Below are 144,179 nucleotides of genomic sequence, written 5' to 3'. Positions count from 1 at the left end.
CACATAGATCCTTGAGCGGCGTTTCATTAGCTACAATTTATTCTGCCAATAGAATTTTAAACCTCCAGCTTTTCCATTTGCTCTCTCTTTTTTTCTCACCAAGTCTGCTCACTCTTGGCACAACCTCACGCAGGAAGTGGCCTGTCTCAAGGCCTTCCCTTCCTGCGTGCATCGTTCGTCCCAGGTACCGCGTTGTCCCTGCGTCTGTGACCAGAAGCTTCCTCCAGCCTTCATTCACAGTCCCCTCCCTTCCCATCCTGACCCCCATTGCCGCCAGTTACTAAAACCCTGCGGCAGCCTGCCACCCGCTTTGCTGGGGAATAAAATCCAACCTCTTGTCATGAAATACAAAGCTCCCTAGGATTGGCCTCAACCCCCTTGTAAAAATTTACATCCAACTAATGCCAACCAGACTGGCAACGACAAAGCTCTATTCTCTCCATTCAGTCTCACGCTGTGCTTTTGTATTTCACTATGCTCCTCACACTTTTTTCTCATTGGGAAAAGGACAGCTTTAGTATAAAAGGTTGCCCTTCTCCGTTACGTTCTGGGAAGTGGACCTACTCACCTGTTTTCGACTCCTTCCTCTGATTTAAACGGGGAATTTGTTCTCTATTTCATACATTCAGCAGCATTCTGATCTTTCTGTTTCTCAATTTAAAACTTGCCTTCACCTGGCTAAAACTGATCTATAACCTGGTCCTTTGATAAACCTCTCATGTCTCACTTTGCTCATTAGAATGACTTGTGCAGATCAGGGCGGGACGTGGACAGGGATCCTGACCGTGAAGCCGTGAGCCCACCGGTGCACCAGTGATGCATATTATTGTCATTACTAACGTTGTTCCCTCTTCTCTTTCTTCTCAATTAAATTTGACAAATTTCTGCACATGCGCAGAGCCCAGTATCTGGCAAAGAAGCAGAGTCGGGGTCACATGCAGGCCTCACAGGCACCAGGCACTCAGGCCTCAGCTGCAGCAGCCAGCTCTCACTGTGCCTGTGCCCTGGAGTCCAGTGATCCCTGCTGCCGCAGCCAGAAGGCTCTAGGCGGCCACTTGTGACAGCGCAGCACCTCCAAGGTTTCCCTCCTGAAGACAAGAAAAGCATGAACAGAATAGAATAATAGGAAAGTATCAAGCATCACTCAGGCTGCAGGAGTTGGGTTATGAAAAGGAAACCAGACAGAAAGATGCTGCTCAAGCTGCGGCTAAATCCAGGGAGGGCAGGAGACAGGCAGTGAGATGAACAGGGCTCTGCGGGGAGAGAGAACTGCAGGAAACCAGGGGAAGGTGACGAAGGAATACAAATCACAATAACAACCGAGCGTGAGGCCACCAGCCTGGGCTGAACGTGGAAGGAGGCACAGAGGTCATCAGTGCCTCAGTCTGGGGAGGGACAGGAGGGAGGGCGGCCTGCTGAGGCCCAGCACGATGTCCAGACCAAGGCAGAGACACAGTCGGGTCCAGGAGGTCACTGCAGCCGTCTCCTTAGTTCTGGGCGACTTTCTGCTGGTGCTCAGGACAGGTGGAGCACACAAAACTATTTGGACAGCTACGTAAGCACGCTTGTAGCCACCATAAAGTTCAGGAATAATTCACGTTTACTGTTTCAGATTGTTTCTGCTGCATTCACCTTCACATCTTTGCTTTTGCTTAAACTAAATTTACCTTTCCAGGCTAAACTATTCTTCTTTACTTAATTTTTTTTGTCCAAATGTAATAAGAAAGCCAAACCCATACTGTATATGACTGTTTCTGAGTTTTCAAAGGAAGACATTATTCTCTAAGGCCCTGAAGATTTATTTTGTAAAACTTTTACATGGAATAAAGACAAACCACAGAAACTTTGAAGCAGGAGATGAAAAGTGAAAACAGTTTGTTGAAACATGGTCACAAGAGGAAGAGGCTGAACGTAGGAACAGAACCAAGAGTTCTGTTCCCAGCTCGCAAACTGCTGCGGCTGAGGACCTGTGAACAGATCCATCAGGGCGAGCATGTTCAGTTAAATAAAGTAAATGACTTCAAAGAAAAGAAAAGTTGCGAACCTATTAAATCATCACAAAGGAAACTCAGAAAGGCCTTTTACAGTCTTTGTTCATTTAAAATACAATTCAAAATTTACACTTTAGAACAACCTCCTAAATGGCTTTGGCCCTTAATATCATTAAATTATTCAAGGTGGTTAAATATTTAAAATATTTTATTGATGGCTTTTTACTTTCTAGAAAGACCATCTTGGGTTACAAAGCACATTGTTATTTAAAAACCATAAAAAAGATCATCTTTTTTTTTTTTTTTAAAGAAAAAGATGTTAGTGTCTAGGTGCTTTAAATCTGTAATTTAGTCCTTAAAAAAATACAGCTGACACCATTTAATTTTAGCTAAGAAAAAATTTCCAGCCTAATTTTTTCTTAAATTTAGTGGTTTTCTAGAACTTACCTTTAAAAATCAGGATACAAACTATATATGTCTACACAATGCATCTCAATTATTCATATATTCATTTAAATATTTATCCAGAGAAATTAGATTGGAACAAGGCACAGTACACACATCTACAGAGTACACCTGGACGGCTCACATACTAACCTTCCCTTCAAATAGTTTAAAGGAAGCACTTTCCCTTGCTGAGGGAAATTCTTAAGGTCCCAGGAGCTTCCTCTCATTTTTTAATTACTCTGACCCACCCAAAAACATTTATTTATGTTTGACTGATAAATAATGCAAATGTTGACAGTAAATAGCACTAGGACTGAGGCAGCGAGGGTTGAAGGGCTCGTACTGTATGTTTCTTGCTCTGTGATTGTTTAAATCTTACTCAGTGTATGATCTTTGTGAACACAAGGGAAAACTTGGCAAAACAGTAAAGCAACACAACCTGCATGCTTCACATATGGTTGCAAACCAAGATTCTTTTCAGTAGGTGATTGTGCAAATGAACTGTGACACATGAGACAGCAGAATGTCATTCTACTAGAAGAGAAATGAGCTTTCAAGCCGTGAAAAGGACATGGAGACAGCTGAGTAGCTATGACTGAGTCAGATAGGTCACGGGGAAACGCTTCATGTGACTCTGACCACTTAACTCTGTCGGAAAAGCAAAGTATGGAGCCAGTGGACAGCTCGGTAGTTCCCAGGGCGGGGATGTGAAGTAGGCTTGAACACCGGGAACACAGGAGGCTTTTAGGGCTGTGTAGTGCTCACGGATGTGTGACCATAACCACAACATTGCCTGTTTGCTCAACCCCATGGACCCCACAAAGTTGGACCTGAATGTGGACCATTTACTCACAGCGAGCAGGAGACCGACTGGTGTAGGTGTGTCGGTCATAGCAAGTGCACCACCCTGGCAGGCCGTGGTCCTGGGGGGTAAGGCCATGTTCTGAGGGAGGGGAGGGGAGAGGGAGTCTCTGAACCTCCCTCCCAACTCTGCTGCAAACTGAAAACTGCTCTAACAAAACAATTTTTGAAAAAAGAAAAAAAAATCTTTAATAGCAGATCGTGTGATATAAAAATCTTGTAATCTTTAAATCTAAGACATCTTTCTCAGATTTTAAGGATTTTCTTAAAAGGCGTTCTAACGTGGGGAGAAACCAAAGCTTTTAAGTTTCTTAGGATCACGTCAATAACGACACACATTCTTCTCAATCTATCCATGATTAAATCCCCACAGAATGGAACACTCGCTACTGAGGTTGGTTCTTTTTGGAAGGCGTAGAAGCTCCAGGGATTTGCTGACAATGATGGTGGCATAGGCAAATGAAATTCAAGATCGTCCCGATAAAAATCACAGTGGGTTCCGGCCACTTCACAGCAAGCAAATGTCTCAGGCATCTACCACTGAAAAGCTCTTTTCTACAAACACAAAACTAAACCCTGACATACAACCATGACTGATAAGGTAAGCTGCAGGCACCATGGTGTTTTTGCAGCTATGGGGAATATTTTTGAATTCCTGAGCTGCTCCTCTGAATTACAATGCTCTATATGCCATCATAAGCGAAGTTTATTAGCATCCTGGACTTTGGTAAACAATTGAAAATTTTCTACTTTATATTTACTTTTTCCTCAACTCCAAAGTGGAAGACTTCGAAGTATTTATGCTATTAATTTTATGAACATACATGATATTTTCTATTATTTAAGTAACTGTGCTTTGGGACTTTTGTTCCCAGCTTTGCCAAATTCTGCTCTTGCAATCACAAGCCAACATTCATCCCAGATGATTCTCCCCTTTCTCAGTCCCTGAGAAGGTGGAAGAGGGGCACATGGGGGGCCTCTTACCGTACTTAGCAAAGCACTCGAACCCCTCTTCAGTCAGCAGAGACCTCCTAACCTTTCCTGGCCCAATCCGGGTTCCCTAAGTGAGTTCACACTGGTTACAAAGCCCTGATTCGAGGTGCAGGCAAATGTTCAAATGTTAGTTGTCCCTTTTTTTTTAAGCCTTTGTAGACTTAATTTTTAAAAATTTCCCATATGAAAGGGATCCATTTCTTCCAAAAGTACATGTATGGGGAGGGTAAGGAGGGTTTAAGGCGTTATTCTTACAGAGGAAATTATAGAAAGTAAAGCCAATAGTGAATTTTGTTAAATATCTGTATTATTCATGAATGCTACTTATAATATTTAACTATGGGAACTTTTCAAATATTCTCATAAGAATATTATTTGAGGACCAAGCAAAGAGGAGACAAACTTTTATAACTATTAGGATGATTTGAAGATATGTCTGGAGGCAGGTAAACTGGAGAGCAATCATTTAATAAGTGCCAGTGGTCACCATTTCTTAAGCAATTAGAATTAAGGGACAGACGGTTGCTCTCCTCTGGCAGTGTCTGTGTGCTTTGTGCTCCTGGTCACTCATCGCTCACTTGGTAGATTCTGGTGAGTGGCCCCGTCTGGAGCCTGTACCAAGTAAGCCAGTACGGTTTCCGAGTGCATGAAGAGTCTGATCCCGTGGGGCAGACTCAGGAGCTGCCTTGGGACTCTGAGACCACCGTAAGGCCAGGATAACTAAGCATTCTGAGCAAATCACTGCTTACTTTTAGGTAATTTATTTTCAAGACTTTGGGGGTAATTCCTGCCCATTGAGAGCTTTTGTGGGCTGGTGGTTAAAGTGAAGCAGTTATGGAGAAATCCTGACTCCAAGGGGGAGCTGGAAACACTCCTGGGAGTCCTGCTCGTGGTTTCCTAGCAACATGGACCCCCTTTTATTTGAACCCATATATCCTGGCAGGAAGCTTCCACCTGCGCTTTGAGAGGCTCTGGACGCCGAGGCAGGAGGATGTGAAGCTGGAGCCCAGCACGGGTGGCCTAACGAAAACCACAAGAGGTGTCTCAAGAGGTGTAAAATCTCCTAAAGGAGATACAGTAAGTGAGGGTGGGAAATACTTTTCATTTTTTAAAAGTCTAAATTACTCTCCCGTAAGGAAGGATAAAGTCCTTTTCAGGAAAATGGATGCACTCTGAAACCTTTATGTTAAGTGACAGAAACTGGACACACGAGCTTAAATACCATATGGCTGCTCTGTATGAGAAATCCCGAGCAGATAACAGGAAATAAGAGAGGGTGGCCATCAAGAGATGGACAGGGCAGGGGGGGCAGGAAAGAGGTTGGACATGGAAGGGAGATTGCTGCACAGGGACCAACGCCACTCGAGGAGTGAAACATTAGTGCTACAAACGTGTACTAGGAAAGAAAGTCCTCTGGTTAAAAACTCCAAAAATACTGAATTTCTATTCAGAAGCCCATTACTGAGCTCTATCTGAGGACTCCTAGTATTTACTTTAATTCTTGGATTGGTGGAAGAACAGAAAGATGAGCGACTTGTTGCTGATTTCACACAAATAATTTTTTTAATATGTTTTTACAATGCTAAAAGACAGGGCCACAGACTTAGCCGTATACCTGTTTTTCCAGTCTGGCTTCATGGACCACCCTCAGAACACGCGAGTCTGCTTTCTGCACTGTGGTTTCTAAGCTGTGTCAGCTTGATTGGTTTTGGGGTGCTGGAAGCACTCTTCTGAGTACCGTACTTTGTCCCTTGTGACTTTCCCTCTGGCACTGGTGCCCTGACCTGCTTCCTGGTCCCCGTGGACGCAGTGCCTTTAGTCTGCCGCATCCGGTCATGAAGTTTCTCTTGGAGTCAGCCAGCCATGGACTGAATTCTTGGTACCATGAGCCAAATCAAACCTCTCATCTCCTTTCAATCATGGTGTCTGGTATTGAGTCCCAGTACCGGGAAATCTGACTAATGCAGACGTAATAGTCTTTGTCTTTGTATTGCATCTCTATAGTGTCAACTATTAGTGAAGAGTTGCCAGATTCAGTAAGAAACAAATCGTGCAGATCAACATCTGCTCTCACAAAGCAGTGACATGGGTGCGAGACTCCGAGTTGAAGCAGACAGGCCGGGTAAGGTCCTGTAGTTTACCTTTCAAGCATTTGTATTTCACACTTTTAGTGTGATTCACAGGCAGCTTTCATCTTAGCCTAGCTGAAATTGTTATCTCACATCCAGAGAGCCCCTTGAGAAAGTGAGGGCTAAGGGAAGCCATTTTAAGAGAAACCACATCTGTCTCTTTAGAAGCATTTCTCTCCTCTTCAAAATATTCATCAATCTATATTTCATATATTGCAATTATTTCATCATGGTGAGTTGGTGAGATGTACATATGACATCTTCATAAATATTATGGCTTTATATTAATAACTCAATTGAAAGTTCATTTATTTGAGATTATTTTTTCAAGGCACAAATAAACATTTAACTTCATCTTGTTTATTTTTGTTTACTTGTTCAAGTTTCCTTGTCTCAATACCCTGCCCATATTTATCTTTGAAAGCTTTCTACACATATGAAAAATATATTCCACCTAAAAATAGTTGTTTCTTGTTATGGTTTGTGTCTAGAGGTCCCCCAAAGCTTCATGCAGTTATGGAGTTTGTTCAGAGGTGGCTGCATCCAGAGTGTGACTGATTCATGGTGCAATGCTAAGATTAAAGGTACCAGGGCTAAAAGTCGGCAATTCCTGGATCACTGGATTGGCAGCACCCTCATCCTGGTGGACTAGATACAACCTAAGGCACAGAAAGCGTCTTGCCTCCTCCCTCTCCCTTGTCTCCTTTGCTGTCTTCCACCACATGAATGGTTGCCCCTCTGCCCTGCCACCCTGCCTTGGAGCCAGCTGATTACAGATGGAAATCTTTACAAATTGTGATCTAAGCAAACCTTTCCCCCTTTAACTTCGGGTGTTGGGTATTTTGTCTCAACAATGAGAAAAAAGTAACCAAGACAGTTCTCGATGGCAAATACATGGCTGGCAGTCTCTCAAAAGAGAAAAGATAGATGTAAGTTGTTTTGCTATATATTTCAATGTGTCTTCCAACTGTATGTAATGATTGAAAATGTAGCATGTATCCATTGTGGACCTTAGTACATTTATGAGTTGGATGTATGTGGACAACAGATAGGGAGCTGCAGTGTACTTAAAGCCTCCTCTCAGTTCCATAGGAAATATACTCAGCAGGGATACAGGCTTTCTACAGCATCTTGCACAATAGACTTTAAATTTCTTAGCTTTAAAAAATGACAATAGAAAATACTGGCTTAAAAAATGTAGGACAAAAGCTAAAACCATCTGTTTACACAAAATAACATATCTGGGAAGAAAAGCAAGAGATATTTGAAATCTTCAGGCAGATCCCAGCCCCCATGTGTCTGGATGTCCAGGTTTATGAGCAAGAGTCGCTGACCTCCTGCGGAGGAAACCGAGCATGCTTAAAGCACAAGACACTCAGCGGACTGCATGCATCGCGTAGGAGTGGATTTGAGAGGAGACTGAATCGGAATCGGGCACACCTGTTGCTTTCTGTGGCATGAGCTCTGATTCAGTGCCTAAAGAAAATCTGAATTCGTGTGGTTCACAAAACCATGTTATTCCCTGAGTGAATTGCTTTTTTGGAGGGTATCAATATAGAAGCAATACTTTAAAAGAATGTTAAGCTTTCAAAGTTGTATCAGGTATTTTACAGGGCCATTTGGAAATAAGGCTTAAGGACTCTCAAACAAGGAAGTCTGCTCTCTGAAATCTGTTTCGGAGAAATGTCCTTAAATGCATATGCAAGCCCAGAAAATCTAACAGCTAGCACATTCGTGTTCATTACATGCTGCAATTTTTCTTCTTTCTGAATCTTAAATCACTTAGTCCTAATAGTGAGTACCAGGAAGACAGTGTTCCCCAACATTTTAAGGAAAAATCTCTCTGGGGCCCACATGTGATAATAACTAACCCCACATTTCAGATAGCAAGGGGCACAAGTGCTTCATGAATCCAGATGCTCCTACAGGTTGGTGGGAAAATCAGAGGCAGCCCAACAGCACAAAGACCCTGGGAGGCCGAGGCCCCACATATCTGTAAGGCAAAGGCAAGAAATGGAAGCCACTGACTGGAGTGCATACTTGAATGCTAAGGAAATCCTTAGGATATAACGTCAAGCATACAGAAGCAAACTCAGATATTTGTGCAGTATGAGTATAATTTTTATATGAGACTGATGAGATTTATCAAATATTAATACAGAATTACTTTTGGATTGTGTCACTTTATCTTTCCCAGTGTATTAGTTTGTCCATTAAAGCACAAAATATTCTTCTAATAGCAAAGGAAAGTATAATTACTTGTTGCACTGGTGACTGATTTCAGAGCCCTTCACCTGTCAACAAAATCGGCTTCCAACGCCAGCAGCCCTGCATCCTGTCAGTGAGGCGGCAGAACCTGCCCCCTAGTGGCCAATGTGTGTTTAAAATTCTTCTTGGAAATTATTATTCATGGTTTTGACCACAGCCAAAAGGACATGGGCGTCCTAATGCTGGAGTGAACTGATCATAGAGTTTAGTTAGCATCTGAGTTGTCTGAAATGATCCACTTGTATTTTTCTTTGGGGGAAATATTAAAATCAGACCGATCTAGTTTTTCATATGTGCAATTACCAAATGCTTTGAAACCGTTCTAATTGATCAGTTTATTTTCCCAGCTTACACTTTCCATCTTCAGCTTGATACCTAAGCCAAGTTGTTAATCATGGTCATTTCTGTGGAATAAATTACATAAAGGAATACTTCATCACAGCTTTGGCTATTCACAGAACACGTGAATAAAGACAGAAATGACCAGCTGGGAGGGAAGCTTAGGAGCCTTCCTTTTTAACGTGTGCTTTAGACAGACCAGGACCTGAGTGTAGATGACACAAGGAAGCGGGAAACGTTGCCGCAGCTTGAGCGGGTGCCGGGGCTTGGCTGCTGCATCCCAAGGCTGTGCGAGCTCACACATCTGGGGACACTCGCCTGTGTCTGCTCCTACCCACTCCACGTCCAGGTCCCGGACCCCCCACAGTCTCTGTCCTTGCTCTGGCCAAGTTGTGGAAAGGCAGATTGTCTTTGCAGTGTGTCAAGCGAATGGGCATGATGTGTTTACAGCAGAAAGTTTTAAGATTTGAAAGGAAGTAGAAATTCAGCCGTGGCATATGTCACTTGGGGGACCCACACAGGGTCTGAAGAGTCGGCTGTGAGCCCACACTCACACACGGCAGCTGGCTTCAGAGCTGAGCAGGAGACCTCTCCTCCGACCTATCCCACAGTCTCTGCGCTGTGGCTCACTGCATGACCTGCCCCACTGTCACCCTGAATGTCACAGGAGCGGCAGGCAGGGCACCGAGACGCCTCCTCTCTGGCCCGGGCTCACTCCTCCTCCTTTCTGTCTCCTAAACTCTCCGTGCTTTATGCAGAGCCCCCGCTTCTCTCCGTGCTCCACACGCCCATCTCCCAGCAGTCTGCAGGGAGACTCTGACTGCGTCCCAGCTACTGTCCCAGGAGGCCAGCAAGAGGACAGAAGATCCCACTACTGGGGAAACTTCACGGCTGCGGTTGTAGGGACTCAAGTCTTTAGGAAAACCACCAGCTATCTCTGCCTGCAGAACAATCAGTCTGGGAAGTTCTTAGCGAGAATGCAGGGAAATTGTTCAGACGTGAGGTGCTGGAGATGTGCCGGGAAGGAGCAGAGGCCATGACGCGCCTGATACACAGACTGACTGTCCAGAGTGGTTCTAGTCAGACAAAAACTGGATGCAGCTCTAAAACAACTAAGCATGAAACAGCCATTTGGATCGGTTTTCAACGTGCTTATTTAAAAGCAGAGACCACACAGCATTCTAGCGTGATCAAGGTGAAGTGTTCTGAGACCAGCAGACACTCTGCTCTTTGCTTGCAGACTTGGGCTCCAGAGCCACCTTCATGTCCTGCTACGTACTTCTAAGGCAGTCGCTGTTGGCAGGAATCCTGCCAGCAAAGCAAGAAGCCTCTTGGTTACTCAGCACCCTCAGCTCCCACCTGACAGTGCTGTCCGGTGGCCCCGTTCTCAGCAACAGGACCAGGACAGACGGCTCTTGGGTGTATTCAGCTGAAGAACCCAAGGGCCATTTCTCCTTGGCCCCTTCTCCCCTCGGCTTCCAGGTCCTCTCCCCTGCTCCTGACACCTGTCCAGGTGGCCCTGCGGGAAGTGGTCCCATGAGCTGGCCACTGTCTCTGGGCTCTGTGTTGCACCACTGAACTATAACTACTCTCTCTTACTCTATGTGGTTATTTTCGAAACACTGTATAAAAATAGACTCTCAGTTATGTTCTCCAGTGACTGCGTGAGACCTCGCCTTCCCATCTGTGGTCCTCAGGTCCTGCGGAGGAGGCTCTGCACCTGTAAAGAGCAGCGCAGACGCCATTCTGTGGCGCCCCCTGCTGGTGCGTCATATCACTGCACTTGGCTTTTTATAAATACTGCAGTCAATAAAATGCCAATCTTTGGGAGCAGAAAGTCAGTGTTTTACTAAATATGCCACGAGAAGTTCAACACCAACCTAGAAACTTGTTTATAAATGAATAAGAACTATGTAAAGTGTTTCTACAGATATTTTAAATGGCTTATTTTTTTAAAAAGTAAATGAAATGTGACTCTTTATCTGAACATCTTCCCACATAAAATACATTTTACATACAATAATGCTAAATGAATCACTATTTTATATAGCTTCTATAGCTTATTATTTTCTATTTTTATCGCTTACTAAAGATCCATATGGCTTTCTAACAGAAATATTTATATAGTTAACGATATATATTGAATAACCGTTAATGGATACAACTTGTCTCATAAATGCCCATTCGTTCCTGAAATATTTCTTTTCTTTTCATTACATTTAATTTATGCTCCAAATGAGAAAAACACTCAAAGAACAGAGAAGGGTCCTAGTATTAAAGGCTTTACACTGCGTTGAGAACACACAGTACCCTGAGAAGCGGGAGAGATACAGAGGAGCAGACTCAGTCAGGCAGGAGATGCAGAGCCGGCGGGTGTGATGGACACCCTGCCAGCTGCACAGAGTTGCTTCTAACAGTGGAGCAAAAAGTGGTAGAAGGCCTTGTGCCATTGTGTGCCTGAAGGGCCCCTGTGTGTCCGACCGAGGATTTGGTTCATTTTTATGTAGAAAATCACAAGCACTCTTTGAAGCCCTCCAGCGACACTGTGGTGGGTGATGGCACCACGAGTGGGATTCTCAAGGCAGGGGGTCCAGGTGCGTAGGAAACTGAAGAGAAAAAAATCAAACTATTAGATGTGGATGGGGACAAGTTTTCAGTCCTCAGGAATATGAAAATGGGCTGGACATTCGGAACGCAAGGTTTGTTTATTCATTTGTTTCTGGCTTTGGTTTCCATTTGTTTGCTTTTTTATGAGACGCTCTGGAAGGTCGCCTCCAGCTATGGAGCTCAGGTCATCCTTATCCTTCCCTGATCCGCTGGGACTCCTCAGCCTGGCATGCTGGGTGTGCCCCACTCTGAGCACCCATCTGCATGAGGCAGGTCACCTCCAGGCCAGCAGAGGCTCCCGGGAAGAAAGGACCAGCTCCCCAGAGTCCAGTACCCCTGAGTTTGAATCCTGCATACAACTTCCTTCCGCACATCCCCACCTCCCTGAGGGCTAGTGTCCTCTCCCCACAGGCTGGGCTCTGCGGTGTCCCACACGCCCTCCCGCTGGGCCAAGCTCTGATGTCCCCGTCACCTCCTGCTCCCACGGTTTGGCCAGGGCCTGGTGCTGTATCCCTGAATGCTCCTGCTCTCCACTCTCCCCTTGCCTGTGTCTGAAGTTATCAACTACACTAGAGTATAACATCTCCCAAAACATAAATATGTGATTTTTATAATAGTTAACCAAGTCTTTCTAATGGCAATTTATTTGCTACTTAAAAATCAAACCCCATTGTGAAAGAAGCTCCTCAGTGTAGGAAAGTGAGCCTGAGGCTTCGTTTGCACTCCACAGTCTGCCAAAACAGCCTCCAGAACTGTCTTCCATGCCTAAGTCACGGTTTAGACCTGCACTCCCAGCTCTGACTCTGCCCTCTGCACCTGCTCGGGCCTCCAGCCCTGAGTACCCTGTTTCTCCCATCGACTTCCCAGTGTTCCACAGCAGGACCTCTCTGGGCTTCTCCACCCCCCCCCACCAGGGGCACCTCTGTCCTCACCCTCTCAGTGACTGTCACAGCGTCTCCCCAATGCCGGCAGTATCAGAGCCCCATCGGCGCAGCTCAGCCCCTCCTTTCTGAACCTCACCTCATTGGAGGGTGTTGCGCCCCTTTGCTCTCTCTTCTTGGGCCCATCTCAGCCTCTGGTTTCTCACCACGTCCCCAGCCCAGGGCCGTGTCCTGCTTCTCACCTGAGTGGGACCCGTTTGATACACAGGTATCCACACAGAAATGGAGAAAATGATGCGACCTCTCACAGTCACTGAGCAAAGTTAATCACAGCTCACATAAAGCCCTGGTCTCGTGCTCCATTACAGCAGGGCAGGTGGTATTTCCTCTCCTCCTTAGGTCGGATTCAGAGAATTATTCAGCCAAATCTTCCTGAACCGATGCAAGTTTGGAAAATGCACTGAGCAGAATTGAGTGCCTTGTACAGTTCCACAAGACATCAGACTGAAAAACAGTTTTATCTTTGAAGAAGTTTTTTTTTTTTTATTACAATGATCAGCTTTGAGAGCACTTTTACAGAAATGTGAAAAAGAAAATAGGTCTGACTAAGGTCATAAGTATTCTTAAAAAACAAACAACACGTTTCTCTCATGCCTGTCAGAGATGTTTCTGTTTGTTCCTGCATGAACCCACTTCTGGTTCAACTGTTTCTTCTGTCAAATCACAGTTGCCCAACTAAAGCAGGAGGACTCAGGACTCCAGCCCCCTTTCAGCATTAGCCTCAAGGCTCTGAAGAGGCATCCCTGCGTGACCCAACCCAAGAGGGATTTCCACGGTGGACCAGGAGGCTGGGACCAGGAAGCTGGCGGAGCTGTTGAAATAACATTGCTCCTGCAGTGCTCTGGGGCTCCGTCTGCCCTGCCCTACACTGCTCAGAACCCAGCACGGGTCCTTCAGAAGACAGTCTTTCCAGGCACCCAGCTTCCTGAGGGACCTTCCAGAAAACACTGTGTGGAGAGGAGGGAAATGGACTCTTCAGTCCAATTAAAATGCACTAGAATTTGTAAGACTATCACCCCATTCTAATGCGATCTGCAGGCTTAGCGTGCTTGAAGAGTTCAGCTGAGCCTCTGCTCTGAGCGGACACTTTCTCAGAAGAGGGTGCACAGCTTGGTCCTCGCCCGCTGCTGCTTTTCCCTCATTTCTCTGCCCTGTGCACTGGAGCCATGTGGGCCTTGCTGGTTCTTGGCTTTGTGGCACTGCCTTACCTGGAAGAGCATCTGACTCCACTTGGGCTCCTCCACGCTGTTCTGCACAGGAAACTCAGACAGTGAGCTGTGTCTGTCCCAGGCTGACTGTGGCCAGTTCGCTGTCCTCCAGGGTCATCGTGCTGTGCACCAAGGTGGCCCTGGCAGTTGGGCCACATACTGTCTCTTGCTTTGGTTTTCTAAGGCAGTTATATTACATTATTCTTGGTTCTCCTGTGGACAGCAGCAAGTTGTGAACTGAAATCTTTTATCCGCTGTCATTAGCCCACCGTAGGTACGACTTGCACACCCAGAGCAGCATGTAACCGGAAGAGGCCCTGACCATGCAGAAAAGACATGAGTAAGAAAGAAGAAGGGAAGGCAGAGCTGGTCTCATGGGCCGTTTGGTCTGTTTTAGTACAAGGGCTGGACATCAAGTAAATAAAGCATCAATTACACAGGTTACAAAAGTAAACTCAGAAATCCCCGTACAGATGCTCTTCAGTGATGCCTTAAATCCTGATAAATGCATGGCACGTGGAAAACTGACATGAACTGCAAGTGTGTGTCACACACCCCCGCTGCTTCCTCAGCTCAGTGCACAGCCGTGTCACTGTTCATTCCCCTGGGGACCCTGTGCCTGGGAGTTTGGCTCCCACTGCTGTCCTGACCAGAGAAAGGTACGGTGCTGCCATCTGTGGTCTGGGCAAGGATCAAGATCAAAATTTAAAGTGTGGATTCCCCGGAGTGCATGTTGCTTATAACCCCGACACAATGTTGAAGGGTCCCTAAACTGAGAGCTGGCTGTAATGAACTAAACCAGCAGAAGGTGCATTCTTGTCATCTTGCCCTGGTAGAGAAATCAGCAGTGAACGAAACGTGAGCACATCAGAGTGGGCAGCTGTAAAGTATCAGCTGAGCTGAGCTGACTGTAAGCTGCTCAGTTACTGGAAGGTGCACTCCTGGGGGCTGAGACCAAGAAACAGTGAGAACAAATGCAGTGTATAAAATATGAAGCCAGCACCCAAACAAAAATCACATCAGTAATCAGCGATCAACTAAAATCATGAATTAAAGAAAAAACTTAACCTCTCACTAGACATAAAATGTCATATCAGTAAGGCCGTGGGGAGCCCCTAAGTTGGGGTGCTGGTCCCTGGGGTCTCTCGCGTCCCTGGAGCAGCCACGCTGAGTGATGTGGGTGCATCTCTACTGCTCAGACACTGACTGGGTGCAACGTGAGAGCAGGGGTCCGTGCACATGTGTGCAGCCGTGGATTTCAGACTGCAGACCCAGGGCCTGTGAAATTCTGAATTTATCTCATTGCAGGAAGAAAGCAATACGTGAATAGGTATCATTTTAGAGAAGGAAATAAAAATAAAACTAAAAACCAATGCACTGAAAGACTACTCAGGACTAGGCAGTGGACCCAACCTCCAAAACCACTGGATACTACATAAGGATTTGACGTTCCCCCGCGAAACCTGGAGACATTGTTATCCCCCAGTGGCATGCTTTATATTTACTTGAATGTATCCATGCAAATAAATAGACACTTTTTATTTATCTGTTGCCTTTAATTGATTTATCACAAATACTCAGAATACACAGATATGTGATTTTTGGTGAGGAGGCAAAAAATGTATGATTTTTATAGCATTATAGCCTTTTGTCAGTTCTTGGTCCTTCTTCATGAAGAAAAACAGAAGCAAGCAGAAGTGAAAATTGCAAACAATTGCAAGACAGCTTTAGAAATTGAGCAAAAAGAATAATGCTGTAAAAATGTTCTGGAAAAATACATGCACTGTTGTATTTCGATCCAGCAGCATACATCACCAGGTAAAGTAGAATATGTAACTGTGATTCTTCCTGAGGAACAGAGGAGAGAAAATTACATTACAGATGTTGTGGCTATATAAGTAATTCTGTAATTCTGTAACCGCTCAGACAGAGTGGGCTAGGGACACAGTTAGATCCTGGTGATGGTGCATTATGATTCTTGGGATGGCATACACTATGACTCTTTGATTTCTATAACAGATACCCACACCAAATATAAAACCCACAAGAGTTCAAGACAAAGGACAGAGTCAAATGACACCTTTCACACATCCTAGCAATGCTAGGTGGAGTCAGATTTTCGCCTCGTGCAGCCCACACTGCTTCTTTATAAGGTTAAGCGGAGGTCCCAATTCTCAATTATTTGAGTCTCCTCTGTAGGAGAATTGTTACACAGCAAATTTCACCTTAGAGTTTGAGCAGCCCTCAGCTGCTGAATCTCTGTGGTTCTGACAATGGATCATTGACCATTATCTTTACAGGAAGTGCTAACCTTTCTGTGCCTTCTCCTGCAGGGTAATGAAATCTGTTTTCAGGGTCACCCCTCCAGAATGTGTGCTATCCCGTCCCCTCAGAGCTGGCATGAATGTTCTCCTTCAGCACGATCTCTGTGGTCCTTAAATAGCACACCCACAGATGACCACAATATCTCATCGGAGGACATCAGAGCACACTGTCTGCTGTTACCTCAGTAGACTTATCTATTCCCTCACTGGTCAGCTTCCTGTTGTTGCAAGAAAATGTCTGGGACAATCTCCAAGGAGGAAAGATCTATGTCAGCTCGTGGTTCCAACCCATGGTTACTGCCCTGTGGCTCTGGACCTGTGAGGCAAAACCTCACGGAGGGGTTGTGGTGGGCAGGGCTTCTTGGCTCAGGGCAGGGAGGAAGGAAAGAGACGGGGCGGAAGGCCAGCCCAAATTGCCCTTAAGTGCATGCCCAATAACCCAACCTCCTCCCCTTCAGCCCCACCCCCTGAGGGATCCAATCACTGGGGGCCAAGTCTTTAACATAGGAACAATTAGGAATTCCTTGGGTCTACACTAGCACTTCCCATGTGATTCTCTTGTCTGTCCACACCACAGTACCATCTTTGAAAAGTGAGTAGTTTCAAGCAGACATCAAAATATACACAAGTGAATGTTTATACAGCACTTATAGGTCCTCCGTACTATCGGACTTTGAGATCAGACAGAGGATTTGTTTGCCAAGTTTTGCTTCTGGCATATCTGACTCATCAGTGTTCCAGATGAGCAGCTGCCCTGCTCATAGGTTTTTCTCACCCGGTGGAGAAGCCTCCATGGTTGGGGTGGTTTGTGGTCCTCCATCTGCAGCTGAGGTGAATCTCTACACCCCAGGATTTGTTTTCTGATCAAATTACTTCATGAGCGAAGGTAGGGAGCTTTGAAACTGTTAAAACCTTGCTGTGATGAAAGCATCCGTGTGTCTGAGGGTTCCAGCTCCATGAAGATTACAGGAGGAGTTGAGGCGGCCCTGCGGGAGGGTCTTCACATTCCCCGGGCACTGCTTGCCTTCCTCACCACTGCCCAGGAAGCACAGGTATCTCCCCAGAGCTTCACCAGCTCATCAGACTTCCAACACCTCCTGAGATTCTGCACAGCCAGGAAGGAGGCTGGGTGACACTGGGCAGGGACCCCACCCGTTCCTGGCTGATGGACTCTGCATGACTCTGGGCCTGTGACTTCCTCACTGTGTGGACCCATTGCCAGTCACCGCGTGGCCTGCTCCAGCATGGCAGGGACCTCAACACTAATGTATCCCTCATCAGGTTTCTAGGTTATGCACCATCTGAAAACACCGTGCCCTTTGTCACAGAGCCCAGAACAGAGCGCCCACGGCAGTGCTGGACCTCTGAATCTCCTGTGGATGCCTGGTACCACCAATCTCAGGAGCCAGCTTAGGGTTCCTCTAAAGATCACAGGCCGGGCTTCTCCCTCCCTTCCCCGCCCGCACGTTTGCTAAGATCCTCGTTACACATGGGCAAAGTCTGGGGCTCTGCCCAGATCACACCTGGGTTTGACACCTGCTCCTTCCCCTCAAGACCTCCTCGGTGAAGGTCCACCCTCGGTGTGGCAGCAGGGGCAGAAGGGACTTGGGGCTCAAGTCTAATTCCACCTCAGCCACTTGAGTTCCCAAATAATGAGCTTCCGGCTGAACAAGCGGTGACTGGGTTCCCAAGCGGCCCCCTGCAGGTCCAGGTGGCAGGTATCAGGGCTCCCAGAAAGGTGGTGAAATGCCTTCGTCCTGCGTAGACCTGGCCCTTCCCACTGACAGCAGGATGTGAACAGGGACAGCGAAGAAAAAGTGAGGCCGTAGTCATTAAAATGGGACAATGCGAGTTTCAAAAGAGAGCAGAGCTCCCACGGACAGAAGATTCAGGGGCGACAGGAATGATGAGAGGCCCCCGTACCCCTAGATCTGGCCTATGGCCTTGCAGAAGATCCCATGCTATGACACCTCTCAAAGGCAGCAGCACCTGACAGCCTGAATGCCAGCTGTTTTATCAACTCATCCTGGTGTTAGGAAAATAAGCCGAAAGGCCTCCAGAGGACCTGGCTGGTCCTTTGACTGCTCCATCACCCCCGGTGTCCCCGAGAGCAGCTCCCAGGCCCGGACCCACCTCGCGTCTGCTGATGCAAACCCTGTCAGTGTGGAAGCATCCGATTCCCGGCAGCCTCCCAAGACCAAGATCTTGGGGTCCACCTTGGACCAGAGGGACTCAGAACACTGGCCACGTACCTGCCCAAGCCACTGCGGGTGATCCAGGCCAGGTTCACAGCAGATCCGGAGCCAGGACGGCCAGAGGAAGTGTCTGCTGTGAGGAGACGGCAGGGAGTCCCCATGGGGCAGAGCTTTTTGGGTCATGCCCTGCCCTGTGTGATTCTAGCAATGACAGCAAAGGTCAGCAGTGGCCAGCTGGGCCCTCGAGTGGCTGGCTAAGGGTGGAGATGCCTCGCAGGCCGTGTTCCATGCTCTCACCCTGCAGCTTCCCGGTGTGAACCTTAACGTCCTCTGGCTTAACTGGACACACACAGCCCAGTCTCAGGAGCAAAAATAGCTTTGTCTTCTTGCATGTGAATCTACTGTTTTTCAAACATCCGATTTGAAAATCATACTTGCACATTTCCTTCTTTGTTCTGTGATGCTACTGCTTCCCTGGGAAGTAAAGCAAATCTTGCCAGAAGTGAAAGACAGCTCATCATGGGTTTGGATTCACTGGTGGAGACCAGCAAGGCAAACGGTTCAGGAGAACTATAAAGGGCAGGAGACCTCCCGCTCCCGGCCGAAGATCCACAGACCCTCACAGGGCCTCTCCTCCCGACACCTGTGCAGACTTGCTGAGCCGCTGCTACCCGTGTCCAGAGACGCCCGTGCAATGACAAAGGCACAAAGCAGAAGGAAACTGGAGCCCGGGGAGAGGAGTCACCGCGGGGCCAAGCCCGGAAGCAGCTACTAGGACGCTGAGCCAGACACGGTGCATACGCTGTGTGCAGCATAAGGAGTCAAATTCAGATAAGAAAAAGCCTCGGGAAAGCTGGCTTATAACGCGATACAATATAAAACTGTTTTCCTGCTTCACCCCTTTGAGAAAGTAACCCTTTAACTTTTCAAAATCGAAATACGGGAGATACATCACAAAGTAAAATGAGCACAGTAAAAACTGTGTCTACCACATATCAGAAATCACAAGCCGTAAAATAGGACTTTTGTGAACTTCAGGTCACCAAAACAAAATTTTCTTTTAAAATAAAGTTTGCAGATCTACAAAGAACTGTGAAAATATAATGCCAAAATATAATTAATTTGATGTGTGTGTACATTACATAAAATGAGGTATCGAAAATCAGCAAGAATGAAATGCAAAACCCAACAGAACAAAAGCGGATAAACTACAGAGGCATATTTTATGAAAGAGCAAATAAAAACTAATGGGAATGGCCTCTGGTCCAGCTGCCGTACAGTCCTGGGTCCCATCTGACGCCTCCTGAAATTGGTTTTTACAGCATACGCCCTTTGCACCTTCCCGGTTTTCTGAGCTCTGAGGGAATCTCCACCAGTCTCTGGTTACCCTGCCTGTGGCACCAGCAGGGCTTCTTTAGCAGGGTCTCCAACACTCCCCAGAGTTCTGCAGCCAGCCAGCTCCGAAGGCTCATAAACCTCAGGCCAGCGACACTCACACCATGACCCACTTTGCCAGCACCAAAACCTTACTGGCTTTCCATTTGCTGGTACTCAGTATCTGATCCACAGCAAATTAAAGGAAAAAGGGTGATTTGGGCTCACAGTTTGTGAGGCTACAAGGCAGAGCAGTCAGAGAGGAGAGAGAGAGGACAGAGGAGGAGAAGGAGGAGGGGGGGGGGAGGAGGAGGAGAGAGGTAATGAAGGAGAAGCCGGATACCAGAATGCACCTTCCCAGTCACACCCCTAGAGACGCCCTCACCCATCTGGGGCGTCTGACGCCCAGTTACTGAACTTCTCAACACATGGACCCATTGATTATGCACAGCACCCTCATGACCCAGTCATTCTCCAAACACAGGAGCCTTCCAGGCAAACTTTCAGGTCCACAGCATGACTATTATGCTACTCAGAACGGTCCACAATTTAAAATTTCTGAATTATGTGTCTCTAGAGTTTTCCCACGTCGTATTTTTAGACTGCTGTAGGTCATATCCAACTGAAACCGCATAAAGCAAAACCACACACACGAGAGTTCTAATACATACTTGAGGTATTCAGTTTCATTAATATTGACATAAATGAAACTAAAAATAGTCTGCAATGACTTATTACCTACCGTAAAAAAAAAAAATCAAATATTTTGGGTAAGCAAATCCTTAGGAAGATGTGACCTCAAAGTTCAAATTTAGGGAAGATTGTAGATTATAATCTTGAGGTACCAAGCAAAACTAAAGTCCTGTATACTCTAGGATCTGGCAGCTTCACTCCTGAAAAATGTTTTACACTGGCAAATTTTGAGCCAGGCGAACTAGCAGATGTATGCACAAATTTGTTTGTTACAGATGGCATAGCTATCTATCACCATTGGGATACATGATATTTAGTGCCTATGTGGCAAAGGATGCCATGATAGCAGACATATCGGGTGGCCAGCGATAAACCAATACGCCAGTTCTTAAGGGGATACTCTTGTTCTTAAAACTGGCGGCAGAACAAATGTTAAAATGATTTCATTTATGGACTTAGAAAATGCACACAAAAGAGCAATTCCATATTTTAGCATAAATAAAAACAAAAGAATTAAGGTGTCCTCTGATTTCAGGAACAAGGAGAGAGACAAGGAAGGTGCAGCCTGCGTCACCCGGGTGGGGAGGCGTGGGCTGCAGGGGTGACAGGGCTGTGCGTCTGCACAGAGGAGCCCCAGCCCAGATGGGGGTGCTCATGGGGGAGTCTCTAGTCCACAGTGCACGATGCCCCTGCTTCTCCCAGACTCAGGCCAGAGAGTGCAAAGCTCCAGCCCCTGGTGTTCCTGTGCGTGGGGTGTGCAGTTCTAGAAACCCCACCTGCGCACTACCCGGTGCCCCCAGTGAAGTATCAGCTCCGTAAGGACGGGTGACACGGTTCCCCATCAACTCCAGTTGTGTGTGACTTAGAGTCAAGTCTCTGGTTCGAAACATTTAATTGAACTTTTTAACCAACTATTCAGTCACTCTTTGTCTTTGATCAGAGAATTACGCATTTAAATTTAAGGGAGTTATTTACAGGAAAGGTCTAACCATCAACATTTTACAGCGTGTTTTCTAGTTTTATCTTAGCTCCTTTCTGTCTCTTCCCCTCTCATAACCTCTTACTGAATCCTGATAGCTAAGAATTAATTTAATAGCAAATTTTGAGTCCTGCTTATTATTTTTGGGTTGTCTCGGATGTATTTTTGTTTCACGGCTACCATGAAAAAAATTCTAAAATGTCTTTTGATTACAACAAGCTATTTTAAAATGATAACAATTTCACATAATTGTAAGAGTAAGACTAGAAACGAAAACAACAGAAAATAAAGAGAAAATTCTCAGACCATTTGCAGTGGCTTCTCATATTTAAAAATCTTTATATCAAATCGTGTATTTTCCATGTTTCCTATGTCTTAGCATACTAAGGTAGACACCGTTATCTTTAACTTTTTTGTGTAGTCCTTATATGAGAGATAAGAAACGTTTTCATGCTGGGCATAGTTTTAAATATTAGAGCATCCTACATTTGTTTATATGCTTATGAGGTTTGTAATCTGTTGTTTCATTTCTGCTTCATTAATGTCAGTTCTCACGGTCTGAAGAACTGTTGCTTGTACTGTGGAGCAGCGATGCTGGCTGGGTCACTCCTGACCCTCCCTCGTCGCTGAAGCACGGCCTTGGTGGCCATGGCAGCCTCAGCTGACCGCTTGCTGTCCTTCAGGACTGTGAGACTCGCAGGCCCCTCCCCGGCCCCTGAGGTTTCTGCAGAGTCACCAGCTGCGGCCCGCGTGGTGCTGCATCCTCTCTCGGCCCGGGGCGTCTTCTTTGTCTTTCACCCGTGAGAGCTGGGTTAGAAGCTGGAGAAGACTTGCTCGAGTTGCATTGGTGAGTTTTGATCTTTTTGCATCCGAATATCTCCTTCCTTTTTAGTAAGTGAAGTTTTCATTATTAAATTTCCTCTCTTTGAGTCATTTTTGAACCACGAGACCTAATAGTTGCTCTTTTAACGCTGCCCCACAGTTCCAGTCCGCTTTCCCCGCACTGCTCCATTCGTTCATCTCTCTTCTTCCAACGGGGTGTCTTCATGTCTGCCTTACAGCCGATTTCTTCTTCTGTTTGATTTATCCTGCAATTATGGCTTCCGTTGTATTTTGATTTTTCTCGGTATATTTTTCAACTCAAAAATTCCTGCTGGGTTTTTAACTGTTTCAAGCTCATCAGAAAGCTCGTCTGTTAGAGTATTAAAAGGTTTCTGCGCTGTCTTTAAGTTCACTGAGTTGCCTTAAAACAGTTTTAAATTCTCCAAGAGCTTTGCCATTACCGATTATTCCTGCCTGGTCAGTTCGCAGCACCTTATTTGAGTACCAGGCTCCCTGTCTGCTCTGGGTGTTTGGTGGCCTGCAGGCCCACCTGGGCACTGAAGCACGGGCTTTTCCTCCCTCTTCCTCCTCTGACTTTGCCTTCCCACAAACGCCAAGTCACTTCCACGATTGCACCACTAGATGGGGCCCACGGCCAGATCCAGCAGCTCTGCGGGTACTTGCACTGTCTCAGGGCAGCAGAAAAACCCAAGTCCAGGTTAGAAACCAGAGACACTGCTCGTGTTGTGTTCAGAAAGAAATGAGGGCATCCTTAGGGGAGTCACCTGTCCCCACGAGCCTCTGTCTGGGGACAGGTCTGCCCAAGCACCTCATTCTCAGTGACTGTCCAGTGTCATGGGCCACCAGGCTCCAACCACACAGCTGTCCCCACCGATGCCACCAGGCTACCTCACATTCTGAGCCACAGCCCAACAAGACCAGCGAGACAGCAGGGTGGGACTCTGCGGCTATGGGTGCCTGCTGCTGAGGTTCACCATGACCCAAGTCCACTCCCAGGGCAGTGAATGGTGGCCACTAGGCTCTGCTCAGTGCCTGCTGTCCCCTCCCTTTACCTAACCCCCTCTCCATCTGCCGCATGGCTCAGCTGCAGCTCTGTGAGAGTCTAAATCTCAGCGCCCAGAACGTCGTCCTGTATAACCTCAGAACACGAGGAGAAGTCTTAGTGTGCATTGTGCGAGCGGAAGACAGGACAGAAGGCCCAAGGACAGAAGAAAGGTAGATCCTCGTTTTCTTGTTTGATGTTCCCGTGGCTCCACTCATGGCTGAGAATTGGAGTGTGGAGACCTGGAGAAAATTCAGTTCTTCTCAAAATGAGGGGCAAATGACAAGGAGAATAGCAGGAGGGGAGACATGAGAACACCTCTGACCTCGAGACACTGGTGACTGCAGAAGACAGTTTACTAAACACTGCGTAAGCAGCAGCTGCGTGGCTACGTGGGTTTAGGGTGGCCAAGGGCTGGACAGTAAATCTCACTGGGACACATAGGCTTGGCGGGGTAAATCTGATCCGTTTGAGACTTGAGCATCACCTAGAAGTCAGTGGACCACGCCTTCGGGTTGATCTAGGGGTATGAGGTGGGACCTGAGGGACTGTCTGGCCCCAGCCCTGCCTCTTCATGCCCCCTGGCTGGCGTTGTCCCCTGCTCTGCTCCTGGCTGCTCTACCAAGCCACCCACCGGGTGGTTACTGCCTTGATCCAGCCCAACCGCCTCTCCTGCACAGTCTCCCCCAAACCGAGGGCCCAGCAAAGCGTCCCTCCTGGGGGAGCATGGGCAGGGGGTGTCCTGGCCAGGGAAGGCGGACAAGTACACCTGGTGCAGCTGAGAAGCGTGGTGTGGGCGGCGTGCTGACTCCTGTGAAGATCTCCGGAGAACAGGAGGTCAAGGACGGAGAGAAGAAAAGCAATGAGGGCCACAGGTGAGGGGCGTCAGCCTGACGAGCTCCAGGGCTCTCCAGGGTGGACGGCTTCCTGCACCAAACCAAGGAAGTCTTTCAGCAAAGCCGCTGAGAGCCAGAGCTAATGGTTCTGATTTTCAACCTGAAGAATTACGATAAACTCCCTGGACCTATCAAGGCTGTATTTTATTTTTTTTTATCAAATAAAGATGGCAATGTTACCTACTTCAAAGCATTTTTAAAAAGATTGAATAAAATAAAGGCTATAACACACTTAGCATGGGTACCATTTTTGAGTTGTAAGTTATAACTCTCGAACTCTGTGTGTTAACAAACATGTGTCAGAGAGTTTCTGTGAAATTTTGAGACAGGCTGTAATTTACTTATAGTTTTTTTTTCTTTTTCAATTTCAACAGTGAAGGCATGAAAATCATTTCTACCTAAAATCTAAACCACCATAGTAGACACTATTAGGTGGGGGTCCCTGGAGGAGAGTGAGATGCTGACCCAAGAAGAGGCCTTTTATTTTGGAGAAAATGCCGGGCAGTATTGAGGAGGGGAGACCTTTGTGGTGGGCACTGGAGACTGAAGGCAGTGTCTCCACACTAAGCTACATCTCTGACCCTTCTTAAATTTTTTTAAGTATTTGAAACAGAATCTTAGTTGCTACATGGGCCTGGTTGGGTTCAAACCTAGGGTCCTCCTGCCTCAGTCTCCCTGACTGCATTTCTGGTGTGCACCACCATGCCCAGCAGGAAGGCATCTTATCAAGCCAGTTACAACACAGCCAAATGGAGCTTTACTTTCTGGGGACCTAGCGGTGTGATAAAATCTCAGAGGGCCCAGCCAGAGTAGAGCTGGAGTAGTTACTCCGGTTTCCGGGGTCGTGGGGTGAGGAAAGCTCTAGAGGGTCACCGCTCACTGCTTCTGTGTGACAGGAAGGTCAGGCTGTAGGAGCAGAATCCTCCTGGAGCAAAGCAGGTGCCCCATGTGGCTAAGGGAGTGACCCGCTCTGAGGTCCCAGTGACACTTCTGTCACACCTGCCAGGGACAGACAAGCCAAACTTCAAGACCAGCACCTGCAGTGGAGTTTTGCTTTACAGTTGTGACATTGGGCTGAACTCTGTTGAGAGAAGACATGGTCACCAGCAGGCCAGGAGCAGAGGGCCAGAGTGAACACTCACACCACTGAGAGGGCGGATCAGATGCTGAGAGCAGAGGGGGCTCCAGCGGGGCTCTCGGTAAAGCCAAACTAAGTGGACCAAGGAAAAGCCTGAAGTCAGGGTTGGGGTGAGAGCAGGGCTCGGAGGAGACCAACCCAAGAGTGTGGAGGGAAGTCCGCTCCTGTGTGCGGCCGAGGGCAGAGGGCATGAGCCGCGTTTGCTGCAGGGGTGATTAATGCATGCACAGGCGGACCTTTAGTCCAGCTACCAATGGAAAAGCGGCTGAGAATCAAGAAGGGAAATAGACAGGTGCTTTTCAAACTGAGTCTGTTTTTAAAGAGGTTGTGAGGTAGAATTTAAAGTTACTCTGTCAAAGAAACAGCTGGGCCTGCTGCGGGAGGCGCTACCCTGCAGCATTTGGGCACCTATGTTTTGGGGAGCAGGTACCCGTGAGCCCATGGAATCAGAGTCAGTGCATAACACATTTCAAGGGTACTGAACAGCAAAATTGAAGGTTTCTTATGATTTTATAGCTCAATAATTTTTTATATTGTGTGCTGAGAAACATTTGTTAAAAGATTCTCAATGCCCTACATAAGCTTAGGACATGTAAGGAGTGAGCTTACTCGAGTTCAAAACCCAGTGGTAGTTGAAGAATGTGGAGTGCAGCAGAAGCTGGCTCTACCCTGCCCGGGTCTCACACTCAGAGGTTACAAGAGAGCAAGACAAAAGAGGGACAAAGGCATGGCATTATTTTGTGTTAGTCACTCGAGTTAGATACAAGAAGTCTAGGAAATCTGTCCACAACACTAAAGACCTAGACAATCCAGCCGAGGGCCTGGATCCCATGGCAATATCCTGCATGAGTTCCGCTGAAAACCTAGAGTCCATGACAATGACCCCCACAAGTCCAGTTGGAGCCCCAGAGACCACAATGACTCATGCATGTCTATCCTATGGATCTGTGCTGGGAAGGCCCAAAGGTCAGCAGTGGAAGCTTGAAAATCTGTGCCAGCAGGATGAAGGAGCTGTGCCAACAGGCTGAGGGCTCTGTACTGGAGCCAAGAAGAGATGCTCAAAATAAGGACAGATCTCCCCAAAAAGCCATCCTCAACATCAGTGATGTCCCGAGCTCCTCTGACAGTGAGAACAGCCTAGTACACAGCAGGAAGCCAGCGTGAGGAGCTTCTCCTGGAGATAGAACAGCGTACATCTTCCCCCCTGGATCTTGTACGTGATGCTCAAAGTAAGGACCAGAGCTCCCCCAAAGTGAACCACAGCCATTCTCAGCAACAAGGTCCTGAGCTCCTCTGATGATAACAGCCAAGTTCTTATCAGGGAGCCAGCATGACAAGCTCCTCCAGGAGAACCAATGGCTCCAAACAACACCACTCAGGAGACCCCACAGTGCCGCTCTTTCCTTGGCAGGTCTCTCTTTTATGCTGGCAGCAGTCCTCAGGGGGACCATCCATGCTCAGCACCACGCAGATTCAGTTTAGTGGGTATTAAGCGGACCACCAGCCACCCACCCACCGCACCAGGATTCCTTTACACAGATGCTTTAGAGACTGAAGCTTCCTGCCATGTCCTCAGACGGGTTTGGTGTACCGAGGCAAAAGGCAAGTACTCGTGTGGTGAGGTGTGAGCCCCCGTCATCTCGTGGCTCTCCTAACTGGGTTTATTGGTGCACATTATCAACAGCATTGCAATGAAATCCTGCTTTCTGGCCCCAGAAACAGTGCATTTTTGGTTTTGTGTCTTGGTTTAGTTTTTACTTGGTTAGTAAATAGTAGCTCACTATTAGTTTAGATGTTTCATTTGAGAGAGAGCAAACTCTTTCAAAAACTAAGTCTTCTGAGCCGGGCCTGGTGGCCACACCTGTAATCCCAGCATTTGTAAGGCTGAGGCAGGAGGATCACTGTGAGTTCAGGACCAACCTGGGCTACCAAGTGAGCTAAAGGGCAGCCTGAACTGCATAAGGAGACCCTGTCTCTAAAGACAAAAAAAAATAAATTGACTCTTCTATTTTTGGGGGAAATGTTTATTTTCATATAATTTCAAACCGAGAAAAGTTACCAGGCGAGTACAGGCAAATTCCGCCTACACTCTATCCACATTTTTCGGTTGTTTTTATTTTGTTCCAGTTGCTTTATCCCGTCTCACCATTGCCTCTCTCCCCCGGTCCCACTTCCCTCAGGGGCTGGTGAGCCAGAGGTCCCGTCCAGTGCTGGGCCCCTCCGGCAGCCCCATCCAGGCCGCCGTGTTGTCTAGGATGCGTCCTCCCGGAACCTCCCGGAAATCTCACTGCCTTAGCTGTGCACGTTTCTCTACCCTTCCCCCTTCCTGCAGCCCTGGCAGCCACCATTCTGCTGTGTTCCTAGTTGATTTTAAAGTCCGTACCCAAGCCACAGGATGTCATCAGGGACCGCAGTCCCTCCCTGTGTAGGCTGACTCACCCTCCCTTGCCTGTTTGTCCTGGTTTCTTCTGCCTGTGTTTGTCGATGGACATCAAAGCGGTCTCTGTATCTCCTCTATGCAACTGATGGTGCAGAGCAGCAGTGAGGACACACCTCTGAGATTTGATTTCCTTTCCTTTGGATGTGGCCCAGGAGACCTGATAGTATCACAGGAGTACACTTATGCCCAAACTCAGGAAAATGTGCATATTGCATATACAGGTTTGCATATGTTACTCCTCCCTCAGGAAGTAGGTTTAAAAAGGTAGGCACACACTAACCTAGCATCTATGGGAGCACACGAAAGCACAGGGTTTATCAGCAGTAAGAACGCATCCTCACAGTGTGCGTCCGGCCTCTCTGAAGTTGCACAAGGTCGCTCTGTAACTGGGTCGTAGGCCACCTTCAGTGTCTCCTGGATTTGGCAGGTTCTGCCACAGCCAGGAGAGTGAAAACCACAGAAAGAAAAGATGCTGGTCCCTTATCACACTTTATGCTGTCCAATGAAATGACCCATTATGTGTTTAAGCAATATTTAACAAAAAATCCTCCAATGAAATGATCACCAAGGTAAATGATGGCACATAAAAGCGGTTGGTTATATTTGTGTATCTTGACACCTCTTTTTCCCATTCATTGAATCAACCTAAAATTCACACTGGAAAAGGTCTGAAAACACTTACTGTATGATTCAGATATTTTACACATGGATGGATGTGTGGTAAAATTGTGACTTTGAGGATTTCTAACCTTTGAATCTCACGGAAACAGATTCACCTTGAGCTTCTTGAAAGCTGCCTATTATATCTATATTTTCAAATTTTCTACCAAGATGATAATGAGTTTCATCCCCAGAACTCATAACTGCTGAGTTCTGTTGTTGAAAGCAGATAATTAGGGCACATCCCAGGAGAAGGACAGAGTGAAGAGAAAACATATTTATATGGATGTGGATGAAAAGACAGTGTTTGAGTTTTGAAAATTGGAGCTGGGCTTGTGAATAACAATAACCCCCCTGTAAATTTCAATCGATAATTAGGGTTTGCATAGCCTCCGGCTCTTAACCACTGTTCCCCCTGGAGGAAATATTTTTCACCCCCTAGTTCTTTATTTTGGATTTTATCAAAAATCACCTCAACAGTCACCAACACAAAGAAAATCCCCACTGAAGTAGCTGTGTTGAGTTAAAATGTTTTAGCTTATAAATCACTGGTTAATGCTAAAAGTTGCTTTAATCTAATAAAATTTGAACTACAAAGGAAGCCATTTCATGGATTTTAATCTGATAATGCCTTTCCATTGTATACGATTGAGACAATAAAGGCATAGAAAAATCTAATTTTTAGTAACTTTATGTTTGACTTGTAACTACCAAAATATTAAAAGTCTTTCAGGCTCACTCTTCAGCGGTGAAATAATATGGTACTTAGTGTTACTGGCTGCTATTTTGATTCCCTAAGATCTTAGCATCTTCTAAAAGTGTCCTTGGGGATACTGAACAGAACCAGAGAACTGGAAAGACCTCAGCAAAGGCAGAAAGCTCTCTCCACCTGTGAAAGTGCGGGGCCAGCAAGTGGACGGGTCTGGTTCTGGGAGTGGACATGGAATTCCCCGGTCAGCAGGCAAGGGCCAAGGGGCTGGATGCAGGATGTGGGAGGCGTGGAGAGGCTTCCAGGCCGAGGACTGTGGCAAGCAGTAAACATTTCCTTTTTAAGATTTGAAACGTATATAGTATGCCAGTTGGATTGGTTCTTAGATTTTCCCCTAATATCGCTTTTTAAAATAGCTCATCTGGTATATCAGCCTCTCTAAGTCTGTATCGTAGGGACGTGAATCTGACTTGATAATCTTATAGTTAAGGAGTCTTATGGGGAAATTTGAAATTAATGCTAAAATGTATTATATTGTGAATTAATGCCAACAAAATTTAATTTTCGTACTATGTTTTATGCATTAAAAAGTGCTTTGTAACAGGTCCATGGAAAACCAAGGACCTTCAATTCAGGGTAATTCCCTGCCCCGGTTCCTAGCTGAAGCTGCGTTTGCTGCCGCTAGGTGGCAGCGGTTGGCTATTGCTGTATTGGAAGCTCAGGGTTCAAACATTTATTTCCTCACTCGCGTTTTATCCACGAAAGTCTCCTTGAGCCTGGCAAGTGTGAGATCCTGAGTTTCATTCCCGGTCCAAAAAAATAAGCCCTGGACTCCATACATGTACAGTCTTATTATATTTGACTTAAAATGTATCAACAAAATAATGCATATATATTTTAAAATAGTATTTTTAAACTTCAAGTCACAGAGAGAAAAGTTAAAGGGCAAATCCACTGAGAACAGTAAAGCCTCATCTTTCTCCCCTCACAATTTTGTGGTATTATTTTAAATATTCCTAGAATTGTCCGTATTTTTTTAAACATGCTTGATTGCATTTCAATTATTTTAAAACTGAAACAGAGAGAAGGCTTCAGATTATTTCTGCATCTGATAGTTTTTGAAGAGGTTCGTTTCATCCAAGACAGGTCATTTCATTTCCTCCTCTCCAGCTGGATGCCTTGTATTTCTTTTTCTTGGCTAATTTCTCTGGCTCAGAATCCGGCTATTAATTTGGGTCAGTGGCAAGAGGGGGTAATGCTGTCCTGTGCCCACCCACAGGGTGAGCATGGTGTTCTCCGTTTGCTTAGGTGACCATAAGTGGCCTTCGGTGTGTTCTGGCAAAGTCCCTCTGTGATTAGCTCCAGACTTCCTGTGAAGCTGTGCTGAGTTTTGAGTGCTGTCAGCTTTGCCCACATCTCCCGAGGTGACCCTGCGTCTTCCTCCCTCGCTCTGCCATTGTGGAGCCTGGCACTGCCTCATCTTCACGGTCCTGGGTCACTCCCAGGTGCCACGGTGCGAGGCTCTTTCTGCGGCCATTGGCTCGGCTGCACTGCTATTTGGTGAAGGTTCTCAAATCAGTGACCACCAAGGGTGGGCCTGTGGTTTGCTTTTTCCGTAGCATCGTGGCTCCAGGATCAGTGTAAACTTGGTCTCATACAATGAGTTTAGAACTGCTCGTTCCCCTCCATGGTTTGGAAAAGCTTGACAAGGACTGTCACCTAATTCTGTAAATGATGGTAGAATTTACCATGAAACCACTTGGTCCTGGTTTTCTTCGGAACCACATTGCTGATTACTGATTCATCTCTATTCATTATCGATCTGCATAGATTTTCTACTGCCACGTATTCATGACTCAGTCTACGTAGTCTGAATTGCATAGGGATTTTCTCCTTCTGGATTGTCCACTCTGTGTTGTGGAGTTGTCCACTGCAGCATCTTATGGTCACTTTTATCTCTACAGGACCAGTTATGACTCTTTTCTCACTGTGATTTTATTTGGCATCTCTCTCTGTATTTTTCATTGTCTGGATAGAGGTGTGTCAAATTTATTCTTCAAAAGGGCAATTATTTTTTACATTGCTTCCAAATGACAGCGGTTGAAAATGACATGATTTTATATATAAAAATTCTAAAAACAGGGCAGTAAGAAAAGTTCCCAGTGACTCTGGAAGACACAAAATCAACCTACAAGAGCTGTGTGCATTACTATACACTTAACAGCTGCTTCAAAATGGAAATAAAAAATCCCATTAACAGTAGCATAAAAAATAAAATACTTAGGAATAAATTTAATTAATTGTAGAAGTCTTGTAAGTTGAAAACTACGCAGCAGTGATGAAAGATACAGATAAGTGGATAGGCATCCCATGTTCACGGACTGGAGGCTGTAACACTTCCACGTGTGTATGTTAATAAATAACATCTATAAGCTCACAAATTCACAATGACTTTGTTTTATAAAAGTGGGGGGGATCCTTAAAATCACATGGACCCACAAATAGCACAGGTAATGAAAATAATTTTTTTGTTTATTTATTTTTTGGTACTGGGGATTGCACTCACGACTTCATGTTTGCCGAGCAGGCACTTACACTGCTGAGCTAAACCCCAGCCTGAAAATAATTTTAAAGAAGCAAAATGAAGCTGGAGCGTTACAGTTTTTTCTTTCAAAATATATTACAAAGCTACAGATGTTCACAAAGTACAACATCAGCACAAAGATAGAAAAATAGGCCAAGGAATCTGAACAGACCACCCAGAAAAAATCCAGGCACATACAATTAACAGTCCTTTGATAAGGACATCACATATAAACAGAAGAAACAAGAATCTCTTTGTTAAAGGTCATCAGGCAACTGGACATCCACATATAAATGAAACAGACACACCGTAGCATACATGAACATTTTCACAAAATGGACAGAGGCCTCAAATGCAAAACATAAAACTCCTGCAGAAAAATATACGGGGAAAGCTCCTTGACACTGACCTTATTAATGATTTCTTGGATACAGTACCAAAGGTACAAACTGTGAGAGCTACCTTGAATTTAAGAGCTTTTACACAGCAAAGGAAACAAGCAACAGAGGGAAAAGTCAGCCTATAAAATGGGAGGGAAATCAAGGTGTTAATCTCCAAAACAGATAAAGAGCTCCTACAACTAAATGGAAAAAAAAAAACCCTAATTGCCAGATTTTAATATTGAATGAATATTTCTCATAATGAGACGTTTCACTATTTTGATAAAGTGGATTGAAAACATTGTCACTTGTGGAGGAATCTGCAAGGGGCCTTGATGATTATTGACTTTGCATGAAGTAATATTGTCTTTTAAAGTCGTGTTCTGTACAACTATAAAAACACATTATAAGAGGCTTGTGCTTCACTGATATCTACTGGCACACACCTATGAATCAGCTGAGGTCAGTTTCACTATCCTGAGAGAGAAAGGAGAGAAAGGAAAGGGAGTCAGCAACCTGACTGCCTAGGAGCTTCTTCCCTCTCAGCTTCCCCGGGAACCAGCTCAGGCCGAGCCCGGACCTGCACAGGGTGTGGAGCTCCAGGGAAAATGCAGTGCTCACTCGTAACTCCTCTGTTCTACCAAATTCAACAACTTTATTGCAAAAACATGAAACTTGGAGTCAAGGCACCTAGAATAGTAGATTTTGTAAACTTGTAACTCGGTCTCCTCTGAAGATTTTGGCCTATACAAGTGGTGACTCCACCCCGTACTGACTAGGCTCTGTTAGCTTGGAGATCATGCCTTGAAATTTATTTTGCAGGTCGCCTCTACTTTCTACTGACTCTACCTTATCCCCTCATTTCCAGACCTACAAGTCGGGCCAAGACATGACTGATTCTCCCATGGCGGATTCTGCCACAGGGAAAAAAGGACTGTGGGCCAAAGAAGCTGCAGACCCAAACTGGGGGGACCAGCAGAAGTGACAGGAACATGCATACGACTAAATTCTGGGACTGTGGAGCCTGAAAGATCTAGAGTTCAGTCCAATAGTGGCGATTAACAGCATACACAAAACACCAGAAATCATGTTAATATATCTCAGAACTTGGAAAGATGAAAGAGCCTATACAGAAATGTCATTGTAGAGTAAATGTACTACATAAAAGCAGAAAATCGACCTCCTCCCATGAGCTGCAAAGGGTCCCCACGCCCCTGCACTTAGCACAAGGATAAGGAATTCGCTGATGGGTGACATCACCATTGAGAATCTCATGGGTAGCTGCTTCCGAGTATGCCAGGATGGGTAGGATTTGCTGTTGAAAGATGGTGCACCAGTGGCACATGGGGATAAGATAGGAGCCACGCACTTACAGGGTCAAAACCAAGAAACATCACAATGAACCGTGTGATCAGGGAGGCAGAGGAAAAGGGCTGACCCGGGAGTTACGATAACTGTTTTTGGGACACACTGTTCCATGTAGAAGACTGGTGGATGGCCAGTTAGGGTATTTCATAATTTATACAACTCAGAGAGTTAAAAGATTCATGAACTTGGGATTTAGGGCAGTCACTCCAATAAAAAGCCATGATCTCATACCCAGTGTCTAGAGGAGAGATAATCTGCAGACCCAGAACTGAGCAGCTGAGTCCTTACAAAAAAGAAAAGGCACTTCAGCCCCGATTCCCCTAGCGACCTTTCCCCCAGGGGCCTCTTTCTTCTTTAAGTGGCCGTGGAAGAAGGGAATACCAGTCATTTGAAAACTACTGGACCCAGGCTTCCAACTGAAATCGCCCCTTGCGGTTTGAGGCATTACTGTGGCATCAGATTTAGGTTTGTGGAGGCCAAGTAAACAAAAGAGGTCCTCCTCCAAGTCCGGCTTCCATTTGATCCATTCAGCCCATACTGAATATCTAGCAGCCTGTGTGTTGAGATGTTCAGTCACCCACAATCAGAATGCACATGGGTGTTGGCAAAAAATGCAAAATTATTTTCTCAGTCCCCGATGAAGAGCCAATGTAAGTCTTCAAAACTCGCTCCTCTGTGGAAGACTGTAAACCAGGCAATCTAGGAGTAGATGGCGCATGAGAGGGATTATTGCTGTGCTTAGAGCTGTACCCTTAAATGGGCTGAGTTCCCATCCAAGCCCCATTTATATCATAAAATTTTTCCTCTACAAAAATTAGTGACTCCAAGCTGATGGGGAGAAGAATACTTCAACTCAATCTAAAAGTAGCCTTAATTTCCACTGCTTAGGTAGATAAAGTATTTCTACTAGAGCAGATCAGCATTGCCATCGCCCTCTTTATGCTATACATACCGCCATTACACTAGTTATGCTATAAGTACACCGTGTACTATTTATACTACACCTGTGCTGTATGTGTAGTGTAGGTACATTCACGTGGGGAGTATGTTCTTTTTAACCATATGTGAGGTGGGCTTTCATTCAAGAACTAGACAATAATATATGCTCATGACCCCGATAGGCCGGGGTTAACTGTTTCACCTTCTGTCACAGTACAGCCCACAGAGACTACAACTGCATGAACATAACGTCACATGGCTTCATTACATGAACACTGTTGTACTGGTTACACGAAAGAGCTGCAAGCGACAGGAAATGTGGAGGCTTGTTACTAAAGGTGCACCAAAGAGGAGGGCGATGAGCCCTAGAGGGGTTAAGGGCTGCTCCCTTTAGCATCCCCTCATTTCCAGTTTGGGATGTGCTGGCCTTTCCTCAGGGCAGATGAAATGTGCTCCACTTTCTACTTCACGTCCATCAAAGCAAAAGAGGACACCTGGAAATGGTGCACGGATCTATTAGCAAAGGGACCTGAACAGGTAAAAGATGAGAGGGGTTCAGAGCAAGATAGCATTCCCCGGAAAGTTCAGGGGGTCCAGTAACAGCCCAAGCACTGGGCCAGCTGACCCAGCAGGACCCTGTGGACTGAGGAAGCAGTGGTGAGAAGATGCCATGAGGTCCACAGGAAACCCCAAAATAGGACAGTAGTGTAAACCCACGGTGGAGAATCTGTGCCATCTGCTCTGCCACTGGAAACTAGGCAAGCGCGTGTAAAAAGTCCCTGTGATGCTAGAAAAGAGAACGGAAGACAGAGTGACTCTGCGACCTCATGAGCTGCCTTCTCTCAGCTCAGCCAAGTCAGAGTCTTTCCCTCAGCAGAGACGGAGCAGGGCCACAGGCCGCTGGGCTCTCGGGCCCAGAACTCCAGGTTCGCTCCAATGCCACTGGCTCTGTGGGGCACCCCAGCACCCAGGCAGGGGGGAAGAGGTAGGGTGTGGGCCCCGGAGGATGCACATTTTTGCAGCAGCTAGTCTGAAAGCCACCACAGCGAGCTGGTGATTCCCTTCCTCACTCTCGGCCTGCAGCCTGGAGGCTGTGGACACTGCGGATCCACCACTGCCCTTCATGGCTCTCTCACTGCAGCCAGCACGGTCACAGAGCACCTCAACAGCAGGTGGCCAGCGAGAATCCGCCTGAGACGCATGTTTCCAGGAAACTGGATCCAAGATGCCATCTGACTTGGGATGTCAACTCCAAAAACACCTAAGCAAGTGCATACTAGCCTTTCTTTTTCAGCACTGCTACTGATAAAATAGCACTCCTTGTGCAGAAACTAAAGCTTCAGAGCTCTAAAGCTTTTGAAGCAAGGTAGGCTATCAGAATTAAGTGGGCGCATGGACAGTCTCAAAATATAAGCTTGTCGTGCAAGGTCTGGAACATTTTAGCACTTATTCATACATTTGGTCTTGAATTTTGCTCTCAGTTTCTAAGTAGATTTACAAGAACTCGGTCTTTTTTATGGTACATGTTTTTATTTTCTGAATTATGTTATATGAATGACTGCTATTTTAAATGTCTTAATGTAATATGAGTTATTAAAATACAATACCGGTCTGAACACAATTAGAATCCTCAGTTTCTATTTTATTGGTGATAGCATAACAGTGTGAATTTTTAACCAAAAACAAATATATCTCCATAGCACATACATCTTAGTATTTTTAGCAGTAAAAGTCAAACCTATCAAACATCCGAGAGTTTACACAAAAATATCCAGCTATGTTGGAAAAATTGATGTTGTTCTAATGTTAGAAGCTGTATTTTTAAGAGACCTTTTTCAAGAAAAGTCAGTGACATGAAGAGAATGTGGCCTTTACGCTGGTTAAAGCCAAATGTCTTCCTCCAAATCAATTTCTTTTCTTAATTGTCCAAGTCTTGATGTCCTGTCTCACTGCTGAAGGGATGTCATGTTACTGTCACTAGTGAAAAAGAAAAACAGGCTTTGTTAAAATGCTCATAGAACCTTCTCTGTTAAAATCTGAAAATATAAAATTGACCATTCACAGTCATAGAAATGGAAATATGTTATGGTGTAAATATTTTGTGAAATAATTCTTATAATCATTGGTTCAATAAACATATATATGTTTCAAAAATGCAACTGATCCTATTATAAAGTACAATTCCTAGATTCACTGATCATTAATAATATCTCAGATTATTTACCTACATGGATACAGAAAGAAGTTGGCGTTTGGATAAGTGCTTCCCTTAAGAACATTACGATAATGACCCTGAGTCTTCCCTGTCTTTCCATTCTAATAGTGAACCTCACCAGCTTTCCTAGTTAACTTCCAAAGTCGCCCTGTTTTCTGGAACCTTAGTATAGCTTTTTAGGAGCTCTTTTTCCAGCTGGGGATGACTGTCTCCAAGGCCTGAAGAAATTCTTGTGGAAGGAGCAGAGAAGGGCGGATTTCCAGATGGCGCAGAGCCTGCCCCTCTCTAGTCCGCTCTCCCACACCAGGCAGCACCGTGAACTGTCCAAAGCCTCTGAATCCTGCCCTTCCCTGCCACGGTGTTGGCCGCACATGAGCTTGCAGAGTGAGTCTGCAGGATCTGGAGCCGAGGGCTGGGCTTTGGGCCCTGTCTCCACCGTACTAGTTAGGAGCTTTGGCCAAATGGCGTGACTTCTTCTGCCTCACATGCAAAAGGGAACCTGTAAACATGGAACCCGGCTCCTGGGCCAGGCGAAAGCAGCACGTGGGTTTCTGTGTGCGTGCTTGGTACATAGATTGCCCTGGAGCGTGACTGGCTCTGTGAGCCCCTGAAAGGAGGCAATCCTCCTTCTCGTCTGTAATGCTGCATGCAGCTGCGGCCAGCAAGACACGGGAGGCGTGGCCCACGGAGGGTGTTTTCTTTCTATTCGATTTTTGGTGCTGAGGGCTGAATTCAGGGCTTTTACATTTTTCAGTTCGATGGGGTCTCACTAAGGTGCTCAGGCTGGCTTTGTGTCCTTCAGCCTCCGCCTTGCAAAGCTCTGTGATTACGGGTTTGAGCCACAATGCTACTAAAAATGGAATGTTCTCTTAATTGCACTTTGATTGTTGCTTGTGTATAGAGACAAAATCACTTTTTACACGTTTATCTATTTTGGGACCTCACTGACCTCCTTTAGTAGCCCTGGTAGTATTTGGGTGGATTCCTCGGATTTTTAACAGACAGGAGCATCTACACATACAGATAGTTTTCTTTCTATTTTCCAATGTTGTAAGACATCTGTTACTAAATTTGAGATCTTATACAACACCCAAAAACAGTGCGGGGGGGGGGTCCCCAAGGGCTCAGAGGAGAAGGGCCCAGCTAATATTGACGCTAATGAAGAACTTAATTAAGAAGCTGAATGAAAGGGTATGGGGTCAAAAAACCAACAACCACAAAACCAAGGAAAAACAAACCAAGCTGAAGGCTGAGCTGAGAGTGAACACACCAAATTTAACACTTAATGTGGAAGACGCACCCCCAGAACGGGTGGCTCTGATGTTCACTGAGCAAGCCCTACCTAGATGGGGGTGGCCGAGTCCGCATAGGAAATGGATTGTGGCCTTTCACATCGGGAACCACTTACATTCATTTCCTTAGAAATGAGGGGAAACAGTATGTTTTAACAGGAAACTTGGAATAGCTGATATACTTTTATTTGTTTTGCATACAACTTTTTCAACATAAAAGTCACAATGATTCACAAAGACCTAAATCATAGAGACAGAAAGCAGTAAAAAAATATGGAGACAAGTGAGTTGTTCCCTAAGTAAAGAAAAAAGCACCCGACAGTGTCCTTCGTCCAGTAAGGACACTCACCCTTCCGTACAGTGGGTGCTTGTGAGTTTGACTCTCAGAATTAAAAAAAAAGAAAAGTGGTGGGGGAGACCCATGAATGTATAAATTGCAAAACATTTTAGATAATTCTTACAATTAGGAAAACTTGAAAAACTGTCATTCCAAGGTGCTCCTGAAGTTTGTACTGGACTTTTGACAGAGACAAGAAATTACCATCTTGATGCATTTTCCCTGGCGCACGTGGTATTAATCTAGATAGCAGATGAAACCAACATGAAATGTTACCTACTGGTGTTATATTCATAGTATGCCATAATACGAGGCGGCTTTACGCTTTGTGTGGTTTTGTTTTGGTTTCATTTGCAGAGCTTTCCAAACGAGGCAGTATAAGGGTCCCCTCTACCTACACAGGAACTTCATGAGGCTTCACTTCTGCCAAAGCCACCCCGGAGGAGCAAATCGCTGCCCCAAGACTGCACAACAGTTAAATGACTAAGACTCCAATTTATGTCTCATTTCCAAACCCCAGTGCTTCCCTCCATACATTTAATATCTGCATGGAGTGTCACGTATTCCTTACCCCACCTATTATTCCAGTGTAGCTTATCTCTCTCTCTCTCTGTCTCTCTCTCTTTCTCTCTCTCTCTCTCTCTCTCTCTCTCTCTCTCTCTCTCACACACACACACACAGACACACACACACACACACACACACACAAACACACACACACACACGGACAAGAGATACTCCTATTTCTTTCTTTCTTCCTGCTGGAACACCTCTGGAAAGACCAGCTTATAAGCCATTACTAATTTCATTAAGTCATTAATGCCATGCGCCCTGATATTTACTTCTGAAAGGTTACCAGCAATCTCTTGAGCAGCAAATTTTGTCTTAAGCAAACATGATTTGAGGGCCTGGTGGTTTCCCGGCACTGGGGATAAACATTTAATTAATATCTCATGTGACCTTCTAAGAACTTCATGATAAAAAGACAAAGCAAATGGCTCTCATTATTATCTATGCTGATAAGCATTCTGGGCGGCACAGAGGCCGGAGCCCATCACAGGAAGTTTACCCAGGGACAGAGCTGGCCGAGCTGTCTTGCTTTGCAAATAGCTGATGAACGGTAAAGGGCATCAGAAAGGACATAAAATGAAAAAGTAGTAAAATCAAAATATATGCAACAGTGCCTTTCATAGAAGAATGAACACGTTATGACAGATCAAGTACGTCTTCACCAAAGCTGTGCTGTTTGCTCAGAATGAATGGGATCTATTTGGTATTGAGTGCATTAAGGATAGCGAGGAACATGTCCATTTTGACTAGTTAGCAGTGGGGATCTTGGCAATGTGGCTTAGCTCCGACCTTTATGTCCCAGCAGGACATCCTGGGCCTTCTTACATCTCTCTTCCATGGTGTCACCAGAACTGAAAGTCAGCAGGCTTTTGCTCTTGGGTGTGGGACTGAAAACCTGCCCTGCAGTGTGAACCGTTAACAGTTCAGTAGAGGTAGGAAATAGTCTGCAGGATTCACTGAGCACTGTGGAAGGCTGCTAGGGTGGTAACAGAGATACATGGGAGTTAACACAACGTATTTAAAACCGCTCAGAGGATGGGGTTTGTAAGCTTTCACAACGTAGGTTTCAAGAAAATGGGTCTCAAGATTTCATGAACCAGTGTGATCAAGAATAATTAAATAATGATTTTTAAATAATGGAACAACTTACACTGGCCTTAAACTGCTAAGCAGAAGCATTTATAATTTTTTAATAAAGCATTTTTCTCACAATTAAAACTTGGACAATATGTTAATTAATCAAAGCACAGTGCTTCTCAGTATTGTGAAAGTTTCCATTTTGAAAACCACTTTATAGACATCGCTACTGATACAGTATTCCACTACTCACCAGGATCAGTTCCACAACCATCATAAACTATTGAAGGCGGGAAGAAATAAATCTGAAATTCTTAGGTTAGCCCAAATTTGTATCCATAGCCGCAGACATTATCAGTGACTTTATAAGCCTTAAGATGGTTACCATTTCCCGGTTCACAGGCCCGCTGGACTGGTTATTCGTACTTTGGGAAATCTGACAATTGTGTAAAATAGTTTTCTTGTTTACTCCTACTGCTCATGCATTACTGGTAAGTGGTTGTTTGAAACATACTGAATGCTTCCTGGTAGGTTCAGAGCAATCTGCTTGTTTATATTAAAGCTTTACTTGGGCTACAACCAAGACACTGCTCTCTGTCACACAAAAACTCCAGGTAGCTGGCAGGATATTTCCTCACAATAGGCAGGGAGGAGTCCGACCTGCCCATTCCAGGCCTAAAGCCTGAGCGCTCTGAGAAAGACAGACGGAGAGCACGTTCATCCTGCAGGAGGTGAAGGGCGTCCATTAGGGACCTGTAGTCTGCTGGGACTGCACTGAGCTTCTGTCTGAAAACAGGGCCATGAATCTCCAGTGAGGCCCAAACACACAGCTGTGTTCTTCTCAGGAGGAACACACCGCTGCCAAAGGCCATCAGGATGGGTGCTAGGCTGGCTTTTTTTCCCTAAGGGAATTTGAAGGAGACGGTGAGACAGGGCGAGGCAGTGCTTGTGAACACAGCCATGGCCCCCAGCCTAGTAACATCTAGATAGCTTTGACCAAGCTGAGCCATCTCTAGAAAGCACGATAGATACTTGTGACTTAATTTTTCACTATAATGATTGATAATATCTGTGAGCGCCCATGACTGTGGGTATCTGGAAAAGGGACGGAAAGCGTAGGAACAAAGGAGTAAGCAGGACCTGTCCTGTCCACGGGACACTGATGGGCCACGTCAGTGGAGCTTCCGTGATCTGTGAAAGACATCGCGAAACTGCTGGGAACATCTCAGGAGCCAGAAAGTCAAGTCATCCATGGATTCAAGGAGGAAAACAAAATAGGTAGAGCTCCTTACAACACAGTCACTGCCAAAGGGCAGCAGTTTGTGAAGAGGCAGGAGATGCACCCGGAGAAGGGAGACAGGAGGAGAAGGGGGTCACACGCTTCCTCCCCGGGCTTTGAGCTGGAGGATGTGTGCGTGGAACGCTGATTCCACGGAGTGTTCTTCCTAAGCAGGAAAACAACCTCATTACACTGCACAAGGGAGAGAAAGTGTGGTGGGGAGCACGCCGTGTACGTGTGTAGACGTGTGGAAAACGCAGCGATGAAATAGACGTTCTCAGATGGGGTTAGCTTGGCTACATGGCACAGTGGCAGTGTGAGTCTCCAAAGCATGAGAAACACAAGAAGCGCAGCCCAAGTGAAAGCAGAGTTCATGGAAAACCTTGAGGTCTGCACACCATGCTTGACGCCAAAACCATAGAGCCTTTGCCCCCTTGTTCACCATCTATAAAAACATCCACCTTCCTGTGGGCTCACTGCAGGGCTAATTCTTCCCCAAAGCTTCCTCCGATTGGTTCAGCTCACAGCACGTAGCTGTTCTGTGAATTCCTAGTGTGGTCTGTTGTACATGTTGTGCACTCTGGGAAGGATTCGTAAACCACCCTACATTATTCCCTTCAATATTTTATTTACGCTGTTTCCCAGTTGGAATCTGAGTTCTCAAAGAGTGAAGAACAGGCTTCTTACTGTAAATTCTCCTGAGTAATTTGCAGAGTGAACTCTACTGAATAATTGTTCATTAATAGCTGTTGAATTCATCTTAGTATTCAAAATATGTCCTCTTACCATCTACTAGAAAAGTTCCTATCAGTTCAAAGACAGAGTTATACGTAGTTTTTCATATAATTGCACAATAACATAATCTTCTACATAAAAATACAAAAATTTCTACCAAAAGACTCCTAGAGTTAATAACTAAATTTAGCTATGTAAGAAGAAACAAAGTCAACATTCAGAAATCAACAACATTATATTCACTAATAATTTAGTCACCCAGAAAGAAGTTAGGGAAATGGGCCATTCCCAATAGCATCAGGAAAAGTTACATACTTAGGAATTACCCTAACCCAGGAAATGAAAGACCTGTACAGTACTCTGAAATGTCTTGTAATGTTAAGTGAAGTAAATCAAACAAAAAAAGCTTAAATATCTATGATTTCTCATATAAGAAATTCAAAAAGTAAATAAAGAGAAAAATTAAGTAGATAACAGGAAATAGCAAGATAGATCTTTTGCAAATGGAAAAGGGACCAAGAGATGGATGCAGGGCAACAGGAGGGCACAGAAAAGGGATTAAACAAAGGATTAAGATACATTGTGTCCACATACCAACTCCATAGAAAAGTGTGGCCATTACATACTATAAACATGCAACAATAAAAATACAAAATATGAATATTAAAAATCATTAGTAGTAGTAAAAGTGTTTATTCTACAATTCAGCAAATAGTCCACTTTGGAGTTAGCATTTTAATTATGACTTCAAAAAATGTATGTTAAATGAATATCTCAGTGAAAGTGCCCTTACTTGCTAGCGCGGACAGGAAGTAGGTAGTTGTTGAATTTCTGAATGGTATGAAGGTAAATGGGCCTTACAGGCCTCTGTAGAAATGACCACACTCCGTAGAAATGACCACACTAAAGAGAATTTGCGTGTGATTTAATTCTACTACAGTTTTTTCAGAATTCAAAGAGAGGAAAGAAAGAGTAAAAAGAATTTGCAACCAAACTGTTTCATCAATACCTCCCATCAATTTAGATTTCTACAGCGATAGAGGAGTTAACTATTATTATTACCGATATCACCACCACTAATGACTTAAAACAATGCTCGCACATTGTCCTCCAGTTTCCACCTGCACTTTCAGATGATGCACAAATCCTCTCATTTCTATTTCTGAGTCACCATTCAGACTAAATTATATGCAAATGCCTTTCATTGTCTGAACCTGACCAAAAGAAGGAAAGAAAGAAAGAAAAGAAAAGATAGAAAACAGACCATATTAGTAATTATAATGTGGTTTCTCTAACGGCACTTACTTGATGATTTCCAGGCAGCAGACTCAGTTTTGTGCTTGTTTTGGGGTCTTTACTCAGTGAGTTTCCATGCCTACAAAAAGCATTAAATAAATATTCAAGCTCTTTATTTTGATGGTTAAGACAGAAGATATATTTAGCATTGATATGCATAATTAATGAATGATGCAATAGTTTGCCTTTATAAATCAATAATGCTATATTTAAATAATCCTTAATGTGTCTCTTAATAGATTCCTGTGTAAGTCACAGTAATTTATATTCTCAGTTCAGATTAATAGATGTTTATTATTAATAATTTGTGATGCTAACTTATCTTCTAGATAGAAATAAGTTATTTTGATGCTCCTTTTGGTCAAAACTTCATCAATTTTGTTTTAGAGTCTCATTTCTCATCATTAAATGGCAACTCAACGATGATCCTACTGTCTATCCAGGACAGCATCCCAGAGCTCACTGTTAAACCTGGTTTTGTTTTCTGCTGTGTCCTCCTCTCTAGAATTTTCAGTGGTCCATTAACACTCATGTATTAAGATAAAACTTTTAAAATCTTGATAAATAATTTTAAAATCAATTTTTATCCCTAAATTTGGAATGTGTTGAAGCACTTAGGAATCAACTAAAAAAGCTTCTCTCTGCAAAACATCAAACCGACTTTTACCTTGGTACCAGCCCAGGCTCCTTGGCAGTGGGACTCGATTGACCCGATTCGTGACAGTGAGGGAATAATCTGGAGCAAGCAGGCACACTATATGTGAAGGAATAGAAATAATGGAGAGGACATTTACAAAGAAACTAAGTGCGTTTTTTATCAAAAATGATCAAAATTAGTTTCATACTTTGACTTTAATCAAAAAGCACTCAGCTTACAAGTTAGCACTACCATGCAAAACATAAAAGCAAAACAGAACCTAAGCATAATGCCCATTAATATTTTGTTTGAATATTAAAATGCATATCATATCCTTTAATAAATTCATAGCATCTCTATAAAAGAAAATCTGTGCCCAATTTGGGAAAAGGAGGAAAAAAGTAGAAAACAAGGTCTTGGATATTAAAAATGTATCAGATTTCTCTGCCATCTTTACATTCAAGAAAAAATAATATACACCATGAGGCTGCCACTACCATGCGGCTGCCGCTGGGTAACTGGACAGAAGCGTCTAGCTTGACCGCCATTGGAGCCAGTACCCTGTTCCCATCATGCACCTGTCAGCATGGCCGACCTACAGGGCACCGTCCATCCTACCCTAGTTTCAGATTAGAACCTCATGGTAGAGAAGAGCTGGAAATGGAGACAACAAGACTTTTACACCCATCTATTATACTTTCCCAATTCACTGCCTCTTTTGCTTTTTCAAAAAGATATTAAATTATTAATTCAGGAAAATGATATCATCATCATGAATCCAAATACTGTTTGAAGCTAATGTTGCCCACAGAGGCAGCTGTGTATTCACTGGGTTGCCTCTTTTCAGTGGCCTTGTAAGTTTGTGCTGCCGTGCGGACACATACACGGTCACCTCTGGATTTCACTACATTACCTGGCGGAATCTACACTTCATCTTCCAAGAGCAACCTTATGGTAGAGAATAAACATGCAGAGCTTCTATCAAGCTGTTTCCATCTTTACACTTCTCAGAAGGAAAATTAATCGGCCTTACATGCAGCTAAAATATCAAATACATTTTGTATCTTTACTCTTCTTCCATCCCTGGCTACCTGTCACATTATCTGAGCCACAAGGGCCCGGCAGGTAATTCTAGATGAATCTAATCCTCCTTTGATAGTAAATGTAAAGTAAATATAATCAGATATCTTGAGCTTGTTTATGCACAGACCAGCTATTTTCCATTTCAATGTTTTCTGTAGGAAATCAGAAATCTCATTTCTTTTCCTTCCTTATTTTTCCCCCCAAATGGTTTTCTGCTTGAATCATTTGACTGAGCATTTGGTGAACTAACAATGCTTTTGAACCAGGTCTTGCTTAACAGCCCAAATCCTGCTCTGAAACACTCATAGGACAGCTTTGTTGTGATTGCCAGTGAGGATAACATCTCTACGGCACTAAAAGTAATCGGTGGATTTCCACAAGCTTTTCTCTCCCCTTTCATCCTGCTCTTTTAAAGACATCTTCGATGGACTTTATGAGCTATGAACAAAATAGAATGAGAACAACAGCTAAAATCTTACTCTTTGAAGAGGCACCACGCAAGAGTGTACAGGCACATCAGGAAAAGCGCTGCGGTCAGGGTCAGCACTACAGGAAACCAGTTATCCGGGGCCCAGTAATATGAGGTCTTCCTTAACACCAAAGTCGTGATCTGAAAAACACAGTACTTAGTGCTATACACCAAGCTCATTACCAAGATCATTGTGTCTCGTTTCCATGTATTGAGATATGGTTATTACCTGGTATTTATTTTAAAATTAAAAAGTCTGCGTTAGCAAATTACAAGGCAAAATGAAGAAACTGTTCTGCCAATAAAAACACATGTTTTTCTTTACAAACAAATGTCTTTGTTCTAGGACTGACTCTGGCCAGAATCCCCAGCTGCTCGCTTGAGGAACACTTGTCTTCTGCCTGGCTTTTCGTTCACTTTTGCTAGAAACCCAGTTTGGGGGTAGCAGCCACCATATTTACCCTCTGCGATCAGATTTCTATAGAAAGAGCTACATATTTCACTGTATCTGTCTCCTTCCGTCCTGACATTTTCCCCTCCTGGGAAATAAACTTTTAGGGAGCAGTGACTCTATCTTGCTGATTGGGGGGGCTTCTGTGGTTTTTGGCCTGGACAAGACATTAATGAGTCCTGGCTGAGTAACAGACAGAGCGAGGCGGCCAGTGTGTACAAGGCAAAGTATTATTTCAGACAGGAGGCCAATCACCACGAGCCTTGCTTGCTTCCTACTGTAAAAACATGTTTTTCTTTTTCTCCAAGTTACAAACTTCCTTTACAGCCTGAAGCACAGCCACGTACAAAGGTAGAACTAGGAAGTTTACAGTAGATTTTAAAGGTCTCTTCAAGACTCAGGAAGAGGGCGTCCCAGCAGATGGCAGCAGAAGACAGGAGAAATTTGGTGAAGCACAGACTCCAGGGCAACATTTCTTCCTTTAACACAGTTCCTGTGGGGAGTTCCGCAGAAATGGGAGAGCGGGAGATGGGGGAACAGGACTTTGAGAAACAGGGTGGGGCGGGATCAGCGAGGTCGGGGGAAACAGCACAGCGCTCCTTACACAGCTCAGTGCTGGGAAGGAAGCCTGCTTACCGTGCTGCATTTTGCTGGTCTTTGAGATTAAATTCTGTCAGACCAAACATTCCGTGCTACAGGACAATGGTCCAGGCATGCCCCAGCAAAGAAAGATTAAGAAGCAGGACTGGGCTGAGTTTGGTAAAACGCTGTGGTCTTCTTTTCCTAAATAAGTAATACTACACTTTATTTCCAACGACTGAATAAAACTTGCCGCTTGATCACTTACTCTGTTCTCAGCTCGTTAAGAAATAATAACCCTACAAGCACCTTAGAGAACAAGACTGCCAATGCAAGCCCCAGCCTACACCAGTTAGCTCTTCCTCTGTTTCTTCCTCCCTTCCTCCCTGTCTTGCAAAAATATTTATTCAACACCTTTGTCTTCCAAGAATCACCACACAAGAGACATGTACACTCCTGAAACCAGAAAGGGCAGAGCCATGGCTCACCCCTCAGCCACCCTGTGCTAGGCCTGGTGTTCAGCCTCGGGGTTTAGTAACCCACGTTCCCTAATCCCCACCGAGGAGAGAGGCATTCACCCGCTCATCCACAAGGCAGCCACTGAGCCCCGGAGAGCTGTGTCTCCGGCCCGATGTCCCCAAGCCCCAGCCGCAGGACTGGTGTTGGCAGGCAGAGCGGTGCCTGTGCAAAGGCCAGGCTCTCTTCAGCAGACCTTGTGCCCGCCTCTCCTCCCGGGGGGGATGGGAGGAGCACTTCAACAGAAAGTCCCATCTGGATGAAGGGCCATGGTGCCATTTTGTTGATCGCCAGAGCCTCCTGGTACTAGTAATTATCAATTTTTCTTCATGAAAATTCAGCTGTACAGAACCAATTAAAGACACTTAAAGATGGCCTAGACCTTAGATAAAAAAAATCATCCACACTTCTTGTATCGCGCTTGCCTGACAAACAAGGGTGCATTTCCAAATTCTCTTATTCCCCATCTCTTTGTTATATGCACATATAAACTATATCTAATGCTCTCTTATTTTATTTTATTTTATTTTATTTTATTTTATTTTATTTTATTTTATGTAAAAAGGAAGCTGCCACTTTCTAAAAAGCTTTTCAGAGTCTGGGCCGATGACATTGTTTCGGCAACGATGCAGAAAGAGCAGTCTTTCTACACGGATTAAATATGGTATTAATGGCTTCTATTTACACAACGCGTCTATTACAAGAGCTTTGGTATATCTCGTGTCATCTGATCCTCCTAACATCTTCTGTACAATGCACAGGATTCTAATCCTTCTAGTAATCCGTGCTCGCAGGGTAAATACTTAAATGCCTGTTACGGGCAGGCCTGGCTCTCTCCATAGCTCTCGGCTGCTGATTCGAAACAGCTTTAGCTGAGCTGGAGGGCTGGCGTGCCATCCTCTCGGTGCTCGGCTGTCCCCTTATACAAGTCCCTTTGTGCTTTAGCCCTTCTTCCCCTCGGGGGCCCTCAGGAGACAGCACCCATGCGGCCCAGAGACCCCTCCTCTGCGCCCTCCGAGGCAACGGATGGCCGGACTGGCTGCCCCGGTGGTCTCTCTCTACCTGGCCCTCTCTCTACCCTGTGGGTCCACGCTCACACCCCAGACTCAGCAGGCCAATGTCCCTGAGTCCTTGAAGTTCAATCCGGTAGCCCTGATGGCAGCTCTTGATCAGTCTCCTGAAAACTGACTTTTCTTTATCCTCTTTGATGAGCCTGCATTTCCATAAGCAGCATGCACATTCCTGTGAGCGGAGCACATCCGACTCCCTCTGTCTCGCCTTCCCCTCCTCCATCATCCCTCCCCCTCCTCCGTCATCCCTTCCCCTCCTTCGCCATCCCTCCCCCTCCTCCGTCATCCCTTCCCCTCCTCCGCCATCCCTCCCCCTCCCCCATCATCCCTCCCCCTCCTCCGTCATCCCTTCCCCTCCTCCATCATCCCTTCTCCTCCTGCACCATCCCTTCCCCTCCTCCGCCATCCCTCCCCCTCCTCCATCATCCCTCCCCCTCCTCCGCCATCCCTCCCCCTCCTCCATCATCCCTCCCCCTCCTCCGCCATCCCTCCCCCTCCTCCGTCATCCCTCCCCCTCCTCCGCCATCCCTCTCCCTCCTCCGTCATCCCTTCCCCTCCTCTGCCATCCCTCCCCCCCCGCGCCATCCCTCCCCTCCTCTGCCATCCTTTCCCTTCCTCTGTCCCCTCCCTCCATACCTTGCTCCCCTTCCCGTTGGAGACCCACCCTCTCTCCACTTCCTGTCATCTGCCTCCCTGTCTGGTCTTTATTTTCGCTTTGGGTTTTTCAAATCCGAGAAGCCCTACCGCATTTCCGCCCGTGTCCGTCTGTGTACCTCACTTAGCACTCTGGTCTCAAGCTGCGGCCAAATGTTCAGGTTTCTCTTCCTTTGTGGCGAAGTGTAGTACTGCACTATGTGTGAGCACCAGGATTGCATTTACCTGCTGATGGACACACAGGCCCTCCCAACATTTAGCTGTTACTGTTGTGCTGCCGTAACCATGGGCACGCATGGGTCACTGCGATGTGACACTCTTGACTCTTTCAGGAAGACCCCGAAGAGGAAGACGGTATTAACCTTTGTGCTCTGCCTCTTTCCAGCTGCGCTGACCGGCTTTAGATGCCCTTGCTGGCTCTCTTCACAAACACTGTGTTCGCCCATCCACGTTCCCCAGTTTCCACCACTTGTAAATGCCTTGCTTCTCTCCGTGTCCATTAAAGCCTACAGAAAATTCAAGTACCTCCTTTTGGAGTTTTCTCTCGCTCTTCGAGGCAGAACACACTGCACTGCCTGGCCTGTGTAGACACGTCTTCCTCTGTAGTACTGTCAAAATAGCTTGCGTTCGGCTTTATTAGAAAGGAACCCCCTACATGCTGTGGCTTATAAATCTGTGCCTGATGTGACCTTCTTATTCTTCACTCTGGCCCACTCGTGCTTTCCAACACTCTGGCCGTGCTGGCCGGAGGATTCTGTAAACCTGACTATTTCTCTGCTTCTTTCACGGTTTTCCTGGATCTACCAGTTACCGCCTCTGTGATCTTGCAAATAGGACTTCTCCTGCTACTTGGGTTCTCTCCTGTGTCACGTGAACAACAATATTTAAAAATTTGAATCTGATTAAGCCAAAGGATGGATTTATTTAATGTAAAAATGTAATGCAATCACTATATTTACAGGAATGAATTTCATGAGTAGGGAGGGAGGATTGTTCAAATATTACGTTGAATTGTTTTCTCCTATGGAGAACTATTATAATTTCTTATAATCATCATACCTACAATCTTTACAAGTCATTGTAGGCATTCATTTTAAAATATCAGCTGAAATTCTTTCCTACTAATTATAAGGTTGCCTAAGCAGCAACACAGAGTCCAAGGGACAGGGAAATAAATGACCAAGAGCTGACAGACACTGGGCTGTGTGTGGACATTTATCTCACCTTAGGTAAATCACCAGTGAAACAAAAAACTTTCCCATCCATCATTTGGGCATGCACTAAGCTTCTTACAGCTGTGTGCAGTTAATTTGGTTTGATTCATAACCTTAATTACTTAACTTGTTATATTTTACATAAAAACACTGCAGTAATCTTCCCTGTCATGACATCTTTCGTCACTGGGCATTAGAGTCACAACAGATGTCCCTGCTATAACCCAGGAGAGAACAATTATATTACTGCAACTGGTGCTCAATTTCAGTTCACTCTCATCGAAGAAAAACATTTTTAATGATCGTCACTAAGAAATGCTTGTTCAAGTTAATACTCCATGTCTCAGATATTTCAAGTTAAATACAGGTTAGACTTCTACAGAAGAATGCTACATAATTTTTAGTAGGGAAACACTAAGTTCATTAGATATGCCAGCTTCGCACATCTGCTAGGAAAATCATTATAAAGTAGTTAACATTAGAAAATAACTTTTGGAAAATATTGGTATATTGGAGAATTTTGGGGGGCCTTGGTGAGAACTATAAAGGAGACCTAGAACCATTTCACCAAATGTCCCTGACGAATGTTTTCAATCTCTTTCAGTGTTCTCAATCAATTAGTAAACATTTATAAAATAATAAACATAAAGTTATTAAGTGTCCATCACTCCCAGTCCTGGGTACTGCACCGAGAGATTTATGAAATAACTTAAAAACCTCCATTGGCAAATGGGAAAGGGAGACTCATTTGTGGGAAACCACTTCACCGGGGTCTTCAGGGTCTGAGTGGGCGGGCTGGGCCTCGGGGGACCTCTGCTTATCCCGAGGGACCTACCAGGGCCAGCCACGCTACCCTGGGCCTGCGGCTCTGCCTAGGTCCTGGGATTGCTTGCAATGCATGAATTCTCTGCAGAGTCTGTGTAACGTGAGGTTGTTACGGTTTCTTTCATCTCCAACTTCCCTTTGAAACTCTTATCTCCCACTAATTAGCAGATTGGATTCTATTATGAAGAGGATAGACATCTTAGAAATTAATCTTGAAAGTGTCTCAGAGCATTATTTTCTAAGTTAACTGCTTTTTCCTTTGCTATCACACTGTTCCTAGAGCTCTTACACCTGCTCACATTCCCGGTGCTAATGCACTTGGCACAGGCATGTCCTCAAATGGAAATAAAGGCACAGAAATTTTGAATAATTGCTGAGCTGCCATGATTCCAGAATGAAGGCAATGCTGCTCTTACATGATAAATAGAGCAAACTAATATAAAATGAAGCAACCTTTTAGTCCTTTGACCTGTGAGTTTTCTCACTTCCATTATCCACATCAGTGACCTTGAAGACCACAAGATTGACTTTATGTTTTATACAATGTTAAGGCTAGAGAAATAAATTATATACCAACAACACATTCCCGAAAAATTCTAAAGTTAGATAGTGTTAAATTTGATATCAATGTACTAAAAATGTGCAAATATGTTAAAAATTATATGATGAAAATTGAAGATCCAAATCATGAAGTAAATATCGCTTTATACTTTTCCTGCCTAGAATTTTTGGCATCACTAAATTTTGATTCAATATTCTTCTTATATGTGGAAATCACATATAGCTGAGATTTATAAATATTTTAAGCTGGGGATTATCCCAAAACTTTAGAGCTTTTATGTAGGAATTTCAGTATATGTGATCAAGAACAACCTTACTTTCTACCTGGGAGAGTAGAGTGATTGATTTATAATACTCTGATTTCTAAAGCAGGTAAGCCAGCGAACCAGAGACTAGTGTAAATAACTTGCTCTATTTTATTAGGTAAGAGCCTCTTTTCCTTAAATGTAAAATCTGACTGTTCTGTTGAGTTGCTCAGGAAGACTTACTTGCTTACTTTTCAGGAAACACCATAGTCAAGTAGGATCAGAAAAGGAAATTATATACCAATTCCCAGGATCTAATTTTCTCATGAAATGATAAGCAGATATGTGTCTTGTGGTTTTTCTTAATGTTGCCCATAACTTTTCCAGGAGCACCCCCCACAAGTCTTCTTAGTCACTCTAAACCTATTTCCTACTGGGAGTGGGCAGACCCAAAGACCAAAAAAGGAGCGAAAGTAAAATGTGATCCTCATATTTACAGAATAAAAATTGGAAGGCAGTTTAGTGCAAGACTTTACTCCAGAGCCACGTGAAAGAAAGAAGGGGGGCTCAGTCAGTTCCCATGTCTGCACCTGAGAAGGATTCCTACATAGTTTACAGATGGAGGCGGAGCGGTAGAATTATAGGGATCACAGGAGATTTCCACGCCATCTCGTGGCCCCAGAGACGTTTACCTGTGCTCCTCACAGAGGTGATACATACATCGCAGTTCACCACAGATCTGTCCTGCGCCTCCCACAGAGCAGGTGAAAATGGCCCTGCAGGCCTTTCTTCCATTCTTCCCTGCACTCCCGATTTCTTTCTTTTTTTTTTTTTATTTAAAGAAAAGGAAACAAAAAAAAATACATGGAGATAAAAAAAAAGGGTACAAATAATACAAAATTACAGACAAACAAACGATAAGAAATTGCCGGTTGATAAGTTACACATTGTCATCTTAGAAATAGCTGTTCAGGTTATAGAATTAAAGTATTTAGAATGACATTCAAAAAGTGACACTACAAACCATTCTGCTCTATGATCGAACATAAGCTCAGTAATATGATTATCAGTCCTACACATTTGTTTTACATCTCAAAGAGGGTAAGATTAAACATATCAAAACAGAACAGAACATTTAAAAAAAAACAATTTAAAGAAATACAGATTTCAAAGCAAGTCCACTGGAGATCTTCATTATCTAACTGTCTCTAGTTTCTTACAAATAGTTGTCCCTATCTTCACCCACTTTATATACTTATTGCATATTATAGAACTAATCAAATCATTACAGGATGATGAAGTCCTTTTAGGTCCTCAAATTCCAAATTAGGGAAGACAATAGTAACTACCATCGCATCTCTCATTCTCTTTGTGATAGGACACTCCCCGATTTCTGACCAACCACAAAGGCACTGAATTCATCACCATCAGCAAACTGAAGTGATCTTTGCTGCTTTTGTAGAAGTAACTTGAGATAACAGCAACAAATTTGTTATAATTCTGCTACTACATTTTAGAAGTGATAACTGGCTATATTTTCTTTTATTCCTTCTGAAAAATAACATAGATCAATGCTGAATCTGCGAGATTTATTATTCTTAAAAGGGTTACAGTTATTACTGGTGGTCACGTTTAAAAAATATAAAAATAGTGAAATAGCAGAATAGCATTCCCATTGGAAAGAGATCTGCGTTTTTACTTAATTCCATGAAATCAGTGTCTAATTAGGACAATGCTACCCAGCTAGTGAGGTCGGTAGCAACCAGAAAAAGACCTTATTTGAATTTACAGCTTTCATTAGGCAATCAATTAGTGACTATGATTACCAAAACTTCTATGGAAAAATACAACAAAGGAAATTCAGTGCAAGAGTTAGACACGCTGGAAATACCACCATGAGCTCCACGCCTGCTCCTGGGCTGACCAGGCAGAGCAGGCCTTAAAGTACAGCTCGTAGGCAGCACAGTGTTTCCTAAATCTCTGCTGTCATCTTAAGAACATTCAAGGCTCAGATGAACAGAGCCTGGCAGGGAGGTCTTCCCACCATATACACGAATGTGATGTGCTGTTCTTTGAAACAAGGAGTAGGATGTGAAGTGATGGCACCTCCTCTGCTCTTGGCTTAGTATTTGCTTCCTGCACATAAAAATTTGTCAGTACTCCACTTTTAATGTCTTCTGCCTCGCTGAGCTACTAAAACTAAGAAACAAGATGGACATCTCTAACTGTGCAAGTAGGCCAGTTCTTAAAAGACCCCCAGAAACCCTGCTATGTGGAATTTCTCAATTCCTATAATATAAATATGTTCCTCAATTCCTAGGATATAAATATGTTCATTGAACATATTTTCATCTTTCAAAGACTTGGCAACCAGAGAGAAAAATTTCTGAATATTTGGCAATAGGCTTTCATCAGCCGGAGTGAGCCAGGTTCAGCGTAGTATTATTTCAAATTATCAGCTGAGATAAAAGTTTCCAGGAATAGCTGTTTCCAAATTGCCTCATGAAACATCCAGAAGTAAAAGATGAGTCTCTGATGTCCAAACCAGCCCTTGCAATTGGATGAGCACAGGAGAGGGGCAAACACGTCAGGTGACAAAGATATCAGTGCGCCATGTCTTGGAGCAAACTCAGTGTCCAAGGACTGCAGTTTACTATTCATGCTGAGGAAAATGAACTGAAAAACCACAATGTTCCCTCTCTCTGCACCTGGTCTCTTTCCTAGTTCTTCACTGATAGAGTGAAACTCTTTGCTCTCCTCATATGCACCACGAAAGGAGATGTGCTACCAGGATACACCGAGAAAAGACTGGTCGAGGTTATTTGTAGACTCTTGTTTCTGTTCCTTATGCTGACATCAGAGTGCAAGTCATCATCATAAACTGCGGTGCTTTAAAGTTCCTATCATTTCCATACTGTCAGAATGCCATTAGCTCTGGACTTTTTATTGTGAGTTAAATTTGCTGCGCACAGATACTTTTAGGAATTTTGATTCATATTCCTCGGGGATTATATTTACAGGAAATAGTGTCTAGCCGGTTACCTCATTGTCTCCTTAGACAATCTGGATTCGAATTGGAAGAATTGATTCATTTCATGAAAAGTGGCTTAGTTTAATTCTTCCCTGCTTGCCCCGTGATGGAACTCTGGAAAAGCAGGTATGGGTTCAAACTCTAAGGTTAATCGGGAGGTGATTTACAGTAGTACTGCTTTATTTGAATTAGCTTAAATTTGGGCGCAATTGTTATTAGCTTACTTGCATAAGTTGTCCTGTACTTCACATAAAAGATTCTTCCTACCTGTTTCCCTAAGCTCTCGTGCCATTTTGCTTACCCTCATGTCTATGAGAGCAGGGCATGTGTCAATGTGTTTTAGGAATAATTTGTCTGGTTTTCTCTGTAGCTATGTGTTAGTAGCTTATCTTGCTTGGTTTACTTTCTATGAATGGAAATATCGCTCATGGAAGCACTTTTTACAGATTCCAATAGTGGTAAGCCCATGTTTTTGACAAGAGTTGCATAATCTGAGGTTCATGAATAGCTTATACAGGCCTCTAAAATAAGACAGAAGAATTAAATATAGACATTTCTGTGTGTGTGCGTGTGTGTGTGTGTGCGCGCACATGCGTGTGTGTGTGTGCACTGATCTGGAGAGAAGAGCTACGGTTTTCATCAGTCCCCAAGTTCTGGAATCCCCACTTCTACCTATCAAGAGCTATTACATAGCTTTCTTATAACACAGGATATCGGTCCTTACACTTCTCACACACCGTACTTGGCATCAGAAAACCAACAGAGGTCTTCACACGACAACTTCAGTAGAATGTAATTTATGGTATAACATCCATTGTGTTTTCAAAGAGTCACATGAAATTTTTTGGTTGAAAATCTGCACTTGATAGTGAATTTAATCCTGAAGACGTCTGTTATATTTGTAATGCGACTGAAATCATTTTAATTGCTTTGGACTTTTTATCATCAGGCCATTATTCCTCTCAAACTTGCAGGCACATATTGTTAGCAATCTGGCTTTGAGAGTGTTCTATTTTTATAATAGGCTTTTATAGTTATATTTTAGAAAAGATAAAATTCTGGCAGTATACTTTAACTACTCAGAAATGTTTTTAAGTTTTCATATCTAAATCAACATTCTAAATAAGATTTGCCTTGAAATAATAAAAATAAAAGATATAGTCTATAATAATAATGACTAACTCCTTAGAGAAATTTACTTTCCCATGATATAGTATAAATCCACATATTTTAATATATCAACTTTAAAAAAGCCAATTCTGTAGCTCATATATATTTCAGATATAGAAATTCATTTCTATTTGAAGTCCTCATTAGAGAACCTAATTCTCTTATCTGGATTTTTAAAACAAGCTCCAAGCTGTTCTTGTGGATATTTCTTCCTCCACGTACCAATTCATGTTCTCTTCACCCTTATTCAAAAATCATAAGTATTTAGAAACATCGGTTGACTTGACCTTATGATTTTTCTCTTTAGCTCCTTCCTGACTAGACAATAAAGTGCATACCCCCTTAGAATGGTGTAAGATATATTTAAACATATTCCTTACTTGTCTGCCAAGTTCCCCACCTTTCTGAGATATGTCCTGATTATTTAATCGAGTTCGATATTCCACTATTCACAGCTGAAAAGCTTTTCCATAACTCACTCAACTTTGTATGCCAATAGTTATCCCAAGGTTTGACCATGCAGTTGGTGAACAGATGGCCAGAGACACGGATGATCTTCACAGCATAGTTTTAAAACATAGCCAGTCAGTGATATTTTAAAAAAACTTTTAGAAATGTTACCTTTTAAAAAATTGAAATATGTAGGGCTGTTTGTGTGTCTGGTTACTCTCAAGAAAATGGAAGTTACAAGGGGTGATCAAAATATACGGTGAATATTTAAATACAAATATTACAATAAAAGACACATTGCCATGAATCTGCCTCACAAAACTTCTCCTGACCTCAAGCTTCAAAAACACTCCTCCCATCATTCTTGACACTTTCTGGAGCAGTTCTCAGGTTCGACTTTGTGTCCTCTTGATAACGCGATCAAATATGTGGTGAATACTGCCGTGATGTGCCATGTAAGGGAAAGGCAGGCTTGTAAACACACGAGTGTGTGTCCTTGTCCACCTGAGTCAGCAGATCTCGGTTATATGACTCCTGCCTTTTCCCCAAAATCAAAGTGATCAGGAAAGATAAGTGTTTTTAACAGAGTCAGGACACCAGGCAGCCTTTGCCAGAGCAACTAAAGCCATAGATGTGAACTTCCAGCCACGTCTCAGAGAATGCAAAAATGATGGAATAAATGTGTTCATGAAGAACTCAGTCGAGGGTCTAAGCATGGGAAGTATTTGAGGAGAATTAATGGCCATATGTTTTTCACCGAATAAACATTGTAAAGTTTAAACACTGACTGTAGTTTTTATCTCACCTGTAGTAACGCATGCCTTGTACATTGTATCTCTATTTAGATATCAGTTTCCTTCTTGTCCAATGGGCAAATGAAACCATGGAATCTCTAATGTTGCTTTGGTTTTGTAAAAAGAGGCACACATGCTGTCCTGCAGAGTGTATTGTAGGGTGCATGTATATGGTATATATACAATATATTTGTGTATTGTGTATTGTATAAGTACACAAACTAATACTATGCTCAAATGACTCACGGAGCACAGCATTTTTTCCTTGGGAATGAATCCATAAGTCGCAGGTTAGTAATCATTTCCAGACAGCGTTAATTGGCCTGACGCTTTTACCAAGCTTAATGGGCTCTGCAGAGAAAGTGCCCGATTCCAATACCACTTAGCTCAGCCACAAATTTAACTCTCCCTCACATCTTGCTGCAGAATTTATTTTGTCTGTTCTGTTTTATTACAATGCCTTCTTCCTTGCTCTATTTTTCTTAATCAGGAATTTGGATGGTGGAAATCTGTGTGTTATTTTTTTCCATAGCAGGCCAGTCTGAAACAATCTCTCCCAAAGGAGGAAAATCCAGTAGAGAAAAGTGAATAAAATAAGGAGGTGAAGTTCTTGATCAGAAATGAAAAATAATATAATTCAATTCTCTGAAATACTATTAAGGCAGCCTACACCAAACCAGCAATATAAATGTATCTTAGGCAACGCTTACCTGGCTTATGAAGTCATTTGAAAACATGTGTGGAATTTAAAAGATCCACACCCTTGGGTGAGGAGGGACTAAGGATTAATTTACTGATGACCAGAAGCATATTCATGTTTACAATCATGAGTTGCAGTGTCTAACTATATAAATTTATGTCCAGAAGCTCTATGGCAGAGCAATTTTAACGAGTAATCAGAACATAATATGAAGTGTATTCAAGGATCAGTTTACCTTGTTAAACTCTGATAGTCAAACAAAGAATATAAGCCTTCTCGGATTAATTCTGAAAGGTGTTTAACGACTTTTTGTGGTATTAAACACATCAGCCTCTATATAAAAAATAAAATAACTGAGCAGACAGTCGTCACCTGGTCACAAGGATTTGCCCAGTTTGTTTAAATTTTACTTTTGCTTACTCTTTCTACTTCAGATTTTTCTGAAGAAAAGTAGCCAGACATCCTAACATTCCATCTTTAAATAATATGTTCTTCATTATAACATACTAAGATTTCTCAAAATCTTCCTCGTGGCTGGCTCTTTATTCTTTGTTTTTGTGGTCAGTCATTTCATTTAAGAAAGTTTCTCCAACCCCCAATAAAAAAGAGGTCTCTTATATTCTTTCTAAAGTTTAATTATTGTATTTGTTCTGCTTGTTCAGTCTATAATCCACCTGGGCCTGACTGACACGGAGAATTGCTCCTCTTTTGCCCCTAAGAACATCAAATGTCCAGTACAAATTATTGAATCTTTATTTCGTTGTGGCTCTGCAGGGACACTTCTGACAGACCTCATAGCTGCCCGTGAACATTTACCCCATTTGAAAACACAGTAAGCTGTTCAGCAAGTCTGAAGAGGTATGAATGACCGAAGTCTGCAGGGTTGTCTCTAGTCACCAAAATTAAGTCAATCAGATAATTAAGAAACGGCCTATCCTTATGAAGCTAAGAAAATAGGGAATATTTTGAAATCAATAAATGAATAAATGAAAATACTGCATGAAAAACTGTAAGACCCAGAGAAAACGAGATCATTGGATATATTCTTCTTCAGTAGAAATTTTAGGTTGGCATTTACTGTCTTACAACAACATTTCCATGTTTCTGGCTCATCATTTGCATTATAAAGTCTGCTGCTGTGTATACTGGCAACTTTTTGCACAGACTTTAATATTTCTAGTTATACCGGATGATAAGCAGCTTCTCTCTGCGTGTTTAAATTTAGACTACTTTCCATTTTTCCCTTCCCTTGCGGGACCCCCGCAGTCCGCAGCCTGTCTCTTGTTGATTTCGACAAGAGGACAGCACTTCTATCCTTTTTCTCTCAAATTAAAACAAGCTAACCCTTCTCTCTTTCCTCTTTGTGTTTTCCCCTGCCTTGCTGTTCTGCAGACCTTTCACCCCTCCAGGCCTCATTCTGAATAGAATCTTCTGACCTATCTTCAGGTCTTAAATATGATCAGCCATGAAGTCTATGCATCAAGTTGTGACTTGGGTTATTGGGTCTTTAAACTGCATGTGCTTGACGTGCTTTCCAGTATCACAGGCTACCTTTGTGGCCTGACACAATTGCAAACTCGGTTTAATTTCCGGAACTTAATAAGCATAAGCGTATTACAGTTCATGTTTGATACTGCGCTAGCTATAGTTGCTGCTGCTTTGTATCTGCTCTTTATGATTCTTTTGGTTCTTCATTACAACGTACCATTTTATTATGTACCTGGTTGTACCTAACAATAGGTTACATCTGCTGGGCTCAGCAATTGTTAGAAATCAGTAGTGAAGGTCTGGACTATTACCGATTTATGGAGAAAGAATTTTATTTTGTGTCCGCCAGGCACAACCCAGTCGTGTGCTATCTCAATCTATTTTCTTTGCATCAATAATATTCGTGTTCACATCCTAAGGATTTTATACAGTTAACACACAATTTCTTGACTGTGCAGTCAGGCAGTGGGAGGAGTTTTCTGGACTATTTTAACTCAAGTGTTTGCCTTCAGGGTAGCGTAGTTACTCAGGGAAAGTCATGCTGCTGTTAGTGAGGAGATGAAAAGGGCACCCAAAGACTCCTTCAACCCCACAGCACACACACCGACTCTGCACCATCACAGCCTTCTCTCTGCATAGTGAGAAAGTCTACCAAGCACTGCGAGCTGGGCTTCTCTGCCGTAGGAAGGCTTAACTTGTCTGCCTGGCATCTAAACGTCCCGGGTGTACATTCGGGACACCCCTTCTGCAACATTCTGCATGCCTAGCACGAGCTTTCTTTCTCTCTCCCACTGAGCTACATCCCAAGCCCTCTTTTTTCCTGGAACGAACCAACTCCTGGTTCCACTGCCTTCTCAGCATCCCCTAAGGCGGTTTCAACCTTCCCAGAATAACTCTAAAGGGTTTCTCCTCTCTACAAAAACAAAAGCAAATCTCTGTTCTTTCAAAACTCATTTCTTTCCTCCTCGGCTTTTGGAGAAGTTATGGTCTCTCAAGAAAAATGACTCTATTTTTCCAAAGTTAAGTAACAATTGTGCTATCATTTGATACTGGTTGGCATTTATTGCAATTATTCTGAGTGTGTCAAGGAATGAATGTTTGGGTTCCTTTAACTTCTCACGTGCAAATCTGAACCCCCAGTGCGATATTATTCAGAGCCTGAGACTTGGAGAGAAGACTGTGCCATGAGCTCAGAGCCCTCGTACATGGGATTGGCATCCTCATGAAAGAGACCCAAGAGTGCTCTCTAGCCCGCTCTCTGTCATGTGAAGACGGGTTGGGACGGCAGTTAGATGCAAACCTGGAAACATTCCTCACCAGGCACGGAATCACTTAGTGCATTAATGCTGTACCCACAGCTCCCAGACTGGGCACAGTACATGGAGATTTGTCAGTCAAGCAGACGATGGTATTTTTCCTGCAGCAGCTTGAACTGACCAAGACAAAGTCTACATTTTGTCTTCCAGTGAGACGCTATGCTTTTGAGGAAGGCATGGTGCAATGCACTTTTATAATCCTAATATGGCATTATGCCCATAATAAATTCTTTGTATTATTTTAAATAAAGTTTACAATAAGAATCAACAGAAGTAGGGAGAATTTGGTTGACAAAATGGCCTCTAAAACTAACATTGATATATTTACCTTCACTCAGAATTAATGACTAATAACCACAGTAATTTATTCTTATTTTGATGATGAAAATTCATTTGTGTTAAAGTAAGTCTTTCACAGATACATTTCACGTGAAAACACAGGGATAACTTCTGTGAGCGTTTCCAAATGCTTTACATGTTTATGGCTAATTCACACTACTTAGAATTATAGTAAGTCACTAAGTACTTACTGATGTTGAAGCTATTTTTGTGGAAGAAGTTGGCTGTGTCACGGTCCAGGGAAGCACGTGAATGATGACCGTAGATGTGGCTGTGAGCTGACCAGCTTTACTCCCACCTAATTCATCAGTGACTTCAATAAGTAACTGGAAAGTCACTGCGTCTTGAATTCCTTGAAATACATCGTACTGGAAATTCTGCCCGGTGGCCAGAGAAGGGGGATCAACACCCCGTCTCTGAAGTGTGAACTGATTATTTGTATTTCCTGAGAATGATGAGGTAATAAAACAGAAATAAAACTGCATTATATATTGCTTTATTAACTTAAGTTTTTTTATGAAAAAGTATATTTCATGATATGTTGCCAACTCTTACAAAAATTTCATGTGTGTCTTTTAAAGTAGCCTAGAAATGATGTATTTGAAATCATATGTCTTACCTCCTACAATTAAATAGCTGAGATGCTCAGGAGGAGAATCTCCATCTGAACAGTTGAGTTGAACAAAAGCGCCTCTAACAATGGAATAAATCCAAGTTTCCAAATGTGGAGGATGACATAGAGGAGGTTCATCATTCACGTTCTGCAACATTAAGGTATTACCTTTTTAAATTGAGTCTCAAACATCTTGCCATACTAGATCATTTACTTTTTAAGGTTTTATGATGCATTACTTTCCTCTCTACCGTGTTGCTCTAGGATACTTTATGCTTAAGTATACAAGTCATCTTAATTATTTTACATTTGAAGAATATTTGTTAATGGGGTTCATCACAAAGTTTTTCTTGTTTAGAGTTACCCTAAATTCTGTATTTTTTCCAATTTTGTGAATTAAGAATTACCTTTTATTGAACAGATGCATATTTCTTATGTAATACTGCTATAATGGTTGATTTATTGTGTCAGTTTGAGAAGTCCAGAAGCTTAACTAGGTGACTCAGCAATTCTACATCCTAGGGTGTAAGGGACCTGCCCTAAGGCAGTTTACTTCACCGTACCACAAAAGGACGCAGCCTAGGGCAGGTAACCTGCAAGCAATATAAGGGAGAAAAAGAGGCTTCCTCCTCCCTTTTGGTCTGGTTACTTCTGTATTTCCCCAGCTATGAACAGGTTCCCCTGGGCCATCCTTCCTCCTTGAAGCCAGCTGATTATGGACTGACACTTCTACAAGTTGTGAGCTAAACAAACCTTTCTTCCTTTTACTTTGGATGTTGGATATTTTGTCCCAGCAACAAGAGAAAAGTAACTAAGACAACTGCTTAACTATGTCTACATGCAACTAGGAGATTATTGAATTTAAAGTTAGGTTAAAAACTCATTGTCATCTACTTCAACAATTTCCTTTTATTACAGAAAAAATACCAGTAAGTAAATAAGTCTAGAGGAAACATATTTCACTAGTGGACAGTTTGGCTTGTGAGGAGAGGAACACTTGCTTTTATTAATCTCACATTTGTTTGCCTGTGAATTCAGCCTATTTCTGATCTGGAAAAATTCAGGGTTTACTAGAGTATGTAACTTATATTTCAAACAAGTAGATAGTTTTAGTAATTAGACAAAATGACAAATGGTCTCTATCAGCATTTGAATTCTAAGGTTGACCCTGTTGCAGGGTGCAAACTAATGCATTTCTTGCCATCATCTCTCGTCTCATCTGTAACAGACCCCGCCAATCTATTAAAGGAGCCGTTTCAATGTGTCTTTCACTGCCGAAGCGCAAGGATAAATTGTGTGAGAGTTTCCAAGAACTTTCTCTGTTTCTCACTAATTCAGGCCGCTTTGGAGTGGTAGCTTCTAAAGAGCACAGGCACAGACCTGGAGTTGATTCCACAGTATGTGGCCTTGAGGAAGACCCCACCAGGTTCTCAGAATGGAACGTTAAGTGACACCAAAGAGTCCAGTTCAACCCAGGCTTTCTTCCTGCCCTGGAAGTACTTCCTGCACATCCCAGAGCGCCTCCCCTTTGAGGCCTCTTTCTTTGCAGATGGAGCACAGCAAACCCCACATCCTTCACTCCCCAAGGCACAGGTAGCTAGGTTTGCTTTTTGGCTCCCTGGAGGCCATGCAAAGCCACTTGCTGGTACTGATACTCCATTTCAGTAAGCAACAGTCCCTTTAAATTAAAGCCCTGGAAAGGAATTCTCATTTGTCTTCTCTCAAAATACAGCTAAAAGGTGGAAAGTGGAAAGAAAGTGTCTGTCTTGTTTTCAGTTTCTTTAGGAATAATAAATAAAGATAACCTGCACTATCATTTGTTGAATGGCTAATATGTGCTGGAATCTAATTTGCATACACTGATGGGTACACCACACAATAACCCTACCAAAAAAGCTATTATTTTTTAATAGAAAGAGATGCATTAAGGAAAAATTTCAACCTTACACATTTATTGGGTGATAGAAGCAGAACTCAAAAACCTGTTGAATTGAGTTCAAAATTTTTACCCAGCTGCTCTTGTCTCCATATGAACTGCTTTCTACCTGGTCCCAATCCGCTTACACCATTTCCATACGAACCTGCTTCTGTTGTGTTTGCCCTCAATGCCTGGGAAGAAACCCTCAATGTTGTTACTACAAGAAAGCTCTACTTTGTCCTTAAATAGTGCCACATTTTATATGCATTCTTAAGCTCCTTTAGTTTAAGCAACTGTGGTTTGTATATTTTATAATTTCTACATATTTCTCCTTAAATGTTTAATTAAATTCTGAACACTTTTCCTCATAAATTGAATACTATTTTTTTAAATTGGCGAAACTTATTTTAGATATTTTATACTGAAATGTTGGTGGTAAAATATTTTAAAAATCAGTGCAGGAATCCAGTTTTCTCTATGGGAAGAAAAATCATTTCCCAGGACGCAATCTAAATTTTTCCTTTTTTTTTCAATAGTTATTTTTCCTATTTCAGTACATAGGGAAATTAAAAGGATGTTATTGGAGAACATGTCTTTATAAAGCCAAATAAAGAGAGAGAATTGGAGGCACAGAGCAAAACGCACACACACACACACACACACACACACGCACACATATGCCATTCCCTCTGGCTTAGATTCTGTGATTGCAGAGCAAATAAACTGGTTTAAATGATCAAAAGTGGATGTTGCAGGGCTCCCCATTTCTACAATTTCGTCAAATGCATCTCTAAGCAGAAAATTCATTTTGTCTGTTGGAATTACGTATTTATCCACCTATTCTTCTCTCCCAAAATTATTCGTTTGTGAGGTAAAACAGCTGTCCTAGAAAACTGCTACTAATCGCTTGAACATACAGGAGCCCCTCATAAACACTGCATGAGAATATGTATTAATTTTCCAGCATCTTATTCCAAAAAGGCATGAAGTGGCACTTATGACACATAATGATTTTATTCTGAATATCTTAGCACACTATTTTCACTGCAAGAGTCATATGAATTAATGACAAAACAAAACTGTTTAAACAAAAGTACTTTATGATAAATAAGACAAAATTAAATGTTATGGAGCCTGAATTGAGATGAACTTATGCATTTCGTAATGAAGTTGTTGCCTTTAAAATAAATCTATCCTTATAATGAGGAATTAATACTCCTAAAGAAAGTATACACATTATCAAAAAGAAGAGAAGATACAGTGAACAAATATTCCTTGGAGAGAAATTTTCTAAAGATTTTCAAGAAACATTTCTTATTTAGTGATGGCTTCCAAAACTATCTTGTGATTTAGCTTTCCAGAGCTGTAATTTTAATAGTCTTTTTGATATCACCATTATATTTCTGAACTCTGGGAACACGCTGGAAGGAGGAATCCTTCTCCAATATTGTTCTGACCAGCCCTTAAGCTAGTTCCTAAATTAAGCACAAGGAGACCTTGCCAACCCTGAGTCATCCGTCTTTCCTTTCTGAAGTGCTGTTTCTATGGCTTGGGATTTAATATAGTATTCCAATATTTCTCACCATAATTAATTTTGGCAGAAGATCATCTTTTCCTTGACTAACTCACTCAATCTCCAATTACAGTATAACATAGTATGTTTATGTCCCTAAATGTTCTCAATTAAAACATCAGAAGTCTAACCATTCATTTATGGAAATACATCAATACAAAGTCTACAAGCGAGAAAAACTAAGACTTTAATTGTATGCACACTTAAAAATTAGAATTATTACACATCTGTAATGCTTGTACTCTGGAGTTTTATTACATGCATTTCTTAACTAAATTTTAATAACTCAAAACAAACTTAACCAAAGCATCTAAGAGGTTCTTTCAAGCCTGTTCCTAATTAAAGATAAATTAATTGAGTTAGGATTATCTTTAAATAATCGAAAAAAGAATTTTCATTTTCTGTCTTGCTTTGCACTAAGGGAAGTGAATGTACTCATTATGTATCACAAACATCAGAGATAGAGACTGAGGCAGAGACATAAAAGAAAAATTGGAATTCAAATATGCAAGGAAATCCTAATGCTGGCCCATGAGTGGGGATGCTGGCCCTAACCTAAAGGGGCAGGAAGTTAACCACTCACCAGGCCAATTATTTAAACACAAGATGGCTAAAAAAATCTTTATTTTCTGTTAATTTTTAGATGATAACGTAGAAGGAAATATAAAAATGACAAACATCGGATTGATTCCATACAAAAACCGACTACTGCTGTGACACCTGCCCTAGCAACACTCTTGATGATCAGCAGGTAAACAGAGGCACGGCCAGTGAAGCCTGGTTTAACCTTGAAGTGGTTCAGGGAGCCGAACTTCACACCCAGAGGCTGCTGGCAGAGACTGCGGTCTCTTTCATGGCTACCGAGGTTTTTCTCAAATTAGAAGCAATAAGTAAATTCTTTTAAGAGAAAATGTCCTCCATTTCACTCCTGGATTCCTCCCGCCTGTGTGCCGATCCAACCAACAAGGGCTTAGCTCTGTATTTCCAGTATTTTAATCAGAAGTAGTTTAACAATAAAACATACTTTCAGAAATAAGAAACTGGAGTATAAGAACGAATCCAAACCCACGGGAAAGCAGCAGATTGTAACTTCCAGAAGTAAAAATTAATAAGTAGAGCTAAAAACACAAGGTTATATCATCAACAACCATGCAGTACAACAATGCAGTAATTACAGAACTGGAACACAGGTATGAACACATTGGGTAGACTGCAGTAGAGAGGAGGCAGAAAATGATGAAAGAGTGACTGAGAGAAATGGAGCATATAATAGGGAAACTGCATCACAGCATATCTAATTTGTATCCGAAATACAGAGCATCTGAGAACAGAGAGCGGGGGACATTTGACACCATGACCGCGCATGTTCCCTAAGCAATGGCTGCACAATGCAGGGAGGGGTTTACACTGCCGGCTGGGGAGGGGAGGGCCTGGAAGGGATCAAGATGTGAAGTGTGTATGTTCCAGCTCTCCTCAATGGATGCATTAACTTAGTGTCACTGATATATATTAATAGAAAAAGAAAAAAAATCTAATCCAGGCATGGCAGTGCATGCCTGCAGTCTTAGCATTCTGGGAGGCCAGGACAGGAGGGTCACAAGTTCGAGCCCAACCTGGACAGTTTAGGACTTATCAAGACCCTGTAACAAAGCAAAGTACCCAAAAAACAAACACATTTGAAAAAGGGTAAGGATATTTTTTAGCATGAAGTCCTGGCTGCAGTTCCCACATTGCAATGGAAAAAAAAAAGACAAGAGAAAAAGAGTCTATACCAGAAAACATGAACATGAAATGAACATTTAAGAACAAGTGTTAACTGAAATGATATTGGAAGAGCCCTGGACCACAACTGCCGCTAATTGGTTTCTATCGAATTATCCTTTGAGAATATTTCAAACACATTGCCATGATAAACAGATGAGGGCTTAGAGTTAACATTTATGTACCTAAAATGTTTGTAAATATTTACGTTGAAGCAGGGTTCTTTAAGTTTCATAGTATCCCACATTACAGTGTGCATCTTTGAAACTGGCAAGTTAGGACTATTCATATGTATGGAGATTGTGGATACCCTCACGCAGCCTTCTGAAATCTTCCTTGTGCAGAGCTTTTAAAGTAAAATCATCATAGTAAGTTAGCCATTCATATGAATTAAGTTCATGTCTAACGAGTGGATGCAGACTGGGTCCAGGAAAGGTTTTCAGGATAATCACTGAGGCACAGAAAGAAGCTTATGTATAACTTTGAAGCAAGTGGAGACCTAAAGCGGAGAAGCATTCAGTCACTCAAAAAGGAGAAAAATAAAAAAGAAAAAGAAACATAAACTTTTAATGTACCTATAAGATTATATGATGCATCTGAACATATCAACAATCACCATGAACGTAAGCATATCCAAATTAGCACTCTCAAAATTCAGACCCTAATGTGAAGTTAAAAAAAAAAAAAAATAGACCACAGAATCATATAAGAATTGTTTATGGATCAAAAGTATAAGGGCACAAAAATTGAAATGAAGGAAAAGCAGTTGGAGAAAGACAAAAGTCGGGACCGTGTTATATACAGACACAGTGTTTCTCTATTAAAATGTGACGGCAGTAAGGTCACTGAGCCAAATGCTCGAAGGTCGCCGTCTCTGGCCACGAGGACCTGCCAGTCTCCACCGCGGTGCATGTCACCCATAAAACCTGAAATCCCAGCAGGGCCAACAGCAGACGTGAAGAAGCCAAAGAGAAATTAAATCACTTGAACTTTATGGGCTGGAATGTGAAACTTATGTAGCCACTCTGGAAATGAAGTTTGACAGTCAGTCTTATTTTGATTTTCGTCTTGGTTTTCTAGTTTCTTGAGGAGGAACCCTGTCTTACTGATTTGATCACTTTCATCATTTAGAGCATTTATGGATAGAAATGGACTTTCCTGCACTGGTTTAGCTGCACTCCCTGCCCCCATCCCAGATATGCAATATATGATTGTGTGTTGAGGTGTATTTATGATCGCTGCTTTAGAATCCCCTTGGATAACTCTTACATCTGGTTCACTTCAGTGCTAGAGGCCTCTGGTTGCTTTTTCTTACTGCACCTGTGATTTCCTGGCTCTTGATATTACTTGGAATCCTATCATATTCTGAACATTTTAAGCTACAGTAGCCATGCCTACACCTGACCCACACAGATCCTGACTCACTTTTGTAAGCAGTATTTCCCATGACCAGTTTGATTTTTGAATTGTGTGATGTCATTTTGGTCTAGTTGGTTATCTATTACCAGTGACCTCCTACTGGTCACTTCTGGAGCTGCTGAGACAGGGACAAGGAGTCCCCTAAGCAAAACCACTGGCTCTATCACAATAGGAACCTCATGATCACAAGGACAAAGGGTTTCTCTAGCTTGGTTCTTTCAACAGAAAGCATCCCTCTTGTTTCTGGCGGAAAGAGACAAATTCATGGGCAAGGTCCAGCTCTTGGCTCTCGAGGAGGAATCCCCAGCAGGGAGGAAAGTCTGACCTGTGAGAAGAAGGGGTCCCCCTGCCTGGCTTCCTGTGGAGTCAGCATCCTTCACTGGGTCAGCTCTATGGGAGACACAGAAAGTCTCAGCGGAGCCCATCGAATGGCAGCTGAGTGTCAATATGGGCCCTGACCCAGCTCCCATGGGGTTGTCAGGGGATTCTCTTCCACGCTGAGGAGGGAGGCAGCTCCCTGGACTGCTTCTGTCACCCCCAGTTTTCTCTCATCTCTTGGGTTGGAAAAGGAGAAAAGCCAGAATGTCATTCCTCAAGGCCTGAGAGATGTTCGTCCCATTCTTACAACCTTTCATAACCCCGTGTTGCCGCTAGTTGTGCAAGATGGAGCATGGAGAAAAGACCCTCTTAAGTGCCTGCTGAGAAAATACACCTGTTTCTTTATTCCAGAAGATTACAAGGCCCAGGAGCGAAGTCTGCAGTGTCCTTCTGTCTTACTCTAAAAGTCTGAGCAGGGTGGGCTGGGGTTAGCCCTGCAGAAGGAAGGGCCCCAGCAGGAAGCTCTGGTGTCCAAGGGCAGAGGAAGGCGCTTTTCTAAGCTCAAGAAGAACATCCAGGAAGACATCCTGCCCACACCGCTGATTTCTACTGAGCTGAGCACCTGCTGTGCGCCACACTGGCAAGAGCGAATCTATACAGTCCACTGACTCAGAGGTGCAGCTCTCCCAGAGCTTCTCAGGGAGGCTCTAGAAACCAGGCGCCCCACTCCTTGGGAACCCCTTAGCCTAGTCACACCACACACAAAATTAAGCCACGGCTTTCACTGTGATACCCGACAGTGCCAAATTGAAGCTTTCCAAACTGAATTTACAGGAAAGGACAGGAAATTGGTAGAGGCGCCAAGGTAGAGAGTGCTGAAAGTCAATCCAGTAAATTCTGCGGCAAGTTCAGTTGATGTGCTAGGTTCGCTTGGGGCGTACACAGTCAAAACCCTGGCCTGGGGTCTGCAGCAGGCCAGCAGAGCCCTGGACCCAGCCCCAGGGACTCAGAAGAGCTTCTGCGATCATCAGGAGTGACATCTCCCACTCCACCCGCACCGAGAGAATCTCCTCTGCCCAGTGTTCTGGAAAGTGAAGCCAAAAGTGCCTTGGGATTAATAAAACCCATGACTTTTTGCTGGGTCTGCCACAGTGCAAATCTGCCCTGCCTTCACACAGTGGGCATCCCCATGACACACCCAATAGAAAACCTGACCCTGAGCACAGGACATGTGCAGTGCACAAGGCGGGCGTCACAGGAAAGCTGCTCTAGAGAAATGACTGCATAAAGCAAGCGTCAGCCTTCCCATTAAAAGCGTTCTGAAAGTGTGAGTGTACATCACGGTGAAACATAAGCGTCCCTGCTAAAGATGGCAGACCTCGCTGAGAGGGACAATATAAACAAACATTTTGGAATGGCTAAAGTGAAATTTTAGATATCAGAACACACAGGTAGCATATAAGGCACATGAAAAATGCAAGGCTTAAACAAAAAATGCCATTATTCTTACTTCACAATTTAGAAATAGTGGTAAAAAGGTCTAAAGTATCATTTTCAGATAAAGACAGACTTCACGCTGCATGTTGATTGTTATCTGAACTCTACAATGCCTTAATAATTCTGTACAAGTACAGGAGGTAAGTTCTCAAATACAGAAAAGATGAAAGAGGCCTCTCTGGCCCCACTATACCACAGAGGTGCTCCACAATTTAAGGGAGATAACTTGCTGCCGTTCATCTGCTTTATTTGAAGGAAAACAAACTCTATTCCAAACTAGCACACAATGTGGAAAACCCAGGGAAGTAATGATCTCTCCGTCTCCCCTTTCCTCTCCTGCACTCTGTAACACTCAAGACAAGATAGCCAGTTGTAAGAGGTTTGCTATGAAAAAAGAAAAGATATTTCAACTTCTCATCGAATGAGCCCCTTTAATCCAGGACTATTTTCTGGAAATTAGGATAAAAGACTGGAAAATGGCCTTTTTACTGGCACAGTGGGATTCAAAAATCATTTTTTATTATGTTTTTCTTCTTAGTTTATGGGAGCAGTTTTCCATACGGTATTTGCAGCACGTACAGCAGAGTTTGGGTTTTGGCTTTCTCCCTTGTAAAACGCATGTTCTTGGAGACTGACTGAAACTTGTGGGTCTGCAAGGGCGCCTGGGGCCATTTTTATGCCATCTCTGGGGTCTATCTGCACTGCCTCCCATCCCAGGAGGACTGTAATCCCCTTCACTGGGGAGGGCTGTGCGGCTGTGGGTGGGCATGCACATAATCCCCCTTTGTCTTTTTTCCCCACCACGCAGTCTGTCCCTGAGCCAAAATTACAAAGAAGTGACAATGCTTTTTCCCGCCCCTGCTTTCATCCTGGCTGGGCAGATCCAGCACAGTATCACAAAGACAAACAACCATGATGACAATGGAAACCCATATTCTGATTCAAACAGGCAACAAAGATAAAAGCAACCCATCTAGGCTTTATTTCCATATCGTCTTCCTTTGGCCAAGGAAGCAAGAGCCAGCTGTGGAGGAAGAGTGCACATGGGCATCCATGCACCAAAGTGTCCTCCCGAGTCACAGACTCAGCTGAGAAGTCCAGGAGCCACAGCAGGAGGATGCCCATGGGTCACATGCACTCACAGAAGATGGTCCAACGGGGGCCTAAGGCAAAGGGCTCTGCAGTCAGGAGCAGAGCAGCTGCTGAGTCATCATGTGGCATTTCCTTTGCTGCGCTGGTAGTTCCCCTCATGTCAAACTGGATTGCCAGCAGGAGGCCATGGAACTCCTTCAGCATCAGGCTGGCTCTCGGGGCCTCCTTCACCACAGTGCAGGGTCCTGGCCACTTTCATGAAGTCAGCAAGGGCATTCGAGACAGAGCCCCTTAGTGTTTACATCTTAAAATGCAGCTGTACAGCCTTCGGCCACTTTCCATAAAAATACTCCCTACAGCTACTGCACTTTCCTTCTCTAGAGCATAATTTCTCAGGCAAGCCTCGGGACAGCTCTGTAAGTCAGACGGCTGGAAAACAGAGCCCCTATTTGGTGAACAAGGAAACAGACAGAGTAGGAAAGCACCGGGCTGGACAGCAGGTCCAGCAGGGGACCAGGGGCGTGGCTGCAGGCAGGCCTCTGCCTCCTACACGTCCCCAAGTCAGGAAGTTAGTTTCAGATTTGGTCTGCAAAGCATGCTCCTGGGCACGGGCCTTGCAGGTCCCTACAGATGAACAGGAATCCAAATTCCTGCCTTTCCCCTACAGAGAAGTAAGAGACATGTTTGTACCAAGACTGCAACAGCTCTTGGATGGTGGTCCTTCAGTCAGGGCGACTCTTGTTATTATTCCCGAGAAATGCTGCTATTTCCCTATTCTGTAGACTCTGACCTGTGTGTCTTTCCGTTCTGGGTGTCTGTCATCCTCTCCAAGCCCTTTGTCTGTGCCTGCCTGCCAGGGATCCTGCCCTTCCACCCACCTCTCTCTTCAGGACTCTTCCTTGTGCCTACAGAAAGGATCATTGTTCTCTAAGGCTCATCTTTTTTCCCCTCCATCCTTATTCTGATGGTTTGCAAGGAGCCAAGACTCACTGAACTTTGCAGCTGGAAGTGACCTTCAGGAGCATTGCCCCTGTTTCATTGGGGGACAGAGTGCAGCCAGGGACTCCAGCTGTGGGCTTGGTGGGAGGAGACAGAAGGCCTGCTGGGTCAGAAGGCAGGAGCGGGTTCTCCCTCACACCCCAGCTGCGGAGCTTCCAAGTCTGCACCCCAGCTTTCTGTGCTCCCCTGCCTTTCCGAGTCTCAGCCCCCGGCTCCTTGCCGCGGTGACTGTTGGGTTCACTCTTCAGTGTGTAAAATCTCAACCATGCATCACATCTTACTTTGCAAAATAGTGCTCAATAATTGCTCCTATTTTAATTATTCTTTGAAAATGTATTAATTTTCTCTTGTTTCCCAGAAATACACCAAGAGCATTCCTGTCTGAGGCTGGCTTCCCACAGTGCCTCCAGCTGTGGTAACTGACTCCTCTCATTTGCCTTCAGTCACATCACCCGGGAAAACTGCACCCCAAGCTGGTTTTCAGCTCAGCATGCACTTTTTTGAGGCCCCTGTGGGGTCAGTGAGATGCCACCCACTGAGCACAAAAGTAGAAAGGAGGAACGGGCCCTGCCAGGCTCCCAGAGGGTGGCAATAGTCCTTCATGGGCCTGAATTTAACAACTCACTCCACAGCGCCCCCAAAGAAACAATTCAACTCCTCATTTGTCGAAGCACGTGGTATAAAGGTTTCAAGGTACTGGTGCTACCGAGCTGTTACTGAGTGAAAAGCTGAACACTAATAAAGGCACCTTTAGTCCAGCAGGGACTTTAGCATGCCGAGCGAACGGGACATCGCGGAAATCCACATAAACACATAAAAATGCAGGTGTGCCCTGTCCGCCTCTGACTTCTTTCACGATGAACCAAGCCCAATTTTCCATTATTGGTACCGAAATCCTTGCAATACTCACATTTGTTAATTTTCCTTCTTTAAGGGAAAAAGCACTAAAAATTGTGACTCTAGGTCTTATTCGGAGGCCAAGCATCCTTTAGAGGACGCACTCTGTTTGCTCTAAGAATTAAACTCTATTTTCCGGAGCAGACTCCAGGTTCTGAGGGAGGGAGTGGGAGTTCGCTTAGAAACTCAGCCTTGTTCCCCTTTACGCAAGTCACCTTGCTGTCCACGTGTGACGCAGGGAACAGCAGTTACAGCCAACCTGTCGGTGTCGTCACCGAAGCCCACGGTGTGCGTCAGGCTGCAGTTGTGGTGCGGGTGTCCCGGCACGGCGGGAACTTGTGATGACAGTGACCCACACCGTGTCACGCAGACTGCTCTGTGTCCAGCCTGTTCGTCTATCTTTCCCTCAACTCCTGACAGCCACTGAGCTTTTACTGTCTCCACAGTTTCTCTTTTTGCAGAAGGTCACACGGTTAGAACCTTGCAGGGTGGAACCTTCTCCGATTTGCTTTTTGCACCTCGCAGGGTACTTTTCCTCCACATCGTTGCACGCCTTCTTTGTTGGTTTCCTCTGAATGCTGTAATATTCCATCATATGGACCACAGTTACATACCCATTCTCTTCCTGAAGGACATTTTGCTTGTGTCCAGGTTTTGGCAATGACTCATAAGCTGCAGTAAGCACCAGTGTGCTGGTTTTGGTGTGGACATCAGTTTTTAATATTTTTGGGTGAATACCAAAGACGAAGATTGCTGGTACTGTCGTAAAAGCATGGCCAGTTTTGCAAAAAACTGCAGAGCTCCTCAAGTGTGACTAAACTGTTTTGCATTCTCACCAGCAAGGAAAGTGAGTTCCTGTTTCCCCACATCCTTGTAGACATTTGGTACACGGGTGTTTGGGGTGGTAGCCATTCCACTGGGTTTTAATGACACTTCATTGTCATTTTAATTTGCAGTTCCCTAAAGGCATACAATAAACGTAATTTCATGCTTTCTTCCATCTATGTCTTTTATCAGTAAAGGTTTTGTTCAAGTCTTTTCTTGATGTATTTTTCAAGTTTTTTTCCTCGTTTTTGAGGTTTTAAAGCTTTTCTATATGTTGGTTAATTGCCTTATCAGCTACGTCTTTCAATACTATTTTCTACCCCATGTGGATCATCTTTAAATTCTTTGCATATTGTTCTTCACAGAACAAAACAAAAATAATTTAATGAATCCCAGCTTGATTCTTTCTTTCATATACCTTGCTCTTCATATTATATCAAAATTTTATTATATCAAAAATTTTTTAGGTTTTCTAGGAAACTTACAGCTTTGCTTTTTACATTTAGGTCTATCATCCATGTGAGTTAATTTTTGTGAAAAATAAGTTTTTGTCTACATGAATTTCTTTCCATGTGGATTCCCTATTGTTCTAGCACCATGTATTGAAAAAGACTATGTTTGAGACTCCAGGAGAACATGGCGGACAGACAACAGCAACTACCGGAGGCTCTCTGAAAGGCTCGGCTCAGAGGCCAGGAATGATGCGGACTAAGGAGACATGAACCGGTAGAGATATGCTCTGCTGACTCAGGAACGAACTGGGCTGAGAGAAACCAACTTAGAATGCAGTCCTGGCGCTAAAATAGGAACAGAAAAGACTCGGTGTGGAGGCTCGACCCCGCGCCATTGGAAACCGCGATTTGGGTTTCCCGCCGCCCGGCGGCTGGCTGCCTCCACAGCGGCTTGGCAAGGAGAGACGCGACCGCCGAGCTCTGGGAACGGGAGTCTGCGAACGGAGTCAGAAACAGGACGGACAAGGAGGAAAACTGACTGGTGGCTAGGTGAGAGAGAAACTACCCCCTACCACAGTTTGACTCCAGCGGAGGTTTTTCTGGGCTCAGGCAGTCCTGTAAGAGCAGGGCGCGGTGGCAACTCCAGCCACACATTCCCCTCTCGGACGGGATTGGTGAAAAGCGCCTGGCCTGCGTGACGCTGCTGGCGGACTCCCTAGGCTGGCCTAACCCAGATCCCAGAGTCTGACGGTGGCCCGGAGGAGTGACTGACTCCCGCGTAGGCTGCCTCCTCCTCGACTCCCTGGTGTGCAGCGGTGGGCGGGAACACCTAGCCAGCACAATTTGATCAGGCTGTGGCTGACAGGCAGGGAAGCCGGGCCTCCTATGTAAGCTTGCATTTTATAAGGAATGGAAAATACGGGGAAGGGAAGCAACAAAAAAGGCTCCTCGGCCCCCCAATCCTGAGAAACAGGCAATAGTGGACACCGTACCAATAGACATTAAGCGCCATATAGAGAGCCTCATAGACCAATTCAGGAATGAAGTTATCAACGACCTGAAGCTAGAAGTATGCAGAATAGTTAGAGAAGTGCTAAGCACCACCCAGGAAAAAACAGATGGTGGAATGGAAGAACAGAAAAAGGGGAGAATTGCTTGATGGAGAAAACAGAGAAAGCATTGAGTATGTGAAGCAGGTTCAAAGGGACTATCAAGAAATTAAGAAGTCTATCCAAGACTGGCATAACAGCTTGAAAGAAACTAAGGACAGACTATCTGAACTGGAGGGCAGACTTGTAATATGGGAGAATGAAATGAAAAACTTCTTAAAAATAACAAAGAAACAAACAGCAATAATACAAAGACAAGAAGATGATAAGAGGAGCCATAACTTAAGGATTAAGAACATAAAAGAAGAAGTAGGGACACAAACAAGTGAACTACAAAAGCTACTCACAGAAATAATCCAGGAGAATTTTCCTAATTTAGCAAAAGGTAAAGATACTCAGATGTATGAGGCATACAGGACCCCAGCTACCTACAACCCTAACAGAGAAACACCCAGGCATAGAATAATAAAAATTCCAGAAATTCAATACAAGAACAGAATATTTAAAGCTGTAAGAGACAAGAAACAGACTACTTACAAGGGAACACCCATCAGAATTACAGCAGATTTCTCTTCACAAACCATCAAATCACGAAGAGCATGGCGGGAAATAATTCAAGCTTTGAAAGATAATAATCTCCAGCCAAGATTGAGATATCCTGCACAACTGTCCCTGGAAATTGATGGAAAAACGAGGTGCTTCCAGGATAAAGAGGAACTGGGGGAATTTGCAACCACCAATTCAACCCTACAGAAAGTATTGCAGGATATTCTAAAAAAAGAAAAATACAAAGAACCCAGAAATAGTGGCGGGGAGGCCACAACAAATGGAGCAGAGAACAAAATGAAGAAGACAAACTGACAGCTACTGACAGAAAAAGAGCTCAACAGAAATGAGACAGAGAAGATTGGATGATAGGAACAGCTATTTTGTAGAAAATGACATCTTAATAGGTAATACTGATTTAGTATCATCTTGTTTTGAAGTCTCATCTAGCTTTTGTTCTTCTGTCTCCAATGGTCTAAACAGGTTGTATCTTATGGAATTTTATTATGTACAATAGTATAAGCAAAAACCTTTTAAAGACAAGGAGATTATACAGAAACCATTGTTCATTTTCTGTTAGTCGATTCTAAATACTCTATAATGCTGTCATTCTCTTAAGTGGTTTTACATTGTTTTGATATACTTAATGCTACAGTATACGAAGTTGTACTCAAGGACTTCAAGGAAAGAGTCAATATGGTAACTACTTTTGGGTCGGAAATATCTGGTGGTGAAACACTATTCTACTTAAATGGTTATGTTTTGATCTGCCCCGTTTCGCTGTTATGCCCTCTTTTTTCTCAATCTCCACTCCATTATTTACTTTTTTATTTTTATCCGTTTAATTAAAGAGAAAAAATAGCAGAATATAGTATAGTAACCCACTTTGACTTTCTATTATCTCGATTTGAAGCCCTGTATTACTCTCACCATCTTGTTTTTGACTGAGGTTCCTCTATTCTGTTTTGCTGGATAGTATCAGGTTCGAAAGTTTAGGCATCAGCTGAGAAGATAATGAGATTCATTATAATGCCCATTCTCGTTGACTTTTATCTACTTTTGAAGACCTACAATGTCTCCAATGTTTTGGTTTTGTCGGTTTTGTTCTTTACTGTTTTGTTCAATTGTATTACAACTAATGATATAGGCAATTCTATTAGAAATAGCAGGAGGCATTATGGTAACCATTGTTGATCACCTTGTATTATGTTTTTATATTATCTATTATGTCCACCCTTTTGACTTGACCGATTCTGTTCTGTTATGTCACATTTGGTTTTACTCTCTTCCAAAAAAGCAATAAGAACCGTGGGAGCAATGAAACCCAAAATGTGTAATAGTCATTGTACAAAAGAGAGGAAAAGAAAGTGCTCTAAACTATATAACTGCATGTATATTTAAGTGTATAAGATAGAAAATGATATCACAGAGTTTATTGGATCATTGAACAGAACTGTTTGCAGTATCATTGTTGGAATGTCCACTCTACAAGCTTTAATTTTGTGACTTGAACAATTATTTCTAAGATGGCAATATGTAATCCATTAACTAGTGATTTCCTACTGCGCATTTTTTTCTTCTGTAAATCTGTATAACTTGTACCCCTTCACTGTTTTTTTTCTTTTCTTTTCTCCTTAAATAAAAAAAAGAAAAAAGAAAAAAGAAAAAGACTATGTTTATTCCATTGAGTTCTTTTGGTCCTTTGTCAAAAATAAGTTCATTACATTATTAATTCATTATGTTTCTCAGATTCTTGTTCTTATCTATTGATTTATCTTTGCATCAACACAGCATTACCTTGATTACTTACGCTAGTGTCTTGAAGTCTAATGAACTCAGTTATCTCATGTTGTTCACTTTCAGTAGTGCTTTTGATTTTTGTTTCTGCAAATGAATTTTAAAATTGCCTTGTCAAGATCCATAAAATTTTGCAGGGGTATGTTTAGGTTGCATTGAAGCTATAGATCAGCTTAGGAAGAATTCACAATTAACAGTCTTGGGATTGTACTGTGACCTTGGAGCAACTCTCTACTTACTTGGCTATTTTTTAATTCATTTCATCATAGTTTCATTATTTTTCTCATATAGACTTTGCAATTTTTGGCTGATTTATATCTAAGAATTTTTATTTAAGTGCTACTTATGTGAATAGTGTTGCTTTTTAAAATTTTAAATTCCATTTTTTCATTACTAATATCTTGGAAAATAATTGGCTTGTTTTTCTTTTGGTACTAGAAATCAAACCCATGAGCACATGTTTGGCAGGCAGGTGCTGTGCCACCAAGCTATATCCCCAGGCCTAACAACTGACTTAGAATATTAAACTAGTATCCTGAAACCCTGCTACAACAATTTACTAGTTCCAAAAAATGTGAGTTATTCTACATTTTCTAAATAGAAACAGGCTAATTAAAAGTAAAAACAGTTTTGTTTCTCCTTTCCAACTACTCAGTCTTTTGTTGGCATTTTTCTGAATATATTAATTAAAATTTCTGCTACGAGTTTGAAAAAAATTGAGTGAAGACAGCCTCAGGAAAAATCTTGTTCCTGATCTCATGAAATCCAAGTCCTCTCTATTAAATATGAAATTAGTTGTACTTTGTTTTTGTTTTCCAATGGATGCTCTCTATCAAGTCAAGGAAGTTCTCTGTTTTGTGTAGAGAATTTATCATGAGTTGTGGTTGGATTTTGTCAGATGTTTTTCTGCATCTATTGATATGATTGTGGTATTTTTCCTCTTTAGTTTCTTGATATGGTAGACTGAATTATATTTTTAATACTGAACTAACTTTGATTTTCTGTAATTCCCAACTCATGGTACACAATTCTATCTTCCTGTCTCTGTCTGTCTCTGTCTCTGTCTCTGTCTCTGTCTCTCTCTCTCTCTCTCTCTCTCTCTCTCTCTCTCTGTCTCTCTCTCTCTCTCTCTCTCTCTCTCGCTCTGTCTCTGTATATATATATATATATATATATATATATACATATACATAATATTTTTCTCTTTACATATAATGAATATCATTTGCTAATATTTTATTGAAGATAGCTGTATGCATACTCATGAGAAATATTGGTCTCTAAATTTCTTTTCTTATGATGTGTTCATCTGGATTTAATATTATAGAATGTTACCCTTCTGAAAAAGTTAATATTTACCTTTCCACAAGTAAAACATGTAAATCTTAGAAAGTACTTTCAATGCCTTTGTCTATAGTTGAACTAGCTTGGGGCCAATGCACCCCACTGCATACAAGAGAGGGGCTTGTATAACCCTGCTTCAAGCGTCCTGATGAGTTGGTGGCATCACTGACGATCATCTTGCTCCAGAGAGGTTTGGAGAAGGATCAGACAATTTCTTTTTAAGGTGAAGACTCATGGTTGTGGTCCATACTTTCCACCCTTGGAAGAAGTTTGTTCTTCTAAAATAAAAAAGCTTTGTTGTATATTCTATAGGTGGGCAAATTCCCAATGCTTCATGGCATTAGTCTGAGAAGAAAAATGCAAAACTATTGTTTGTTCTTCATCTTTTTTCTCTTCCTTTTTCTTTTTCTTAACGTCCTCAAATTGTCACTGCGTCCCATACTTTAAAAGCTGTTAATATTACTTCTGGATAGAAGGACAGCCTGATTTTAGCAACCATTTCAAGACTCAACCTACTTCCTGCACTAGAATCCTTGTCTAAACCATCATTTTGCCCCCAGCCTAGGTCTTCTTCAATACCTAGATTAAATACAACCATTTGGACTTTCTTCATCCTTTTCTTTGATGTCAGTGTTCACCTATTTGCAAATCTATAAAATTCACCCCATTAAATTACATGTGTCTGTTATGACAGTCATGTGCATGTGTGCGTGTGAGTATGACCCCTTCTAACTGAGGGGGTCCTGCGAGCAGGGGCCCTGCATCTGGGGAAGCTGCATCATTAAACCCTAGCCTTTTATTTCTCTGCTTAACTCCTTGAAATCAATAGGACATAAAATAGATAAGTGATATTTCAAAGATAATTAACATTTTTGCCTTTAAAGAAGACCAACAAGATATAATTTTAAAATATATATATATATATATATATGTATATATATATATATACATATATATATTCAAATATATATTAGAAACTCAATTAGAGATTTTGGTCAAAATAAAATAAGTCAGCAAGTTTTCAACAATACTTTTTTTTTTACTTAAAATGACTATGACAGCAAACTTTTTAAAGCTCATCTCTAAATTTATCTAGAATATCAAAGTAGATAAAAGGAATAAAACATTTTACTTGTAAAAACATTTGCCTAAAAGCCCAGAGATTTCATAATACTCGTGTAATTGAAGTCCTGTTACTGTGCTTAAGTTTATTGTTTTCATCTTTGTGCACAGTTGTCTACTTACTACACCACTGCCCAGGGCATGTTTTAAGGAACAGTACATTCCCAAGCTGTAGCATCAAAAAATAACATGAACAATGAATGTACGGATTCTAAAAGATCCTCCCTCTTCTTCAGAATCACAGTGCCTACACATTAAGTCTGGAGACTAAGTAGAGTATTCAAACGTTCATGTTACATGTTGCATTCTTTCTTATAGATACCTATACCCATCTATCAGCTACCTGCCTGTTATCTCTGCCTGTATTTTACTGCATATTGATAAAAGTTACTAAATTCTGTCTAAATTTCCAAAACGATTTTCATTAAAATGTATGTTTAATCTATGAAGTAGATATATTTTCAGGATACTGTAGATATGAAAGAGAATTTCACCCCCTTTACAAAACCTTCAAAGTTGAGTAAATCTCAATGTTAATAATAACAAAAGCAATAATAAAACCAAAAGTTTAATCTTTACTAAGTCCTTGATACTCTGTGGAATTCACATTTATTTTATGTAATCACCCCTGACTCTTTGAAGTGAGAACTACTGAGAGTATCTAGTCCACAACATGGGTGGAGGAGATGCCAATCAGGAGAGTTTAATACCAGAATTTATGGCTTCTAAATTTTACTTTAAAATAACAAAATAACGTCAACCACGTTTGCATATTTGAAGGTTGTAGGCTGAAATGTATCCCCCCAAATGATGTGTTCAAGTTCTCTTCTATGATGCTTATAAATTTGCTTTTTGGAAATACTTTGCATATTTAATCAAATTAATACGATGGCCTCTTGGAGTCCCGTGGGCCTTTCATGTACCATGCTATCCATCTAAGCACAGGAGAAGGGAGCGGAAAGACCCAGGGAGCATGCCACGTGGTGAGGGGTGAACGCTGCAGTGCTGTGTCTACAAGCTACGCCATGCCAAGGGTTTCTGGCAGCAGCAGAGATGAGGAGAGTGGCATGCAACAGATCGTCCCTGAGAGTGCACAGAGAACATGGCTCTGCTGGCACGGAGATTGTAGACCACCCCCAGACTGTGAGAGAATGCGTATCTGCTTTGTGAACCATCTTGTTTCTGTGACTTTGTCAGGCAGCGCGGTGTGATCAGGTTGGGCCACTGTGACAAAATACATGAGTGACATCAGTTTACAAACAGGAAAGACTGATTACGGCGCCCAGTTTTAGAGGATTCAGTCCATGGTCACCTGAGCCAAGTGCTTTTAGTCCTAGGGTGGGGTGGTGAATCATGGGGGAAGCTGTGGTGGGGAAAGCAGCTCTGGGCTGTGCATCCAGAGAAGGGGATGAGGGGGAGACAGGGGGGAGGGTAAAAAGTAGGGGAAGGGCACGGGAGTGGTACTGAGAGACTGCTTTCAAAGCAAAGTCCTCCTCCAAACTCATGAAGCTGTGCATCCATAAGTGGATTAATCCATTGATCCATGCCAAGGGTTAGAGTGCTCATGACACATTCAGATTTCACTGACCTCAGCTCTGGATTTCAGAGCAACTCTGTAAAAATGACCCACAAGATACAGGATTTAGGATTAGGATTATCTTTCATATTTACCCAACTGTGTACAGGTTATTAGGACATTATTGATATAGAAAATAAACGACACTCCCCAATCTGTGGTGTCATTTAAATAAGTCAAAGTATTTCAGATGTATGTCTTTTTTCCGGTGCTGCGGCCCTCACCTCGAGCCTCGCACATGCTGGGCAAGTGCTTCACCATGCACTGCACTCCCGGCCCCACGTGTCTGACGATGTCTGACGCAATAATATGACTGCACGAATTCACTCCTGACATGTGCGTGCTGTCAACTTAAAGTGCATCATATAGACTTAGATTTTGTCAACTTTGCTCAAATTTAACTTTAGTAAAACATTCCATATTTCTGGTTAAAAACATATCACGGGCATCAGATCCCCAGGCTCACTTTTCTGCCACTGCTTGTAGAATAATTCAGGAATGTTTTTTAAATTGTCAAGAAAGAAAATGCCACTTTATGTCTTGACTTTCACTGAAGTAGCCATCAAATTCTGTATTTTTCTCTACATACAAAGATATGTGTGTAAATAAATATATATATGTGCATGTCTATAACTATGGTCATTTCATTTTTGGAGAACCATAAGTATACACTGATTTAAACATTGCTGAAGTAATTCTAAATTTTTTAATGTAAAATGAATTCTAAAGTTTTTAATGTAAAATGAAGAGAGATATAGTTTTTTCCTCTGACTCTCTCAAACTCTAAAATTTTCATATTCTATAATCATATTTAGGCTTTAATTCATTTTCTCTTCAACGTTCCTGTATACAACTCTACTTCCCGTGTATATCTTCAGTAAATAATTGTGCACATATTATGATCATTAAATAGAGCTAAAATATAAGAAAATATTTAAAAAGTCCTATTTTCAAAGGCTTTAAAACTTTATAGAATAAAGCATTTTAACCTATCTTAATTCAGAAAGACCTAAGTAATAAAACATATAAAAAGAGACTCTGAAAATTAACAATTAATACACAATTCAAATGTCTTCCAGAATATAGAGAGTTTTTCTTCTTCCTTTGTTTCCTTCAGTTTGATTCTATATTTTCTTTCTTTTTTTTTTTTTTAGCCTGATCTCATACATCTTATAAACAAAATCTGTACTAGGTTAGTTCTTTATGCTATATGTTAAAATTCCTCAAACCATGCCACATTTAGTGCATGAAAGAAATTGATTTACAGTTTTGGTTTCATATTAACATAAACAATTCAAGAAACATTATGCTTTAAAAATTGCCAAGTTTAGTAACTTTTATTCTGTAGCTTTTACTTCATAATCTCAAAAAAGAGAACGTTTTGGAAACGTTTATCAGTCACACTTAAGAGGCTCCAACCCTTCCTTTTGATGGCTAAATGTTGAAAATCCAGTCTCAGTGAAGTATGCAGATGTGACAGAAGGCTAATGTCTGTCACTGTTTCTGCACTTGCAGGGATGGTCCTAGGCTTTTCCACTTTCAGAACCCTGGAAGTGTGCTTACTCTCAGGATTTGGACAAATATTCATTTCTTGAGCCTCATCTCTACATCAGAAATAGATACCACTATTATAATCTTAGAAAAAGAAAGGGTGTAAAACAGCTCACTGATTTGCCCAACCTCACAATAAAATAGTGAAGACAGGAGTTTGATCCAGGCCATTGGCTACAGAACCTGTTCTCTAGACGTCATTCAATGGCTGCAGAAGAAATCTGCACAGCCTTGTGCACTACATATGTGTGTGCATACTTAATGCTTCTTTTGGCCAGCAGGTAACAGGTCAGAGACAAACTGATCCAGCATTCACTTCAGTAGCCATTTAGAGCCAGTTAACTCTTGGGAAGGACTTCACATTTTGTAAGGTCATTTCCACACCCCCTAACACCTTTGCACAAGAAAGGGAAGTTGCTAAGACTCTGCTTTCCAAGTCAAGGGTTCGGTTCTCTTATAAAGTTAGTGTGGGAGTCACCATGTTTTCCAGACTGACTGCTTAGGCAGGAATGGATTAGAAGAGTGTGACCACTCTTCAAATCACACTCAAGCAGGGACAGACATTGGTTTCCAAGTCATTGATGCTGTTCCTTTTTCAGATCTAAAGGGAGAGACATCTTTACACATTCCAGAAATGAACTAAGCATCTGGCCAGAGGAGCGCCTCTCTACTCCAGTGTGGAAATAAAGGGCATGTGTTTGGTAACAATTTCTTCAAAAGAATCACGGCAGAGACAGCGATGATTTAGAAACTATCCTCTGAGGAAATTTATCATGCTCTTTGCAGGAGACAAAACAGCCTTCAATTCTGTATGCAAATTCTTGTCAGCAAGTCCGTGTTGGTATAATAGAAGGTACACGGTCATGCTATGACGCTGTTCTTTGTTTTTGAGTTTAGTTTTGTTTTGGTTTGGTTTTGCATGGGTATATTTTGTTTTGCTTCAGAACCAAGCAGGCAGATTACTGGTGTTAATACTGATTTGCTTACCTAAAAATGTCATTTCTGACTAGACAAAAGCACTTTTCCTTCTAGGTGTTTGCTCTGTTTCACAGGATGGGATACCTCCTACATACACTGTTTTGGAAAGACGAGTGTTATTTAGGATAGCCTTATGTATTTAGTCATTTATCATGGTGATGAAAGCTGATAGCTTTTACACCAGACCTAACCTTGTGTTCTATTGATCTATGTACTATTTAGTGGTACTCTAACTTTTAATATGATGACTTTCCAGTATCTTTGTGTTTACTAACACAAGTTGGCATTTGTCTTAGTCTGCTTGGGATGCTATAACAAGCTACCATAGGTTGCATGGTTTAAATGTCAGAAACTTGGTTTTTTTTGGAGCTCTAGAGCCAGGCATCCAAGGTCAGGTCTAGGGGTGCTGGGTTCCTGGGGAGGTCTTTTTCTGCCCTGAGGTGCCCCCCCCTTCTCCAGAGCCTCCCTTATCCACAGGTGGAGCAGAGAGTCAGCTCTCTGTCTTCTCTTCCTTAAGGACTCTGACAACTCAATCCAGATCTTTACTTCATCATCCAGTGCTAATCACTCTTAACACAAATGCAAATAACCTCCAATACGTCAGTGATACTGATCTGTGGCATGTGGACTTGAGCAGGGTATCATCATTCAATCTATGACATTATTAATCTTGCACTGTGTGAAAGACATTGATTTCTGTTGCTTGACCATTCTTACACATGAAATTTATGTTTGCTAATGTATCTCTTACTTGAGTAGCGTGACCGCACTGTGTTTGTCTACAAGTGTTGATGTGATGACTTTTTGGAACAAGTTAGAGTACAAAAAGACAACTGTATTTTTCTGATCAATTTAGAGCTCAAATTATTTTTCCTAATATAACATTTTTGAAGCTTCTATTCAAATTTAGGCTGTAAAATTTAAGCCCACTCAACAGATAGTGGAAATACCATTTTACCTAAATGAAGAAATCAAGTATTCATTCTTAAAGAAAGAAACATGAGTATCTCTATGGATGATGAACAAAGAGATACCTTGTTCCCCTACCTACTGTAACACAGTTCACACTATGAAGTGCAAGCGAAGGACATTCCTGGCACCCGAGCTGTGACTCTGAGTGTACTCCAGGAGTGTTACGGGAAGCTGCATAAAGAGAGGAGTTCACTAACTAGCTTGGGACATCCTGGAGTCACGGCTGAAACCAGTGGAACTGCTGCAGCAAATCTTCCTCCACAGAGACTGCTGGCCTGGATCATTGCATTTTCCAGACCTAATGCAGCTAAGGTGGGGGCTGGAACACTGATTCATGGACACGCTGACCATCCCAGCTCACCAAGAACACGTACAAGAGTATTCACTGCAGGGGCGCTCAGCCATTGTCTGAGGCTTTCTGTCTTCTTTGAAATTATTGCCCTTCCTATAGGATGCAGGATTGAAATTCTTACTGCTCTCAAGCAGCAAAAATGGATGCAAACAAAGTCACAAGATACAGACAGTGGGGCACTTTTTCTAAAAGAGAAAGGCCATTTCGGTGCAGCTCTGCCATGAACATAATACACGAATAGCACTGATGCGACAGTTGAACAATCCTAGTCAAACAGATTCTTGCATGGAATATTCTAAAAATACTTGGAAGCCCTTGCTTCTGTGCCTCACATTTGCAGTACTGGGGCTGATATTTAAGGATCTGTGCTAGTGAAAAAATAAAAGTATTTCTTCAGTGAAAATTAGAGAAAGAAACAAAGGGTGGGGGGCACCAGATGAAAATGGAGTAACTTCCAGGAATTCTAGAGTGTATGCTGGTTTATGGAAATACGCGTATCCCAGAATGACCCTACAAACAACTTAAATACAGCCAGAGATAAGAGGCAAGGCTCCCCGAGGTTCGGGTTTGTATGGCAGTCATATTCACTCAAAAGGGGCGCAGCTTGGTGTGTGTGTAAGGCAGGGCTACCCTTACCTTTCTACAAGCCTGTCACCCTCCAAAGTCAAATCCGGCTAACGATGTTAAGCTCCAGCCACGCACAATTCTGCTTTGGCTCTATTTCTCAAGCATGTGCCCCCGAGGGCTAACAGGGTCACAAGAAGCAATTGGCTCTTACCAGAACGTTGATGGTCACCTGAGCAGTTGCACTTCTCTGTCTGAGAGGGTCAGGGACAGCATCGTTGTCCAGGTCTGTGATTCTTACAACTATCCTGTACTGCAACTCAGATTCCCTGTCTAAGGAATCCAGAAGCTTTATCATTCCTAATGCAAATAAAAAAAAATGGGGGGGGACCTGTCATTCAGATTTGCTACAGATGTTTAATTCACGCTGAATTGTAAGTGATATAAATGAAATAATCTTAACATAATGAATGGAAATCAACATGCAGATGAATTTTGGTTATATATTCATACCTCTAGATTATGCTGCAGCAGCAAAAGAATAACAGATGTGAATTCACACAGGGTTTTAGCCACCTGTTCCACATTCTTAGGTATAAGGAAAAATATACATGTGCACAGGCTTTCTGACATTGCATAAATCAAAGATCAAAGCTTGGGCCTTTCCATGTAGTAGCTAAAGATTTATAGCTGCGACTAACAAGCCAAGGTGAATACTGCATAGTTCAAGGGAAACATTGCTTTTTTAAAAATAAAAAATATTCTAGTGCTGACAATTTTCAAATAAAATGGATTCCAAACGAGTATATGTGAGCTGTTCATATTTATTATTCATTGTTATCAGCATTTTTGCAATACCTGTGTATGGTTCCATGTAAAATTTCGGTGGCGTCCCCAGGCGGCCTCCAACAATGGTATATTTCAGATTGTTAAACGGCCAGTCTGCATCTGTAAATGTAAGTTTTCCCACTAGTGTATCAACTGGACTGTTTTCAAGTACACTGAAGGTAAATGCTGATGTGGTTCCAATTGGATTCATCTCATTTATGCGAAGCACTCTTACAATGACAGTAATGATTGCTACAGAGAAAAAAGCCGTAAACACACAACTAGAGCAATTGTATGTTCTCTTCAATCCTTCTTTCCATTTTAATTAACACCTCATGTTGCATACTACATTCTAAGTATATGCATTACACAATCATAGGCATGTTGTCCAATGGAAATATAATGGACCTCAAAATCAAGCCACAGGTATGATTTTAGCTGTCTTAGCAAGCACATTACAAAGATGAAATTAATTGTAGTAATTTATTCATTGCACTTATATCACTGTTTTATTATTAATGCATTATACTTATAAAATTATAGAGATTTTATGACAGTTTTTAGGATTAACATACTTCATTAATTGATATTTTTGAAAATGCGTAAAAGTATTTACCACTTATAACACACATCAAGACTGCTACTTGGAATTAAAGATGTTAGTTTGCCTGAGTCAACAAGATGTTGGACTACAACTAACTATTTCAGCCTGACACTATAATTAATAATGAAGGAAATAATTTACTATGATTATCTGAATATTAGTATTTTATCCCAATGTAAAATAAATATATGCCTTGAGGAATGCTTAAGATACACACAGATTAAAGTCCACATTGACTTTAACTGAAATTTACCATTTGAGCATCATTATCTCAACCAGGCTGGAGTTTCTTGCTAGCTTTCAGTTTGTAAGCAGTAATGCACATGCAATGAATAATTAATTGTAGTAACTTATAAAATGCAAATTTCTAGTAACCAATTTTTAAAGCTCTTTAGTATTTTATATAAGAAAAATTATTTTAATATTTTAGATAAATGTCTTCTCACTTGAAAGAACAGGACTTCCTTTGTCAGAGACTTTCACAAACACCGTATGTTTGAAGTGCCTTCCTGCAAAAGTAGCATTATCAGAATCTAGAGGTTTAGGTCCAACCTGTGAATGAAAAATGGTGTACTGTTAATTTTGTTTTGTTTGGCTGAAAATTTATTTCATCTTTCATGTAAATCTAAAACAGATAAACAGCAAATATTTGAAAGTCATAGGCATGTTGTCCAATAGAAATATAATGGACCTCAAAATCAAGCCACAGGTATGATTTTAGCTGTCTTAGCTAGCACATTACAAAGATGAAATTAATTGTAGTAAAGTAATTTATTCAACAAAACGTGTCCTAAATGCTGTCATTCCAATGTGTGATCGACATGTTAGGGAGCTCTTCAGTTGTTTCCCGTCGTAGTTCTGTGAACTCCAGTATGTCTCACTACAGCGAATCTCAGCTCACAAGTTGCATTCAAGCGTTGAAGTACACATGGACCTAGAGTCTGCCATTCGGCAAATTTCTATGTTACGTAAAGTATAAATTTATTGTCAACCAAGAAAATCTCACTACACATTCTAACATTTCAAACCACATTCTGTCGTGAATGTATACTAATCACCGAACTAGGGTTTTATTTCTATGTGTGCTCACTCACGCTGATTTGCCTGTCACAGACTGTGTGAGTCCACATACTTTCTTTCTAAATGCAGATGTTCCTTGTCTTATTCTTGTTGGATTTATGGTTTTTGAACTGAGGATGATAACAAAGCAAGGTGCATTCAGCAGAAAGATCCAAGGAATTTTCAACGTTGATCTTCTTCTCGGCTAGCAGTATGCAGCCCGGCGCTCTCAGGATTTTGGATCATGGAAGTGAGTCAGGCAGTCTTCCAGGCTGCTCCGTGATACCTGGGAGACACCACTGATTCCCGCAGTGAACTGTGTCACTGAGCGGTGCTGCTCCCTATGCCAGGCGTATTAAATGTATTTCTGATTTAAAATATTTTCAACTTACAGCAGGGTTCATCTGAGGATACCCCAGATTAAAGAGCAATTGTAGTCACCTTATTCTATATTTAAGATTTATGAAGAGAGATTGTCCTGAATTTATTTTTCTCCAAAAGGAATTATGTCTGAGTTGGCAATAATGGACTCATCTTGCAGAAGCAAGTTCCTATTTGCAAGTTTCAAAACCATGCAGAAACAGAGCTTGAGGTTCACTCTGTGGGAGAGGCCAAGCCAGCTCCAGTTTTGCTGTTTCCTTTCACTCCCTTGGGGAGAACATGCAGGGCAGGCATGATATTTTCAGGATCTTTAATAATGTTTGATACAAGGGGCCATCTAGGAGTCTTCTCTCCACAGCTCACGAATAATCACACAGTCCTCTGGGTGGTCGTAACCGTACACTGAACGTGACACCAGCTAAGGAAGGGAAGCAACGTGACTGCGTGCAGTTTCCAGATTTTCTCAGGTCCTTTCTGTACCTCAGCTGCATTCACATTAACTGCCTTTCCCAACAAACAATCAACATTTCCCAGAAAGAAGCTGTGTACAGCAATTTATACAGGAAAGCATAGCTGAACGACATATTTTCTTAAGATTCTATAATGTTCCATAAATTGCAAAATCTTGGAACTATAAATGAAATTGCAAGTGGAAGAAAAATTATTTCTTCATATATAAAGTAGACTACTAGGTAGTCTCTAAGGTACTTTTCAGTTCTAAGGTCTTGTGGTCTACTTTCTAAGCAGATAAAAAGAAAACAGATAAAGAATATTAATGGAGTGAAGCCTGATATCAATAAATTCACAATTCACACTGGTATTACTGCTCCAAAATTGCTATATGCTATTTTCTACCTATTTACACTGTGATAATATTAAAACTAGAATAAAAAAGAAGCATAACCACACTAAACACAGAAGCAAAGGCAGACACGAACGTATGTCAGAGACAGTATTGCAGGATGCTGTAGAAACATTATTGTGAAGGTTAGCAGTAATTGAAAAGATTGACAGACTTCTTACACCCTCTAACCCAAAACATCAATCATTTTACATTTCAAAGCACATAAAAGTTAAAAGACACTTGGTAAAATACTTGCAGGTAAAGTATAAATTACTTTTCAGAATATGTGGATTCGTCACCCAAATACACAAGCAGAACAAACATGGAAAATACATATGTATCCTGTTTGCACAAAGGATGCTCACATGTTTCATGTTTATTCACAGAGCTGGTGCAGATGAGCAGCTCATTACCGAGCAGGAAAAGGCGTGTTAAGATGTGTGGAAATACCAGGCAGCAAGGGAAGGGTGCCGAGTGGGAACTCTGCTGACGCACTGCTGATGCACACGTAAGCTGGTACAACCAGTTTGGAAAATGACTTGATGCTACTGCATGCAGCTGGACCTTTGCACTGTATCCATGGCAGTTCTGGGGCTGGGTGTATACCTGAAAAAGGTATCAAGGGAAGTATCCAGAAGTTCATGATAGCCATTCATAGAGGCTGTGCTTTGAGTCTGAAACATTCCCAAGGCTCAGGCTTCAAGTGATTGGCTCCGGAAGGTTCTGGCCTCACCAGTGATCAGTGTGTGCATGGGTTCATCATTCGATGGTCTGGTGGAAGATGGTGAAGACTGAGGAAGGGCACCTCGTTCCCGGTTCCCGGGGTGGGGTCTTGGATCCATGTACTGAAGACAGTATTTTGTCACTGGCCCATTCTCTGCCTCCTGCCTGCCATGAAGTGGGCGCTTTCCTCCTCCACGCTCTTCTGCTCTGACCACACAGGCCTAAAAGTAGGTAAGCAGGAGCTGGAACTTCGAACTTACTTCTCACTTAAAGTTGATTTTTCTCAGGGATTCTGGTCACAGCAACAGCAATCTAACACAATGCAGTAAGCAAACAGCAGGAGAAAGTTCACATCTCTATCCATGTGAGAATGACAGGCAGCCTTCAATGTGGCATTAAGGGACAGCGTGGCACATTCCAGCAGTGACAGACACAGGTCCACATTCCCCGCGGACAGGCGATTTAGAAATAGCACATAAATACCCAGACGAGGAGACTACATGCATTCCACCACTTTCTAATGCACCAGAGCTAACCAGCTTTCACAGTAGAGCCTAAGACTATGCACACAGATGATAAAACTACAAAAACCCCGGGGAAAGGATGGAACAAAGCCGGAGATATTGTTGGTGCTAAGGACACATCAAAGGATGGGAAAGGCTGACAACACAGCTGTGAGTAATTTTCTAGTTCTGAAGTGGAGTGATGGGTTCAGAGGTTCATTTTATTATTATGCTGCATAACTTGCAAATATGTTAATCATGTTATCTTGAAAATATCAACTGTTACATCTTTAAATAACAATTAAGAATAGTCTGACTAAAATATGCTGGGGTAGTTTTTGGGATCCATGCTCATTAAAGAAAAATAACTCAATAAAATATATGATTAGCAATATTAACTTAAAGGAATAGCTTTACTTTATTATTTTATTTAGAAGCTAAGTATGTTGCATAGAGAATCCTTTGTATTAAATAGACATGGTTGCTTGACATTAAAATTACAACCTTATCTTTGGCAACCTCGAGAAAATCATTGCTCAGTGAATTCAGATAAATTTAAAATGAATGTCTGCTAGTCTGCTAGAGTTTTAATTACTGGATCTGGTCTAATTTTGACAGACACAAAATCAAATTCATTGAGTCGAATTCATTGGATTCATATCATTCTGTGATGGAGTTTTTTACCCTAACTTGGAAATCAGGGAACATTAACTTCAAGAAAACCCACTGATATCTGCTAGACTTCTTTTCTCCAATTTCTATATAATTGGAGTTAGAGCGATGGGATTTTTTACAAAGTGTGATTAAATAGGCAGCACCTTCATCTTGCTCTAACAGTCATGGAAAAAAGCCAATTGGTAGGAAAGAAAAAAGGGGACAGGATTTTATGTTTAGCCAACTAAACACTTATGAGAGGAACAGAAATAAAAAATATATCTGGCTTTGCAACAGTGCTTGAATTTTAAATGCAATAAGTTAGGTATGGAATTTTTAATGTAAAAGTAAAATTGATCTGTTCTCCGATGATCATACATCAGCATACAGTTAAAAGGAAAACAGAGTTTAAGCAGTTGCTCAAAGCCTGGATTTAAGACCACCAGCAACATTTTATGCAAGAATTATAATCAATTGTTTCAATATTCTGACCATAGCAGGGTTACACTGCAGTTACATAAAGCTACGGAAAGCACTAAACTGTCAATGCCTTGCAAAGCAATTTCACAGTTTGACTTTGTTTATTTATTATTCACTCATTGGATCATTGATCAGCATATCACTTAATCTAGCAGGCTCTACATAGGTGGCAGGTGCTAGTTGAGTAACACATTGTTTTTTCTTTCACTGTTGGATTGGGGAAAGAAAACACTATGAGAATCCAAAGAGACACAGCCAACCCAGGCAGGAGGAAGAAGAAAAATCAGGGCGGGCTCCTTAAAGGGGCGCCCGCACAAAGGTGTGAGGTGCTGACTGCAGACACAGCAGGACCACCCGGACTGGTAGGCAGAACCGGGAGACAGTGGCCCAGGGTGGCAAGGTGACACTGGTCTCAGTCACACAGGGTGAGTACTGAAGAACCCACTTTCATCCCATTGCCGTTCCATACTTATATGCAACGTGTTTATGAAAGGTAATTGTAACAAACCCCAATGAACAGGTACTGTTTTGTCATAGAACCATTTACTCTATGAAATAGAACCTTTTCCGTTTAGTTTTCAAGATCAAAACTGCATTCCAGCATTTATCCCAAAGCAGGATATGTTGTTGACAATTCACGGTTCAGTGGAAAATCTGGGGACAAATTCTGCCATCAGCTATTTGAACTACTGTAGTTCATTAAGAAGTTTATAATAATAAAAATAAAATGTTTTTTCTACCTAGGGTTAAACATAGGGTCACAATCAGAGAGCAACTTTAAAATACTTACTTTTAGTTCATTGTTTGTGAGAGTAAAGGTTTCATTTGAAAGAGGATCCACAATCAAACGATAAGTTATGTTATTATTGGGGAAAGCTCCATCCTTATCAGTGCAGGCCAGAGAGACTACCAGAGTTTCAACTGGGATGTTTTCAGCAAGCTCAATTCTGTAACGGGTAAAATATGAAAAAGAGAGTTGTAAAACATGTAAATCTAGACTATGCAGTTGATCACATTAAATATTAAAGGTGTTTTATAACAGGCTGACATTACAAAACAACCGCTTTGCCAATAAGGAAATCACAGCATTGGTCAAAATTCATAGAAAAGATGGAGCCAGCATCCTTGCTAAGACCAGGGGTAGTGAGCTGCTGATACACTGCACTAATGCAAAGCAAATTTACTAAGACAGATATGTGGTTGAGCAAAACGATAATTTATAACTAAAATTCACAACCTTAAATTTGTCAAACCTAGGGCTCCCTGGGGCCTCCGCTCCTTAGCAGAACCATGCTTATTCTTTTAGGTGGACGCAATACCATGGTACCCATAAAATGAGGTCAGTGAGAACTTCAGGCGTTACACTTGCTCGAAAGTGAGCAGGCTGGCTGATTCCACCAGCATCCCGTCTGCATACCCCTGCATACCCCCAGCTTCTCTGACCCTCCTCACTTGGCTTATGTCACAAGAACTGGCAAGTGAAATGGAAGTGGAACGCGGAGGGCGGGCACGAGGTAAGATGATTGAAATTTGGAGTATCGCCCACGTGCCTTCCCCTCTTTTCTCTCCATGTGGCTGTGAGCAAAAGCCAACAGCAATCGAATAAATTAGTCTCCCTGAGACACAGGGGGAGGACACCACACCGCAGAGTCTGAAAGCTGGGCTGTGGCCTCTGGAGGTCCCAGGGATACCCCGGGGACAGAGCCCGTGAAGCAGGTCTTAACGTCAACAGGCACCTGGTGGTGATTATGTGGACCACAGCAAACCCCAATCCTTGTGTTTTTCCTCTGCTTTAAAAGACTGTTTCTAACATAATCATTGAAAATAATTTAGGACTCAAAAAAATAATGAAATAAGAGATGAATTGCAACTTGTTCAGATGACAATTCTGTTCTAAGCACTAACTTTTCTAGTATTTCTTCAATGAAAATTAGTGTCCTGCTCTACAGAATACAAGGAAAAGGCAAGATACTCTAGGTGTGACCGAGGAACTAGTCTGCTATTCCAAACTTGATTTTTTAAGAAAAAAAAAATTCTAACAAGAATATTACCAACTAAAACTTAATTGTTTTATATTTAATTATTTTTTTTACTTGGTATATAAAACACATACGTATCTAAAAGGTACCTATCTCTGTGGTACAATGTGACATTTCAATACTGCCTACCTTGTGTGGTACTTAAATTAGATTAAATAAATTCATCCCTTTAGATGTTTATCATTGAAAAATGGTGAAAACCCTCAAAATCTTCTTAGCATTCTGAAGTGAACACAATATTGCTTTATCCGCAGTCAGCTTACTGCACAGGGTACATCACACCTTCTGGCTGCTAACTGTAATTCAGCACCCACCAGTCAACCTCTGCCCGCCCTGTCTCCCCACCACTCTCACAGGCCCTGGTTGTTACCCTTTGATTCCGCACTTCTGCAAGACTAGAAAATGTCATCCTTGAAGTGTGATCCAGCAAAGACCCTATTCCTGCATGTGGACATGTGGATTCTCTTCTTGCTTTATTTCTATATAAATGCTCGTACAAGGCACTCACGGGTATTCCACCCAGATACTTTCACACAGTATTACACACCATCACTGTGCTGTCGGAGTAAAGATTCAGGCTCAGCAGCACCCTACTGCTCACAGGAGCCGCTGTCTACCTGCCCCCCCACCTATGGCTGCTGGCAGCCCCCACAGGTGGTATTTTGATGTGAAGCACACTGACTTAGGCTTTCACTCTGGTTTTCTATATTCAGGTTGAGCACTCCTAATCCAAGAATCCAAAGGGAGAAATGCTCCAAAGTCTGTCATCATGCTAGCATTCAGACAGTTTCAGGTTTTGGAGCATTCCAGACTTGATTTTCAAACTTTTTTTTTTTGGAACACAAATAAAACAAGTGTCCTTGTGCCAGGAAGGAGAAGGGAAGAAAAATTATGTGGTATTTGCAACTAGGAGAAGAAAAGGTTGAAAAACTTTTGCTTCAGTCCAGAGAGGGCATGACGATTACCCATTCATTTCTCTCCTGTCCCTCTCCGTGCAAACCCTGAGGAGCAAGCAGTCCCAATCACCACTCACGTGTAAATGTCCTGGGAGCACTGAGGTGAGTTGTCGTTTACATCCTGCAGAACTACTGTGAATGTTCCAGTTGTCGAATGTACCCGCTGGTTGTCATAAGCTCTAACACGTAATACCCAGGACTTTGGGGTGCCTACATCTTCATAATCCAGAGGATAGGCAATGCTAACCTCACCTGAATCTGAAAAGCAGGCAGATTTAAAAAAAATACAGTCAGTATTTCTAAGAATAAGTTATGAGCTAAAACAATGGCATGGATAAAACAGCTTCAGGGATAAAATAGAGGCCAGCTGCCAACCTGGCAAGGGTCATGTGCTCATCACACTGCAAATCTGTGGGAACTGGGCTTGGAGGATGATGGGGAACAGACTGGAACCTCATAGACTGTAAGGATCAAACACATTTTACGGGAGGACCCCGGGGGTGCAGTGTGGAGCATGCAGTGACGGTCAGGCTGAGCATGGAAAAATGGGTACAGCGAATAAGAGGAGAAATAGGGAGATCTGCGAGGTGGATGTATGGGGTGAAAACTGGTAATAGGTTAACCGAGCATTGCTTTTTTGATGGGTTTTGTGCCTACATTTGCAGTGCGGAACAGTACGTGTTCACTCTGTCAGGAGCAATAGTACCCAGTGCTCTAGGTGTACACAGTGCTGTGCACGGTCCCTTCCAAGGTGGTTTCTCCCCAGGCACTGTGTTATCCAGTGTAGGAGCCCTATTTCCTTATTGTTTCTGTCTTCCTCATATCTGTCTGCTGTCTTTATCTACGCAATCATTTCGCTGCAATTGTATTTTTAACTCATTCTGTGTCTAAATGTTCTAAATACGGTGTCTCACTAACACGTGAGAAAGGTGCTGGACATAGGTGTAGTCATATAATTTCATTACGGCGCTCTTAGAAGTGACTCAGTCTTTTCGTGTAGGATCTCAAGTAACTGTTTTGGAAGTTATCATCTAATACTTAGTTAGAATGTCTCCGACTTAGCTAGTCAGGATTGTCTTTTCCAGGAACATTATTTGCTTTTTAAACTAACTTCCCATCTTTTACCACAGAATTGCGCCCTGAATGGTGCTTTTGCATGTTTGTTCCCAGGGCTTCGGGTTGCTTTCCTGGGAATTTTTAGAATATGACAGAAAGTGTCAGCTCTCCTCTATCTTCTATCACTGTCATTTTTTTCCTGTTGTGTCTATCTGTGTGCAATTAAGTCTTTCAATAACCACAAATTTGTGGAAAACATATTCTTTTCTTGAGAGCAGTTTCCTGACCTAGAGCCTCATCATTCCTGATATTTTAATGTGCATTTCCCAAAGGCAAAGATATTCTCCAGCACAGCCAACACACACACATCACAATCAGAACGGCCACGTGAGGAGGGCAGAGTGTCTCCTTCACATTTCACTGGTAGTCATAGTGCGCTTATAGCAGACACTTTAGCTTAGAATCACACATTGTCACGTCTCTTTAGACGTCTTCAGTCTGCAAAAGTTCTTCAGTTTTCCCTTGAGTTTTATGACCTTGGCCTTTTGAAAGATTAAAGGCTAGCAATTTTGGAGAATTCCTCTCCAACTGGACTTGCCGGATGTTTGCTCATGATTAGATGCAGGCTGTGAGCTTTTGACTAAATGTCACAGGCATCATGCTGCATTCTTGTTGTCTAACATTAGCTCATCTAGTGCTGATGACTATGAGGGGTTTCCCAGCACACTCTGTTTCCAAGTTACTATTTTACCTTGTGCGATACTTCGGAGGTGGGTCCTGGCTTTTAAAACTTTTTATCTATCACTTGAAAATTATACAAATTTTTAAAAATTTTAACAAATGCAAGATAAATTTAAAAGGATTAAAGAGAAATAGAATAAATAGAAAATTATGTAGTTAGGTACACTAGCCTAGCATTGACTCAAAAGAGCAAACTAGACTACTTGACACTTTAAGTTTTCTTTCAAAGTGAAAAAGGATAACTCCGATTACATAATTCTATGAAAGGCAGTTCTCTAAGGTAGGTCTTAATACATAGTTTACTAAAAAAACTGAAGGAAACATCAAATACCTACTCATATTACTGAGTATTGAAACTAGGTTAACATTCTGTTCCTCATCCAACTCTCAATTTATATACACATGTGTCTCTGTGGCCTCAGGGTGGTCCATTTTACATGGTGGGTTATAGTCTACAGCTATGAGAGTTTACATATTTTTACTGACATATACTCACTTTCTTGACAGTGTACTGCAGTATGATAATTATATGCATGTATGCAATGTGTAATACCAAATTGGATAATAAGTATGTTCATCTCCTTCAGTGTTACTCGTTGTTATGTACTGGGACCACTTGGGCTAGTCTAGCTGATGTGAAACGTACCACACTGCTGTAACCAGGGCTTATTCTCCCATGTTGTAGGAAGCCAGAACCAAGTCCTCCTGTCCAGCCTTTGCTAGCCCCACCCTTCCCAGGCATCCTCCCTGCCTTTCCATTCCCTAGTGACCACTGCACCACCATGGTCTCCGGTGACATCAACTTCTCAGGGTATGCAAATAATTATTTTGATATGCAAATGTCCTAGCACTGGTTAGAGGAGTTTGTTGTGAGAGTCTCATTATGGCATTCTGACTGGCCCTGATTCACAGTACAGCTCAGGCTGGCTCAGGTTCCCAAATACTAGAATGATGAGCCTGAGTCACCACTCTTCAAAGCAGATGGACATGGCTTTCCTCGCTTCATGCATATGTGATTAGAGACATGAGCCTCTGACTTCTGGTCATGCAAAAGGAGCATGGCATCATACATTGCAGGCATCATAATCAAGAAGACTGATATCAAGGGCAGATTTGCCACCCAAATTAGTTGCATGAATTTAGATCGATGGAAACCCCTCCAGTGACAGCTTCTGTTAGATGAGAATTGGGAGAGTAAGATCACATGGACATGATTATATACACAACATTCTTATGACAATGTATGACCCAGATTAACTGTTGAATCTACATTAACTAGTATTCTATTTTTCGTTGGAAAATGCTCAGAGAAAAAAGGCACAATGCAGTCCTGGGAAACCAGTTCTCTGTCCAGATCATCTAGTGTCTCCTGGAGAAGCCCGGCATCAGAGGAAAAAGCAGTGCTTACATTTACTTCAGAAAAATGATGTGAAAATACTGACAAATATGTTACAGATGACTTCATCCTAATAGAATAATAGATTATTAGAATAATGGGCTAATGGAATGATAGGATATTTTTGAACTGGTGAAAACCATGTCACATGGTGTTTTGTGAAAGGATTCGCCACAAACATTACCATACCTTCATTTATAGAAAATTCTTTGTGGGTCCCTATAAACTCATAGCGCACTGAGTCCCCAGAGTCTCTGTCTGTTGCTGTCAGCGTCACCAGCTTTGTCCCCACTGGCATATTTTCAGAGATGTGTACAGGAGCGTCTGGCAGGCAGCTGCAAGACACAAGGGATATTTTATTGCTCGATGCAAACAAATGTCTGTTTTCATCACACAGCAAATATTTTAAATTTCAAAGGACATGTACAGTAGCAGCTTAAAGCCAGTGGCTTCAAACCATTTGCAAATTGTTATATCTATTACAGAATGGTTATCTATTATAAAATGAACTTCATATTTTAACCATATTCTTCCTGTGGTCCGTCTACTGATTGGTAAACTATACTTCATGTCAGATTAAAAAAATCATCACCGCAGCAGAAATCACTTTTGCATTTCATACTCATTAAACATGGAAACATTTCAGTGTGGGCAAGCACTGATGGTATCCAAATTCTCTCCAGTGACTGCATCAATTCACAGTATGAACATAGCAGTGTGCATTTTCTGTAATATTTTACTTACAATCAATAGCAGGAAAATAGGAAAAAATTCTGTTTCATCAAGACAGTTCATTATCTTCTGTAGTTTTCATAGCAAAACTTAGAGTTGACTTTCAATGCAGGTAAAATAAACAACAATATAGAGTTTGAAAGACCTTAGCTATCTAAATTGCTTTGAATTTGCTAAAGAAATCTTAGAATGGAAATACTAGCAAAATATTGACATCCTAAACAGTTTCATGGTGAAATCCCAGCTCCTAAATATTTGGGTGACTTGGGGCTCACGTGAAGTCGGGGTGTTCGTCGTTGACGTTCTGGACCAGCAAGGTGACAGTGCCTGTGCAGGACTCCACGGGGCGCTTCCCTCTGCTGCTCACAGCAACCACTAACCTGAAAAGCTACCGTAGGCAAGAGGAGACGAGACTTACAGGGTGCTCACAAGGTACAGTTTCTCTATACATAAAATCCGTTTTAAAAATTAAAATTGAGGTGAACTTTAAAATTGGGGGCCATAAAAATATGTAACAATTTCCAAAACGCCTGAAGATCATTTGTTGAAGGATTTCTGCTTATTAATACTGTTGTCCAGCTGTGAGGAGCCCAGGTCCAGGTTTAACAGGTCTCTGCATGCTACATTTAAGGCAATATGTCAGACTAAAATTGACATGTAAAAATCAACAAATAAGTTGCTTCATTATTCAGGGCAAATCTGTGAAGCTCAACAACTGTCCTACTCCTAGAAGATTTTGAAAGATTTAGAGATATTTTAGAAATTACATTTTTAAAAATGTAAAATTTCATTTAAAGATGTTGTATTCCACCAAGTATTTGAGAAATGTAGCCTAATAAGTTCATAACCCAGTACAATGTACTCAACAAGTGTTTTAAAATTTTAAAATAAAATGTAACTCTGTAGTTAATGACGTTACACATATATGAAAAAAACCTTCAAGGCACATTGAACCCAGTGAACTTATTTATTTAGCTTCTAACTCAAGGATATTTTAAATTAAGAAGACACTGAAGATCACAAGGAGGGTTTTATAAATTGGACATTCACTACAACATTAACATTTATGCAAATTATTAAGCAAAAATCATGTATGGATTTTTTATTTAGAAACAAAATAATCAAATGAGAAGGTGTATACAGTAAGAAAAGTACATATAATTTGTACTTCACAAAAGCTAAATCTTAAAAATAAGAGTAAAAATGACATGGGTACTTTGAAATACAAATGCCAGTGAAGAAAACACTTTTTTATCCAATGCATCTATTCTTTACATTTTGAGTCTTTACTGGTAGCTAGAGTTCATGCTTTTATTCAAAAAATATTTCTTGAATACTGATTATTTGATGCAATGAGAAATCTTGTAGAAATAAATACTGAATTAAGAATAATACCATTTTTAAGAAACATCATTCTCAAAGTCCACATCACAAAAACAATGACTGCTCCAGGGGCATAACTGATTATCGCACAGTATTTATGGAAAAGCAAGGCACGCCACAGACTACCATAAGAAGGACTAGAGAGAAAAGCGTCCTGTCACCTTTCAAAGATGGTGCATGAATGCTTACACAGAGAAAATAAAAGATCATCTGAAATTATTAGAAGCCAGAAAGATTTTGCGATGTTACTATTTTCAAGGTTAAGGCACCCAAATACATACTTTCAGATATAACCATGAAAATGCTTAAAAATGAATGCTTAGCAATAAAATTCAAAATGTCTAGTAACAGGGTATATATGATAAGAAAGACAGAAGAACGTACAAAATGTTTTTAAAGTTTTGAGAGTTGTATATGAATGAAAGAATCTTTCAAGTTTATTGTTGATAAGCACGTCATTCTCTCCAATGTAACATATAAACTAGTGCAATTGAGATGACAGTGCCAGGGGGGCTGTTTAATAAAGTTAATCCCGAACACTGGGTGAAACAATGAAGAAACCAAGGAATGAAGGCATCTAATGGCCGCGATGGAGCCAGGCCAGCTGTGAGATGGGAGCCTCCAAGGCCAGAGTGAAAAGTGAGGTCAGGGAACCTCTCCAGAAAAATGGCTGTAGTGCTTTGGTTTTTCCTTTAACTCTTACATGATAAGAAAATTTCTGGACAAATCATTTGTAACTTAAAAAGCTATGGTCTAAAGGTGTGTGTTTTTAAAAATGTCTTGCAATTTACTACCGGAAACATTGAAAAATACTTAAAATATCCACAACACATTTCAAAGTTAATGGTCCCATTTTCCAGGACAATATGTTAGGAAACAGTAAATTGTGTTGTTTCTCCATCTGCTGAAAGACCTCTTCTTTTCAATTATTTGCAAGTTTGATATTTGATTGACATTTGAGAGAAAAAATGGTTAAATGAGGTCTTCACAGTCAAGTAAAGGCAGAGGTAGATGCATTTCTCCCTATGACTCAAGACTAAAAGAAACACAATTTTATTCAACTACATACAACATTGCCATAGTTCTAGAATTTGGAATATAGAGAATTCATTCTCCATCTTTGTACACACACACAGAAGCACACACAAAAATTAAAATTATGTTCTATAAAGTCTAAATAAAAAGTAAAGTGAAACAAATAGTATTGCATTCATACTTTTAAAATAAATTTTGATTCTAGGCAAACACTAAAATGCTATTAGTGCAAGTGTAGTAACTTCAATTTAGGTAAACTTTAACAATCATTTTAATATTGTAGAATATTTAAGTGCTCTGTTTCATATTGTCTCACCTTAGGATTTGTTTCATAGTCCAAAGGAGGCTCAGTGGTTTTGGAAATGATGCCATTCCACGAATCCAAAGCAAAATAGGCAGTGGCATTGCTTGAAGAATTTAGTATTAAAAACTTAGAAAAAAACCCACACAAACATGGTTAATACATCATTGGAAAAGCATGAATTCTGAACTGACAGTTCTGTTGCAATTATTTGGCAAGGGCCACAACAAAACTATTTTTTGCGAAGACAGTGCCCATAAATAAAAGCTGAACTTCCTCTTAGTTCCAGACTTCCAAACAGTGTGAACACTCTTCCACATAGTTAACGTATGTTTCCCATTGGTTTTTGTGCTTAAGTACTACAGCATTTTTGGTAAATAGCTGTCACTGGTTTCATAATTAGTTAGGTTGTGGTATTGCATTTACAGCTTTCTCCAATGTAAAACGACCCTTCCCTGTTTTATCTAAAGGAGACGCACTGAATTATTTGGAAAAAAGCCATTTGATCTCATCTCTGCATTGATTTTATGTCTGTCAAAAATAAGGTATTATTCTGACCAGAGTTACTGTTTTTATGGGCATCAACATAGGAATATTCATGGTTTTCACCCCGGTTGATTAACAGACCAATGTTCAAGATGAGTATTAAAGATTTCAAAAAGAATTTCACAAAAAAACTAAACTTTAAAATAAAAATTACACCCAGATTCTGGCCCAGAGAGAAATGATAGAACCTGGGAGACGTGCGATCCAGTGGCTTTTCTAAAAACATATGACAGCATTTGATGGGCTCATTAACTTACTGTCAGTCAGCAGGAAGTGAACAACCAAAGTTGGCCTGTATTTGACTAAATCCATTAAACATTTCTTATGGAAAAAGCTTCTTTAGTTTTTTCCTTTTTTAGGATGATTTTGGATTTATTACAATTATCATTTTCCAAGTCTTTGCTGTGTTTTTCTTCCCTAATGACTTTTACAGTACGATTTGAATTTGGTAACAGTTTTCATTCATAGAAATACACATGCAAACATATGACTGACTTAAACAGAGTCAGCCATACATACATGTGCGTGTCCTAGCCTAACCCCACACATGTGTTCCTATGCCTCCCGTGCACATTATTCCAAGGTCTACACACACACACACACACACACACACACACACACACACACACACTCATGCACACAGAGCTTCCGAGCCCAGCTCCCCTAGACTGGCTTCTAAACTCTGCCTAAAACTCCCGTGAAGTAACGCGCTCAGCTCACCTCCCTTCACTTAATCAAGTGACCATAAAAATCACCCTGTCTCAGTTCTCCAGAAAGCAGTTCTCGCAAGGTTTAGCTTCAGTGACATTCCCAAGTCATATTAATAAGCTAATATTTTTACAACAAACATGAAAAGATAGAAAATAGTTTAAGTCTGTTCTGTGGATAATTTGGCTCAGTCACTAAATTTAAGGCAGAATATTCCAATATATTAATATAATTTATAATACATAATGGAGAAACCATTTTTCTTAAAAAATTAATTCCACTATGGCTCATATTATACCATAAAAAATTTTGAGAAAATAATGTGAGGAATAAATTATATTAAATTTCTTTTTTACCCCCTCATAAGCTGTAACCATTTTGTCATCTATTACTTATTAATTCATTATTTCTTCTAAAGTATTGCTGAAACCAGAAATGACAATCTAAAATGTCCTTTATTCAAATTATGTGTCTCATGCAGAAAATATGCCCTCTTAGCATGAATAAACAGAAATTAACAAGGGAAAGGACGTCTTATGTGTGTGTAAATGTCATCAGATAAATGCTAATAAGTCTGCAAGCTCTAGTTCTTCAAGTGATCTCAGACCATTTCAGTCTGCTGCTTTCACTTCAAGGCACATAATTTTCATCCTATGTTACTGTATTCAGAGGTTCAACCTCCTTCTCTGACTTCAGTATTCATTGCAAGATGGAAACACTACTTAAAATCTGATGAAATAATTGTTTGCTCATTGAAAATTAAGCACTTCTTAAACCAGATTTGGGGAAAAATGATATTTAAAAAACTTACTTGAAACTTTTGTCCCGGACTTGGGTCTCTGGGAAGAATCATATATATAAAGGCCGATGCAGGGACATCTTCAGGAACCAACACGGACACCCCTGGACAGGACACCCGTCATGAGTGACAACTTACACTCAAGCATTCTCCTGCCACGGTTCGCTCCCTCTGGGGGCAGGAGTCAGCACGCTGCAAGAATTTCTGCTCTGATCATTTTTGTTTCTTTTGCTTTGCTTTTGTTAAAACAGTGCCTCCCTATATTGTCCAGGTTTTCTTGGACACCTAGACTCAAGGGGCCTTCCTACTTCAGCACCCCAAGACTGAGACTAGAGCTATCGGCACTGTGCCTGGCTTTCGTAGTTTTCTTACTGATATTTGTTCCAGGAAAAAGATGAAAACGAAAGGTATATGCTCGGTTTCACATTCATATTTAAGAGTGTTAACAAAACCAGGGTTGAGCTGTGTCAGTTTTTAGGTCTTGGACAATGCATGCGAGCAGATAGAACATGTCAGTGTCTGACACGACACCAGGGTCACTAAACTTTCTCAACTTTCATTCCTTTATGTTATGATAGTGAAGATTTTACTGGTTTCCACAAAAATGTGGAGAAAGTAGCACACAACCGAGAAGTCAGGAGCAAACCGCTGGATCCTTCTCGGCTTCTGCTCTCATCTGTACAGTGTGGACAGTGCGTGTCCGCTGCCTGACGAGGCTCTGAGAATTCAGTGACACCTCGCCCACGAATGTCACTTCCTCACCCCACACGCTGCTCTGTCCTTAGGGTTAGTGTGCATGGTATGGGTGTGCCTCACTGTGCCCCCGCCACAGAAGCAGACTCCTGAAAGGACCGGCAGGTGCTGCCCCTGCCACGTGACTCCACAAGGGACCCTGCACCACATTCGGGGTCCTTGTTACTGTGCGCTTAGCCGTGTGTGTCAGGTCCAGGCAGGATGTTGGGGAGCAATGTTTGTGTGGACGGGACAAGGTCCTGTTGTTCCTTTGTTTCAAACTGGACACAAAGAAGCAGATTCTCCTGATTTAGTCATTTGCTCTGGGTAATTAGACCACTAGATAACTAAACACAGTAGTACAGTGAGCATGTATGTCAAACCAGCATCTTGACCATCGTGAGAATACCCCTTTGTAATTTCCAAGAGACCACAGCGTTTGTTTATTAGGTAATTAGCTTTTCCCCTGCTTCCCCGCTGAGCCTGCGGTCCAGCCCATGTGATGGAAGGGACCAGTGTGAGAGCCGCGAGCTGGTGCAGCTGAGGCTGTGCTACGAGTCAGGTCACAGTGACCTCCCGGGATCCCTGTGTGTCTGCTTGGGGCTTATTATAATCTGGGGAGACTGAGATAAATCACAGAGAGCAGCAGACTGTTTCACCAGATTGATCCAATGATAGGAGCTTCACAAATACCAAACCCGAGGCTGACTCATGGCTCGCCTAGGCTCCTCTGTCTCGGTCTCTCAAGTTCAACCTCTAAGACCTGAATTCATCGTGCATTTCTGTTGCAGATAAATTTATTATTACACTTTTCAAAAAGTACATTGTTACACCTTTCAGAAAGTACAGAAGTGTGTGTGTGTGTGTGTGTGTGTGTGTGTGTGTGTGTGTGTTGCTGAGGAGGTGTTTCTAGTGGTGAAAAAGGGGTGACACTCCTGAGAAGCCACAGGAGGACACAGCAGTGGAGGTGGGAGGATGGGGAGGGTTCCACGCGGTCTGTCTTATTCCCCTTCCCCTTACTTCTCCTTTTCTCCTGCTTAGTTTAGTGAGTAATTTCTCTTAAAAGTAGGGAGAGGAAGAAAAGTCAAACAGAAAAGGTAGGAGTCACGGGGATTTAATATGCTAGAGGACTGAGCAAGTCAGGGTATCAATTCAGAACGGACCACTAACGAGCAAAGCGGGCATAATTGTCGCTTTCCAATTTCCCCAGCCAAGACTAAATCAAGCCGGTGACAGCAAGTTCTCCAGTCCACTCAAGCCCTGAAAAGACAGCATTTCTGGGGGGACACCCAGGAGAGCACAGACAGGTGAGGTTAGGAGCCGTGCGTTGGTTTCTAATAGGCAGGCACAGAGGAGAACGCACGGGTCATTATTTTGCGCATAGCTGTCTGCTGACCCCAATTAACATCTGATTTTTTTAATGAAAGGAGTAAAGGCATAAACACCATTTTACAATACTGTAATTATGACAGAATTTTCAGGGATACATCTATTTTAGTCATACTGAAAACACTTCCATACATGGTATTAATTCTATTGTAATAAATATGACAGCAAACCAACATAAATAAGTACTTTTTGGGAACAAAGAAATCAAATGGAATAATTACTTACTATTACAAGTAGTGATTTTTATTCAAGAAGGTGAAATTTTATAACTAAAATTTCTAATTTAAGAAACATTAAAAATTAACAGTAGAGTATGTTTATTAAAAAGTTAGTAAAGAATAATTTAATCTTACAAAAAGAAATAATGACCTTCTGTAAAATAGCATGTGTGATTATAATTATCAATAGCACATTTTTGTACACAAAAAATAAGGGACCTATTTAATGTTTATGTTCTATGTCATCTGTAGCTTATGGCTTTTGAACACATAATCTTCAATGGCTAGGAATGAAATGTACATATCACCTTAGAGTTAATTTTTCACTACTACACTTTTTGATTATTTCCAATACTATGTTGTTACAAATTCTACAACATCTTAACTATATACCCAATATTTTCATAAACTCTAAGAAACAGAAACACTGGAACAAAGCTTATAATCAGCTTTCAGCGTAAATGTTCACTACGGTGGTTTCTGTATGTTTCAAAATTTCTGTCTTAAAAAGTGCTAATTCCTTTATATCTCAGAGAATGGTACTTTTTAATGCATTATTTCTATAATCTGACAATTTAGGAGGTGAAAGTTAATAATTAGAGTTTTATGTTACATGTTATGTTACAGATAAACGTAGAATAATTTTGCCCTCAGTCCACTCCCTATCCATCACAGAAAGAAATAACTAGAATTGAATTTGAACTACATTAACCTCGATTCTTCCCTCTCAGGCACGTGAGATGCTTCTCATTTAATTTTTTAAAATTTTCTCCTTTATAAGTCTAAAGAAAGTATAATTCTACAATGCCAGGTTTTGTTCCAATATTTTAAAAATATTATTTCCACATCACCGTTCCTTGTTTTAAATAAAATGGACTTGAAACATACCTGTTAAAAAACTTAGATCACAGAAAATAGGGTCATTCGCACTCTCCACTCTGACCGTGAACGTGTAAGTGCTGGTATTATTCCCGCTGTCTCTGGCCTCTATTTCCAAAGAGTAGGCTCTGGAGTTGTTTGGGTAGTCAAGATTCAAAGGCCGAAGAAGAGTGATTATTCCTGTAGCTAATGAAAGAAATACAGTGACAGTTAATGATCTCAAACAAGTAAGTCTATGTGAGTTGACTTACCTGGAGGATGTTTTAATTCACTTATTTTTCCCTGCAGAAGGAAGTGGTATTTGGCTATTACACATTAGTTGGTAATATTTCTTTAAAACTTTCTATACATCTTAAGCTTAAAAATAATCATATATGTAAAATTATTTGATCATACTTCCCTTCAAGTCTCTAAATTGGTACTCTTCTTTTGTTTATGGAGCAAAGGAAGCTGCCTGACTTGAAAAACATCAAACACAAACCACTGCACTTTATTTTTATTAAAACAATAAAGCTATTGGCATTTTTTGCCTGAAAAACTAGCCAAACTATGTTAGAATTATAATCATTCATTGCTTCTGCTGTGAAGTTAATCTCATCTCACAAAAAAAGATGAAAAAACGAGCTTGAGGGTCAAACTGAGGGGGGTTTTCAAAGGCAGAAGAGAGTAGCCGTCCCTGGCACAAAACGTGCTGCCTCAGTTTCCCCTGCTTTGCTCTCCTGGGCTTTGACCCCATGCTGGATGTCTGTGTGACTCTGACACCTGGATCTCGCCTACCTCTGTTTCTCTCGCCTTCCTTCTCCCCCTGAAATGTGCATCTTGAATATAAATGCATAAAGTGCCAATTGCCCTAGGGACTTAAATAAATTATTTCACATATGGGATGCTCAGTGTTATCACTTTATAATGTGTTAATGTTACTACATTAAATCACACTCCCAGAACCTATTTCTTGTATGTTTCTGGTTTTGTTGGCCTCCAGGGAGACCTGTGACCACCATGGAGTGCAGGGAGAGCCAGCAGCCTTTTACTTGTGCCCAAGTTCAGCCTGGTCCATGGTCCACTGTTGGCACAAGCCTGCTTCTCTGACTTCTAGAACAGGCACGTGCATTCTGGCCTGTGGCCAAAGGTGCCCAGCTTCTGCAGGGCAAGAGGCCACCAAGGTGAGGGGCGGGAGCCTTCTGAGGAACAGGAGTCCAGCATGCGCTTCTGTGTTCCAGCCCATCCTTCACCTCCCTCTGCACATCCATGTCTTCCCAATTCCTGCCCCAGGGACCTCAAGCTCCAGCCTCAGACGCAGCAACCTTTCAGAGATGCCACAACCCATCCCCATACTATACTTGGGTGCTTCTGTGTGCATGGACCTGGGACTGATAACACTGGGAACCAAGTCAGCCTGTAATAGAGAAGCATTTCAGAACCGTAGTCCAGTCCACACAGACAGAGCCATGACCTCAATCAATAGTGATACAGGAAAAGTCCCCAGCTGTGGCGATAGCTAGGGCTGTGTGTCTGTAGTTTACGAGGATTTCACACACGCCTTTGTACCAATTATCTTTGCAAGATGGTGGCCAGTTATAGAAGCCAGGTTTTTACATCACTCTTTATTTCCAAAGAATGCCATTTTAACAAGAGAAAAATAGCCCGTATAAATGCCACATGTTTTTTTGGTTTTCCTGCTCCATGTTTAATTTTGCAAGGATAGTTTTGCCAACTCTAGTTCTGAAGGGAGTGAGGAGATTAGATAGTGGCTGTTTAGCCAAAGCAGACTAGAAGAATTTGTCCAAAACTTACCAGGGTCCAAGCCAAACACCTCCTGCTGAGTTGTAAAGGAGTAAGTAATGCTGTCTTCATCTGGGTCTGTTGCCCTCACTCTTGTGACAGTTTCTCCAATGGGAGTCTGTTCAGTCACATTAATGGAATCCAAAGGAAATGGTCTAAGGGGGGAAATGGCGATGGGAAAATTGGTGATGATAGAAATCTGCAGATCCTTACACATACAATTTTCAAGGGATGATGACCTGGCCAGTTCCAAATCCAGTCAAATGTAAGGAATTTATTGGTAGCATAGGGGTTATTTTTTTTAACACAAACATCACTTTTCAACTATCCAGTATTGGCTACAATGCCAGAGATCAAAGATATTGTGACAAAAGAGAGGAAAAGTGAAAACAGAATAGGACTGTGAGCTTCTATTATTCCACATATCCAGTGTGTGGAGTAGCTGGCCATTGAACATAAGGAGTGTAATATATTCATTTTCATCCTGTTATCTGAGGTGATGAAATGCTGCCTAAAGCAATAGCTCATTAGAACAAGTTGTCGAGATTCCTATAATTTTACAGTTCATCCTTTAAGTCATATGAAAGCCTCTGGTCATATCTAGAACATTTCAGAGGCTTAAGTCTCTTAATCATGCTTCCGTTGAGATGCTGTTTATGGAGGACCTATCACGTGTCAGGCACCTCATGCAAGTTGGACAAACCTTAGCTCCTGAAATGCAGGAGCTCACTGCCAAGAGGAGTGACAGTCACCCAGCCACATAATGCCATGTGATGGACGCCGAAACCTTCCTACAGGTTTCAGGAGAAAGGAGCACCAGTTCTGGGGATTGGAGAGAGCTTCCAGAAAATCTTCAAAGGAACATGAGGGTGAAGGGAAAGGGAGGAGCATGATGCCATTTCGGGGTGACCTCCGTCACCACAGCCCAGTGTGGATCTTCAATCATCACACTTACGTTCTCAGCTTTTTATTTCATTACTTGTTTCTTACTGTGCTGTATCTCAAGAGATGAAAAGTATCTGGAGGCAACATTTAGGTAATTTGGTACTGCTTATAATATCTACTATTAAATGCTATTACATTAATCAAAGTAGCAAATACATTCTTATGAACCGAATGAAAGCAACAGAATATTAATCCTAAAGACTGCGGGCTCCTCTGCCTCAAACTCAGGTGGGCAAACGGGCAGCTCTTCCAACGAAAAAGGGACAATCTAAGCTCCAGGTTCGCTTCTGTTTTCAGATGATAAAGACAGTGGATTTGTGGGTTTCACGGAGTTACTCTTAGGCACTGTAGAGGTGCAACTTGCTAATATAAGAAAAACAGTTTAAAAACTACCATTTTCATTTTTACGGATCTAAGAGGAAGTATTTGATCACCATTAGATTGTAATAATATATCTGGGCATTATATTTTCAAGAATAGGACAATATCTAAATTTGCACTTATGAGCTGAAAACTTTTTTGAATGCTTCAACTATATTTCAGGAACATGAAAATTAGAATACTTAAGCATTTTAAATTAGGTTTTAAGGTCAAGTTTTTATTTAAATTCATTGTAACTATCAGGGTGGAAAATAAATCAAAATTTTTAGCCGTGTTACATGCTGATCATTTCTAATTTGCTTTGCTAGGCTGAGTAGCTCAATGGCACAAGCATCTGCCTGGCAAGTGTGAGGTTGTGAGATCGATCCATGGCACCAAAAAAGTAAAATAAATAAATAAAAAATCTTGTTCAGTGCAAAGGCAGAGGTTCAATTCCCAGTGCCGCAAAAATAAATTTTCTTTGCAGTACTTTCTAATGTATATCTCACTTTTGATCAGCACATGTACTAATCACAGATATAACTTCATACAGTTTTAACAGAACATCATAAACATGTTTTGTATAGCTACATATGCATTATTTACAATTTACATGAAAGTTTTCTTCACCCATTCTCCTGTGATTGCACTTTGAAATCAACATGCTTACTCAAATTGAGGCCTTTCGTCGTTTACGTTTCTAATCTTGATAATTATTGTTCCTTGACAAAACAGACCTGTGGTGTCCGTCGCTCTCAAAGTAAGCTGGAAAGCCTGGAAAACACATTTTAAAAATTTTACAGTAGACTCTTTGGTAATGCACATACTTCTACATTGTGTTTCCTGTTAAGGTGGGTTTTGTTTTTTCCAGTGGGACACAACACTTTATTCCTCTTCTAGGTAATTAAAGGAAACGTAAGGGCTTTCTTAGCTGGATTAGTGGTAAACTTCAAAATGGCTTCATTGAATAGGCCATTACATTTCATTCAGAGGTCTGTGTAAGTGGGCTGTTTGCCTAAATGTAGACGAAATTCAACAAAAAATGTGAACGAATTCTACAATCACTTGTTTACCCCACTTCCAATGCACTGAAAACTGTCAGAGCCAGCTGTTGGGTGTTGAGCGCTGAGAAGGGGGCCATGAGCCGCTCCTGGGGTCAGGATGTGATGCAGTTTTTGAAAAGCTGAGAATGTCTTTGACCTCCAATATATTGTGTCAACCTGTCACCCTTCTCACCCTTGTATATTCACTCCTATTAGCAAGTGTAGCCTTGGAGAAAAACATAAGGAAAATCTGCCTGTTGCCAAGGTAGGAAGCAATCCACCTCTGTGGAGCAAGCATCCTGTGTCCCCAGCAAAGCCCAGGACCCCACGCTGAGGCAGGGCGCACAGGTGGCCCTGGGTTTCCGTCTCTGGGCTGTGTGACCTTGCGTTACATCTTACACGTGGGTCATGAGTATGTGATGGTGAGATGAAGAAGGCTGTGAGGTACTTGCCATCACTGACTGAGTGTGTGAGGAGCGGCTGGACCAGAGGGCTCCTCTACCCAGCCCGGGTCTTCTCCACCCGATCTCATCCTCTCGGACAGACGCTTAGCAATGGAACTGTGTAAAAGCCGTGCACCGTTGCCTCTGCATGGTCTTCCCCACCCAAAACACAATTTGAATTTGAACGGAATCCATTGACTGCTACCATTTATTCTTTAATACTAGACAGTGGAGACCATGTTCAACCGCGAATTTTTCTTTCTCCTAAACATATCTAATCAGTGGTAAATTATCTGTTTTTATTCTAATGTCTTTCATTTCCTTGTTTCCCATACTTTCTCTGTCATCTACCTGAGTTATTCCACGTGGAGGAATTTCTGAAAATAGAAACGTTTTTTCCAGTAACAGACAGGATGACGCTGATGATCGTGAGCACCTTACTCCTCACACCTCATCGTTGTGTGAACACACAGCTCAGCAGCCATCCAGCTGGTTTCCTTCTGGGTATTTGTTCCTACTTACAGAAACTTCATTTTCACTCCACATTAAAAAAAAAAAAATAGTCCCCAAATGCTTCCCTTAAATGTATTTCTCGTAGAACTGTCAGAAATCATCTTCTGTCCTATAGCATTGATTTCAAATTCTTCTATAAGATTCATACTTTGACTATTTAAGTGCCTTAACATTTTGGATATGTCAGGATATGAAAGATCAAATAATTCCAATATAAAAATATGACTGTTTTTAATTTCTTCTATTTTTTTTTGATGTTTAGAAAGATTTAAATAGTAATGATCTCCCAGTCTGATTTTTCTTGATGAGCAAGACATACAAAATCTATTTTTTTCCCTTGAATTTCTTTAGGTAGACCTAAAAAGTTAAGACATAACCCCTCTGCTCTGGTACCCATAAGTTTTGTACTTAGGAGTTTGGTTAACTATACAAATTCTTTCACATGAATCACACAAAATGTTACTCTTCCTATAAATAATATGGCACTTAATTTTTCATGAATAATTCAAAATTATGAAAGCTCCCTCTTATTTGCGTAGAAAAGTAAATAAGTTAATTACGTGGTATCCTCTGTCAAAGTCCAAAGTGTCTTCTTTCAAGCTAACAACACCATTTACAGCGTCTACTCCAAAAGCGTTCCCTCCTTTCTCAGGTCCAGATAACTGAGTCTCAAGCGTGTACTGGAAAAATAAATATTCATTACTTACACCAACAGAGATGCGAAGCATGAAGATATAATAATAAAACAAATCTGTAGAAAGCCTCCCATCTTTGCACTAATTAACTTCAGTATTTTCTTTGTGGTCTGGCTGTTACTAGGACCACTAACATATTCTTACAGTTGGATTGTTCAGCCTAGTAACCAAAACATTTGCTGCCTTTTAGAACTTTAAAAAACTGTGCATTTTCTAAGACAATTCACAAAATGTTTAATTCTGACTCTGAAAATGCAACTCTGAAAAAATTTGCGAAATAAACTCATTATCACAGTTTGAATATTACAAATCAGAGTAGAATTACTGCAAATTAGAGTGTGAATCCTATTTAAATATTAGCACCATCAAGCACACAGTTCACGATTTTACGTTCATTTCACTTGTAGGTTTGCCACCACCTCTGAGAAAGTGTGGAAGTAGGTAAATCTCACAAGTAACTGAAGAAAGCAGTCTAATGAGAGATAAAATTCATTAAAGAATAGCTTACTGACTCTGATGGATTTGTTTTTAAACCAAAATTCATTCTCTCCTCTAACAATATTTCTTAGAACACAAAAGTTTAAAATAACCACCTGCTAATCAGCTTGCACTCTTGCAAATGACAGGCCTGGTGACCCCTGCTCTGGGCTGGCCCATGGGTTTCCCTTAATCTACTGAAAAGGCGTCATGTATGGGGAAGACCTCATGTTTCCTCACAATTTCATATCAGCTGGTCTGCAAAAAAATATGTTAGGAGCACTCCGCAGATAGTTTATGGATACTTGACTGACAGCAGCACATATGTCACTGAAAGTCAGGCAAAAATAAAATATATATGTAATTGTGGACCAAATTGTGGAAATCAAGAGATTCAGCAGCTTCCCGAGGACTGCCCCCTAGCTAGTAGGATGTCACAGCTTCTCCCGAGTCACCAGGCAGCCCCAAGGCCACCGGGAGCCCCACAGCCTCACGCGTGGTCACTAAAGTGAACGGTTGGGCTGTCAGTCTGCATGGAAGAGGAGCGTGCTGGCCTAGGTGCACCGTGGGACTCTCCAGACAGCGCTTCTTGGGCTCATCTTGCCAAATTTCCTTTTTGAAAAATTACAACTATGATGCACACGTGCACAGTCACGGGCACGTGCGTCACGGGAGCAGCCGAAGAGGAAATCGCGCTGGTGCACGCCCAGCAGGCGAGGCCCGCGCTCCGCAGGTCCTGGTCTGCAGCCTCCGCCTAAGCACGCGCTTGCACCTTCCCGGGCACCTTGAGGACCCTTGTTAGGCTCCGAGAGGCTCCTTAGGGAAGCGCACGCAGTGCTCACAGGCCTGCAGGAGCGGCCTGGCGTGGACACCACGCGGTCACCCACCGTCAGCCTGTCCCCGTGCACCGAGTCCTGGTCCGTGGCCGTCACTCGGTAAATGGGCTGAAAGAGTGGGTAGTCCTCGGCGATTTCCACAGCAGCTGTGAAGCAGAAATCAGCATGTTTCAAAGGCTGCAGTGCTCTTCGCGTTCCCTGCCTTCTTAGACAGACAGGGCCGCCAGGGCGCTCACGCGGAGCAGAGCAGAGGGGAGGGCGGGCTGCCCGCTCCTCACGTCTGTGATTCCTGACTTGATTTTCACCCTGCTGTCAGAGAGCGCCTTTCGCTTGCTTCCCACAGCATTCTCTGCAGCTAAGGTGGCAGGTGTGTGCACAGTTTGTTCTGCGGGGCAGTGGGTGAGGCTTGGCATCACAAAAGAACACTGATTCCTAGGCCCGGTGGGGTATCAGAGAAGGAGACTAATCAGCCCCAGCCTCAGACCCCTCCAACCTGGGCCTGCCGGGACAGAGGCACCCGGGAAAGCGTCGGGTTTTGTTTTATGGAGTTCTAGTGTATGTTTGTGACTGTGTGTGGGTGCATGTGTGTGTATGTGTGTGTGTCTGTGCACGTGTGTGTGTGTGTGTGTGTGTGAATTTCATTACCACTCCCTGAAATATGAACTTGAAATAACATTTAGCTTAAATTTGAAAACAAGATATTTTAAATATTCTATTTTTTATATCAGTTGACAGGTAATATATAAATATATATCATAAAATTAAATATTAAGTTGCCAACTAAGTTTAATTTCTGTAATGTAGCCACAGCTAAAGAGAATGAACAGGAAATTTGGGGTGGAAGATAAAGATGTCTGTGGAGAGTTATGTCTCCCAGTGTTTTCTTCAAAAACAATGAAAGATAAAACAGAAATAACATTAGGCCAAAGCCATGCGCTCCATGTATCTTGAAGTTAAAGCATGACCAAACTTCATTAACTTTAAGAAAATTTTAAAAAGAAAGAAAGAAACTCAACAAATCCACTTTCCATACACCACTGAGGATTTGCACCAAGCCAGGGAGGACTCAGAAAAACTATAGCTCAGAAAAAAACAAATAATAAGACTGACAACAAATAAATCTGTAATTATTACCAGAAAAATCAAGTCTCAAGTGTGAAAAGCCAGAAAGTTCTATTGTTGCCTTGCAAGGTTGTACTACCCAGAGAATCATAAAGGAATAAAGACACTTCGTCAAACTATGTTTGCCTAAAATCAATAACCAAGAATAGAATTCATCTTATGATAAATATTGTAAGTAGGGTCATGACTGAAGAAAAGCACCCTAGAAATTACAGGCGTGCAGAACTCATGCTGCAGTTAATCAGAACTTAATTTTTAAAGCTTAATTTTTGAACTTCCCAAATGGTTGAACAGATGTCAGGTTTTTGACTCTTGTGAAGTCTAAGCCTGAGCTGTTAAATCTGCGAAGACAATCACTGGGCAGTCACTGTGCCGCACTCAGGCTCCTGCTCTTACTCCTGACTCTCTGCAGCAGGTACCCACCCGGCGGTCTCTTGCTGCAGACCTCTAACCCTTCCCCTGTACTGGTGTCCACCGGAGACAGCGCTGTCCTACCACTCGGTGTAAACGGGGGCATTAAAGCCAGCGAGAGCTGACCTTCTTCTCCCCCAGAATCAGAATCTGCACCCTGGATCCATTTGCACCTTGTTTTCTGCTTCTAACTTCCAAGGAGAGAGCTTCATCCCTAAGTAAAATAACCTGTCTCTCCTCTTCTCCTTTCTCAGGACTCGGCCCTAATTTTACCTGCCATTGTCAGTCTCTCCCTGTCTTCCACTCCTTCCCATGGTCAGCTGAACATGCTGACCACTCTTCTTTCACTAAAGCACTCTTGACCTCAGATATCTGAACAAGGATTCTCTCTTTGTCCTGCCCTTTGGGGTCACATCTCCTGGTCACTCTTTATTCCTCTCTATAAACAGAAACTCATTCCAAAAAGCTATTGGTGAACTCCTGCTGCCAGACCAGAGCTACTCAGTGTCCATCTTATTTGACCCTCTGGAAAGTTTACACGATTGACTTTTCTTTCTTTTCTTGGAAGAGAAAGAGCATTGCACATCTGTAGGAATTACTCGAAAACTTCTGAGAACCTCTGGAAAATTTCCTGGGAAAAATTGAAATTGGCAAGTTTCCTGAACTGCCATTAAGTTCTCGGATCAGGCAAAATCTTTATTATAGCTTTCCAAATCCTACCAAAGAGTGTCTTAAAAACCTGCAGTCTGCTGCTGGTTCTTCTCATTCTATCATTTTTTTCAGTTGCATTCTCTACCCCTCATATTTTAGCAGGAAGAGAAGACAGGAAGTGAGGGAGTTCTGGCTCTCCAGAGCCCCCCCAAATCCAAATGAGAGCCCCGGAGAGAGAACCTGGGTGCAGCATCATCCCTTAACCTATACATTTTAAAAGGAGGATTCCAATTACTACTCAAATCCAAAACCAGTATCAAAGCTTGAGGTGACTTTATAAGTGTGTTTCCTTAGGAAAATAAGCGTACAAGTTTATCAAAAAAAAAAAAAAAAAAAATCAGTAGCAGCAAAACTTAGTGAAAGACAGCTCTTGAATCCAGAGGTATAAATGTTACACATCCAAATATAACTAAAGTTCCTTCTATAATTATTATTGTTATTAATTTATCTATGTATTTTTTGGTACCATGAATCGAATTCAGGGTCTTGTGCTGGCTAGGCAGGCACTGGGCCACTGAGCCATATCCATGGCCCTTTCTATGATTATCCAACGTGACATTTGAATACATTACAATGGTTGCATACACAAATAATCCTACTTTGCTTTCTGTAACCGACTTAAAACTAGTTAATATGAATCACTTAATGGATTGAATATTTGGTTTTGCTTCATGAGGTCCAAACTTCAAAATGATAAGTTTTTAATTTTATTCTATTTGTAAAAGAAATTTAAAATTTGCATTCATGATTTTTCAAATGAAGACATAGCATATCTATTTTGCTACTACTGAATTTTTAACTGCAATAATAAAGAATATTTCTTTCAATCACACCTAAATAGAGGTCTTACACTCAATAATACTCTTTCAGATGTAGGACTAAGCATTTAAGCTGAAAGGGAAAAAAATCACGTCTTCAAGACATTTTTAATTTGTGAGCTACAGAAGTAAATCAAAATTATGTATATAGATTTATAACTATTTAGAAGACAGAGGAGTAGGCAGGACTGATGAATCATTTATGCATCCTGAACTTCAATACCATCTCTTTGTCACCTTTCTGTCTTCAAGCTCCCTGCTGAATCCTCCCCATTTGTTTATAAAGTCACTCATGCTCCTTTTAAAAGAACTAACCCAGACAAACCTAGAAATCAGTGACAGTTCTGCGGTGCCTTCCCCCCAGTTCATGCTCCAACTTCTAAAGAAAAGTTTGGCCTCTGCACAATCCCATGAGCTATCCGCTTCACCCGGCTTCCTCCCTGAGCACCTGTGAAATCCTGCTCCGACTCAGCAGTCACCACCCTGCCTATGTCCCTAAGGAAACGCAGTGGGCACCATCGGGGTCCCCCTCTGGCTGAGGACATCAAGCCTGCTGACCCCTGAACTCTTGAAAGACCCTCTCCCCGTGCTTGGGGCATGGCTCCCCCAGCCCTCCAGCTCCTCAGCTGCCTTCTCCTTGGCAGGCTGAGTTGCTTCCCATCCTTACATGGGAGTCTTCCAGGTTTGGCCCCGTTCCCTCCTTTCTTCTAATTCTCTGATGTGACTGAGTCATTACATCCAAATCCATGGTTTCAATTACCAAACATTTATAGCTCTAAGCGAGACCGCTGAGCACAGCTGCTCACTTAAATCCCTCCTGTGATAGAACAAAGGTTTATCGAGCTGGACATGATTGAAAGTGAACTCAGGAGTCTCAAAGTTCAGTCTGTTTCTAGGTTTTTCCTCTTGTACTTGAGACCCACAGCATGTATGCCAACCAGAACCTGAAATTCCTCCTCTCTTCCTTTATACTGGATTCATGGTCAGTTCATCTCCTACCTGATGTCTCACGATGACCCCGGAGAAAGTATTCAGCTTCCTCCCTGGATTACTGACATAACCTTAGCATCGCACGTTCTCTTTTTACTCCATAGGTATTTTAACTTCCCCCACGAATCAAACCTAGATTGTCATTTTTTTGTATGCTCTGTGAACTAAGAACAGTTTTTATACTTTTAAGCAAAAGTGATTTTAAAAAAAAACTAAATATGACTAATATTTTATAACAGGATATTTGTATGACATTCAAATTTTACTGTTCACAAATAAAATTTTAACAGAACACACATACACGCACTTCTTTTAGATTGTCTCTGTCAACATTCCTGCTACCATGGCGGAGCTGAGAGAGGGACATAAAGATTGTATGCAGTATTCTAACGCAATACGGTGAACTCCAGAAATCGAGTCACACGAGGACTCTCGGTATCATATAATTCTGCACTACCATGCTTGACCATCATGGAGAAACAAGAAAAGTGAACATTGAATGATACATTTTTAACAGGAGTGTGGATTATTTTGCTTTCAGTTATCTGACAAAGAACTGTGTTTATTATACAATGGCTTTGTAGCTCTGAGAGGAAAATATTCTTCAGAGAAATGAGGTAAATACTCATCACGATCTCCTCACCTAAGTGGGAAACCATGCTCAGTAAAAGCAGAAAAGTTTAAACAAAATATTATATGATGATTGGTCTTACTCACAAAAGCAAATAACAATGTGATGTAACCAACATAAGATTCTGAGTGGTTCGCTTGACAGCCAAGCAAGGAAAGAATTCCCTAACACTGGGTCAGATAACACCCTACTGAATAAAAGTTCATTCTATCACCTCAAGACCCCAAAAAGAAAATTAATGTTTCTTGATAGTAGACCTGGATAGTAGTAGTTTTTACCATTACACTATTAAATTTTGTCAACTAAGAATTTATAGGTATCTGTTTCCTTCCTTATAAGTTTTGTAAGATTGAATTTGAGCTAACTTCTTCATAAATAATATTCTTAGTTCTGTATTTTTGGCTGAAAAACTTCAAACACTTATTATCCGCAATGCGTGCGACACCGTCTGCTTTAACCCCTGTAGTTTTTATACCCAGCCAATGAGACTATTGCGATACCTGCATGCTTACCACACTTCCAGGGATTTGTACCATCTGAGGGGCAAAGGCAGGCTTTGAAAACCTACTTCACTGTTCTTAAATAACCCTTCTGGCACAGTGCTCATGGTTCTCCGCATGTCTGTCCCCTGAGGGACAGCACTCATTCACCCTGGTCTCTGCACCCTGCTCTCCCTCCCTGCTCTTAACGCACATAATTTCTGCAGGACACACGGTCCCCTCTCCTCCTTTCTATCTATTCCTCTCCAAGTTTGGATCCAAACTAAATCAGGGGTTAGAGAATGTAGCTCTTGTACCTTGGATTTGGTCAACCCTTTCACAGAGACACGTACAATATTTGCTTGCATAGTAACTAGTGCCTTGTATTTACATGATTAATCACAACTGAAATATTATGTTTACCATTGCATTGGATTGATGAATAGATTCCCCACTCTTTGAAAAATTAAGACAGTTTGAAACATAACAATATTTGAAAATTTGGGGGGATATTTTGACAAGTGCAAGTTTAGATTTGCATATTAGATTATCAAATAATTTTGTTTTTTATCTCCTTTCTTCTTTTACAATAAGTCCTTTGAATAATCTCATTGGATGTTTTTAGTTATTTGTTTTCTAATCACATAAATGCAAAATACAATTTTCGACGTGGTGAAACTGCCTTCAAACTATGCCAGAGAGCTATTATGTTTTCTTATATCTACATGAATATCTGCCCATACTTTGCATACTTATATAAACATGCATTACAAGCACAATTTTAAAAGTCTCCAAATGTCTGTACATGAAAAGGATCCCCAGCCTCTGTCGCTGTAGACAGCTGTTGAAGAAACCGCAGAGAACCACAGCACTCACCCGTGCCTGCAGAGAACTGGGGATCAGCTGTGCAGTCCGGGGGCTCAGGAACGTCGAGGATGTTAATGGTGAGAACACGCCGCATGGCTCCCCCCGTGTCAACTATGAACAGGAATCTTACTGGGTCCGTTTCGTAATCAAAAACTTTGGTAGATGTGATCACACCAGAGCCTAGCAAAAAGTGGATGCAAAGCCATAATCACCTTCAGTAAATACGACATGGCTCTGTATTTTGAAAGATGCTAGAGTTACATATTTCAACTCTTTTAATGGGAGCATCTTTTGGAAATGACACGGTCGACCCAAAGTTATGGAGCTCACAAGAATCTTTAGTGAAGAAAAGAAAGAGCAAGTATTTTCCACTTTTATTTCTAATCTCACTAGTTAGGATGAGTTTACCCTGTAATCATCATACAGGGTGGCCAGAATTTTGAGCTGGCACGGAAGTGAGAACTATTGTCAAGAACTCACAGTTGCCAAAGGAGGGTACTGCTGAGGAAAGGTGTTTGCATCTTCTCCGGATTGTACCTATCACCACTTCTCTGCTGCAGCAGCCTACCCTTCGTGATTAAAAGAACCAGGTAAGCAACAAAACCAAACAAAAGCAAGGCCAGAATACCTGAAAGCAAGAAAAATATGGGCAAAGCAAAAAGAATACTTTTTGTTTTTTCATTATCAGCAATATTAGTTCTATTAAATCTGGGCATATTAAAAGGAACTATGATCACCTTTAGCAAATAATTATTTAAAAATTAATGTGATATATATGTTACTTTTAGAAAGCCCAAGTCACGAAAACTACCAAATTGAAGAGAAAAAATTATATCTGGGCATTTCACTATCATCCCCAGCTAGTACCTTTTAAAAATATTTATTAACTAACCTCTTTAGATGAGTTTAATGAAGGCAAAAGTGAGTCTCTAAAAACTAAATTTTCCACGAACTTTTTTGTTTGAAATTGTTCAGTATATAAGATGATGAGAGCCAAGAAGAATCAAGTAATAACAAGAAAAAATAATCAGATTGGACTTCTGCCAAACGGATATGGAGTTTAGACATCCTATGTATCTAGGTCAAGAAACAATCTCAAATACAGTGTTTGATCAAACCTGGAGGGAATTATGGGTTCAATCATTAGATGGTATTTTCTATGATGTCTCCTAATGTATCTCTCTTGGGTAAATTAAATGAACTAAAACTTGTTTGCTAACCCCATGGTCTCCCCTAACTATCAAGAAAGTTTTTGCTCCTTATTTTGTTTCCTAGGACGTGACGTTACGACAGGAGAGTTCCACTTTCAGTGTGCACAAAGAATCAGCTTCTCTGTGGCCCAACAGAAACGGCTTTGTCCACCTGGGAAGCAGGGTGCTATCAAAGGAAGGTGTTTCTTTTTCTCTTATTTGTTTGTTTGTGTGTTTTCATGGTAGCAGGGGTTGAACCCCGGGCCTTGTGCATGCTAGGCAAGTGCTCACCCTCTGAGCTACCTCTCCAGCCCAGAGGAAGATGCTTCTGCAGTATGCTCTTGCCTGGGGTCTGTCTTTCCTGGCTCTTGAAGCCTGAGGACCTTGGAGATGAGTCACCGTGCAGAGCTTCAGTGTTGGCATCTGCTGTGGTCTGCTAGAAGGCTTGGTCCTGAGGGAAGTGTGGCTGGCAGTGGGGCACATACCTAAGAGCTGGGGATTTGGGGAGATTCACAGGCCTCACAGTGTGTGCCCTCAAAGCCAAAATGGGGTTCTAGTCCTTTCCTCTTCCTCTGGTCACTTCCCAGGCATGAAGCAAGCACTTTTGCTGCACCTGAGCTCCCTGGTCTGTGTGGCCTTGCCATAGCCCAGTGGCAGCAGGACCAGCCTATCACAGGCTGTGACCACCAAGACTGGGAACCGAAAGATACCTTTCAGTTTATAAGTTGGCTTCTCTCAGAGTTTGGAATGGAGACAGAAATCTGACCACCACAGACCCGCTGAGGCTAATGACCAACAAATGGACAGAGATGACCTTGATGAATTCATCTCAGGTTAAGGAAGACTTTGCTGTGAGATTTGAACATATTTTTAATTCAGCCATATGAATGAACCAAGGAAAATGAGAAGAACCATTTAGCCAACTCAGAACCGTGATGGATAAACTGAGTGGCACCTGTGGCCAGTGTTTTGAGTTGGTTTGTTACCTGCCCCACTGAGCAGATATAGGACAAGCACAGATTTAACAGTTGGGGCTAGGGGTAGATGCCCAGCCATGCAACCATCACTGTGGGGCCATGAACTAATAAAAATGGAGAAGCAACTGGATCAGGCATAGTCTTTTTCCTCAGTACATGTCATCAGGGAAGTAGAGTTGCTTAAGAAAGAGTGGTTTAAAAACATGCAAGATCCAGGCTTGGGGGCTCATGCTCAGCAGGAGGCTGGGGCAGGAGGATCTCTATAAGTTCCAGGGCAATCTGGACTACATCAGTGAGTTCAAGGCCGCTCTGAACTGCACGGTGAGACCCGTCTCAAAAAATAAAAATAAAACACATAAGAGAAGCATTTTTTCCCTAAAATTGAGAGCAGCACAGATATTGAAGTTGCTTCTTGGAGGGAATTATTTCTGAACTAATACATCACAAATAGGAAAGCATTGGCCTAGAAAGGAGGATAGAGGAGATAGAAAACAAGATATGTGCAAAGGCTCAGAGAAGAGCAAAGCTTTGTGTCGGGAGATGTAGGTCAACATTAAAATAGGAAACCGTACTTTCAACCTGGAAAAACAAACAGAAACCACATTTTAATGAGATTTGCATGTCAGTATAAAGTATTTGGGTTTTGCTTTGGGGAAAAGAGGAAGCTGTCTGAGAATCATAAACGACACGAGATAGATAAGTATCAAAGAGCTATAGAAAGTGATCCTGTTTGTGTAATAATAAAATTACTCTCAGCAAAGAGAAAATTGCGGAGCAGGGGGTGTAGCTCAGTGGAAATGCATTGACTGGCATGATTTGACCTCAAAAGCAGAGAGAGAGACAGAGAAGGAGGGAGGAGAGAGAGAGAGAGAGAGAGAGAGAGAGAGAGAGAGAGAGAGAGAGAGGGAGAGAGAAAGAGAGGATGGTGAAGGAAGTGTGAGGCACAGAAGCGAGTGCAGAGGTCACTAGAAAACTTTGGGGAAGTAATGTGGAAGGATCACGAGACAGGATTCATGGCGATAGTCTTCTGGTGCTTGGTGTAACCTAACTCTCAGGCAAAGGGGACGGTAGACACAAGTTCTGGGGAGAGACACTCAGCCCAGACTTGAACTTCTGAATTTAAGATGCCTGTGAGTCTACCGAAAAGGTAGAGAGGTCTCACATTCAGGGAGCCTGCTTGAGCTTTGGGTACATTTAACAGCTGCATCAGAGGACGCGCTGGGTGGTAGCAGTCAGAGCAAGGAGACAGGAAAGGGTCCAGAGCAAACAGAGCGGACTGGAGGAGATAAAGCACATTTGGCGATGGCCTTGGAGATGGATGTTAAAGTCCTTTAGGTCCAGGGATTTACACTGGATAAGGCCCCGACACTAAGCGCCCAGGTGCTGCTGGATGGGCAGCATGTGGGTACCAGAGTCACCTGAGAGGTGGTGGCAGGACTTGGAATGTGAGCAGCTTGGCAGCTGCTGTGTTCTGTGTCTCAGCTCCAGGGGGAGTCCGTGGTGCACTGCAGTGAGGACCAGGCATTCTGAGCTCCCACAGAGAAAGGGGAGGAACTGGCTCTGCCAGGTGAGAAGCAGGCTGCCTCCCACCTCCCCATCTCCCCACCCCCTGAGCAGGAGATACAGGTGATGGGAGAGGGAGGCGCCTCCACCTGAGGCAGGCTGTGCTGGCCTCTGGGGTGATGCATTTTTGGTTCAAGCCAAGAGGCAATGTCATGCAGTAGACTGAGAAAGTAAGCAAACCCTTCAGAGAGCAAAGGAAGAAGGCTGGGGTTGCCAGAGGAGAGAGTGAGATGGGGTGGAGAGGGGAAGCTGGGAGGGGAAGTGCATGCCACAGTGGAGCTTCAGGGTGCATCAGGAGGAGCCTTGCAAACTGCCCGGTCCCAATGGCAGGATCTGGGGAGTCTCACCATGGAGGACTGACCAGAACCCAGACTACGAGGAAGGTGTCCCTGTCACAACCCCAGGGAGAAGGAGAAAATTCCAAAATCACAGCTCCTGTAGGTGAGATCCTTGGGTGCAGTAGAGCCCAGCCTGGGCAGAGGGGACTGCACTGACCCTCAGGGCACTGGCCAGGGGGTGACCAGCATCCAGTGGGCCACAGACTGATTCTATTTTCAAATTTTTTTAAACATGTGAAAATCATGTCAGGATTTTGTTGACACTTCTGAAGCCTAGTACATAAATACATGCTTCCAGGTTTCGAAAATTCTGAAAAGCCAGGGTGCTGACCCTCTCAGCTTAGAATTCCGTCCAGCTCACTGTGTGTGGAACTCAGAGCTGAGCCCACCTCAGAGGACTTCAGAAACACCATTTCTATTTGTCACTGGCTGTGGATGGGTTTCCTTTGTGAAAGGCATTGTGCTTGTTTGTCTGTTTGCTGTTTTAATGAGAGGCCATTTTCCACTGTTTGTTTGAACACCTTAAGCACCAGGTCTGCAAGTTTCCTGGGGGATCCAGGACTGTACAGGCGCCTAAGGCACAAGACGGATCCCTGCCTGAACATTCATCAACACTTTGAGGAAAATTAATTCACTTGGCCAAAATATCTGAAAGCCATTTCTCTCGAAATTAGTACAGAAAATACATTCTGGATCATGTGTCTTATTATTCAAAGGCTATCTTTTTCTTTGAAGAAAATGAGGTGACTCAGGATAACTGGGGAACAGAACTTCCTGTGGCCTGAACACACAATTGTGGCAACGTTGGGTTATTGTGAGTGTGGGTAGAGCAGGCTTGGAAAGCAAAGCGAGACCCCAAAATCCAATACACCACTGGGGCATAACCCAATCAATTTCTTTACAGGCAAAACTTGGAAAGAAGTAGAAACAAAGTGAATTAAAATCAATAAGCGCTAAAATTCATTTACTTGCGTCAATGACAAAATCCTTTGTTTTGTTCAGAAAGCGGTAGGCATCAGCTTTTCCAGCCACGTCTTTGTCATAGGCTCGACTCAGCTGGGTTCCAGGAAGCAGGTTTTCCGGCAAATTCACTGGGTCAATTAATATCTGAATTTCTGCTCCAACTCGGGAAAACACTGATCAGATCACATCGAAAGACTTCTTAGATACAACAAAGAATACAAAAATGAAGAGTTCCACCCACAGTTTTCCATACGTTCGTCCCCGTAGGTTACATAAGTAGCTGAAACCATAAGTGGGGAAAAGGGTGCCCTGAACCCTGAGTCCGTGTTTAATCTCGTGTTGTTTAACACTCACTTCAGGAGAGTATCTTAGGTATGCTGGGCACAGAAAATGGGGAAGAACAAACTGATTCCAGAAGGACCATAGCTGTAGTTTATCACCTCATTCAATATGTGTATTTAATAACAACCATGTAGAACAATTATTTTGGTCAAAAGTATATTTTACTAGTTCCATTCTTTAGTGATCATGTCAGTCAAAGCATTTATGTGTTCACTGAAACCTTATTTTCAATATAAAATGTGTTGCAGTACAATTGCATTATAATTTCTATTTTAGTTTACTTATTTTCATGGGTTTTCTTTTTATTAGAATGAAAACAGACTCAGGTTGAGACTCATTGTAAATTGAGTGATATGTCACTTTGACAATGAAATTCAAAAATAGTAGATTCTGACCCTCACCCCCAGGCTATGGAGAGCTCTAAAAGTATGTACCATATCTACACACATTCAAAACCCAAAAAATATCCTAGCATTAAATATAGTCATAAATTCATGGATATTTCATATGATCTCTTGTCATATGACAGAAAAATTTGTATCTAGCAAATCAGCAGCTAAGAGAAGAACATAAGGTAGAAAATACCAAATACTGAATCCCACTTAAAATAATCCAACATTGCATTTTTGATCTTCAAACATATACCAAAAACAACAAGAAAAAGTCAGAGAAAGAAAAGAATAATCACAAATTAAAAGAACTTCAGCAATGATCCAAATTCCTCAACACTTAAATTTGTTTCTGAAAAACAAATCAAACATCAGAGTTAAACCAACCTGTGCATATTAATAAAATCTTGCAAATGTTCATATTTAGACGAGCTTCCAGCATGTCCATGGCAATGCCTACCAACAAATGCATTGCTGTGCCTATTTATACAAATTCAGTCTTTACACAAAGTAAGCCCACAGGTCAATAAGTTGTTACTCCACCCTGAATCCAACCACTTTACTATCTGAGTGACTTGCACTTAGGTCATATTTCAGCTCCTGTGCCTGCTCCCTGATAAATCTGGTGAGATTATCGGCAGAGCCAGGGTCACTAGATAGCTATTTAACTCATGTCTTGAGAGTTGATGTGGGGTATCCTAGGGAGAATCTTTGGCAAGAAGTCCAATGATCTGCTCCTTAATCCTTGGTGACAGAGTAGAAGGTGCTCAGAAAGTAGAGTTAATTCTAACCGGATGCTGAAAAGATTTGCAAACCCAGAGACAACGAACGCCACATAAATGCCAATGGCAACTGCTGTGCCACTGTCCTGAGGGCTGAGGGGCACCAAGGTAAGCCAGACCCACTCAGGCGATTTGTAACCCAGCAACAGGGAGGAGGTTCACAGCCACAACAGAATAGGTGATGTTTCGATAAAATGACAGGAAGTCCAGAGGAGGGAAGAACTTCCAAAATAGGAGACAGAAAGCTTGAAAGAAGTCTTGATTAACAAAAAGCAAATTCTGAGGTGCCAATACAATTGTAAGAGAATCCTATTAGAAAAATAAATATTACAGTTTATCCCCCATAAATACGTATTTCTATATTATAAATTACTCACATGCAAAAGATCGTGATATATTACTATCTGCTTAACAAATATTCACAAAAGCTAGAATAGACTTACAAGAATGATATAGACATTGAAAAGAATACACTGCACTGGTATATGTTAGACTATAATTATCATAAATATGGTGCAAAATATAGATGTGCTATACTAAAATGTTTCATATCACTGAAATACATTTCCTAGTATTTATCATTGTACTACTTAGTGATATTTCATCCAATAAAAAATTTAAGTTGATTTTGCTGCTATGTTTTAGACATACCTAATGATCACACTCATCATAAGGAATCAGCACTGTGCGTGCTGTATCTTGATTCTTCTTTTTCCCGTTCCCCTCCCCTCCCTTCATCCCCTCTTCCTCTCCTTATTTACAAGAGCTTTGCTTCCAGATTTTCCTTCTAGTCTTTCTCTTTCTCCTTCCTTCCTTTTGCTCTCCATCTCCTCGTGTTCCCCTTCCCACCTGAACATTTCCTTACTGTTTCCCAATATTTATTGTTCATTTTGCTCCTTACCCTTTCACTTTCTCCACCAGAGAATGTGATATCTAAACATCTCTAATTTATGAAATAAATAATTAACTAAAGAGACATGAAAGACTATTACTCAATTATAGAAAGCATTCTACAGTAAACTCAATACAGATACATACACAGATATTCAATACTCTACTATTCAATAATACTCGAGTAAGAATAAGCTTCATTATGATTGAAAATATCATTTACACTAAACAGCACTATATGTTCTTAGCAGGCTCAGTGCTCAGTTTATGTCCATGCTTGTTAGCTAGTAAAGTCGGGAAGGATGGCAAAAGTGTCTCACAAACCGTGCAGAACTAAGCAGAAGAAATGCTGCCTTTTATACTTAGTGCATAACACAGACATCAATCAGTTCCATCAGCAAGTGCTCAGAAGCACTGGGTAGCAGCAGTTATAAAATGTTCTTAACCCTTGATATGAATCAGCTGTTTTCAAGCCTTTTAGAAGATATTTCACTTTACATCTTTCTAAATTTAAAACCCACTGACACTTTTCCTAAGTATGATTTTTGACTGATTAGAAAATCCTGCATCCTGGTACAGGTACAATGACAAAAGAGTTTGTAGAGTGGTCCACTTGCTGTGGTGTGAGATACACAATAGAGGAAACATTTCTGAATGAGTTCTTCATGAAAGTCATTGCTTCTCATTCCTCATTAAATGTATTGTTAAGAGACCAATAAGGGACATTTTATTATCTTCCGCGAGGCATTCATATAGTGTAGAAAATATTTAAAATACATTTTATGGAACTTATTGTTATCATCATCATTTGTCTTTTTGAGCCAGGGCATGACTATGCAGTTCAGGTTGGCCTTGAACTCACTTTGTAGCCCAGACTGGCCTCTAACTTAGAGAAATCCTCCTGCCTCAGTCTCCTAAGTACTGAGATTACAGGTGTGCACCACCATGCCAGACTGAGAACCTATTATTATATTACATAATGGCAATTGTTTAATGATAGTTTAACACATTTGGGAAGCTGGCATTATGTGAGCATTGAAGGATTTGTTCAAGCAGTCTTCATGCATGGCTGTTTGTGCCTTTCTTCCTAGAAATTCTAAGTAGCTGCTTATTTCTTCAGAATCTATAATCACTTTTACCTCAGCATTGGATGCTGCCCAGGTCCTGATTTGGCCAGCATCTGGTGTGTTGTCACTATTTCAATACTAGAGGGCAATCTAAGTCCAGTTTTGGCCAAAATACACTTTAGGTGTGTTATTCAGAAAGAACTAACAGAGGACCTGGAAAGAGAAGTCTGTCCCTGCAGGCTTCTCGCTGGTCTCAATGTAAACCCAGATGTCTCATGTGAAGTCACTGGCTTGTGATTACCCTGCAGAATTCTGCTGAGCTGGGCAAAGTCATGAGCGGTGGAAAAGCCTCAAGCTCCTATGTCACACTTGCAGCATCCACACTGAGCACATCAGGACCTGCATGGCACAGGAGCAGCACCAAGGCCACCCTGGATGGGTGCCTGTATCTGAGGTGGACTCAGCCAGCCACGGGGATGCCAGCTAGAGTAGAAATCTGATGCACCCGGTCTGTGTGTCTTCCTCTGGCTCCATGGCTCTTCCAGAAGCTCTGACCTCAGGCAGGTCTGTGGGTAAGAGGTGCTACCATGCACTCAGTGGTAATTATCAGCAGACCGACATAGAGTTCCAGGGCAAGCTTGTGTGCAGAAGACTCTGTCCCACCCTCAGCAAACTGTAGGGCTTTGCCTCACAGTTCTGCAGCCTGATTTGGGGGGAGTGTTAGTGAAGACTGTACTTTGGCTGCCAAGTTTGATGCCTCCCTGAATTGCACCCGAGCCTCAGAGCTGCAAGAATCAGCGGTGCACTGAAGCCCATGCCCTAGGTGGTAGTGTTGCAGGCTGAAATACGAATCCATCCTGCTGGGGCATGTGTTTGTGACAGTGCCAGGGCAGCTGTAAGGGAACATCTCCAAGAACCAGCCTGTCACTGGTTATGCTGCCCACATTTGCGGGGCAGGGAAGGAGACAGTACATTGGTCACCAGGGCTGCTGCTGTGTACACAGGCCCAGTCTTTGTTGGGGATTGAGTTGCCTGGTCCCCCTCCACAGCTGCCATTCATGGGGCCAAATTTCAAACTGCCCCTCCAGTGCCCAGGTCACTGCCTAATGCCAGGTGCATCTGGAGGCTCCATCTGTGAACTCTGAATGCAAAAATAGCCTCCAGTTCCTGCGGAGTATTGAGTAGTCTTCCCAGCAGGCCTGGCGATGAGCTCCAAGACAGCACCCTGTGCTGGCCCTCCTGCCTGGCTCCCAGGTCCACTCCTTACTCCCCTACCTGACATTGCCAGAGGAGTGGCTAAGGCCAGCAGCAGCCTGACTATGGCAGATCCAGAGCCTACAGTGTCCTTGGGCACTAGCTAGCCCAGTGGTAGAAGACCTGAGGCTTTGCCTAGCATGAGTTTCAGCACTGGGTTCTGCTGCTGGGTTTAGGTCAAAGCCTTGCCTGCATCCTGCCCTTCATAAGTAGCATTTTTGAGTTTAGGGGAAGTGATAATGTGTATTCCTGTGCTTCCTGCCTCCTTTGCTATGTTTTTTTGTTTTGTTTTGTTTGTTTGTTTGTTTGTTTTTTGCAGTTCTAACATCAAGCACTATGGTCTCTCACCTGATTTCCTTATCTCTGGCGGGGGTCATCTTGTGTATGAATCACTGTCTAGCCCGGTGTGTGGTGAGCGGATGGTCACCTGGGTATTTTAACCACAATCTCTTTCCGTCCCCTAAATTCTAGTACCTTTAGAAAATGTCTACTGATGTTATTGTTAATTTTTTTCCCCTGGTACTGGAAATGGAATAGAAGGTTTCGCATTGAACTATATTCCCAGCCCTTTTTAAAATTTTGGAGACAAGTTCTTGCTAAGTTGTTACATTGTAGGGTGTACTTGCAGGGTTCTTTGAAATCTTTCTTGGTATAGGTTAAAATGGATAAAGGGATTTAAAAATTCAAAAACAGTGAATATCTGATGACTGAATTAAATGAGAATTAGTGCTTATTCATTTATAAAATAAACAGAAATAGCTGGAGCAGTGCTTCACACCTTGTCATAGAGCTTGTGCACTGAGCCAAGGATCTCCTCCTGTGTCTTTCTAGAATGAGCTCCTGGTATTGTATCCTTTGCATCTCTATATAATATATTTGAGATCTGTGTGTAATATATTTGAGATCTTCTTTAGGCTAAAGTTTTAGAGACTATCATGCCCTGTGGAATATCCCAGTCCTTTGGTCACCTACTCTTTCATTTCCTCTGCAATCTTACAACGTCCTTTGTGGGGTGCTATCATTATCTGCCACACTGCATGTATATGACAATGTCACTTTCCCTTCGGACTCTGATGATTTCAGCTGTGTGCTTTACATAATACTTAATCCCAAAATCACCTGCAGAAGTTGCTTATCTCTGGTGTTAGTGTCAACAGTCTGTCTGAAAAACCATCTAATGTTATCAGCATTAAATGTTGAAATAATTCCTTAATTTATTTACTCAATTAGCAAAGCTGTTGGATGGTAGCAAAATAAATTTTCTCTTTCTTACTCTAAACTTTCAGAAAATAATCATTTAGGAGCATTATTCAGCAGTCACTGTTCTTTAAAGTTATTTTATCAATGCTATCTCTCTAGCACTGAGACCAAACAAGTATATATATATGATTTCGGAAATCACAGTGCTAGAACATTACTTTGAAGCACACATATCCTTCACACATTGAATCAACGTTTACCCGAGACTAGTAATTTCTGTAATTTAAATAAAAATATACCCTACTAAGCCTGTAATAAAACCTATAAACTACTGACAATTGAATAACACTTAGCTTACATTATTGGGGTCAAGTTCTAGATAAGGTTTGTATTTCAAGGTTTCTCTTCCACTGTGCAATGCAGAAATGGTGCTGGAGTGCCAGGCTTCCTCCAGAGCAGGCTGACTGCAAGGAAGACCCTGGGATACAGTTCTCTACGGGCTCCTGGCCCTTCTGCAGGTCTCAAGATCTCTGGACCAGAACACCTTTGCTTTAGGCTATCTTTTCACGTGTATCTGTACAACAGTTGTGTCTCATCGCTCTTTACAACAAGGGGCCGGTTTTTCTACTGCCCAGTTTATAAAGTCTTCCTCCTGCACAAGGTCAGTTTGACTTAATGTCCTTCCACTCCTCTGACGGAAGCTGCTGTGCACACAGGGACCACTTGGAGCCCTCCGCCTTGCTTCTGGGGTTTGGAAGCAGTGTGGATTTGCAGCATTAGGGAGACATGTGAATGCTGGCCCTCTGGTTTCTGAAATTCCCATTAGTAAGTGTGTCTTTTGTACCTGATTCCCAAGTCTTAGTTCCTGAACCAGCACCCTGATAAAAGCCACCTCTCAAAAGTCTCAGACCTGTCCCTACCCTCATAGAAAATGAAAGCAATCTTTCCAGGCCCACACCTGATCATCTCAGAGCACAAACCACAGCAGCGCAGATCTGGCAGGAGAGAAAACTCTTCCTGTGCACGCTGTGCCTCAGTCGCCAAACACTATGCTCATCCATTCCGCACCAGATTTTCAAGGAAGTAGTTCTGCTTAGCTTGTGCAAGCAAAACCTGATCAAAAACGCTGCTCCATACATGAATCTTATTTAATCTCCCTGGATATCATTTTCCTCATTTATAATGCAGTATGTGGCAGTTTATCATAACTACTGCAGCGCCGTAATGAAGAATCTATGAGGTAATGCCTGAGAACAAGCCCTGTACAGGATGTATGCAGAACATTCAGCAAATACTGGGGTTGCTTTAGAGTTACTTAGGATACCTCATTAAATAGCTCAAGGTCTACGATGGAATTCTATAGACCCTCGTATGGTACACCTCATGAGAATGTGATTTAAATATTTTCGGAAGTAACATATCCTATTCTGGGTTCTGTTCTGCATCAACACAAGCAACAAGATTCCTACGTAATGCTATAAAGCTTTCCCTGTAGAATTACAACATCTATATGTATTTACAGGGAGCTCTTAGGAACAGCTGGTGACTCTAAGGTTGCTTGCATAGCGCAGTTTTATTCTCTTTACCCATGTCAAATAGTTCTAATTTACAATCCAGAGTCTGTCCCTTTGCTGTGAAAACCTTCTTCCCACAGAAGAGACTAAGCAACACATGGTATTTCACCATTCACAGCTTCTCCTCTCTCACGTGTCATGCATCCAATAAAATCATAGCTTTTTCATATTTTATTCAATATCTTCGTTCACTTTCAGATACGGTTGTATGCCCAAAAATTCCTCATTCTCATTTCTTCCTTATGAAATTTCATTGATTCTTCAGGAGCCAGTTCCAGTGCTGCTTCCCTGGGGAACCCACTAGTGAGTTCGTGGGACAACGAGTCCCTGCCTCCGTCCCTGGCCACCATCCCTTGGCGCTCACAGTATGGAGGGGAATTGTTAGTGCCCGTGTGTTTTTCTCTACTGTCTAATTCATGGCTGTGTTTTTGCATCTCAGAACAAGGAAAGGTCTACTTTTGTCTGTTTGGACTTTGAATGACTGAATAAGAATTTATCTCTGATGATATTATGGATTAAATTCTATCATAAGAATATATTCCTTTGGGCTTGAAGTCTGATTTTATAAACTTGTACATTAAAATCCAATCTGTCTGGCAAACACATTCTTCCCAACACTGTTGCGTTGGGCCTTGGAAGGGCCCCATCTCTCTGCTGGAACATTCAAGTCTTTGGAGTCTCCGAATCCCGACACAACCTTCCTGAGTTTTCGCTTCCTCCTGGAGGTTTACCTGCACTGTCTGATTTAAGCAGCAGCTTTTCATTCTCTTCTCCTCTTTTCTCTGTCTTAATCTTTGCATAAATTTTACCATCCTTCAATGCACTGTGCAAGTCTTCATGATACCTCTTGTCAACTGCGGTGTAGACTATACCATGGAAGGGGGGCATTCTTTTCCTTGATGGCGGTGTCTCTGGTAACTGGAAAAAAATCTGGCTCAATGATTATTTGAGCAAATACAGAAGACAAAAACTATGGCAAAGATGTTCACATCATATTTTTCCTGAATTCATTGTCCTTGGAAACAGGTTGAAGAAAACACAAATGGATTTGATGTACAACATTGAAGTAAAGTTTGTAATGCCCCTAACACAAACTTCACAGTTCTGCTCAACATGTGGATGAGTCCATAAACTGACTGATTGCTATGAGTTGATAATGGGTGTATGCATTAATATATGCATATATATATTTGGTATTGAGTGACTATTTCATATTGCATGAGTTACTGAGATCATGATATCAAGTAATTTAGTATCAAGAATGCAGTTTTGAAAACTTGAAATCACACAATCCATGATTTAAATACTTTGGGAAGTAACTTACAAAAAGTAGAGCAAGTTTAAACATCTCTAACCTTTATGAAAGTAATAAGCATGTAATATATCTACTCATTAAGTCAATAAAACTATCTTTATTCCTCTCCATGACAATCTAGGAGCTGTTTTTGGGATGCAATACTTTTAGAGGATCTTTGGAAGTCAAGACTAAGATAAGCAACAGAGGGCTTGCTAAAAACAGTCAATTAATTTGTGTGTTCTGGTAAAGCAGAGGAAAAGAGAGAGAGGGGAGGGCAGGGCAGGGCAGGGCAGGGCTGGCTCTGTTACTCATCCTGTGATTCACTGGTTGCGTGCCTGAAAAAATACAGATCTCTCATGAAGGACCCAAGCCCTTTTGAACCAAAAGCTTAAGCAACCCTTGGAGGAAGTGGAAGTTTATAATTGGTTTTTGAATTATTATTTAATCTTATAACTGGGACAAATTCCCATCCATCATATAAATTTTCTCAGATAAGATAGCTCACTAAAAGATGAAGATACAAGTTTAATAAGTAGTATTCTGTTTCCTGCTTGATATCCTTATTTAGGACCACACACTTTATTTTAGCAAGATTATAAAATCATTTAAATATTTGGTTGTTATTTGATCAGCAAACTTCTAAATAAATTTTGCTCTAAAATGTCCTCCAGCGCCTCGGAGAGCCTGAATTTGTAAAAACATTGCTACTTTACTTCTGACAGGAAAAGATTTAGCTCAGTAGTTCAAGCACTTGCCTGGTAAGTGTGAGGTCAAGAGTTCGATTCTTAGTACCAAACAAAACAAAACAAAAAGAAGCAAACAAAAAAGGCACTATTTTTGGTTTTGATTTTCATTCACAGTATTTATGCATCAAGTAGGGAATGAAAGGGAAGAAGCAAAGGCAAGTAATTTACTTTTTCTGCTTTGCTTTTATTATAGGTTCTTTTGAAAGTAACATGGTTTTTGAAATTTGGAAAAATAGTCAGACCTTGAACTTCCAATGTTATCAACCCCTGCGTGGACCATGCCCAACCAATCTGCTGCAAAGTGGGGATCGGAAGTGACTTTGCTGGAAGGGTGCAGACAGATGTGAAGAGTCACAGCTGACTGCACGCACTTCCTCAGATGCCTCAGAAGACCACTGCAGGGCTTCATCTTGTTTAGCGAATTTGCAAAGGAAAAATCATGTAGCTCACCTTTCAACTTGTCCTTACATTGGCACCTACATGGCTGGACCGTAAGCTTATTGCCAGATTGTAGATTCCTCTGTTTATTCATCTCAAAGCTCCCCAAAAGTTTTCCCAACCATTTTTTTTTTCTTTTTTGTGGTGGGAATCAAACTCAGGACCTTGTGCTTGCCAGGCAGATGTTGTGCCACTGAGCTACATTCCCAGTCCTTCTCTACTGTCTTAGGGAATATTTTATGTATTGCATATTTGTTCACAAAAATGTTTGCTTTTCTGAGATGAATGAATATATCTTTTCTCTGAAACAGATAAGACTCCAGACAACCTCAGTGATTTTGTGATTTCTTCATTTTCCAAACTTTGTTTGTAAAAGCATATAAGTGTCTGAAATATGTTTCCTTTTGACTGGTAAGATGACAATCCAGGCTTGTTGGCTTGGGATATACCACCCTGGTTCCATGTCACCTTGGGAACTTAAAGGATGAATTCTATAGTCTCTAACAATGAGAATGTCAATCAAATTATGCATCGTACTGATGTACCCTCAAAAACTGTGTACCAACTGAAGACAGTTATAAGTAGATATACCAATTCAAGGACCTTGACAGGATAGTTTTATTGTCCTTTTGTGTAGTGTGCCTGGCATACAACATGCAATTTAGGAAAAAAAGAAACACAAATGAATGTGTGAATTGTATGAATGAGTGAATAAATGAACAAATGATTACATAAACCCCTAAATATGTAATGCTGTGAAGTTGGAATACAACCAACCATGAAGAGTGTGGTCTCTGGGTTCTCCATCTACAATGTAACTGAGGTCCAAAGAAACCCCATTCAGACATTGCAGATTAGAAATCTATCATTTTTAAAGTGAATACAGCATCAATAATTAAAAATCTGGAGATTACACGTGAAAATTCAAATTTCTGGCTTCCCTCAGAAAATCACAGTCCCAGTGCTCAGTTTCACATTCTCATATGTAGAACCACGCCTCAGCTTTACTTGTGACAGAGATTCAGTGACTTCCCGAGAGCAGTGACCACCACCATTGTCAGTAAGATGGCGTGATCAGCAGATTAGGAAGAGGAAACCAATGGAGAGATCTGTGCAGAGGAGACACGTTTAGGAAAAAAGAATCCAGAAGGCTTTCTCTGGACCTTTCAAGAAGCAAAACCTATTATAGAGCACTGGAGAACTCGAGCTTTGGATTCAGACATCTGTTATAGAATCATGCTGTATTAGAGAACTAACCACGAATTCAATTCTCTCATCAAAAAATAGAAGCCCTACTCACTTGGATGAACCTCTTAGAAGTATTGTAAACACAACGGTCTAAGCACAGGCTCTTGAGCTCGAAGGGCCCTGACAAGTCTGGACATGCAAGGAAGGACATTCATCACAGCCTCGGAGGAATGCTTGCCCCACAGAGCAGCACAGCAGGCAGCAGGCAGAGACCTTTGAGAAGCTGGAGACCACAATCAGCACTCCCTGTTGCAGCTCTGACACACTTGTACCCATTTCCCAGCAGCACCTTGGGTCCACTGGGCATGCCAGAGGCCTCTTCTGCCTTGCCCTCAAATGTGCTCCTATTTGGACACAGCAGGACTTCACAAATGGTCCATCTGCAGATGATGGAGGGCTCAGTAGGCAATGGCTAATAACGCACAGAGCTTCAGGTATCCAGAAGCTGCCAGGCCCAGGGGAAAGGCCAGGCATGCCCACGAATGTCTGTGAGATGCTGCCTGAAGGGTGCTTGAGGGTTGCTTTATAGAGAACTCAAGTCCTCTGTGTTAGAGAAAGGCAGAAGCTAGTGACTTTTCTCATCAAATAGTTACTACAACTCCGTAGCAACTCTGCAAAACCTATATAAAAGGCCATGTTTTATAGTGCAAAAAACTTTCCAATCACCTCACCACCACTCAACAGACACATCTGGGCATTCAAGAGATAGAGGACACCACCGAGGTTTCCTTTCACTCAGTGTGGTCAACAGGGCATGAACACAGTCCCAGGCCTGGCACACAAGCACCTCCAGCACGAGCTGTCCGCTCCCTCCCATGACCAGACCCAGAACTTGCCCCAGAGCTCCAGTGATCACTGAGCCCTCCTGCCTGAGAGCTGCTGGGCTTGAAACCCTGGATCCTTCACGGCAACCTGGAAAGCGGCTGGAAGCCAGAAACATCTGTGTTACGCTCCAGGGGCAGAGGAACTTGCACCGTGTTAAGCCCCTAATATTCTAGGATGTTTACTCAGTCAAATAAACCCGGTCCGCAAAGCCTTCTGAAACACCAGCTCTTCGTCTCTTTTCAGTTAGTTATCTCTTTGAGTCTTTGTGTAGCCCCAAGAGCTGGTTGAAACCAGAAACCACAAGCAGTCTTTGTTCATGAGTGAGGAGTTACTCCATCTGTCCCAAACCCTCATGATTTCCATCCTTTTGCCGTCTACCTGAGAACTACCGAGTGCTGTCTTTTCCTCCTCCCAATCTAGAAGAATAGACGTGTTCCAATTTCTATTCCCGCAGTATTGTTTAAAAAAAAGTCACTGCACACTCAACAACCAGTCCTTTTCTTCCTAAAATAGGGTGTTGACCTCAAACAAAAACAGGTTTAGGCTGCATCTACATGGGTGACCATGTGCGGCATGAAACAGACTTTCCAGCATGCGTTTATTTGGCAATGACTTAAAAGTACAACCAGATGTTTTTATGGAGAGCAGCAGCTCTTGCAGCCGCAAATGTTTCCAATTTAAATACATTTGTTTTGACTCTATTTTGCTGCAGATGGAAAACATCCATTTTCTTTCTTTCCAGTGGGGACAGGCAGTGGACGTTGGCTAATCTTGTAGAGAACGACTCCCAGTGTAGACAAAACTTGCAGTGAAAGCCATATTTCCATGCATAGCATTTTTAAAAGACAACTTTGCATTTTTAAGAGCTTGGCTCTTCTAAGACAATTTTCCCTCTGACTTGTGGCCTAAGTCTTAAATACCTGTGTGCGGTGGATCTGAGGAGCTATCTTGAAGTGTTAAGTCAGCAGATCTATCTATGCAGGGTGACAGAGGAGCTGCTGCTATGGCATCCACAGCTACCTGAGTGGAGAGCTGAGATTTTCATTGTTTATTATGTACAAGTGTTTTGTCAAGTTTACTTGCAACTAGCCAGTTCAAAAATAATAGGAATTTTAAAGAACATTATAAAAATAACCAAAAAACATTATCTTATTTTTTCAAGAGCCAATGAATGTGTACGTGACAAAGCAGAAAATGATCTTGGCAAGCGTAAGTGTTTCTGTTTTAAGAGTCTAGGGAGTTATATTTGAACTCATAGCATGTAATGTTTTTTTAACATTTTTTTCTTAAGATTCGTTATTTGAATTTAACACTACACTGTGTGAGATGCTTCTTAAAAAACAACAAATGAATTTTTAAAGATTCCCCATTTTAGATATGTAAATGCTATTTTGAGCAATGAAAATGTAATTATTATCTTAAGCTTGAAGGGTACCGTATCATTCAGGTAAAATATAATATTTCCATAGAATGTGACATACAGGTGTTTTCCTAAAATACGAAGTTTTTAAAAGGAACTAGGAATGCTACCGTATTACTCACATAAATCTTTTAGGAGCACTGTCTGTTCTCCCTTACGTCGCCTGCTCTGAGGTGTTTTTACCGAAGTTGTTGTTCTTTATGGAAAGGATTCCTGTCAGTGGTTTTCACGTCTTTCTCCGGATGCCCTTTATCTTCCATCATAGAACTTCAGTGAGTTTGCAGTAAATTAAAGCAAAGGTGTGTTGCTAATTCTGTTCTACACGCTCTTGGCTCAGTGTTCTCTGCCCAGGTTTTTGTCTCCCAATGTGCAGTCACTTCAGACTCCCTAGTCACGGTGTTGGTCCTACTAATGGTTACGTCTCTGGAGAACTCCAGTTTCTCATGCATCTCTGCTGAGCAGAAGGAGCCTGCGAGATCTCTTGGCTCTTGTATGCCTCTCCTTGTTTGATGCCACTGGCAAAGACGTCTCCCTTTGCTGGACCCTAGAGCTGACCAGACCTCTGCAAAGGCAGTGCGGTCCTTTTGGGTGAGCAGGGTCCAGGAGTACCGGTCTTGGCTGGAGGAAATTTGGGTGAAAGGGGAGATTCAGCTGGCAGAATGAAAGGGACTTTCCAAAGTGTCCTTACCCTGTACCAGTTAACTCGTAACTTATAAGAAGTAAATATTTTCACTCGCTGGTACCTCAGTTTGACAAACTACACTGCAAGTTTCCAGTAGGATCGCAAGAGAAGGCTGGCTTTTATTTCTACCTATGCTAAATATTGACTTACTCTCCATTTAATTTAAAAGTCTCACAGCTCTATATTTTTTCTAGTTTACCATTTTAAAATTATCAGAAAGTGCTGTAAGAACATATTTTATTATCATAAATACAGCCCCTCTTTTTATTCTGTTGGTAATTGCTGAAATACCCACTTTGGGTTTAAGTATTGACTCAGTATTTATTTACTTTAATTAAATGCCATAATATCTTTGCTTATTTTAAAATATGATTCAATGTTTTTTATAACATGAGGAAGAAAGATACTTTCACCTGCATAATCATCTGGAACTTAGATTTCAATTTAAATATGAGAAGAATATCAATGGCATATGAAAACAATCAACATCAAACTGTTTTTAACCATTATTTAAAAATAAAATCAAACACCAAAAAGTGTAGGAAAAAATTTTTCAGTCATAATAATTAACATTTAAAAGTTAGTCCATAAAACTCTATTATCTGTTATGTGTCTAAATCAGTATCCAGATAAATAATATACAGTTACTCATATACTTTCTCTTTTTATGTGATGGTTATCATTTGCTTAATATGTAGTTTGTGTCCAAGCTTGTAACATATTTAGTGTCTTTATGTATATGAGACTGGTGAATATAACGTTATTGTCCTAGCTGGGCATGGTGACACATGACTATAACCCCAGCACTTGGGAGCCTGAGGCAGGAGGATTGTTACAAGTTCAAGATCAGCCTGGAAACACGTGCAAGGCCAGTCTGGACTGCATAGCAAGACCCTGTCTCAGAAAAAATATTATTGTCCTATTAATTACATTTTTCTTAGAAGTTTTATTTATACTCCTTCACATGTACTGTTGAGATGAGGTAAGTGTTAAGATTTAAAAATTTATTCATGTAACTTTCACCTACTTTTTTAAATATATGTGTGCATTTTTAAAAAAAATTAGACATCCCTTGGGATTGGCTTGATATCTTAGAATGCAAAATGTGGCCAGACTGTAGGTAACTGGCGTGTAAAGGATAGGTGTACCACAGTCTTTGAAAATCAATATTCCATTCTCTGTGAAAGTTTTTTTTTTTTTTAACCTAAGGGTACATTTTTCTGTATACTAAATTTAGAAGGCTGTTGTTGAAATATGCAAAAAGACTTAAGATGATGAATGCAATAAACAATAGTTTCCTTTCACAAATGATGTCATGGCCATATGGGAATTCCTAGGTCCTGGTTTACGGTGACTAAGAGTGAGCAATAAGATTGGAAGAGCTTGATTTGGTAAAATTGAGTAACCACAGGAAGTTAAAGCACCTTATAGCAATCCAGTGTTAGAGACTTAAAAACCATGGTCCTATAAACCCAGAACACATTTCTTTGAAATTCACTTTACCATCTAGCAAAACTCACTAAAATCTATGGAAAATTAAAGTTTATGTTACTCTCACCACAAAAAAATTTAGTTCAACATATCAAGGTTCAAAAAGCAAAACAGTAAAATAGTCTCTAAAATAAATTAGGTTTGAAAATAGAAGGATAATTAAAGAGTAGAAATTTGAACAGCAAGAAATTCTTCCTTTATGAATAGTCTTCTTAGTCATTGATTTCTATCTGTGTATGCGCAAATTGAATTTTGGGGAAAATAGTACAAAAGTCAACTAGAATAAATCTACCTTGAGGTAGTCATCAGAATGATGTTCTTCTGCAGTAACTACCTAAACTGGAAAGCCACGGGAGCCTGTATCTTTGAAACTGAAATTTTACAAACACTTTTCAAAGTCCTCATTTACTCTTTTTTGCCTCTACTAATCCTTTACTCTTTTGCTTATTTCTAAGCACATGAAAAATAACAAATGTATCAAAAATATATTCTTAATGTACCTGACACTGTATTCTTGTTTTGTTTCTACACTGGTAAGAAGTATTTAGTTATAAATCAGTATCAACTGATAGTAAAAATGGAATTACTAGATTACTAGTAAGACAAAGTGTGCTACATGATAATATATATACGTATATTGGTTGATGATAGAAATCATAGAATCTTGACATTAGAACTGAAGGTTAATTACAAGTTAATGCATGTCTTTTTTAAAATTTTAATTTTATTTTAAAGAGAATAAAAAATAATAATAAAAATGATAAACCAAATTAAAACAAAACCGTGAAATTGATATAGGACTTCAAAACAGGATAATAGGAAATCAACAGTGGCTAAAACAATTTCTCTTGTTATCTTCAAAACTGCTGCCCCTACCTTCAGACATAATAGAATCAAACAAAAAAGAACAGAATGGAACTGATCAAAACAGAATAATGAATAAAACAAAACAGTAAAATGGAATAAAACAAAACATTGAGAAAATGTTGGATTTCAGAAATAAGACAGAGGAATTTCTTCATAGCTGCTATACTGCATATTGTTATCCTCCAAATAGATGCTCAGAATACTGCCTTTAACCCTGAAAAGTCAAGCAAACAATACAGCCATTAAGTTGATTTTCTACCTCAGCTGCTATCAGCTCAGCAGCATTCCTCTGAGTCAGCTGGTTGATTAAGATTAGGGGAAAGTGGTTGTTTCCCAGCTCATGTGCTGGCTGGCTCACAGGAAGGGTGAACTGACTTCTTTTTTCTCCTCCCAGGCCCCACATGGCTGTTGCTGGTTCAAAGGTTTGTTTTTGTTTTTTGTTTTTTTTTTTTTACATGCAAATAATTCACATTGAAAATCAAGGAAAATGGCTAGAAATGAAAATTTAATCTTCAAATTGCTGAGGAATGAAAGCTTAAAAATCAAAAGGCATAGATGGCAATTCTTCAATGCTTTAATGCTTACATATCAATTCTGAGGTTTTGGCAAATCATTGATTTCTTTCTGCCTTTGTTTTCCTTATATAAAAGAAGGACTATAAACTTTCTATCTCAAAATATAATGAGCAAAAAGAGAAAACTTATGCAAAATTCTTACTACTGAATGAGGCAAGTAGAAAATTTTAAATGAAGATTGACTAATAATAATAATGATACATTTTTAAATGACTTAGATAAGCAATACTTTATACTGTGTAAATGTGCCATAAAAGTATAGATCCCATGGATGCACTAAAGATATTTGCTTTTAGATTCACACGGTAGAGATACCAAATTGTCATCTGGAACCTACAAGCATACTCACGAATATCTTACATCTTTTAACAACCAACTATAAGAAGGCAAAATACAAGTTCAGTAACTATATTTACATGTTTATTTATAACTCATTTAGTACTCTGTTTGTTGGGAGCCGCAGCCCCGAGCCCGGTCGCCTCACTTGGCGGACGTGAGGCCTGTAGTAAAGAGTGAGGCCTGAGGTAGATTACCCCTCCCATCGAATATGTTAGTTTCCTGCTTACCGCGTAAACAACCCGCTCAACAATATAGTCTGCCTGGCAACTGATGATGTTAGCCAATCAGCTTGCCTTGCTTACTTTAACATGATTGGACACTGTACCCGTATATATACCGGTGCCACCCCTGGGCGGAAGAAGAAGCCAGGTAGAAGCCCAGAAGTAAAAGCCCAAAAGGAGCCGCGGAGAGCGGACCGGTAGAGGCTTTGGGGCAGACTGAAGCACAAAAGGAGCCGCGGGGAGCGGACCAGAGGAGGCTTCAGCTGGGAGAACCCAGGGCAGGCTGTACGGAGAAGAAAAATAAAAAGAAAAGGTTGTCCACTGCCAGACTTTGTCGTGTGTCCTTCCTGCCGGCCGGGAGCGGACATCGACATTTGGAGGCCCGCCCGGGGACTGATCATCCCCGAGACGTGGAAGTGGACAACGCTCCAGTACAGAGCTGCGAGACAGGTGAGTTGGGGATAAGCCTGGGCTCTGGGTGGCGCGCACCTACAGGGCTTTTAGACTCCCCTCAGGCTCACGCGTAAGTGGCGGATTCCTTGGGCCTCACGCGGTGAGTAACATATTAAAAGATGGGAAACATGTTAGGTAGCAACACTAAGAGCGAGGGTGGTTGTGGAGAAAGCTCTCAAGAGCTTACAAAAGTACGCAGGGTATCTGAGCAGGCCCAGTCAGGGAGCTCCCGAGAGGGGTCCGTCAAGGGGAACAAGGATGCTAAGGAGGAGGACAGGGCTCTAGCCTCGGAGTCGTCTGACTCCGAGGACGAGGGAAAGTTGAATGGCAAGGAGGCCAAAGAGACCAGCTGTCAGGAGCCTAAGTCGCTCGATAAGGAGTCGCAGGGTTCTTTACCTTGGGGGCCGTTTCCGGAGGCGATCCCTCGCCACGAGGCGGCCGCCTGGGAGCTCCCTCCCCTTTCGCCAGAACAGGAAGTGATGCACGGGCCCCCATTTTCCGCCCAATCACGGCCGCTGTCTTATGCTCCGCCACCGGCGGGTCGGTATTTTTACAGGCGGCTTTGGCAGGGGGGACGCTTGTCTCATGAGGTACATCCACCTGGGATAGATAGTGGCCCCTACGGGATATTTCCTGTACAAGTAGCTATGGGCCAGGGACGCAATGTATGGGAGCCTTTTGAGATAAAGCAGATTAGAGAACTTAAAAATGCAGTTACAACCTTTGGGCCGACTGCGCCTTACACCATTGCCATGCTGGAGAATCTGTCTTCTGGGCCCCTCGCCCCCGCGGACTGGATTCAGCTGACAAAGGCGTGTCTGCCCTCGGGCAGTTACCTGGATTGGCGAGCCTGGTACGCAGAGTTCTCTGCAGAGCAGGCTGAGAGAAACGCCGGTCGAGGAAATGGGAGCTGGGGATTTAG

General features: G+C 42.0%; 1 protein-coding gene across 1 annotated transcript; it reads right to left on the bottom strand.

Annotated features, from left to right (window-relative positions):
* Positions 1-35,998: 35,998 nt before the first annotated feature.
* Positions 35,999-126,335, bottom strand: LOC106027701 (cadherin-related family member 3-like). The gene is made up of 23 exons (XM_063234450.1): positions 126,275-126,335; positions 125,162-125,329; positions 120,135-120,305; positions 114,148-114,242; positions 112,649-112,768; positions 110,760-110,863; positions 108,797-108,939; positions 107,012-107,188; positions 103,797-103,888; positions 101,747-101,860; positions 99,288-99,400; positions 98,470-98,615; positions 95,165-95,345; positions 92,883-93,039; positions 87,895-88,000; positions 86,875-87,096; positions 86,231-86,376; positions 61,361-61,502; positions 60,933-61,186; positions 45,349-45,479; positions 43,817-43,903; positions 43,159-43,228; positions 35,999-36,325 (listed from the first exon to the last, which is right to left on the bottom strand). Exons 1-23 carry the CDS (start codon positions 126,333-126,335, stop codon positions 36,323-36,325), a joined length of 3,003 nt encoding a protein of 1,000 aa, XP_063090520.1. The 3' UTR covers positions 35,999-36,322.
* Positions 126,336-144,179: the final 17,844 nt, after the last annotated feature.

Source organism: Cavia porcellus, unplaced genomic scaffold (genome assembly GCF_034190915.1).
Source record: "Cavia porcellus strain 051 isolate PalLab524CR breed Dunkin Hartley unplaced genomic scaffold, mCavPor4.1 scaffold_2, whole genome shotgun sequence".
Classification (NCBI taxonomy): domain Eukaryota; kingdom Metazoa; phylum Chordata; class Mammalia; order Rodentia; family Caviidae; genus Cavia; species Cavia porcellus.
This window is presented reverse-complemented; position numbering and strand designations above follow the sequence as displayed.

Excerpts from the sequence above, each read along its gene's own strand:
- LOC106027701 (XM_063234450.1), bottom strand. The coding sequence starts at position 126,335 with ATGGACATGCTGGAAGCTCGTCTAAATATGAACATTTGCAAGATTTTA. Across the intron at positions 108,940-110,759 it reads GACGAAAGGCCTCAATTTGA|ACCATTTCCTTTGGATTCCA; the intron begins GTAAGCATGTTG and ends TTCCCCCCTTAG. Across the intron at positions 87,097-87,894 it reads AGGAAGTCCTGTTCTTTCAA|CAATCATTACTGTCATTGTA; the intron begins GTGAGAAGACAT and ends TTTTCTCTGTAG.